Source organism: Poromitra crassiceps (genome assembly GCF_964638095.1).
Source record: "Poromitra crassiceps genome assembly, chromosome: 4".
NCBI classification, from domain to species: domain Eukaryota; kingdom Metazoa; phylum Chordata; class Actinopteri; order Beryciformes; family Melamphaidae; genus Poromitra; species Poromitra crassiceps.
Genome location: NC_139626.1, coordinates 15,664,203 through 15,807,344, shown reverse-complemented (window position 1 = coordinate 15,807,344; position 143,142 = coordinate 15,664,203). Strand labels below are relative to the sequence as shown.

The following is a 143,142-nucleotide window of genomic DNA, read 5'->3' as shown; positions in this document are numbered from 1 at the left end:
CTCCGTCCTCCGTCCTAGACGTGATCGTTGAGATGCTGCCTGGCTGCCTGTGTTATTCCTGCAGGGGAGATGGACACGGCACAGGGTCTGTGTATATATTAGCCAGGGAACATCTGGTGTTTATTAGGCTATCCGAGAAGCCGCCCCAGCCTCTGTCTGACTGCTCGCCACAGTCCGGCTACACACACACACACACACACACGCACACACAATTCATTTCTAATAGGGCTGGGTAAAGTAAAAAAAATGACGATACCAGTATCAATACCACTGTACCCTCAAAGTGATACCGATACCGATACTTAATTCGATACCTTTTTTAACGTTTTGGTAGCATCTCGGCACGCTGAGCTGCCAACTCCGTCACATACACCGCGCTCGACTTCACCACCACAGACTGTATGGGCCGTAGCTGCTGCAGTTTTGGACCAATCACACGTCGCATTATATCGAACAATGCTCGATTGGCTGCGAGCAAAACCATACGAATAGTCATTTGTTTCTGGATCTGTGTACAAAAAGGATCAAATGCAGGTATGCTTTGACTGGAGAAGTTTCAGTACTAGGTAGGGCTACAGCTGCAGGTATACATGTACCTTTTGCACACGTGCTGCTTAACCACACTCTTTCTACAAGACCGCCGTTCCCATGTTCACAGCAGCGGTGTCTTTTCTGAAACACAAAGGAAATGATTCTTGCCTAATGCACCATACGTCTTACCTCTTAGCGCCATGTTTACATTAGGCAGAACTAGTCAGCAGGTACATGTATCGCACTCGCTTTAGAGTGCATCGTATGTTTTCATACTGCTGTAGAATGTTTAAACGTCTGTAAGCCGGACTTCAGACGTGACCGTATCACGTTACACTACGCCCGCGCTCTGGGACGTTTGCGGCAGGCAGACTCGAGCGACGGCCTCGCTGGTGGCCCGTCGTGCCCGTTTGGTTACACAGTTGAAACACACTTAAAGCCCCGCGTGTCCCCGCGATGTCAAAGCAGGTCTTAAATCAGCGCCGTGTGCCGAGTCCGTGGCAGGTGTGACGAGACGGCGGGGGGCCCGACTCGGTGACTGGGCCCGGGACAGCTGGATTATAAACAGACGGTGATGTCACCCTGCTGCCACACATAGACCAGTGAGAGGAAGGACAGTCATACAGAATCCTCCGTCCTCCCTGTCTTACTTTACCTCCTTCCATTGCCCCTCACTCCCTTCCTGCTCTCCTTCATTCCTGAATTAATTGCTTTATTCCAGGGTTCCCACAGGTCCTTGAAATCTTTGAAAGTTTGTGAATTTGAGGGGGGCGATCAATGCCTTGAAGGTTTTTGAAAATCTGTATAAATAGACATGGGTCGGTGAAAGTGCGAGAATAGAAATGGAAGTTAATTTGATATTTATTTAACGTTGATCCGTATCTCAAACTATGCCATGTTGGCTCCTTGGATTCGAGGGAACTGGGCATGGAAAGTCCTTGAAAAGCCTTAAGAAGGTGTGGGAACCCTGATTCTTACCTTCTCCCCTCCTACCTCCACCATCACTCACTTCATCCCTCTGATTCTCCCCACCTTTGACCTTTCTTGCTTTGATCCTCCTTCTGTTTTATAATAGATGTCTATATTCCAGTGAGACATTAAGCCATACTTGCTGTATCTGGAAATAATAATTAATATCGGAGATTAATCTGGCTTAATTTTGGAGTTATTTCTTCACGTGTCTTGTGAAGCATTAGCTGTCACATCTCCAGTTTCAACCCATTCTTCACCAGACAATAATACTTTTACCTGAGGTGGCCAACAAATTGCTTTATATTTCATTTCATTCTGGCATTGCATCTCAATTCATCCTCCAGATTTGGCCTCTCAAATATGTGACTCCAATGAGATCTGACCAAATAAGTGCTGTTGCTATTTCTTTCACTGAGCTAATCACACGAGAGTTTGCTCTCTTATCGTCACTGCTGGGTAATCAGTCTGTGGAGGTCAGGTCCTGATTATTATTTCTACTGAATTCATAGGGAGAGCACCCACTGCTGCAGAAGGTCCCCTTTCATTAGAGCTACTTCATTTATTTTGCCAGCACTGAAAGTGTATTAACTGCTCCAAAGCAGAGAGCAAAGAAACACCATACCAGATATTAACTGCTCCAAAGCAGAGAGTAAAGAAACACCATACCAGATATTAACCGCTCCAAAGCAGAGAGCAAAGAAACACCATACCAGATATTAACTGCTCCAAAGCAGAGAGCAAAGAAACACCATACCAGATATTAACCGCTCCAAAGCAGAGAGCAAAGAAACACCATACCAGATATTAACTGCTCCAAAGCAGAGAGCAAAGAAACACCATACCAGATATGAACCGCTCCAAAGCAGAGAGCAAAGAAACACCATACCAGATATTAACCGCTCCAAAGCAGAGAGCAAAGAAACACCATACCAGATATTAACTGCTCCAAAGCAGAGGGCAAAGAAACACCATACCAGATATTAACCGCTCCAAAGCAGAGACCAAAGAAAAACCATGCCAGATATTAACTGCTCAAAAGCAGAGAGCAAAGAAAAATGAATGAAAACTACCAAATAAATGTGAAAATAGAGATAGATAGATTGATAGACAGATAGATAGATAGATAGATAGATAGATAGATAGATAGATAGATAGATAGATAGATAGATAGATAGATAGAAAACCAGAGTTACTTTAAGAAGAGTTACTTAAAAGCAGGGAGTCATATAATATAAATAGTTAAGTGAATCCAATGAAAATGCCAATCTTATCTTACCTGTAGTATGAACATTGACACTCAAAAGTTAGGCAAAATGTTGGCGAGTGCAAAATTTTGGCGTGGGGAAAAAACATTTTCAAAGGGGTCCTCTTTTTCACAGCCTAATGTTGGCAGGTGTGTGTGTGTGTGTGTGTGTGTGTGTGTGTGTGTGTGTGTGTGTGTGTGTGTGTGTGTGTTGCTGCCGGTGTGGTCTTGCTGTGCGATATTCCTGGAATGCGAGTCAATGAGCCAATTACATGTCCTTTGCATCTACATGAAATGAAAACATAATTTTTATGTTACATGCTTATTGGCTAAGTATATTAATATTTTATGGGCTAGAAAAATGTGCCCGTATATGCAGCCATGTTGCCTGCTTGGAATTTTCTTCTAGCCATGAAGATTGATTGACAGCTGTCGTGTCATGATAGATATTGGTTGACAGAGAATTGGTGTAGAGAGGGCTCAGAGTGAGTTGACTGAGTCAAGCTGTGTGGTGTAGAGAGGCTCAGAGTGAGTTGAGTGAGTCAAGCTGTGTGGTGTAGAGAGGGCTCAGAGTGAGTTGACTGCATCAAGCTGTGTGGTGTAGAGAGGCTCAGAGTGAGTTGTGTGGTGTAGAGAGGCTCAGAGTGAGTTGATTGAGTCAAGCTGTGTGGTGTAGAGAGGGCTCAGAGTGAGTTGACTGAGTCAAGCCGTGTGGTGTAGAGAGGCTCAGAGTGAGTTGACTGAGTCCAGCTGTGTGGTGTAGAGAGGCTCAGAGTGAGTTGTCCCCCTGCACTTTACCATAGTCTGCCTGGCCACGCTCTGCCTTCTCTAAACCTGTAGCACACAGCCATTAAGCACGTTATGCTTAGTTTGTGGAAAGTTTTAGTTTGTTTTTGTTTACCGGTAGTTGTCTTGTAATTTTTATTTACTTCTTTTAAATTTTCTTTAATTAAATGTTTTATTTCTTTATTTTATTTTCCTTTCATTGTCAATACCACCCTCATGTCTTATCACTCTTACCTCTGACAGGTGGAGGTGTGTATGTATGTATGTATGTATGTATGTATGTATGTGCATGTGTACAGTGTATGTATAGGCATACTGTATGTATGTATGTGTGCGTGTATGTATGTATGTATGTATGTATGTATGTGAGCGGTGTGTGTATATCCACATATTGCATTATCTTTTTTTTCTACCGTACCATAGATACATCGCCACCCCAGTCTCACAAACTGGTCAGGCAAGCAACAGTGCTGTTGTTTATGTTAAAATCAATCAGCGTATTGGCTAAAATATGTGATAGGCTGGATTGTGTTAAAAGCACTAGAAAAGTCAAAAAACATAATTTTAACAGATGCACCAGCTGACTCTAAGTGACTGTGGACTCTATATGAAGCATATAGAGTAAAGCATCATCCATCATCAGACCCCGCGGATACCCTGTTATTAGTTGCATTGCTTCATGTTGGGGGAAATGTATTTTGCTCATATCCCAACATTTCTTGAGACCATGTTGCATCTCCAAAAACTGTTATTGTGGCGTCGAAACAGCAAATGGCCTTTGAAATGGCAACAGCGGTACTTTAAATGTATATTGTGGACTCAAGTGTTTTGGGGAACCCTCTTGAGCTCCGCCCACAGCCAGTGTTTGCTTGAAGGATAGCCAAAGCTTCAACGTTTCATTGATTTAGCGACGTCCCTAGCGTCGAGGATTAGCCGCCCTGCTGTGACGACCTCGCCATGTTTGTCTTGAAAAGCCCTGACATGTTAGTCATTCTCGCTATATCATTGTTGGCAGCGCGACTGGTGTTTTGGATACTCTCCTGTGTTTTTGATACTTACTCTCCTGTGTTTTTGATACTTACTCTCCTGTGTTTTTGATACTCTCCTGTGTTTTTGATACTTACTCTCCTGTGTTTTTGATACTTAGGCCATGTCCACACGGAGACGAGTTTAGGTGTATCCACTAAAGTTTTTTGTCATATAGACGTTTCGTCCAGATGGAACCGCGTTCTGGGACTATACGTTCTGGGAGTATACGCTAATTTTTCAAACCGGGTCCCAGAGTGATTAAATCTGAAGACGCCACCCTTGCATTTCCGTGTTTACAACCCATACGCATCTTTCCTGAACCGATGACGCCATAGCCCCACCTCTCTCCACCAGCAACAATAACAATCATGGCAGTAGCGTTCGTGCTACAGCAGCTACTGAGCCTGTTGGGGATCTTGCCGCAAAATATAATGCTCCTCTATTACCACCGTCAGCAACAAGTGGAGGACACGGAGAACAGCGTGTACAACATCCTCAGGGCTCCACACAGCTGACTCTTCCCATCCACCCCTCCCCTCCCTTCATCGGATATTTCCCAGAAGGCTTAGCGGCGGCTAAATTTTTACAATAACACAAACAAAATCAGGCTTAACGTGTTAGATAGAAATTATATTTATTTTTAATACAACATGCAATTCTGGAATATTTTAATATTGGACAAAATGAAATGAAATGAAATGTAAACCCTGAGTGTAACCGACATACCCCGGCTTGCCCTATATATAGCCCTCGCATATACAACGTGAATAGGGAAGTGAGAGGGTTGAGGAACACACGGTTGCACTGTGATGTCTGTGATGTCCGCTCGTGTCCACTCCAACAAGACTTTAGCTTACTTGACGCGACTTTTTCAATAAAAACACATTTATGCCATGAGTTTATATAATGTATATTTATGTTGCATCATTTAGCCTGTGCTGTGATGTGCAGGAGCGGCCAATACGCTGGGATGTGTTTGCAACATGTCTAAAGATCATGGAAGTGGATGATATCAGGAACGTCACCGATAGTTAACGTTCTATATTGTAGGCTACAGGGAGACCATCAGCCCTGCTGAACAGCTCTGCATTTGCCTGTATAGGTTTAATCATTTTATTCATCGACATGGCAAACCTCCCCGCAAAGCCAAGGGTTTAAGCTGCTCGCTACAGTGAGATACACATTATAGACTGTGCGCCCCTAGAGGTTGTATGCCATTATTGACGAGATTGTCTTATTCTCTGTTTTTGGTGTACTTTGTGGCAGCATTACAGCGCCACTTACCGGCCTGGCATATATTCTACAGCGGTTTCAGTGGTATTCAGTGGTTTCATGTGGATACACACATTTCTTGAAACGATTCCATGTTTATGGAAAACTTTTCTGAAACGGAAAAAAAAAAGATAGCTTCCGTCTCCGTGTGGACATGGCCTTACTCTCCTGTGTTTTTGATACTCTCCTGTGTTTTTGATACTCTCCTGTGTTTTTGATACTCTCCTGTGTTTTTTGTATGTGCCGGTTTTATGTTTGCCCCCTTGAGCTTCCAATAAACATGTTGCATAAAGGCTGGTTTACACTACCTCTGTAGTAGGAGTGCGCCATGGTTTATTGAGATGAACAGCAGCTGTATTTGGGTCCACCCTTTTCTTCTAGAAGTGTGTGTGTGCGGGCAATGTGCGTACTTGCGTGTGTATTTGCGCGAGCACTTGCAGTGTGTTTGAATGCATCCTTGTGTGCGTGGGCGTACATTATGTTTTTGTGTGTCTACCTCCCCCTTGTCTCTGCTTTAACTGGCAGACATCTCTGTCTCCAGTGAGCCACCTACAGAGCTTTGTGACAGGACCAGGCTGTTGGAGGATCCCCCTGCCCAGTCCTGCAGCAATAACCCCTCACCTCAAAGCTCCATAACCCGCTACAGAACACTGCTCCCCCTGCCCAGTCCTGCAGCATTAACCCCTCACCTCAAAGCTCCATAACCCGCTACAGAACACTGCTCCCCCTGCCCAGTCCTGCAGCATTAACCCCTCACCTCAAAGCTCCATAACCCGCTACAGAACACTGCTCCCCCTGCCCAGTCCTGGAGCATTAACCCCTCACCTCAAAGCTCCATAACCCGCTACAGAACACTGCTCCCCCTGCCCAGTCCTGCAGCATTAACCCCTCACCTCAAAGCTCCATAACCCGCTGCAGAACCCTGCTCCCCCTGCCCAGTCCTGTAGCATTAACCCCTCACCTCAAAGCTCCATAACCCGCTGCAGAACCCTGCTCCCCCTGCCCAGTCCTGCAGCATTAACCCCTCACCTCAAAGCTCCATATCCCGCTACAGAACACTGCTCCCCCTGCCCAGTCCTGCAGCAATAACCCCTCACCTCAAAGCTCCATAACCCGCTACAGAACACTGCTCCCCCTGCCCAGTCCTGCAGTATTAACCCCTCACCTCAAAGCTCCATAACCCGCTACAGAACACTGCTCCCCCTGCCCAGTCCTGCAGTATTAACCCCTCACCTCAAAGCTCCATAACCCACTACAGAACACTGCTCCACCACTATTGGTTCAACCTCTGTTCGAGTGTCCGGTAATTTTGGAAACTATTTGACCCGCCGGCCGTAACCACTTGAAAAACGGAAGCATGTGGATTTCCTGTAATTCTTCCATCTCAATCTCCCGGTGACATCAAATTCACTTAAAGACTTGTTCATGGAAATGGCATGTTCCTGTTCTGTACTGTGTGTAACAGATTATTTGCAGTAGAAATCACATTGGAATTGTGTTGAAAAACACTTAACAAATCACACAGACAACATATAAGGCAGTCCAAACCCACGAACATACATAAAAACTATAGAGTAAAAAGAAACACATATACCCACGCGTGGATATGTCCGACAATCACCTAGCTCAATTTTAAAGTGCACACAGTACGAGACAGCTTCTACAGATAATAAGCAAATTAAGTACATGGGCTAAGTTCTCTCTACACCAACCACACATTGACAGCTCCATAAGTGTACCGTCCGGTGTTTGTGTGCGTGTGTGTGTGTGTGTGTGGGTGTGTGTGTGTGTATCCTCTCTGTGACTGACTGTGAGTGGAGAGAAACAGCGATCAAGTCGTTAAACATGAACAGGTGGGAGGAAATAGCATCTAGGACAATGATGTGTACTAAGCTATGTGTTAAGCTGTGTGTGTGTGTGTGTGTGTGTGTGTGTATGTGTGTGTGTGTGTGTGTGTGTGTGTGTGTGTGTTGGGAGGTCATACAGTTACACAGAACGGGACTGGTGGCGTGATTGAAACCAGGGTCCGTTCCTGGCAGGTCACATGCTTGGCTACTCAAAGAGAGACGTATACCCCAGCCTTTACCACCTCCCTCCCCTGGCTCTGTCCCTTCACTAACCCTGGCTCTCTCAGATAGCGTAGCCGCTCTTAGCTCGACCAATCAAAGCCCCGTTCACTATCAGCCCGGCCAATCAGGGCAGCCCTTGTTGTAAAGTGGCCGTGTCAGTCTCTCACCAGCGCAGCGTAACACCTCCAGCCTGAGTGCTGTACTAGGTGTAAGTGACAGGCAGGCAGTGTGTGAATACCAGTGTTCACAGCCGAAAGGAGAATGCCATGCATTGTGTACAACTTGCGATGCACGTACAAATTAGGGATGGGCATCGAATTTCGAATTTTCGAATAATCGTTGTTATTATCAAGGTCGACTTTTATTATTGAAATTCGAAATTCGAAAAAAAAAAAAAAAAAAAAAAAAAAAATTTGAGTGAAATGTTGCATTGTCTCCCCTGATTCTAAGTATAGTCAAATCGCTTGGTTTGAGCAAGTAAAACAATTTTTATAAGCATTTTAAGCAAGGTTTATGGAAAAATTAATGGCAGATGAAATCCCATGAAGAGGGAGAGGGGGTGACTTTGGCACCCCTTTGGCACTCAGACCTGAGCCTACTAAATATTTAATGAACCACTCATGATTGTCAAAACTGTTTTTTATTTTCGAAAATGTCAATGTCATGTAACATGTTCTTTACTTCAGTGGTGCAATGCTTGTTTGAGCTAAAAATCCACAGCAGAAGCTTTTTATATTAATTAATAAAGCCGTAGACTTAGAATCAGGGGAGACAATGCAACATTTCACTCACAAAAAAAAAAAAAAAAAAAAAAAAAAAAAAAAAAAAAAAAAATTTTTTTATTTATTTTCGAAATTCGAATTAAATTCGAATTTGGCCAGCGAATTTCGAATAGTGTTTTTGCTAGAAATGCCCATCCCTAGTACAAATCAGCCTACAGTACAAACACTTTTGCACAAACACACTTTGGCAACGCTGAGACAAACAAACATGCCCTCTCTTGTCAAAAATTTAATTACAGTGTTCCCATGGGTCCTTGAAATTCTTGAAAGTTCATGAATCAGCATTGAAAGTGTTTGAAAATGGAAATAGAGTAGCCAGGGCCCGAAATGAACACCCGCCAAGCGCCTTTGGTGAGTAGATTTTACGTTTGGCGAGTGACTCCGAGAGGTCTGTCTGCCACGTGGCGTCGTTGGCGAGTGACAAAATAGTCATGTAAAACAATTAAAACTGCGGTGTGTTTTGGTCTTGCGACAGTCGCTTTTTGGCAGCCCCCAAGCTCTCCTTTTGCGGCATCTTCGGCCAAATTTTCGGCATTGTTTACCGACATCACAATCGCTAGTCCGCTCACTCCACTTGCCAGCCATCTGCATTGCAGTACCAAAATAGTCCTTGAGGGAATTGGGCCTGGAAAAGTCCTTGAAAAGTCATTGAATTTGAGGTTTAAGGTGTGGGAACCCTGTCTTTCGCTCACTGCTATCTCTTCTCCTTTCAGTAAACCATGGTAGTAAGTTTCCAAAGCAAGAGGACTCCTACGCTTTCGAGGAGGACAGCAGCAGCGAGAGCCTGTCCCCAGAGCAGCACCACAGCGACGAGTCGCAGGGCTCGGCCTGCCCTTCGTCCGAGGCCGTCGGCAGCACGCCTTCCTCTTCCTCCTCGCCCGCCCTCACCAGCCCAAGACAGGTACGCAAAGCTCGATTCTCCTACAAGACAGGTACGCAAAGCTCGATTCTCCTACAAGACAGGAGTGATAGTGATAGAACTCAAATGGCTCTAGCGTAGCAGGCTTCGTTTGAAAGTCAGAGTGATGTCTCTGGTATCAAGTAGACCTAAGAGCTAAGAGCTAAGGCATCCAGTACCAACCATGTCATGCTAGCTTGCAAGGAATGGTGCTAAATAATGCTCCAAAGTCAGGCAAAAATGTTGGCAAGAGAAAGACTGGCATGGACATCTTCAAAGGAGGCTTTGACCTCTCACCTCAACGTGAACGGGTTCTATGGGTACCCACAAGTCTCCCTTTACAGATACTAAATGCATTTTGTCTGCAATATGAAAAATATTCAATGATGGTATAATAAACTGATTACCAACATTTCATTCTTTTCATCAAATTGGTACCTTTAATTGGGTAATTGAGTGATGTGTTACAGTATCTAATGGTGGAAGTGCACAGTCACAATCTGGCCCTCGGGTAGTGAGGATTTTTGTTTTTGTGACCCTCTCATCGAAAACGTTGCCCATCCATACCCCAAGCAGTTGTTGCCGGTTCCCTTCCGCTGCATCGAGGCTATGGTTGGCCTGCCCTCCAGTGGCGACAAAGTGAACTACACCTCCCTTCTCGTGTCCTCCAGTGACCGTTGAACTGAGTTCGACCGGGCAGGTGTCACATTCCCGCCAGCCAATTTGTCCTTAGCTCTCCCTGCTGCTTAGTGCTTACCTTTCACTGGTCATCTCATTCCAATGGTCACTTGATTCAAATTCATGCCAGAACAGTGTTGTTTATACGCTCAATATATATATATATATATTTTTTACCTCTGATATGTTCCCATTTAATCATCAACTCTGCGTCTAATATCAGATTGAAATGCCTTTGGAAAAGCTTTTTGGAACACTTTTGAGGATGAACCATCAATATGCCTGCATTTTATCTGACTTTTATGATAATAACTATTCCATTTGGATGACAAGATGTCTACAAGCAGTCTCCACACTTCTTCAATTCAACGTTAGAATCCCAGAGGGGAATTCTTTTTGCTGCCAGGTGAATGAAACACATGCATCAGCATCAAACAGTGATACAAACAACAACAGTTGACAACTAGGGATGCCGCGGTTAACCGGTTTCACTATTAACCGCAATTTAAAACGTCACGGTTATATAATTAACCGCAGAGGCTTGGCTACACCGAGTGTTTAGCTCTCATAACAGTCCGTCAGTTTAAACTGCCGTGCAGCGCAACCTGCAGCCAGAACCCCTCTCTCTCTCTCTCTATATATATATATATATATATATATATATATATATATATATATATATATATATATATATATGTGTGTGTGTGTGTATATATATAGTATATAGGGCCTACAGTATATATATATATATATATATATATATATATATATATATATATATATATATATATATATATATATATATGTATGTGTGCAGTGGCGGACTGCATAATCGGGCACGTCGGGCAAATGCCCGGTGGCCTGGCCTGGCCTGGCCTGCCAAAAAAAAAAAAAAAAAAAAAAAAATTTTTTTTTTTTGCAAGCCAGGCCAGGCCACTCACTGAACAGCAGGCCAGGCGCCGCCTACTGGTTTACTAGTGGTTTTATTACTTTATTCAGGTTTAAAGTGGGTGCATCTCATTGTAAAATTGGACTTGGCCCAAATTGGGCTTCAAACGGCCCAAATTGGGCTTCAAACGGCCCAAATCGGGCTTCAAACAGCCCAAATCTGGCTTTAAACGACCCAAATCTGGCTTCAAACGGCCCAAATTGGGCTTCAAACGCCCCAAATTGAGCTTCAAACGCCCCAAATTTTCCGCCGCCGCCCTTCGGACGCCGGCACGCGCGTCGGCCCGTATCGGCCTGGCCTGCTTGGTATCTAATGCCCGGCCTGAATTATGATCCCAGTCCGCCCCTGTATGTGTGTGTGTGTGTGTGTGTGTGTGTGTGTGTGTGTGCGCATCTTTTTTCTTATAAAAAACATTCACTCCCAAATTGTCCCATTGTCACCACCACCACAACAACAACAACAACAACAACAACAATAACAGCAATAATAATTATAATAATAGTATTATACTTTTTTCAGTGCTTACATGTTCTGTCCCGGTGGATTTTTGGAGGCAAAACATCTCTTTTCATTTGCTCAAGTGCTGTCCATGGTGTTGAAAGGTGCAGTCACTAGGTGTGCTAAGTGCATGTACGCGGTTTAGGGTCCCGGGTCCCAGTTTGGGGGTTTGAAAATGTGATCAAAAAGCAGCTTCAGCATCAGAGTTTTCAAAGTTTTTTCTCTTTATCTGTGAACAGGGGGGTGCGAGCAGAGAGCCACCTGATCAGAGCCAGGATGACGGGCTGTCTGGTGCCAACAACAGCCAAGCTACTGCACCTATACCTGTTCCTGCTATTGTCAAGGTCAGCAAATCCTTCACGGTTTTACTTTCACCACTCTTTTACTTTTTTTTTTACTTAGCTACTCTGACATTTTATTCTTTCTATAGACATTGACAAATGTTGCAGATAGGGATGCACAATATTGGACTTTTGTGATGATATTTTCCAACTCTTTTGGCCGATTGCCGATACCGATATATGCAGGCATTTTTTTCACCTAATTTCATGTTCATTTTGGACGATTTAACACCGGCTGTAAGGTAATGTAATGGTTGCACTGTTGCATTCTTCGTGCGTGGCTGCAGAGAGAACCAGAGGCAGTTTCAAGAGCACGGCAAATAACACATCCACTTCCGTTTCTAGCCTCAAAAATAAAAGCATGCAGTGCAAAATCAACTTAAATGACTCATAGCCTTAAATATGAGGAAGCTCCATAAAATATGTTACACATAATAAATACTGGTTGTGATGTTAGATTGCATATGGAGTGAAACTAGTTTAAAGCATTACTCAAAATTTATATTAAGGTTAACGTTACATTTAATTATGAAAGCCGCTGCGGAAGACATACTTTTACATTCTGGCTGACTTGATGGTGCTCATGAGGAAACTGGACTGAAGAGAACCAGAGAGAACTAGAGACGAGCAGAGGAGTGCTGTAACTCCTGCTGATTAACAGAGCTCTGTGGGTGCTCCACCAGAAACATCTCAAAGTGTACAGTAGGGCGCAGCTTCTAGAGATTAGCTTCTAGAGATTATCTAGAACATCTTATGATAGTAAATTGGTTAAAATCGCCTTAGATATCACTGTAGGAAAGCCAATTGGCTCCCTTCAATCGTCAATTTACAATTTGATCGCAAATCAGCTCATCCCTACTTGGAACAGAACATTAGTTCAGTTTGGTTCCAGTCGGGGGATTCCATGTTCTCACCTTCCCAATCCTCCTTACCCCGAACAGTCCAAGACGTCGGACAAGAACCGACACAAGAAACCCAAAGATGTGAAGCCCAAGGTGAAGAAGCTCAAGTACCACCAGTACATTCCTCCTGACCAGAAGGCAGAGCGGTCCCCACCGCCCATGGACTCTGCCTATGCGCGGCTCCTCCAGCAGCAGCAGCTCTTCCTGCAGCTGCAGATCCTCAGCCAGCAGAAGCACGCCCAGCCCACGCAGGCCCCGCAGCGGCAGCCCGCCTTCAGCTACCAGCCGCTTCACCCGCCGGCCCAGGCCCACAAGTAAGTCAAACTGAACCGGTGAGATGATGGTGGTTTTCACTAGAGTGCATTTATATAAACCAGATGTGCTGTACGTGACGGCATCTCACCCACTTCGTCAACCCCCCCCCCCCTCTCCCCCCTTCTAGAGGAGCCAGTGATCCACTGTCGGCCTGTAGCTCCAGCGGGCCTGCCAGCACAGTCAACAGCAGCTCCTCCTCTCCGGTCAAGACCACATATCCCAATCAAACTAGCATCTCACCAGTCAAACCTGGGCCTCTGCCAGCCAATCTGGATGACCTAAAAGTAGGTGTCACTCCGTGGAATTAGGATAACAACAAACCAACAGTGTAACAATGCCACAACCGCCTGTCATGCATGCATGACTTAGTTCAAAGTTATTTGATTTCAAGGTCTCTCTCTCTCTCTCTCTCTCTCTCTCTCTCTCTCTCTCTCTCTCTCTCTCTCTCTCTCTCTCTCTCTCTCTCTCTCTCTCTCTCTCTCTCTCTCTCTCTCTCTCTCTCTCTCGCTGTGCCAGGTGTCGGAGCTCAGGCAGCAGCTGCGCATCCGTGGTATGCCCGTCTCAGGCACCAAGACTGCCCTCATTGAGCGCCTGCGGCCCTTCAAGGACTCCAACGCCGGCTCGTCCCCATCTGGTTCCTGCGACATCACCACCGTGACCTTCCCCGTCACCCCCACGGGCTCCCTGTCCTCCTACCAGTCACCCTCCTCTTCCAGCGCCCTCTCCCAGGGGGGCTACTACCCGTACCCCAGCACGTCCTCCACCCCGCCCATCTCCCCCACGTCGTCAGAGCTGTCGCTCAGCGGCTCGCTCCCCGACAGCTTCAGTGACGTGCCCATGTCCTCGCCCACCCCGCGGCTGGCCCTGCAGCCGTCGCCGGCCCGGCTCAGCGGCGAGGAGGGAGGCCCGCGGGGAGGGCAGGGTGGAGGGCTGGAGGGCCTGGAGGCGGAGAAGGACAAGATGCTGGTGGAGAAGCAGAAGGTGATCGAGGAGCTGACGTGGAAACTGCATCAGGAACAGAGGCAGGTGGGTGGGTTATCTGAGATGTTTAAACAACACTGTTTCATTCTCCATCCACACATACTGGCAGGAGGTAGAAGAAATTGATGCTTTATATACAATCTATTTGGGCAACATTGCAGCCGCCATGTTAGTGCAAGACAAGTATATTTAAAAAAAATACTGTTGACAGCCAGCAAGAAAGCAGTAACAAGAAAATGGCTGCGGTCCGATCCTCCAACAAAGACTGACTGGATAGACATTGTTATACTGTGTATGGAGAGAATTACCTTCTCTCTAAATCAATGGCTGGACAAATTCTTTCAGTATTGGGAAAAATGGATTGTGTTTACATATATGAACTGACTTGTATCCCTGTACTATGAATACAATCACACTATATGATGCACTTGTGCCCCATTGAACTAGACAGACATGATAATTTAATGATTTTAGCCAAAGGACATCACACAAGGCAGAAAGGCAAAACAATGATATAATTGCGCACTGTGCTAGCTTCCCGGACGCATAGGCCAGGTTTTACGCACGATTACGCACAGTTCCACAGGTCTGAAAGAAGTGTGTGGAGCTGTCAAATGCCTCGAAACTGCACCCAGATATGTGCTATGCATTAAGCGATGCAAAATACCAAAGTACTGGTCGTACAGATTGTGCGTAAAAGTGATATGCATCGCTGCGTTCTCGTCAGAATTGATTGATATGAGAGAGAGCAGGTGGGTGCCCGTGCCACACCGACGCACAACAGCAACCGCTGATACAAGCTAAACCGGATTAAACCACTAAACCATGATTTACCGTCATAAAGCAAATACTGCCCTGCCCTACTCCACAAACCCATTTCCTAATTTCCCAGATTCTGTCACAAATCACAACCAGAAAGACTACAAACATAGGCCTACTGCACGGCGGCAGAAGTAAACAAAAAACAAACAAACAAACAAACAAACAAACAAACAAACAAAAAACATACAACAACAACAACAACATACGGAGAGGCTAATATGTTGACAGCATCTTACCTTATGAAGAGTCACAAATCACAACCAGAAAGACTACAAACATAGGCCTACTGCACGGCGGCAGAAGTAAACAAAAAACAAACAAACAAACAAACAAACAACATACAACATCAACATACGGAGAGGCTAATATGTTGACAGCATCTTACCTTATGAAGACGGTGGCACTCCAAAGGTGGACTTGCGCTCTGGAGTGATGCTGATAAATTCCCTCATAAGGTCCTGCAGTGGGTTGCACCAGCTGTGCGTAAATTGAAACGTAACCTAGTTTGAGCTGATCAATTCCCTCATAAAGGGGATTAATATCGTCCAAAATGTATTGTAACGCTAGTAAAGCCATAGTTAGTCTCTTCTGAGCGACACTGTTGCGGAGCCAAGTTTTGAGACGAGTGCGGAGAAAGAGGAAGCAGTGGACTGGACACAGGTAAACACAGACAGGTGCTGCTGCTGCTGGGAGCGGGCACGTTGACGTTAGCTGAGGAAGAGCTAGCATTAGCCAGGCAGGTAACGCTAGCTGGCTGGATGTCCGAACTGCTGCTAGTGGCGCTGCTGGTGCTTGTAGCAGTGAAGCTGCTGCATCATTCCTCCTTAAAACTTTCGCTGGAGGGTTTTTGAAAAAGTCAGAAATGAAAATCACGACGAGACGACTAGTAAACAAAACGTGTTGCAGGCAGACAGTGTGTGTATCAAAAATTCCCCAGGCAACATGTGCCACAGAAAATGAAGTCCCTCAGGTGTGTGCATGTGCATCATGCCGTCATAGACACACATGAGTAAATCAAATGTCAAAAATAACATCCCCACCCTCTTTGCTTTGCCCATAGTCTTCAACTACCAAATATCACAGTATAAATAAAACATATAAAACACATTTTAATCATAATAGCCTATATATCATCATATAGCCTACAAGGGAGCAAGTGGGCTCTGTTTGTTTTCATTTTTGTCCCATTGATGATGTCACAATGACATCATCAGTGATGTCACTGATGTGGGCGAGCTGCAGGGCGGGCGAGGCTGCGCAGCGGCTGAGCTAGCGAGCCTTAGGAATTGAGCCGTGCAGCTTGTGAGATTTATATTAGCCTATATATATACTGTATTATATAGGCTATATATAGATATACAGTATCTATATCTCTATATTCTATATCTCTCTCTCCCTCTCTCTCTCTCTCTCTCTCTCTCTCTCTCTCTCTCTCGCTCTCTCTCTCTCTCTATATATATATATACACATATATATATCTATATCTATATTTATATATATATAGGCTATACACACATATATATCTATATATCTATATATCTATATATATATATATATATATATATATATATACTGTATATATATAGGCTATATATTTATTATTGACATTGCAATTCCAATAGCCTACAAAACAGCACCATAAGCACTGCCACTTCCCGCATCCCTGCAAATTACCTATTTTACAGCCATTTGCACGGCCTGTTATTTAGGATATTTACGGTAGTGACCCACGCTACTCTGCCTTTGATTAGTTGGCCTCCTTCCATTCCAACCATTGCAAAGTAGCAGAGAGCAGATGAAAATTTCACACACTTTGGCGGCCCCCAGTGGCAGTGGGAGATAACCGTTTCAATTAAAGTAAAGTGTGAAGGACTTAATTACCTCATCAATAAACTGCTGTGAACTCATTGGACCTACATTTTAGTGGCTGGTAGGGGTGGAGGTGGCGATGAAGTTCAGCCATCAGGCCAATACCAAAATGTAATTTGCGCAAATAGGGCGAATCAACACTGGTATCTCAATAACCTGATAGCACGTGTATTTTACATAATAACCTTTCCTAGCGCAGCGTCAGTGTTCGAGTGTTATTTCATACAGTATATTATGTACAACATTTACATAAATACCTTCATGCTTGGTAGGTTGAAGAGCTTAAGATGCAGCTCCACAAGAGGAAGCGTTGCTACGGAGCTACGCAGGATAACATCCCTCCTCCATCTCAGCCCCACCACCCCTCCATGCCCCACCAGCAGAATCCAGCCATGATGGGCCACCACCCCTCCATGCCCCACCAGCAGAATGCAGCCATGATGGGCCAGCACTTCTTCGGGGTGACTATCAAGCAGGAGCCCATGTCCCTCTCCTCCAGCTGCCCTCTCTCCTCTCCCAAGCAGCTGAAGACTCCTCCCGCGCGCTGCATGGAGGACATGGGACACTGCGGCGCTCCCCTCCCCGGCATGGGGGGTCCCGGCGGGCCACGGTGTATGGACACGGCCCCTTCCTCCGGCAGCCCCTCCACCATGTCTGCCTTCCTCAGTCCGCAGTGCTCGCCACAAGACTCTCCCATTGGAAAGCCCTCCAGTAGCTCCCAACCCTCGTCTCCTAACAAGGCCTTCCTGCTAACACCTCCGCTGGGAAGGGACGGCTGCAGTCACCCCCTGCCCCAGGGCAACACCAGGGCACGCAACATGCAGGTATGATGCATTTACCGCTATGTGAAAATAGTTAACGGACAGATGTACCCTGTCCAACGAAAATAAAATAATCAGATGTAGTGGTAAATAAATAGGTAGGCAAAAAGCATGGTAACATTTTACCTCCCTAACTACAGATCCAGCAGAAGACTGGAGGCCAGACCGTGAACTGCTCTTATCCTTCTGACCAAAGAGGCCTTCAGGAAGTCTTTCCCAACTCAGCTGACTGTGGCCTCAACCACAGGGGCACAACCAAGACCAATAATATGCAACCAAAGGTAAGAATCAGTCAAGAATGAGAGTATTTGATATGTGCAATGCAGTGGTGTCATGTACTTATCTGAATCACCTCACATTCACTTACCCATTTTTCTCTTTTCCATTGTGTTGCCTTTCTCTGACCTTATACAATCATCTTCCATTATGAGATCCATTGTCACTCTCATATCTCCCACCCTTTGAAACAGAGTTCACCCTGTTTCATCACATATTCTTTCATGTCAGTGACCTTTTTTTGCCAAGAACTTTACAGTTCACAACGCCAACCCTTTTTTTTTTTTAAATCAACGTTTTAACGTAAGGAAGCAGCTTATCTCATCATCATCATCATCAGTTCATTCTGTACAGTACTCTCACATTTAGTAAGCTCCCCGTCTCTAATTGGTAGGCTAATGTGACTTTTCGCCTATTTTTCATGTAGATGTCTATATTGCCCTCTCCTCGGCAAGTTGGCCAAAAGTGCCAGGTCTCTACCCCGGCCTTCAGTAGCTCAGAATCAGCTGCATCTGACTTAAGACAGCCCCCATGCTATGAGGATGCAGTCAAGCAGGTAAACGGAAGTCCATGCTGATACTCATTAGATGGTGGCTGGCCAACGTTTTTTTTTAACCCATTGGCGTTGCTCTAACTGCACTTTTCCCTCTATCTCCCTTCTATTTCTGAGTCCATCACCACCTATATCGCACCCCTTTTTTCATCCATCGCTTTGTCCACTGCACTTACTTTCCACTCTTGACCAAGTTTGAAGCAGATTGGTGTTTTAGTTGGATCAATTCCCTTGAGACAGAAATCACCTTATTGGTTGAGTTAAACCTTAAAGGGCCACTTTGTCAACATTCAGCCAGCTTTTGTATCATTAAAGAATCAGTAATATATGAACAATGTTGAATGTTCCTCCATCTTGCCTGGACCCAGAGCTCCCCATTCATTCACAGAACGTCCTGGTCTAAATTATGTCATAATGATGTCATTTGTGGCAGTCTTGCCATGGCGTCAACATTACTATTACTATCGCCATCATTACATGGTGTCAACATTACTATTACGATCACTATCATTATTGCTCTCTCTCTGCCTTCATTTGCACAACTTCCTGGTTCAAATGACATCATTATATCATTTGGACCAGGACGTTCTATGAATGAATGGGGAGCTCTGGGTCCAGGCAGGATGGAGGAATGTTAAACATAGTTTTTTTGCATATACTACTGATTTTGTAATACAAAGCTGGTTGAAAATCACCAAAGTGACCCTTTATAGAACCACACTTTTGTTAACTGGCAAAGAACTGGTCGAAATGTCAATAAAAAGTATGAATGGCATTCACTTCATCCATTCATGACCATGGTATTCATGGTCTTGGATGTTAGTAGGCTAGCTAATAACTAGCTACCTAATTAGCTACCCATACTGATAGCTAGTGTGGTTGTTGGTTAATATGGATAGTTGAAACTTGGCTAGATTGCATTTATTTTCTTCAGTTAGTAGCAAGGGCATTAAGGTGTACGGTGGTGCAGTGGTAAGCGCTGTCACCTCACAGCTCGAAGGTCCTGGGTTCGATTCTCACCTGGGACGCTGTGAACGCTGAAGGAATGCGTGCCCGTCTGTATGTCCTCGAGTGCCCACCGCCCGGGTGGGGTCGTCAAAAGGGCCTTTCTGTGTGGAGTTTGCATGTTCTCCCCATGCCTCCCGGGGGTTTCCTTCATATAGGAACCCCCTTCACCAAAACATGCAATATCCTGGTTGCTAATGTGGTTCCTCCTCTGGTCGTTAAGGGCGCCTGTTCGGAGGGAGGGGAACCGGTTGGAATAGCGTGAACCTCCCACGTGCTATGTCCTACCGGTGAAGCTTCCCCTGTCAGGTGAAAAGAAGCGGCTGGCTAACTGCCCATGTCTCGGAGGAAGCATGGAGCCAGTTTCGGCTCTCCCCAGATCGGCAGAGGGTGGAGTAGCAACCAGGATAAATAAAAGTAAATTAGCACTAATGGGGGATAAAATCGGGGGGGGGGGGGTTAATAATAAGGTTAATAATAACTACCTCCCCACTCCTCACCTCTGTACATAAGAATTTGCTCTGAAGTCACATGATTGTTCAAATAAAGGTTCAACTTATTTCTACTGGCTCCAGCCAGAGAAACTTCTTTGGTTTCCGACCTCTGGTCTAACTCAACCAATAAGATTATTTCTGCCTCCAGAGCAGCTCAGTCTTTGACAAATGTTTGAATGAACTGCATGATAGCTTGCATCTTTGTGTTACGTGAAATCCATTTCAAATAGAATTAGCTTGAATTTTCATGTATTAAATAACTAGGTTTAAAGATTCAGCCATTTTTCCATCTATTAAAAGTAGTAACCACTGTTTTCTTACCATTACAGCAACTGAGCAGAAGTCAGCAGATGGACGAACTTTTGGATGTGCTCATAGAGAGTGGAGGTAAGGGAACAGATTGAGGGTCATGCTCTAAAATTCCACAACTACGGTAATGTAACTTCTCAAATAATGCTAGCGTCCTACTACGGTAATGTAACTTCTCAAATAATGCTAGCCTCCTTGTTGACTAAAGGTGTAGCTGGCATTGCACATACATAGGCAAGTTGGTAGTAAATGAAACCATCTTAGCTGTGCATGGGTATTAAATCCTCCCTCCCTCTCCCCTTTCTCTTCAAGAGATGCCAGCTAACGCCAGGGAAGAGAGAGAGAGCTCCTCTGTAACCAAAGTTGTGCCTCACATTACTGTGTCCCCAGGGAGCGCCGGCCTCGTCATCCCGAGGTTCCACCACCGCCACTATGAGCACCTGTCCCTTCCCCAGCTCCCTTACGACCACTCGGCCAATCACATCGCCACAGACAGCCACCTGGACACTCAGCTGGGCGGTGCCATTGGCCGCGGAGGGGAGGCGGCCCTTCTTAAAATGGCCGCCGAGGAGGGATGCCGGGAAGACGATGGGAACGGAGACAGGGAAGGGTACGGCAGCCCCCATAACCACCACCACCACCACCCTCTGTCCCCCCTCAGCAGCAAGGTGTCCCCGGGCCCTGAGGGGCAGGGCATGGTGGGCATGGGCTTCAGCGAGACGCCATGGGACTCGGAGACCATGGATTGGCTGGACCTGACGCCGCCCGGGTCGGCCACGGCCTTCAGTGTAGCGCCACCCAACGGGCCCAGCATCTTCAACACAGAGTTCCTGGATGTCACAGACATTCACTTGAACTCTGCCATGGACCTTCCCCTGGAGCACTGGTGAAAGCAGCAACACTCTCCCAGTCAAAGAACTTACATGGCTCAGAACTGATGACTAATAGATTGTTCCGCTGCAACATCAGCGCATACAAGCAAATCCGCCATTTTGGCCTGAATCAGGCTACCCCAATGATGCCAGTAAAACGTCCCACCTATAGTGTACTGTACAAAAGTAGCTCTACCCAAATGGCCTGTGTTCTTCGGTCATGGTGTACACCACCATACAGCACCATTACAGCACAGAACCATGACAGAGAGACAGGTGTCTCTCTCTCATGGTTCTGGGTTGTTTCCCTTTGGCGCAGGCGTTTTCAGGCCAAAATGGCGGCAGCGCTGTTGTAAAAAAAAGACCAAAGCTTTGTCTCTTGGCTTCTATACTCAGAGTTCTGAGATCAGCTATAGACGATTTCAACTTGACATCAACATTTTAAATTGGCCCTATAGCCCTACTTCCTGTTGCATTGTTTGCTAATAGAATAACAGGAAAAAAACTTGAGTCCAAACTGTTCCCGAGCAGCAGAATTCCAGTGAAACGGTCTATAATACCAACCATACCAAAGAAAGGTTAATGCTACCCATAACAGAAGCAGATTCAGTGTGCCAGCATTCATTCCCTATTGCACTGCAGTGGGATAGACAATTAGCCTAGAGATCCAAAGACCAATGGCTGAGTCAGAAATTAAACTCCATGTTATTGTCATACCCAAAATCCAAAGAGCAGGTGCACGTGCACCAGGACATGATCTTTGTCCTTTTGGACAACGATGCGCACAACTACCAAACCAGTATGACAGTGGACACGTGAAGGATCTTTCTACAAGTCACCGCAATGGAGAGACATGACTACAGTGATTTATACCAGAACTTCATGCAACACCAGTGTTATGCCGTCTAGAGTTTAAGACACATTTTGATGACAGTCATTGTATACTTTCTGAGTCTGTTTGTATTACTGGAAACAAGAAAGAAATGACAAAGCAAATTGGATTGCTTATGGCCAATTTTGTAAATATCAACTATTTGTACTGACAGAGGCAAGTTGACGTCTGCATTTTGTCAGCGGTGTGACACAAACCACAAAACAAGTGTTTTATGTATTCAGTTCATTTGATGTAAATATGAAAAATCTCACTTTGCACCTTTAGCTTAGTACACATTTGTCACAGTTTGATTGAGCATAGATTATGTGTGCAGAAACGGTTGTCATTCCTTTCAAGGAGTTTTGTTTTTTTATACAAGTTTCTTTTCACTATTTTGCATATTTAGTCACAGAATGACAGGGAGAAGAAAAAAATAATGTATATGAAAATCCTTTGGTCTTAACAGTTTTAATCGGAGGGGGAAAATGCAGAATTTACAACTATTTCCCCCCTCACCATCCATTACCAATGCAAATTCCCATCAAAAGACATGGACAAATATCCATAGCCCCATAATAAAAGTCAGCCCCATAATAACTTGACAATTTTCCTTTATACAGTATACTACATTCTTTAACACTATAAAGTGATTTAACTTAATGGAAAATAGATACAATTTCATCTCTATTGCTACTTAATTCTTGATTCGTCCTTACAAATTTCACCCTTTGTATTTCCAAGACCATCACAGTTATTTATTTTTTCTTTTATATTTATACATTATCATGTATTTATACTGACATTCCTTTATAATAGATTGGGATTCTTGATTTACCGGAAAACTCTAGTGCTACCATTCTGACCATGCACATTTCTTAGTACAAATTTCTCTTAAAAGTGATGCAACGTGAACCGACCACTTCAGAGAGAGCGCATTTTCTTAAATCACTTTTCCTCAGAGAAAACTATGAAGCGGAAATGTCCATTCTTAGCACTTGTGAATAGGAAAATGTAATATATTCAGATCTTTACTGTGAATACTGCACATAACACAGCACAAACTTGCACCCGAGCCTATAAGTAGTCGTTTTTTTTTTAAATAGTTTGATTCAATTTCTGAAAACCTCTAAAGGTTTCAGCCAGAAGTGCCACGGCCGCGACATTTCATGATGAAATGGGAGAACTTTATAAAAACATTTTTCATTTACGATGATGTGCCTTTAAATCTGTAAACCATGCATCGGGTCTCACTTAGTATTCTGTTTTGACCAAATATTATTTTTCCTGTTACTTATGAAGTCAACTGTTGCACTTGTTAAATGGGTTCTATGGTTACATGTGCAAATGCCCATCCTTAACTATATGCCACATTTTCTTCTGTCTGACCCTTGTTTTGTTAGATTGAGAATATTTATTGGTAATATTTTTTAATCCCTTGATTTTGCCATCATTTCCCCCAAAAGAATCACATCTGACAGAAGCTTCCATCTTGCTTGGCCACTGACTTGCTTTACTATTGTAAAAAAACAAATAAAAATAGCGTATTTGCCTGCACCCCTGTATACTACAGAAAGAAGAGCAATAAACTTATCACAGCAAAATCATTTCTGCAATTTTAATTCATGTTGAAATCACAAGAAAGCACACGATACAGGTTAAACATATTTTTCAATGTCAACTTTATTTTGGTAACCCTCGATAAAGATATAATATTCATTGCCCTTAATATGATTTTATAATCTAATATGAACATTCTAGTAAATTGCAATTTATGCAACATGTACTCTTCCTGGAGATTCATATTCACGAGTGGTAAGTTAGTTTCCTGGATCCATATCCCATCCCCATGAGAAACTATTTGTAGTGAAACAGCTCCTTTTGTCGTGTGGAAAAGCTACCAGCTGGTTGTAATGTTCCACCCTCCTGTGTCAAAGCCACAGGTATTCAACAGTTCGCTTTATAACGAGTGACCCTGAATGTCCCCTGACAGCCCCACACACACACACAGGTGGCCATTTTCCAACATGGCTGACATATGTAGAGACTGATGACATAACAACAACAAATGACACCAATGTAATAAAACTACATGTAAATAAAATCTTGAAGTCATACTAAAATATTTTTTTACCAATAGACCTCACAGGGGCCATTTTGTGTCGAAAAGGCAGAATAAACACAGGTGCACGCAAAACACTAATGAGGGTTTCCAAATTCCAATCATGGAAGTTGGAAACCCGTATTAGTGTTTTGCTTGCACCTGTGTTTACCCTGCCTTTTCGACACAAAATGCCCCCCGTGAGAAGGGTCTATAACGTAATGTTACATTCTTGACCGGTTATTACATCTGTGACTATTTTTTGGCTGGATATTCAACCGATAACAAGGGGAAAAATCTACTGTCAAGTTAGAAGAGTATGCTTAAGAGGGAATATACGACTAGACTACAGTAAATGTTTATATTTTGATCAAGTAATCTGATATTTAATAGTATTCTAAAATGGGCTGGGGTGGGATGAACAAGGTTGCATATTAAGCCCTTTTCCCTTTGCTAGATAAATTGCTTAAACTGAACAGACCATCATCCAGTTGATCTTGTCAAAAACCAAAATGGTTGACTTAAATTAATAAAATGATTCCCTTTTTATCTCCTTATATTATGCTTTACTATGTTGACTTCCATGGCATTATTGGGATGGGTTACATTATAGGCCAGTTACTACATTAAGAGCCTCTACTGGGTCCCCATGTTGAACAAGTACCATCCCTCCTTTACACAGACCATGCAGACAGTTTGGTTAACTAGCTAACTCCAAGTTGTGCGATGCCCCCCGCACAGTAAATGACATATTGAGGGCGAGTGAGGTGACAGACGTGGCTTTCTGAGAGAGAGAAAGATGGAGGGTGCATCTCAATAGTCAGTGGACCTCTCCTCCATCTGCATGGATTATGAGGAACCCCTAAGTCTCTGCGCCAATGAAGGAGACAGGGTTCAGACTATAGAATGCCTAAGTCACCCTCTTCCTCATAAATGGCTCTGCCTGGCCCGGGAGGGTTAAAACAAACCACACCATTTTACTTTGAAGCAAAAAAGAAAAGAAAATATGACCTACATTGGCTGTTTGGAGTGATTTTCAACATAATAAATACTGAAGAATAAGTGCATCTTTTCTATAATTTCATCTAGTACGGCATGACAATTACAATACGGATAACAATTTGGTACCTCACCGAGGGGTCTCCCCACAACTCCCAGAGATATGAGCAGGGGATTATGAGGAAACCACACAGCAGATCTTTTACCGGCATTGAAATTATTTTGTGATGTATGTCTCGCCAGGCATACAACTTCCTTTTGAAACGAACCACGTCTAGACTGTCTAACACATCTAGACTGTCTATAATATATTTCTCAGTTTGGGCTTTGGCATCTGATTTTAAAGCGTAAAGGGTCAGGTCACTGTGGGATTTGAACCAGTGAACAGCTACACATCAAACAGTCGTTTATCTGGCTGAGCTAGAGCCAGGGACTATCCAGTCTCCTTCATCAGCTTATTGATATCAGTGTTCAAACTACTGATGATAAAGAAGCATCACTGCTGCCATCTTACACATATATCATGTGAACATTTCTGAAGCCAGTCTGATGCAGGGGTTGAACCAACAACCTTCTGCACCACATCCATATGTTTATCTGGGTGAGTGAGCTACAACCCACGTCCTCTGGCATAGAGAGAGAAACCGGACGGACAAAGGCCGCCGTTATTTCGTCACAGACGACACACCACGCATGCACACACACACACACACACACACACACACACACACACACGTGCACGGCAGCCAGTACACACACATGCAATTGAAAGTGCTGTGAAATATATCCTCCATCTTTGAGCCATCCTGGCTCCTCCTCCTCCATGGTCAGGCCAGCAGTGGTGGGCAGCTGCAGTGAAGCGCCCGAGGACCAACTTCTTCCAACCGCCGCTGGTCAGACAACGATCACCCGACGGTTTTTAGTGGGGGGTCCATATTGATGTTATATGGAGGAAACCCCAGGGGAGCATGGGGAGAAGATGCAAACTCCACACAGAAAGGCCCTTTTGACAAAATGGCCCCCCATGGGCACAAGGCACCAAAGGCATGGGGAGCCATACCTCCAGTGTCAACAGCGTCCCGGCCGGGAATCGAACCCAGGACCTTCTTGCTGTGAGGAGAGCTGGGCAATATTATGGCCGAAAAATCATATCTCAGTAATTTTAGGCTGAACGGTGATACACAATATATAGGTCTGTATTTTCTACAAGTGGGCTAAGTTATTCAGTTGTAAGTCAAAGCTACATGTGAGATGTAGGGCTGGGCGATAGTGACGAAAACAAATATCACAATATTCTTGACCAAATACCTTGATGGTCTCTCCTGATTCTAAATATAGCTGAATCACTTGGTTTGCAAAGTACAACTATTTTTATAAACATTTTACAAAATATCTATGGAAAAATGAATGGTGGAAAATCCCCCCTTGGTGCATATGCCGTATGCAACCCCCCTTGTTTGGTCCGAGTCAAATCTTGAATGGTCTCTCGTGATTCATCTCAGAGCTTAGTTGGTCCACGTCAAATGCTTTTTTGTAAGGAGTTTACGAAGGTCAATGGAAAAGTGAATGGGGAAATCACTGCCTTAGGCCCCATGGGGAACCCGGAAGAGGGTGAGACATAGGTACTCTATGGAGACACATGGTCACAGAGTGTAACACATGGTAACAGAGTGTAACACATGGTCACAGAGTGTAACACATGGTCACAGAGTGTAACACATGGTAACAGAGTGTAACACATGGAGACACATGGTCACAGAGTGTAACACATGGTAACAGAGTGTAACACATGGAGACACATGGTAACAGAGTGTAACACATGGTCACAGAGTGTAACACATGGAGACACATGGTCACAGAGTGTAACACATGGAGAAACATGGTCGCAGAGTGTAACACATGGAGACACATGGTCACAGAGTGTAACACATGGTCACAGAGTGTAACACATGGTCACAGAGTGTAACACATGGTCACAGAGTGTAACACATGGAGACACATGGTCACAGAGTGTAACACATGGTCACAGAGTGTAACACATGGTCACAGAGTGTAACACATGGTCACAGAGTGTAACACATGGAGACACATGGTCACAGAGTGTAACACATGGTCACAGAGTGTAACACATGGAGACACATGGTCACAGAGTGTAACACATGGTCACAGAGTGTAACACATGGTCACAGAGTGTAACACATGGAGACACATGGTCACAGAGTGTAACACATGGAGACACATGGTCACAGAGTGTAACACATGGTCACAGAGTGTAACACATGGAGACACATGGTCACAGAGTGTAACACATGGTCACAGAGTGTAACACATGGAGACACATGGTCACAGAGTGTAACACATGGAGACACATGGTCACAGAGTGTAACACATGGTCACAGAGTGTAACACATGGAGACACATGGTCACAGAGTGTAACACATGGTCACAGAGTGTAACACATGGAGACACATGGTCACAGAGTGTAACACATGGAGAAACATGGTCGCAGAGTGTAACACATGGAGACACATGGTCACAGAGTGTAACACATGGTCACAGAGTGTAACACATGGAGACACATGGTCACAGAGTGTAACACATGGAGACACATGGTCACAGAATGTAACACATGGAGACACATGGTCACAGAGTGTAACACATGGAGACACATGGTCACAGAGTGTAACACATGGTCACAGAGTGTAACACATGGTCACAGAGTGTAACACATGGAGACACATGGTCACAGAGTGTAACACATGGAGAAACATGGTCGCAGAGTGTAACACATGGTTTGGCATGGGAAACATTCCAACATCAGTGCAAGCAAGAGAAACATGCCAAGTCACTGAGTTAAATGCTGAATCTGTGTCGGCCCTCAGAGCCAAAAAGCAGTAACTGCGGAGTCAAATTAGTTTTTTCTTCCTGGCCCGACAATCATATTGGTTGGTACAGAAGTGGATAGCATATCATTTAGCAGCATTTATGAGTATGTTTGTTGATGGGGAAATCAAAACCCTCATCAAGTCGTTTGAAACACACTCAACGTACTTACTGCTGTTTGCCTCTGTAGGGCAGCGCGTTGGATGAGCAGTTCGAGTGTACAGTGCAATGACAGGTCGCAGAGGCGCATTAAGGCCCATTCTCAACCTGTAATCTCCTGACACTATCTGTAAATGCTAGGGGATAGTTATTAGAGCATTGTTTTACAACATGTCACCACACAAGAGCATCTGTCCATTTGGGAATGAGCCTTAACTCTGGCGCAGAACCTGCCAGCAACAGTAGATTGAAGATGTACTCTATATACACATTTACATCAGCAGACCGAGTGTCCTAGAGCCACTTTACGTCAGGCAAATGTAGCATCGGAAACGTGTCTTGTCCCGATTCAACGATCAAGACACAAACTCTCATAGATTGAATATTAAAAAATAAATACATCTATCGGCATACATCTTGTACATTATCGTCAACAATTCACAGGTGAACACACTAATGCATACATACAATGTACAATCCAATATGTGGCTATTTTTGTTCACTTTTTCAAAACTTTTATTTGGTAGATTCTGTATTTGTGTACATCGAGTTCAAGTATATATACCATATATGTATAGTACATTCAGTTTTCCTCACATAAAAAAAGATGGGCGTTGCATTTTTGAAAGACAAGGTTACGTCTTCAAGTTTTTGCAGTCTAAAGATGGGTGATGCTTTACATTTCACTGATGTTGAATGAAGTGATGGGAAGCGTAACGGTGTGTTTTATTAATAATAATAATAATAATAATCTCATTGCACCGGGCAATTTGGACTTAATTCCTTTGTTCTTTGGAACGTGTGATGAAACAGGGGAACCTACGTAAGTCTGCGTCTGAGGGCTAAGATGTCATGCGTCGTGTCACAAAGCTTAGTGTTCCCACCATGGATGTGGTTCCCACCCAGTGCGTGTTGCCGTGCTGAGTGAACCCCACCCACGCCACGTAACTCCGTCAGTCCACGTACATAGGGGAGATGGGCGAGGCAGGGATCTGATCCAGGATGCGACACACGTAGCTGGCAACGTCCACGAAGCGCTCTTCATACATCAGGATGAATGGGTGTTTCTGAAGGAGACATGGGTGGTAAATATATTATGTGTTACAACATTTTAAACACAATTCCTTTATTACAATAACCTTATTAGAGCAACATCTGAGTTTGAATCTAACAATGGACATCATTCCAATGGTAACCATTTTTTAGCAGTGGGAAACTACCCTAAAGAGCAAGAATAGCCCAGCTACTGTATGTCGGAATAATGATTTTGGATTATCACAATATTTTTATGTGGTTAACGTTGTGTTTATCTGATATTTCCAAAGTAGTCTAGCCAATCCAAACTGAGCGCACAGCTTTTAATATAACTAGTAGAAGAACTTACCAGGAGCTCCTTGTACTTTGGCCTTTTTGATTCATCCTTTGTAAGGCTGGATAGAAAAAGAAAAGATTAGCTACACAACAACAAAAGACAATCCACCAGCAGAGGGCAGCAAAATCAATCATTCAATGGCACTGTCCACTTTTAGTTAGTTATTGCATGTTCCTTGGAAACATTACATCAGAGGCTCATTTCAGCAAAAGCCAAGGTATGGCAAGGTACGTGTTGGGGAGATGAAAAGGTGGTTTCACCCCCTTCGTGGAAAGATTGTAAAATAGTCAATTTTGGTGAGTTGTTCCTATATGCAATTCAGTTATACGACATGTATAGTAAAGATATTTTTTAATTCCAGTGAACAAGATAGCCTACATAGTGTTAAATTTTTTATTTTATTTTTTAGTGATAAGCACTACAGGACCTCACAGGCTGTGCATAAAAACAAATGCTGTAAATTGTACAAGGAAGCCTCTAACCTCTAAAAATATTAATGTTTAGCCTACAAAAGCCGTTACATTAACGTAGCCTACTTTGTGCTAAACATGACCAACACACTACAGCAGTCAAAACAATAATAGGCTATATAGCCTATGGTGTGAGGAAGTGTAACCTCTGTAAACAGCTGTTACACTATGGTAATTATCCCTGCTAGAGAATACTTTATTGTTGTTGGAGTGTTTGTTTATTTCCATAAACCCAGCATGAACAACAGTAATGATATCAAGAAAAATCCTTATGATTATGATCATGATATTGATTTCAACCAGATCACCCAGCCCAAGTTTTGGTAATATACAGCCCCCTGGACAAAAATGCACCAGCTGCCCCTGGATAAGGTAACTGTCTACAAACTATAACCGCGAGTCAAGAAAGACCATTTGCAAGGTAGCTACTGTATGCTTAACAAACAACAGAGTTGGTAGAATATGTAAGTAAGGAGATCTGCTCAAGCAGACTTAATCACAACAAGTGTCACAGCTTACTTAGTGCACACTTCGGCATCTGCGAGAGTGAGAGGGAAAACATCTGCGAGAGAGGGGAGGAGAAAGAGAGCGGGAGGAGAAAGAGAGCGGGAGGGGAGAGAGAGGGGAGGAGAAAGAGAGAGGGAGGAGAGAGAGGGGAGGAGAAAGAGAGAGGGGAGGAGAAAGAGAGAGAGAGGGGAGGAGAAAGAGAGGGAGGGGAGGAGAAAGAGAGCGGGAGGGGAGAGAGAGGGGAGGAGAAAGAGAGAGGGAGGAGAGAGAGGGGAGGAGAAAGAGAGAGGGAGGGGAGAGAGGGGAGGAGAAAGAGAGCGGGAGGGGAGAGAGAGGGGAGGAGAAAGAGAGGGAGGGGAGAGAGAGGGGAGGAGAAAGAGAGCAAGAGGGGAGAGAGAGGGGAGGAGAAAGAGAGGGAGGGGAGAGGGGAGGAGAAAGAGAGCGGGAGGGGAGAGAGAGGGGAGGAGAAAGAGAGACGGAGGGGACAGCACGTGGATGGGGCTCATTAACGAGCAGATGCAAGTTTTTTCCGTGCACGCATCTCTCCCTCTCCGTTTTGTCTCCTTTCTCCCCCTCGCTCTCTCCTCTCTCTCCTTCACTCCCTCTCTCAAATTTGGCTCGAAGCCAAGGGATGGCAGTTGCCATCCCTTGCCATACCAAATTGACGCCCTTGCGTTCCATAATAAACTCATGTGCCTATACTGATTGTGTATATGACTGTACAACAGCGAGTGATGCTTACCAGAGGTTAACAAAGTTGATGAATTTGGGGGAGAACTGCCTCTCCTCTGAGTTGCTGAGCTGCGGAGGCTCTCCTTTCACCACTTGTGTCAGCTGATCAAAAACACTATTCCACTTCGGGTAGGGAAACCTTCCTGTGGCCAGCTCATACTGAAACCAAGCGCAAGTCAACAGCTAAACTCATTTCCTATTTGTAAATCCACTCAAGATTTCTCAGACATAAGAAACTCAAGGTTTCACGTTGAAGTTGGCAACATGATTGGTCTTACCAGGGTGATTCCCAAGCTCCATACGTCGGATCGGACATCATAGCCTTGTCTGGAAGCACTGGGGTCTATCCTCTCCGGCTGAAAGCAGAAGAACAGGCCCTGTGAGACTGAGGTACTTTAGCGCCCACCAGAGGGCAGATCCTCTTTTCTCTTGCCAGAGTTGCCTACAGAACAACACCCTTGAATCTGCTCTGATCACATGCCCCAAGTGGAGACAACTTTTGAGGACATTACTGTTGTAGACCATGAATATTCTCTAATAGAAGCCAATCTTGGTTCTTGATATTACCTGATGAAATACCCAATGTCTTTTCTGTGACTTTCCATAACTAACTTGGTGTACCTCCAACACCTAACAATTTCCTTTCTTCCTGGGTTATTAATGCTTGTTTTTCATATCAGAAAAGCTGCAAATGGGTAAACAATTTGGCTTCCAGGATATATATATATATATATATATATATTCCTGACTTCCTAGCCTATTTAGCCTGCATCTCTGCCTGCTGGTTACTTACCGCCATGTACGGCCTGCAGCCTGCATCTCTGGTCTTGGCTATGGAGTCCACCAGCTGGCCACTGATGCCAAAGTCACACAGCTTGATGTTACCCCCTCGGTCCATTAGAATGTTGGAAGGTTTGATGTCTAAAATCAGACGAAAGAACAATTTCATATATAAGGTGAAGCATTGTTCCAAGTAGGGTTTTTGAAGGCCTAGAACAGCAAAAATACTGTAGGATTGAAGCTGCTGATAGTCAATATTCTGCATATTTAGATTAGTAAAGTACTTTACACACTTCAACACAATAACAAAACGAATCTTTACCTCTGTGAATTATTTTCAAGTATTCCTTTAAGTGGTTCAGTGCTTTAACGGTCTGTTGGAGACAAAACACAACTGATCACCTCCATTTCTGCTTGGATGATATGTGTATTATGAAAGCATCGTGGAGAAGGAGAAGGTCAAGCATCTACTCACTGCTAATGTGATTTTGCCTAATATTTCCTCTGGAATGACATCATCTAATCCACAATATACATATTTGTAGAATTTGTCGAATGAGGTAGACATAAGTTCCATACATATCCAACAGTCACCCTGAAAGAAAGAGTTCAATGTTAGTCCCGTTTATTGCATTTTAAGTGATTACAAAAGTATCACAATTTATTGATCATCACACATTTTGGTCCCCCTGGACCTTCGTCAAGTGTGTTACAGCATTTTTGCCACAATGATCTTAAAAGGACAATGCATCATCCCCTCCACCACTGTGGGAGTGTCTCTCAATAACTGGCACTGGCAGTGACCATTTATCACCTTAAAAAGACCAAGCAGACTTGAACAAGTGTAACACCATGAGATATTTACACATAATGATGCCTAATTAACACACGCAGTCTATTTACAATATTTACAGAAACACAACAAATAAATTAAGACATCGGCCTTGCAGCTTTTATCATCATCATCATCATAAATAAGAGGGAGAAAGTGGGTTCTGCGATTTTTGTCCCAGAAGTGTTGTCATCAGTGATGTCATAAGAACAATTGTGATGTCATCAGTGATGCGTAGTTGTGACATCATCAGTGATGTCATCACTGAGCACTAGTCAGCACAAGAATAACGTTTCGGTCCAACGACCTTCATCAGATTATCAGATTATTTTGGAGAATCTGATGGTCAATCTGATGAAGGTCGAACCGAAATGTTATTCTTTTGTATATTAAAGACCCCCTAAAGTCAAAAATTAGTTTTTCTTCTTGTTCCTTCAGTTGGATGTCTGAGCTTCACTGTGCAGAATGATGTCTGTACAAAGTTTGACACTAGAAGGCTGTTTCCACAATCGTCTGCTGAAGGTGTAAAGTTTCTCAGAGCTCACTGAAAAGGCCGTTTTCAACAAGCAAAATTTGTGACATCACGAATCTTGGAGCCAATCCCTGTCCAGTGTTCAGCAGATAAATCTCCAATACATTCTTACTCCCAACTCGTCATATACTGCAGATCGGTCAGAAACCCTTGTTGTCACTTTGTCATGAGTGAGAATGTGTTGAAAGCCTGTGTTGTATGCTGTGATTGGCTAGTTATGTTCTGATAACCCTGATTGGTTGCTTTGGAGTTTTAAATGAGGGAGAAGGAAGGGAAGTCATTTTAAGGATTTTAACAAGATAATTTTAAAAAAATTGTGGGAAAAACCATCAGACACAAATTATTAATCAAAATAGAGTATTTTATACACAACTTGAAACATGACTTTAGGGGGTCTTTAAACTTTTAATTGCAAGTGGAGACAGTGTGAAGATCATTGTGGCAAAAATGCTGTCAAACACTTGACGAAGGTCCAGGGCAAAGACGATGGGATTCAAGCAAGACAGCCCAACTTCAACTTATTTCCTGTCATTTTGTCACGTGGGTTTTGCCCATGGTTTTCCAAGGACACGCCCACTTAGGAGACTTTCGGCAGGTCTGAGCCAATGGTTGACCACGCCCATTTAGGAGACTTGCTGCTACCATTTGTTCGAATTGGCGGAGCCTGCGGTGACCCATCTATAGTAATATAATATCCATGTCCAGGGCGACCGAAACGTTGTGATGATCAATAAATTGTGATGCTGAGCAAGAGCAGTGTGCGGGATCTTCCTTCCTCAAGACTCAAGTGATACTTTCCAACACACCTGCATCAGAGAGAATTGGTTTGCGCGAATATTTCCTTGGAAAAGTGATTACAATAGACATTATTCCAGGGCTCCTACACATTTTCAATTAAAAAATGTCCATACTTTTTCCAGACCTTGATTTGTTTTGAAGATTTTGTCTGATGTTCAATATGATTTGCGCAGATACACCTTGCCCCTGCTAACTAGGTCATATCACAGATGAAGATTGTTCTTCACAGTGACAAATATGAGAATATGTCAGATGATTGGCAGGGTAATTTAATTTATTTATCCTGGTTGCTACTCCACCCTCTGCCGATCTGGGGAGAGCCGAAACTGGCTCCATGCTTCCTACGAGACATGGGCAGTTAGCCAGCCGCTTCTTTTCACCTGACAGAGGAAGCTTCACCGGTAGGACATAGCACGTTGGAGGTTCACGCTATTCCAACCAGTTCCCCTCCCTCTGAACAGGCGCCCTTAATGACCAGAGGAGGAACCACATTAGCAACCAGAATATTGCATGTTTTGGTTTAGGGGGTTCCTATATGAAGGAAACCCCCGGGAGGCACGGGGAGAACATGCAAACTCCACACAGAAAGGCCCTTTTGACGACCCCACCTGGGCGGTGGGCACTCGGACGGGCACGCATTCCTTCAGCACTCACAGCGTCCCAGGTGGGAATCGAACCCAGGACCTTCGAGCTGTGAGGCGACAGCGCTTACCACTGCACCACCACCCCATGGTTTCCATTTTAAAATTCCATATTTTTCCCAGACCCTATGTTCTTGACTGGATTTAAAATTTTGGTGCAGGGTATTTGATATAATGCATGCTGACAGCGACTGGGTAATAAGAGCATCCCACTATCTGAACATTATTCTTCACATCAACAAAAACTGTGGACTCAAAGTGGGTCAACATCATCATCAAAGCTATAATTGTGTGTGGATCGGACCTGAACCACAACATTCCCAATACTTGAAGACTCTTTTTTTTCAAATTCCCAAACTATTCAAAGACCTGGAAATCAAACGATCAAATACATTTTTAATACTCTTCCAGACCTGCATAGGAAACCTGTTATTCTGATTGTTAATGGAATATTAGACTCCAATGTGTGTGCCAGACCTCTCTGAAGAGGGCGCCGTAGAACTGAACGATGTAGAGACAGTCGCTACTCCTCACTACCACATCTAGATCCATCAACAGCTGCTTCTGCTCCTTCTCATCCACAGTGGAGCGGATCCTCTAAAGACACGCATCACAAAAAAACACATTGACATTTTAGGGGTATTCACACCATCCGGACACCAAATAAGCCGACTGTCCGATATCAAATTTTGACACAGTATATCGTCCCATCCCTACAAACATAAGGTTAGTCATGAATGATCCAAAGTTGGTGTAGAGTCTAAGTCAAAGTGGGTTGATGCGGAAGTAACATTAATTCTGCCACGTTAGTTCCGTCTAAGTATTTGCTTTGAAAATGACCGTTTCTCATAATTTTGGATTATTATTTCCTCGCGTGATGAGTACACGGGTCACAACATGTACATATAAGTGTTTTGGCGCTGTTGCCCCTCCTGCTAACTACTATTGTAGTTAGCAGGAGGGGCGCTGGGCTACTTTCTAACGCACGCACAGGAAAGAGGAGGGCCTCTATCTTCTCGTTTTACTATCGGTAATATGGCAAATAACCGAATCTCCCAAAATGTTGGCATGTTCCTTTAAAGCCCAGAGATTGTGTATTTTGGATGACAGAATCACAACTGAACATATCTTGAACATGGCCTTAGAGGAAGAAATAAGCACTAGATTATGTATTGTAAGAAATCTCATGTTTTGGACGAAGGGAACTCAAGCGAGGCGTGTCTATGAACTGTCAGACTCTGTCTAGCGGGTCACCTTGACAGCCATGATCTGGCCCGTGGGCTTGTGGACCATTTTGTTGACAGAGCCGTAGGCGCCGCGCCCGATCTCCCCCAGGTCTCGCAGGTCCTCTGCAGTAAAGTCGCAATGCTGCTCCGAAGAGAACTTCAGCTTCCCTGACGACTCAATGCTGTGCGTCCGCAAACGCTCTCTGGAGGACAGGATCCGACGGGACAGGATAGCATCGGGGGATGGGATAGGAGACAGAGGGCACAGGTAAGGAGGGAGGGAGGAAGGAGAGCGACAGACGACATACATTCTACATTCATGTGGATATGGTGAATCATTAAGACGTCATCTCCAAACTTCTCTGATTTAGAAACAATTAAACAACGGCTGCACTCTTTTCTTTACTATTCAGTTCCTTCAAGGAGCTAAACAATGTGCTGACTACAAATGCTTAGTCTTCGCAGGCAGCAATAATGGCATTACTCTAAGACAGTGTTTCTCAACTACTGGGCCGCGGCCCACTGGTGGGCCTCAGAGCGCCATCTAGTGGGCCACGGAGGACCTCTCACATCAAGATATCAGAATGATAGCCTATCATTTATTTGGGAAGGTGGTCCTTAATCAGAAGTGGGCCTTGAATTACAAAAGTTTGAGCTCCCCTGCAGGATACTTTGGCTGAAAAACTGCTAATACAAAGTAGTAGTGAGAGATGTCCTCCTAGACCATCTCTACTCACATGTGTGGGTTCTGGAAGGCGGGAGCCGGTGGATTGATGGGAAGCCTAGACGCCGGTTTCACAGGAGGGTTCGCGAAATTCAGCTTCAGGGCTTTGCGTTTACCTGGCAGGACAAAGACATCAACATATCCAAATTCCCACAACATACACAGCGTAATGTGGGTTTGACCACGTAGTGCAGGACAGTGCAGTGTGATAAAATGCCTCATCTTACCTCAGTAACTACAGTCTCTACTCATCTTACCTCAGCAACTAGTCTCTACTCATCTTACCTCAGTAACTACAGTCCCTACTCATCTTACCTCAGTAACTACAGTCCCTACACACCTCATCTTACCTCAGTAACTACAGTCCCTACTCATCTTACCTCAGCAACTAGTCTCTACTCATCTTACCTCAGTAACTACAGTCCCTACTCATCTTACCTCAGCAACTAGTCTCTACTCATCTTACCTCAGTAACTACACTCCCTACTCATCTTACCTCAGCAACTAGTCTCTACTCATCTTACCTCAGTAACTACACTCCCTACTCATCTTTCCTCAGCAACTAGTCTCTACTCATCTTACCTCAGTAACTACAGTCCCTACACACCTCATCTTACCTCAGTAACTACAGTCCCTACTCATCTTACCTCAGTAACTACAGTCCCTACACACCTCATCTTACCTCAGTAACTACAGTCCCTACTCATCTTACCTCAGCAACTAGTCTCTACTCATCTTACCTCAGTAACTACAGTCTCTACTCATCTTACCTCAGCAACTAGTCTCTACTCATCTTACCTCAGTAACTACACTCCCTACTCATCTTACCTCAGCAACTAGTCTCTACTCATCTTACCTCAGTAACTACAGTCCCTACACACCTCATCTTACCTCAGTAACTACAGTCCCTACTCATCTTACCTCAGTAACTAACTACAGTCCCTACTCATCTTACCTCAGTAACTAACTACAGTCCCTACTCATCTTACCTCAGTAACTAACTACAGTCCCTACTCATCTTACCTCAGTAACTACAGTCCCTACTCATCTTACCTCAGTAACTACAGTCCCTACTCATCTTACCTCAGTCACTACAGTCCCTACTCATCTTACCTCAGTCACCTCAGTCACTACAGTCCCTACTCATCTTACCTCAGTCACTACAGTCCCTACACATCTTACAGTCACTACAGTCTGAATATGCAATAAGCTATTTATGCCATAAAACTTCCATATGACCTGATAGCCACAGCCCATGGTATTATTGTGCTGTTGTACAATGATATAATAGGTCAACGAAAACCAGTCTGGAGATTTGCCATCTGGGATCACGATTCCACCTACTCATGCTAGGAGACATCCAGTCTATGAACAGCCGTTTGGTTGACCCAAGCCATTTGGTTGACCCAAGGGACATTTGGGTTTTCTCAAGCAATTTCTCAAGATCAAAGGAAGCAAAATGCATTTGGAACACAAGCAAAGTGCCCAGAAGTGCAGGGGTTCCCAATGCTCAGACAAGTATACAAATACAGCACCAATTAATTTGCTCTACTGTTTCTTTCAAACCATCATGTCACATTTGAACTGATTGTTGGCTGTAAAGCTACACAGAATGCATGGACAGGACAGGAGGCTGATATTGGGAATCCCTGTACGAGACAATTCCATTGAAAAGGTTCGCAAATATGCAGCTCAAACTGGAACAATTCCCTCTGGATATCAAAGGGACCCAACACTTAGCTAACACTTCATTCACATCTGATACCTGATACAAATGGAACTATAATAAAATCATGTGGTAGCATAAGTTAATTGCCAGTGAATTTCTCCAAGGTGTCACCACTCACCTGTCCAAATCATAATCAATTATTAGGCTTAGCTATTGCGAAAAGTGTTAAGTGGAAGTGTTGAGTCGTCTTTGCCATGCCTTAGTAGACCAAATCATGAGTGCAAACCAATCCCTTAACCTTTAAGTCCTGGTGCAGATGAAGCCTCCTCGCCCATACCTTAGTTGATACTAGTTAATAGCAGTGAACAGTGGACATATCTGAGTTGATACTAGTTAATAGCAGTGAACAGTGGACATTTCTGAGTTGAAACTAGTTAATAGCAGTGAACAGTGGACATACCTGAGTTGATACTAGTTAATAGCAGTGAACAGAGGACATACCTGAGTTGATACTAGTTAATAGCAGTGAACAGAGGACATACCTGAGTTGATACTAGTTAATAGCAGTGAACAGTGGACATATCTGAGTTGATACTAGTTAATAGCAGTGAACAGTGGACATATCTGAGTTGAAACTAGTTAATAGCAGTGAACAGTGGACATACCTGAGTTGATACTAGTTAATAGCAGTGAACAGAGGACATACCTGAGTTGATACTAGTTAATAGCAGTGAACAGAGGACATACCTGAGTTGATACTAGTTAATAGCAGTGAACAGTGGACATATCTGAGTTGATACTAGTTAATAGCAGTGAACAGAGGACATACCTGAGTTGATACTAGTTAATAGCAGTGAACAGAGGACATACCTGAGTTGATACTAGTTAATAGCAGTGAACAGAGGACATACCTGAGTTGATACTAGTTAATAGCAGTGAACAGAGGACATATCTGAGTTGATACTAGTTAATAGCAGTGAATGGACATACCTGAGTTGATACTAGTTAATAGCAGTGAATGGACATAGTTGAGTTGATACTAGTTAATAGCAGTGAACAGAGGACATACCTGAGTTGATACTAGTTAATAGCAGTGAACAGTGGACATATCTGAGTTGATACTAGTTAATAGCAGTGAATGGACATACCTGAGTTGATACTAGTTAATAGCAGTGAACAGTGGACATATCTGAGTTGATACTAGTTAACACATTGAGTGCCAGCGACGCCAAATGGCGTCAGGAGAAATTTACCGTAGGCTGCCAGCGACGCCAAATGGCGTCAATAACTCCAAATTCATATTTTGACGGGGGGATGTCGATCTAAGCCTCTTACATCGCCTCTTACAATATGGGAGCTATTGAATGTGTCTAACCTATTTTACAGAACCCTTAGGTGGCGACAGTGCCCTCCCGATTAGACAAAGGCCAGGAGAAAAGAGAGAAGAAGTCATGAGGAAACGGATATCGCATCGATATGCTTGAAGCATAACGTTAGCTGTGCCTGTGAACAGCAGTCATCTGCTGCCACAATTGAGCCCCATCCGTGTCCGCTGCGATAGTCCATCCATATGATTTAGTTGCCGACACGGCGACACCAGCGTCTTTCTGAAAAGTTACATTATTCTCAGCTGGGAGCCGAGGACACGCTGTAAAAAAGCGGGGGGATGCAGGCAGCGGACTTTTCAGTGCAGATCAAACTCAGAGCAAACCGCAGCAGAGACACTCGACTCCTCCCACCACGGAGGAGGAGGAGGAGGGGGGTGGGGCACGCAGGGCACTACAGCATACAACCATTGACAGTACACACACACCCAGGCAGCAGCAGGCTCGATGCATAGAGAGCAAACAAGCTAGAATAGGCTATCTGATGCCCACCAGCAGTAAATCAAGACGAGCAAGAAGGTGTAGGGTCTGCGCACGCAGGGGCCAGCGCTGCTGGTTGCAGCTAAAACATATTATTTGGCCAAACAAAATTCCTTTGTTTTCACTCTTTTATTTTTTTAGGTGTCATTATATCAGAAAATATTAGCTTCAGAGTCAATGATGTGCTTGAAATGTTTAATTTCACAAAAGGCTCATTATCTCAGCTTCAAGAAAAAAATTGCTGTTTTTGGCTAAATCAAGCTATCTTCTCCGGCTCATAACTAAAGAACGGAAAATGGGATCAATAAACTTTTTTTTGCAGATGATAGAAGAGAGTCTCCTCGTTCTTTGTGCGTGTTCGGTGTTTACATAGTAATATCACACAATATTCTGTGGGCCTCGAGAAATCACTGAAAACGCTCTGAAACTCTGGCACTGGGAGCGTCCGTTCTCCAAAAGTGGCTGGCACTCAATGAGTTAATAGCAGTGAATGGCCATACCTGAGTTGATACTAGTTAATAGCAGTGAATGGACATAGCTGAGTTGATACTAGTTAATAGGTTTGGAAACATGCCACCAAGGTTTGGAAACATGCCACCGTCGTCCCTGTAGCAAAAAACAAAAACCCTAAAGTCCTAAATGACTTTAGACCTATAGCTCTCACCTCTCTGGTGATGAAAGTCTTTGAGAAGCTGGTAAAGCAGGAGATACTGAAGCAGGTCGAAGGTCAATTAGATCCTCTCCAGTTTGCCTACCAAGCAGGTAGGGTTGTGGAGGATGCTACCCTAACTTTATTAAATCTTCTAGTTCAACATCTGGAGGCCCCAAAAACACATGCCAGGCTCTTATTTATTGATTTCTCGTCTGCATTCAACACCATCCAGCCTTATCTCCTTGCAGAGAAACTTATTTCTCATTTTAATCTGAACCCAAATCTTATTGGCTGGATTGTGGACTTCCTGACGGACAGGTCACAGTGTGTGAGGGTTAATGGCGTGTTATCCTCAAAGCTATTCTCCTCCACTGGTTCCCCCCAAGGCTGTGTCCTCTCCTCACTGTTCTTTATCTTGTACACTAACTTCTGTAGGAGTATGTATGAGAAGAGGCATATCCTGAAGTTTGCCGATGACTCAGTCATTGTAAGTCTTTTAAATGACAATGAGACTGAGCATGGTCCTATAGTGGACGATTTCATATCTTGGTGTAATGACACCTTCTTGCAAATTAATGTTTCGAAGACCAAAGATATGATCATTGACTTCCGTAAATCTCAACCTGTTAATTCTTATACCACCATTCAGGATATGGAAGTTGAGATCGTCCCAGAGTACAAATACTTAGGTACTATTATAGACAACAAACTGAACTTTGAAACAAACACTGATGCTGTCTGCAAAAAGGTCCAGCAGCGCCTGTTCTTTTTAAGAAAACTGAACACATTTAAAGTCTGTAAGGTTCTAATGATTATGTTTTATCAATGCTTCGTTGAATCTGTTCTCACCTACTGTTGTGTGGCCTGGTTTGGCTGCCTCACACTGTCCAGCAGAAATAGGCTGGCAAGGCTTGTCAAAGCAGCCAGTAAGGTGATTGGCGTGCAGCAAGCCCAGCTTCAGGACATCTACTTACAGAGGGTAAGGAATAAGGCCAAACTTATTCTAGACTGTCCTGACCATCCACTTTACCAGGAGTTTGACCTCCTCCCCTCTGGCCGCCGTTTTAGAATGCCAAAAACAAGGACGCGGCGCGCCAGAGCCTCCTTCATCCCTGTTGCTATCGACAGGCTCAATCTGCTAGGCTAGGATTATGGATTCCCTATTCCCTCCTGGGTCTATGCACTCTTATGTTTTTTATCTCTACTATTTTTACTATTTCTTTTACATATTTATTCTGCAGTGCAAAGTATTCTTATCACGTTGATTGATGTAAAATTTATGTTGCACTATTTACTATTTATTGTTGCTGCTTTATGGAGGCAATGCCCTCATTTTTTACTTGAACTCGATCACTCCTGGAGTGTGTGTCTCTGTGTCACCTGATGTCTGATGATGTTGACGTTTTTGTACTATATGTCCACATGCCTGCTGCAAACCAAATTTCCTTCGGGATATCAATAAAGTTGAAGTTGAAGTTGAAGTTGAATAGCAGTGAATGGACATACCTGAGTTGATACTAGTTAATAGCAGTGAACAGTGGACATACCTGAGTTGATACTAGTTAATAGCAGTGAACAGTGGACATACCTGAGTTGATACTAGTTAATAGCAGTGAACAGTGGACATACCTGAGTTGATACTAGTTAATAGCAGTGAACAGAGGACATACCTGAGTTGATACTAGTTAATAGCAGTGAACAGTGGACATATCTGAGTTGATACTAGTTAATAGCAGTGAACAGTGGACATACCTGAGTTGATACTAGTTAATAGCAGTGAACAGTGGACATACCTGAGTTGATACTAGTTAATAGCAGTGAACAGTGGACATACCTGAGTTGATACTAGTTAATAGCAGTGAACAGAGGACATACCTGAGTTGATACTAGTTAATAGCAGTGAACAGTGGACATATCTGAGTTGATACTAGTTAATAGCAGTGAACAGTGGACATATCTGAGTTGAAACTAGTTAATAGCAGTGAACAGTGGACATACCTGAGTTGATACTAGTTAATAGCAGTGAACAGTGGACATATCTGAGTTGATACTAGTTAATAGCAGTGAACAGTGGACATATCTGAGTTGATACTAGTTAATAGCAGTGAATGGACATACCTGAGTTGATACTAGTTAATAGCAGTGAATGGACATACCTGAGTTGATACTAGTTAATAGCAGTGGACAGACTCCTAACTACCAGAGCACCACACAGGCTGCTTCAGTAGTATACAGTGGCTTCCTTTCCGCCATTTTATCCCATTCAAATGAACATGATAAAGATAAACACATCAAGAATCTGGACGTCCATAACAACGGAGAACAATCACCAGGCAGGCAGCCATTTGCCTCTCCCTTACGCAATCATTTGATGTCAGTGTGGCTGGATAAGGGATACTAAGGAAAGGAAGCGACGTTAGACTACTGAAATGTACCCACAAAGAGTAGAGGTCGGTGTGCTATGTGTGCGAGTTCTATTGCTTACTTTGGGGCACTCCAGACAGGCTTATCTGAAACCCTGAAGTAAAGAAAAAACATTTTACTACATGTCCTTTGGGCTTGTTTGAGTATTGGTGGGTGTTTGGGTCATTTTTGACAAATGCCGTCTCAGCTAGCACCGCTGCTGAAAGGGGAGTTATGCATAGCTGGTTACTGTGACTGCTTTGATTGGTGAATAAAACATTGGGTTTGGGGTCATACTTTCCAAATACATACCAAAAGTAGGTCTAGTATGCACAAGTCAATGGTGTGTTGTAATAGGAAATTAGACCCTTCAGAAGGCCTTTGGGGCAATATTGAAATTTGCATCAGGCAGTGGTTCCCAAAGGTGGGTCCTGGGACCAGTAGGGCGGCTCTTGAGGGGGATCCAAGGGGTCCCCAGACAAAATGAGGAATGCTTTAATTAAATTTTTATTTTATTCCATAAATGCTAGCCCAATGAGAGAATGTGTAACAAAGAATGTCTGTTTTGATTCTTGAGTCTGTTCAGAGGTTTCACTAGTCTCTACTGTTACCCACCTCTCTCTGTTTCATTGGTCTCTACTGTTACCCACCAACCTACACACAAAGTCATATCTAAGAAACATATCATCACATTGGGTTACACAAACTTATCAAATGGGGGTGATGTGGATCTATGTGGGGGTCCTTGATGTAAAAACTTTGGGAACCCCTGCATTTGAGGATCAACCAGGGTAGAGTAACATGCAGATACGTGAACAGAAATGCATGATGTGTATCTAATTTCAGGACAAATCAAACAACATATGAAGGTGGGTGGGAAACATTTCAAGGATTGCTTGGTTGCTGTTTTTCTGAGATGTAGCTAAACAAACAACCTATTGTATGATGAAAACAAAGTACAGCATAAAACCTAGAGCAATAAGTGTTGAATACCTGTTTCACTTTGACATCTCCAGCAGGTGTTGGTTTCTGTAAGGTTTAGATAAAAAAAAATGTGATGCTAGACATCTGCCACAGTTAGGAAATGCAATTCCGATCTGTTGACTATCACTGAAGACATTCCACACATTGTTTATGAGGCTGGCTGCTACAAGCCTGTGTCAATCAACATAGTGCGTCGGCGTCCGTTGTCGAACAGCTACCGCATAGACATCCATTATCGGACACGTCCCTGTCTGGCCTGATTCTTTCCTTTCCCCCCGGCAAAATAACACTTAGGCTTGCATTATGGGACAATGCTGTAGCTCCGACCCCATCTTATCAAGAAACAGAAGTGGTTGAAAGCCGACGAAGAAGCCAAAACAATAATAACCCTATAGCTATTTGCATTAGCAGCGCCAGCCGTGCTTCGGTCCGATAATTCCTGGATAGGCTGCATTTCCAACCATCCATCCATATCACAAAACGTGGACGTAGCTTATTGGTTTTACAACTACTTTGACATTGTTAATCAGTGGGCTGTTCGGTCATAGATTAACAAGGCTGAAATATCCCAGAACTACTAGTTAGTAAAATAAATTGTCCGATAATGGATATCCTTGCCGTTTTGGATGCAAAGGGCTTTAAAGCAGTAGTAAACATTATGCTATATACTGACTCGGCGAGGTTAGCTGCTGTCATTATTGAATCATAACGTCTCTTTTCCCTGCAAACAGTAAGTTAGCCTGGCCGAGTAGAGAGGGAAACAATTTCAGTGTAGGCCTTGGTGGTGTCGATGGATGAAAATTAATTGAGAGCATCGTTATTATGTCACAATTATGCGGGGTTGGCTCTTGTTTCTAATGGGAATCATTAAAGCAGCAGGAAAGCACACTGTGGTACGACAGGTCTGGCGATTCATCTGCTAAAAAGAGGCTACTGCATCACTCACTGCTAACTTGCCTACGTTAGCCATGTACTGCTACAGGGAGGTACGTCAAGTTAGCCAAAGTAAGGGAGAACAAGCCCGGAAGTCACGCGATTTAGCCTTCTAAAAGTAAACGTGAAATCATGTTATGCAAATTCCCATTGAATTAATTATTTTTCATGTTGTACCATTGACTGTATGTGTTGTAGGCTACTTAATTACTCTAAATGTTCAATATGGTATGTGTGCAACATAATCTAGGTGCAGTTTAATATCAATTTCAAAATCAAAACAGGATTTTTTTTTATCCTAAAACAATTTGTTGATAATGATGATGATACTATGATACATTTTTTTTTACGTTTTTATGTTTTATTTGTTCATTTTTAATCTCAGTAAATTAAAATTATTATATTGGTCACTATCATTGCATGATGTCACTACCCCCGATCAGAATAAGGTTTTATTTCGAAAGTTTTGACCGGAAGACGTATTTCGCTATTCTGGCTTGCTTGACTTTGGAATCTCAGTGGGGAGCTACGAGCTAGCGTTAGAGCTACCTTTCCACAGCCTTCAAGTGTGTGAGTTTGGAGTAGAGAATGTGAAGCGAAAGCCGCCGTCGCCTACCTTGCATGCTACTGCTGACCGTGGTCAGGCTCTGTGTCTGCTGATGCAATCCTGTCATGTTGCTGTTGGAGGTTGTGGAGTTGCTGTCAGGAGTGGGAGTCGCCATTGTTGTGTTGGATTCTAGCAGTAGCTAGATCTTGTAGCCAGACGCATCTACGGATGCATCCACCGTCGCTGGAAGCTTGCTGACGTACGACGTTGGGTCTGACGGTCTGACCATAGACATGACCAGAGCAATCTAGTAAGAGAGCGGCGTCAGCGGAGGTCCAAAATGCGTGACTAGTAGCCAATGCCATGATCAGGCTTGTGCTACTTTTGAATGCAAAAATAAAGCAGACAGTGTACAATTTGATTATTTAAACGTCGGACCCTTTCAAAGTACAAGTACATCACAAACTGTCCATTTTCCTGCAACTCGACAGCGCTGCTTGAATCCAGAACCTTACTTCCGGGAACTCTTGAGAGTAAAAAAAAAACTGGTCCATTGTAGTGAACGGAGATGTCGTGACTCGTGACTCTTCTACACTCTGGGTCTGACTGACCACGTGAGACTACGCTCGCAGTACTAGCTCAGGTTAGGTTGGCATGGCAACTGATGTACACATTTGCAGTAGCGCTGTTGGTGAGAGCAGCACTCAGTTACTGAGAGCAAGTTTGCCTTTGTTTTGACGCATTTAAAAGTGTGTTGTTTACGATATGTGTGTAATACTTTAAATCGTTAAACAGTACTTTGAATATTTTTTTTCCCCAAAATGCCTGTATCTAACAAAACCACAACTGTGAGAAAGCAGGTAGGTTAAACGTCAGCTTAGTTTAGCTAGCTAGCTAACAGTGATCTCACAAACTGTAACAGTAAAACAGCAACCTCTAAACATAACAGTGTTGTTTGTTTTCACACAGGGAAATGCTCAATCTCAAAAGGCACTTGCTGCAAATAAGGCTACCAAAGCGGCAAATAAGAAAAAGGTGGATTCACAACTAAAGGTGGGAGTCAGTCACACAACTGGAACAGATAGCCATGATAAGTATGCAAGTGCAAAAAGGAGAACTGACCTATCAGAAACGTAGGCCTATGTCCTTACGATGTCATACAACTTCTGTGGAAACGTGGTGAAACTCTTCTTTTTGTACAGGATGATGAGGATGGTGTGGAGCAGGGTGATGGATGGGATGAAGGGACACTGGTTAAGCCTGCAGACCAGCTGGAGCTCACTGAGGCGGTAAGACAAGGACAGAGAGGGGTCCTCCTGAGTGCACCAGTTCAAGACAGTTGCATGTGGAGGGAACTTGACTTCTGCTAAATGATTCAGGCTTGTCTAGTCCTTATCGATGTGCTCTTGCTTTTATTGACATAGGAGCTCAAAGAGGAAATCACAAGGATCTTGACTGCAAACAATCCACATGCCCCACAGAATATTGTCCGCTACAGCTTCAAGGTGAGGAAATGACCAGGCCTGTAACTTGCTCTTTATTTCTGTATGCAGATGATTCCGCCTTGTTGGTAACCGGAGAGTGCTTAGAAACCGTTAGAACATCACTTAGTAAAGAGCTTCAAAATGTAAGCACATGGTTATGCAACAATAAGTTATCCTTGCACTTAGCAAAATCTGAATGTATTGTTTTTGGAACAAAGCATAAGTTAAGACAGGGGTTCACAAACTTTTATGACCAAGTACCACTACGTATCCAAAACAAATCCCCCCCCCCCCCCCCCCCCCCCCCATGAAATAAAATTGGCTGATTTAAAGGCTAAATAACAATATGAGGCTACCAGCTGGTTCCAAATGAACACACACCTGCCACCTGCAAATGCACACACACCTGCCAACATTAGGCTGTGATAAAGAGGACCCCTTTGAAAATGGTCCCCTCCCCCCTCGCCAACATTTTGCCTATCTTTGGAGTGTTATTTAGTCTCTTCCTGACAAGCTAGCATGACATGGGTCCTTGGCCACAAAAAAATATTCCTAATATATATGATTATACCATGGTCTGGGTGAATACTCTATTCTGATTGGCTGCAAGGTGTCTATTAATTTGTGATAATGTACAGTGATAATGTACACCTAGCTAAATGGTCTGTTCACCGTTCATATCAATGCGCCAGGATCACGACAGAGCCGCTTGAGCTCTATACCACCGTTAATGCTTAATATGGCACTTTTATAAGTTTAGGGGGAAAAATGTCAGTCAAAGTAACTATTTAGATTACCCCTGAGTGCTCAGTTTATTAAAATAACGGCTATTTAGAAATCTGTATCTAAATATCTCTAGTTCTGGTCAGCTGACAGAAGCCGGGCTCTCAGCTGTCAACTGTCAAACCCTCTGTTTACAACTTGCAGCGAGCAGCAGCCAGGCGCTCTGGGAGAGCGTGCGCTGCCTCTTATCACTGATACAAATCAAGTCGAAGAGGAAAAAGACGAGATCAACAAAAAGAAAACAACGAAATGGGCAGTTAACAGCAACACACTGAGAGACGTCCTTGTACAAAACATACCTGGACTCCAACATACTGAAAGCTTGAGATGGTTTTCAGTCTACTCCAGCCTCGGGCCATTTACGTCTTATAAGACCTGCAGACGTTAACGTAATTCTCTGGAATGCGAGTTTAAACGACCCAGTTACATGGCGTTGCATTCTTAGATATTGCCGTTTTATTTTGTATGTTGGCCAGATTAGTTAGCTTGACTCTAGAATTGTGCCAGGTGCAGGCACTAAGCGGCCATTTTATCCAATGATAGCCTAATCTTGAGCAGCCGAGGGGACTATTTTGACTCGCCGGTTCTCAACTCATATTCAAGGTTATGAAAACTACATTTTGATTGCAAAATGCATGGAAATATAAATTAATGGTCTTGTTTTGTTTCTTTGGCAAGTGACCATGGTATAAGCGGGTTAATGCACTTCGAGGTGTCCATTATCAGAAATTATTGGACTTCACGGAGGTAACCGGAGGTTCACGCCTCCACGTCGTCCAATAATTTTTGATAATGGACACCTCGTCGTGCATTAACCCTTACTTAATGTGATTATAATAACCCAATCATCCTTGCTTCTTGTGTTTCGCAGGAGCGTTCCTACAAGCCCATCAGTGGTGTGGATCAGATGGCTGTTCACTTCGTCTTGGAGGGCAACCTGCTGCACCAAGACTCTGATGAGGCCCGCAGACAGAGGGCCAAGCAGGGTCTCACTGAGGGTAGCTGCTGCATAGAGATGACTTACTAATGTGCTACAATAATATGCTCTTGTCTATATACCACATCTACACTAGGTTCATAGAGTATAGTAACACTGTTTCATCTAAAGCCCCCAAAATGTGTCATCTTCCTAAATGATCGCAGACAGTGTCCCAAGCATGTCGCAATCTGGTTTCATAATGGGGAATTTGACTACATTACCTCTCCAATGGTTCTTCCTTGTGCTGTAGTATATGATTGGTGTCACAAGGAGGCACTATCAGCATGTGCCATGAAGTACAAGAAGAAGAGAGCATATTAAAGAAAGCAGTAACATAACTGGCGACTATAATTTGCTGACAACAACAACAAAACAAAAAAAGATTTTAAATGTGCGCTTTTCCGCATGGTCAATTATGATTTTGATATTGTTTCCAGAAAAAGTAGCAGCTGAAGCTGAAGCAGAACCTGATGAGGAGAAACCAGAGACCCCGGTAATAAAGATCTTGATAAACCATAACTTTGTTGCACTAACATTAGGGCAATGTTATGCATAGGGTAGGGGTATCACAGGGCTCTTGAATAAAAAATGACAGCTTTTGATCAACACTTTCTCACATTGTCAATGAGTGAGAGTGTGACTTGAGCTACCAAACCTCCTGGCAATACCTATGTTGGTTGTCCCACAGGCTACACCTGGAGAGGATGCAGGGGAGGTGGAGGAGGGTGGAGAAGAGGACAGACCGGACAGCGCTGCCTCCAAGACTGACAAGAAGGAGCAGAAAGTCACCAACCAGTTCAACTTCAGCGAGAGGGCCTCTCAGACCCTCACTAACCCACTGAGGGTAGGACTCGGAGGGGACGCACAGCCAACCTCATGTTGGGCGAGCATCACCTCACATGATAAAACACACTTTCACATATATGAAAGAGAACTTTTAATAATGCCTTGCACTATTAATGCAATGTCATGCAGATGTCTTTAATTTACCTCTAGGAGAGAAGCTGCCAGACTGAACCTCCCCGACGCTGCACCTTCTCTGCCAATGCCAATCAGGTAGTAGGAGTGTTTAGGCCGCGCCCCTTCTCACACTGTTGACCACCAGTGAATATTTGTGCTGGCGTGCATTGACTACCATGAGCCCACTTGTCTCCGCGCAGTGGGAGATCTACGACGCGTACGTGGAGGAGCTGCAGAAGCAAGAGAAGAACAAGGAGAAGCTGAAAGCTGTACCATCGAAGAAGGATGATGACAAAAGCAAGAAGAAGGTGGTGATAACAGAGACTCAGGTAGGTTGCATACTCCCCCCTTTTATTATGAAACCCTTATTTCACCAGGCAAGTCCCATTGAGATGAGAACAGCTCTTTTTCGAGGGAGCCCTGGCCAAGATAGCAGCAATACAAAGTTCCAAGCAACACACAAGCAAACAGGACATAAAACAAAACATAAAACACAACATACAAGCAAACATTAAAAGCACTATATATATTTTGTATATATATATATATATATATATAGTACAGTAGCAATTACAGTAGCAACTCACAGAATCATATGACAAGACAGACAGGAGGAAACGGAACTAGCTAAGGAAGCAATTCCAATTGAATTAGCCTCCAAACCAGTTTCACTACAGTTTGGAATGCCATAATCGGGATCAAGTCATCTAGCTGCAAATCTGCCTGCAAGTGTTTCCATGCTGCATAAACATAAAGGCCTGTTTGCCAAGTTCAGTCCCAACCTGAGGGACAGACAGTGAGTGGCTGTCATTTGAGCGAAAACAATAATGACTAATCTTGATGTACCCACAAAAGTAAGAGAGGATGGACTTCTAAATAAATATGTACCAAGTCGGCTCAAGACCAGTTGAAGGCCACTGAACTCTGGCATATAGAGTGCAATGCTGAGTGAGAGCTTCTTCCCTGGCCCCCTTTACATCTGGCATTAACATACATCTCATATTCAGACAATGTCTAAATCTGATTTAGCTGGTTTACATTTCCATATTAATTTGTCCCTGGTATCTTGTGCATTGGATTTGGGAAGGATTTATCTTTGTCTGCTGATTGATGTGCAGTACTTGAATGATAGCAGTACTTCCTGTTTCCTCTATAGGGTGATGACATCACCAAAGTGGCCAAAGCGGCTAAGATCTTGGAACGGATGGTCAATCAGAATACATTTGATGACATCGCACAAGGTATGAAACATGTATGAGGAACTCAAACCCATTCGTTACTCCTTGTCTGATCATGTCTTGTCTTTTCTCTTCAGATTTCAAGTACTTTGAGGATGCCTCTGATGAGTTCAGGGAGCAGGAGGGCACCCTTCTCCCCTTGTGGAAGTTCCAGTATGACAAAGCCAAAAGACTGTCTGTCACTGCCCTCTGCTGGTCAGTTTGCCCGTCAAAGCTGTTCTCATGACCACACATTGATGTTTAACAGGATGCTGTGTTGAAAATTAGAGCTACAACTAGGGCTGTAACGATAACCGGTTTTAATGATAACCGTGATAAAATTCCTTACGATAACCGTACCATTTCAAATTTTCATCATCATTAAAACCGTGGTACTGTGATTACCGTGGTACCGTGATTACAGCGCTTTGAACAACATGGTAAATACTGTCCATCATCAACCAAAGTTGGCAACAGTCTCCCAGATGCAGATGTGCAGCCTTGGAGAAATGATTTCAGTGAGTGTATCGATCCTTTTTGGGTCTGAGTTTTCAATATAAAACTTGGAGAAATGATTTCAGTGAGTGTATCGATCCTTTTTGGGTCTGAGTTTTCAATATAAAACTTGGTGAAATGATTTCTGTGAGTGTATTAGTACTTTTGGAACATTTTCAGCACCAAAAAAACAACATGATAATACTGATAACAGTGATAATTGTGGTCACTATAATCGTGATATGAAATTTACATATCGTTACATCTCTAGCTACAACTATGTAATAACAACACATCAATGTTAATACAACTCAAACACATTGCCTGGGAATTAATTTGTAACTGCGTTACCAGAGAGCAAGTGACTGATGGGGCACTTGTCATCTACAGGAGTGAGAAATACCCGGATCTGTTTGGGATGGGAATGGGATCATGTGAGTACACACGGTTGATTGCAGGATTGATAACTGGGTAGTTATGCAAACCCCAATCAAAGCTGATTTCTGGTGGTCACTGTCTAGATGACTTCAGTAAACAGGGGCGTGGCATGCTGGTCTTCTACTCGATGAAGAACTCTGCCTTCCCAGACTACACCTACCCCACACACTCTGGCGTCCTGTGCCTCGACATCCACAAGGAGCTCTCCTACCTGGTGGCAGTTGGCTTCTACGACGGCTGCGTGGCCGTCTACAACCTGACCGCACAGGGAGCACAGCCCGTCTTCAAGAGCACAGCCAAGACTGGCAAGCACACGGACCCCGTCTGGCAGGTGAGGTTTACAGGAGGTGGTGGAGGCTGGATAGCAGCAGCAGTTGTAGCCATTTCAGTGGTCTGTACCACGGGTCATGGGCTGTACCACGGACCACTGGTTTCTACCACTAGGGGTGCTAAAGCTAATGGTCCAGACCAGTTAGTGTGGTCTGTCAGTAGTCCCTGTGGTCATAATGCAGTGGTCTGTCCGCAGAGCATGGTCCCTTAACAAAAACCATTGACATGGACAACAACCACAACTTCTATTCTTCACATAGTTCTGTTATCTCAGGTGCGCTGGCAGAATGATGACATGGACAACAACCACAACTTATATTTCACATTGTTCTGTTATCTCAGGTGCGCTGGCAGAATGATGACATGGACAACAACCACAACTTCTATTCTGTGTCGTCTGATGGCCGAGTAGTGTCCTGGACCCTGGTCAAGGTTAGCCAAGAAATAATAATAATAATAATAATTAATGGTGGACAGAAGTTTCGGAGTCAGTGTGTAAACGTGAGTGACACAACATGAGGTGGTATTTATTTGAAAACGTGCGACAATGTCTAACGAAAAATATGGACTTGGTGTCCAAAAGCCTTTAGTACTGACCTGACAATCTGTCTATGCCTATACAGAATGAGCTGGTATTCACTGACATCATCAAGCTCTCAGTGGAAGGTGCTGCTTCTGAGGGGCCAGAGGGGGCGCTGCAGCAGCTCAACGTCGGTAGGCCTTCGCTCACACTGTATCTTCAGGTGCATGTGTGTACAAATGTGCCTGAGTGAAGTTAAGGATGCACCCATGCCACTTTACATTGCCATTACTGACACTAAAAGGGACACATTTACAAATTCTGAGTACCAAATTATTTGACCATTATTTTTTACTAAACAATCAATTTAGTTTATAGGTAGAATCAGTAGAAAATGATAAAAGATTGAAAGTATAAAACACACACACACACACACACACACACACACACACACACACACACACACACACACACACACACACACACACACACACACACACACACACACACACACACACACACACACACACACAAATATTTTTTTGCATGTGGTCAAATAGTATACCAGGTAGATAGTTTATACCTGGTTGGTAGATTTATAACCTGGTTGGAGTACCTAAAAGTAAACAAAAAAATCTAATAAAAGTATATTGATTTGGCTTTTAAGTATATTTGATTGTGATTGCCTTAATATTATCACAATCTTTGCATTGCCCTATCAGAGAAACACAAACCATTTGATACTCAAAAAAGGTTAAGACAAAATATACTAAGAATTATTTGCAAAAAACTGTTTGACCCCAGGTCTCATGTAACATCCTTTCATGTGGGGATAAAATGCAGAAAACCAAGATGGTCTGTTGTGCGTTAGTATTGGATTTGAGTATTTTGGAAATTCTCTGTCATCAATAGCCTGCCATAATGCCAGTCTCTGTAAGGCTAATTTAACTGCTTGATGTCTCTTGTCCACAGCTTGCGGTACATCATTTGACTTCCATAAACAGATCGACTATCTCTTCCTGGTTGGCACTGAGGACGGGAAAATACACAAGGTACGTTACAAGGATTACAGTATCCTGGATTTGACTGATTGGTTGTTTAAGTTACCTGCTTGATCCGTCAAAGCTCCAATCAGACAAGGAAGCTGTAGACAAATACATCAAGTTCTATTACTCTCATAGCCATGCCCTCTATTCAGTTTTTACTCTTATTTATTGACCAAAAGAAAGAGGCTTTTTTCAGATTAGGCTTGGGCGGTATTAAGGTATAGCGGGGTATTTAGATCATACCGGGGTATGATTTTCAATACCGTCAAAAATACAGACGCTCCTCTTCCTATTAAATTGAATTATGGAGAATGAGATGCTGCATTGAGGTGACGTTGTGCACAGCACATGTCAGTAGAGGGTAGTCTCTATTGGTGGAACAGGCAGAGGCAGCACTGTGCGCAGGCGCAGCTGAGCTGAAAGCTGAGAGATAGATGGCGACTGAATGTGCCGGGGCGGCTGGAGCCTAAATATATATATATATATTTAGGTCTATTTTTATTTTCTATATGCCATTTGTAGGCTACTTTTTTTTACCTTATTAATAGGCATGTTTCAAGCAACACTATATTGTTTAAGACAACTTTACATACAGGCCTGCCCATAACGTTTCATTGCCATTCTCATAATTTAAGGACATTTTTGAACATGAGGGGGCAGGCCTTGAAAACTTCTGAGCCATTTCAATAATACTCAGTCTTTCATAAGCGTTTTGAGTAGCACATTATGGTAGAGTAGTAAATGTACAGTTTGTGTTTTGTAGCATCCCATCGGACACTAATGGGAACTCTTTGTTGTCAGTGTTCCAAAACCTACTCTAGCCAGTTCCTGCAGACCTATGATGCTCACAACATGGCCGTGGATGCTGTCAGGTGGAACCACTTCCACCCCAACGTCTTCATCTCTTGCAGCTCCGACTGGACCGTCAAGATCTGGGACCACACCATCAAGTAAGATGGCTGAGTGAAAGATCTGGGACCACACTATCAAGTAAGATGGCTGAGTGAAAGATCTGGGACCACACCATCAAGTAAGATGGCTGAGTGAAAGATCTGGGACCACACCATCAAGTAAGATGGCTGCATGAAAGAGTGGAGTCAAACTGTTTATTCATACTAGTGAACATGTTTGTTTTTTTAGCTCTATGCGCTGTATCTCACTATATCATGGCACTTTTTCCATGTAAAACAATTGGTGGGGTTAGTCCAACTCCGGACTATACTGAGTACATCAGGTAACTGCTGCTGTGATCACTCACTACCAAGACAGTCTCAGGGCGTCCGGGTAGTGCAGCGGTAGATTCCCTGCCTACCAACACAAGAGTCGCAGGTTCGAGCCCCTGCGTTACCTACGGCTTGGTCGGGCATCCTTTCAGGCACAATTGGCCGTGTCTGCGGGTGGGAAGCCGTCTTAAGGGTATGTGTCCTGGGCTGGCCGCTGCACTAGTGCCTCCTCTGGGCGGTCAGGGTGCCTGTTCGGGGGTGGGGCCTAATCTATACTTGATAACAAAAAGAAAAGAAGAATTAGACAATCTCTCATGGACACTGTAAGAAAAACATGTCAATGTACATTCAAAGAAGGGACAGGAAAACCATCATGCCTGCAGTCTTTCCATAATGTAGATCTATAACTTTGAATTTGAGCATCAGGTATTTGAGTGCTGAGGCATGCTGTATTTCTCCAGGACAAAAGTAGCCAGTCCTGAATGCACAAAATGGCTCGCAGTTTAAAAGTGTGTCATGCCGTCTAGTAGTCTCAGCTCCCAGACGGTTGGTGAGCGGCCCCAACAGCGCCACCTAGAGACTGAGTCTAGTCACCGTCAGGGGAAACGTTGGCTTAATAAATCTGCCCCTCAGCCTCCTCTGTAAACTTGTCCCTGATTTTGAAATGCCCATAGCTCTGACTCAAGTATTGCATATTTCTCTGGGTTTATCTACTGTCATTCTGCTCAAAATGACCCTTGTGTCTGCTGAAATTACAACTCATTGGAATGGATGTGATGCAGTAGAACAAAAAGTGACCCACTTCCTTCCTGCAGTTTGATCTTGTGTCCATGTTGGTTTGCAGCACTCCCATGTTCACATTTGACCTGTATGCAGCAGTTGGAGATGTGGCTTGGTCTCCATACTCCTCCACTGTATTTGCTGCTGTCACCACGGACGGCAAGGTAAGAGCCATCTTCAAATGTACGCCTTTTAACCCAGGAGGCAGGCTCTCTTGGCTGCATTGAGGCCAATGCGCAGGATTGGGTGGGTTACTTAAAAAATGTAATCCGATACAATTACTTATTAATTGTTAAAATTTTTAATCAGTAATTGATTTTGATTTGATTTGATTTTTGCAGATTTTTATTTTTGGTCATCCAAACACTATGTACAATACCCTCTATTTCATATAATCAAAAACAATAGACATAACACATTTTACATAGTTAATGTAATCCAAGTATCACAATATTAAAGTAATGTAACTGATTACTTTCTGATACTTTTGGATAACTTTTGAATACATTTCCTGCATTTGACTATGAGTCTGGGGGCATGCTCCTCAGGACATAAAAAAAAGAAAGAAAGAAAGAAAGAAAGGAAAAGCTCTAAGGGGCTGTGCCGACAGGGAACGTGTATTTGAGAAGCCAGCACCTTTCTGCAATAATACTGCTCTTAACTGGGGCGCATGCTGCTACTGTGTGCACTACAATAACATTGTTTATTTAGATTTTATTTATGCATGGATTTACACATTTCCGTTCTCTCAGAAACACACAGGCACAAGATGTTATCTGCTGATAAATGTTGCTAAGTACACTAAAACTTGTTTTATTAATAAGCATCTTTTTTGCAGTTTAGTTTTTTGATTACCTGTGGACATTTATTTTGTTGATATGTATTTTTTAATAAGTGCACTGCCGACAGACTGCAGATCAAACAGAGACAATGCAGACAATAACATTAGTGTTAAATAAATGATCATTAAGTTCAAAAATGTTGTGTCTCATTTGTTATTATGAAATTGTTTTATTTTATCAGATGCATTTTCTTTTCTTCAGGTTCACGTTTTTGACCTAAACATCAACAAATACGAGGCTATCTGCCAGCAGCCAGTGGTGGCCAAGAGGACCAAGCTGACTCACATCGAGTTCAACCCTGTCTATCCTATGGTGATAGTGGGGGATGAGCGAGGCTACGTCACCAGCCTCAAGCTCTCCCCTAACCTCCGCAAGAAACCCAAGGTGAGTCTAATCCAGTGCCAAAAGGTCCTCTAGCAACCTGTGTGATGGCTCCTCCCACTGTGCCAGTCCTGTCTAACTAGCTTGATAACAGAGTACAGCAGGGATGATGTCTTTTTGTACGCTATTACCCTTAAGTCTTTTATGACTTTTGAAGCATTTTCTGAAAGTCAACGCATTTACGCTCCGAAAATCATAAAAGTGGTCCTCATTTGTGAAGAGTATCTTGTTGAATATGGTATTATGCTCATTATACTGTAGCACACCTAAGGGTCGTGCTTCGCCCAACGCCAGCGACGGAGTGCTAATGAGCAAATATCACGGCCTGAAGTGAGCTATAGCTCTTATAAAACAGTTAACAAGTATGATCATATGAAAGTAATAGACAACTCTAATTTAAATGGCTGTTATTCATAAATCATAATGTTCCGCATAATAAAATAGTCCCTCCTGGCTCCTTGCACACAGCCGACGCAGTTGCTGGAAGTAGAACGTAACGTCAGCTGGCAACACAGGCTTGGTGACGAACAAACCGCTAACCAACGTTAGCTAGCTAACTTTGGCCAATAGAGAAACTGCATGAAATAGGCCACACCCATCACGGGGGAAAGCTCTCCATTCACTTCCAAACACCAGTGTCATTTTCCATGAATTAAACATAGCTAAGCTAAGGCTGTTGTGTGGTGGGCTGCGCAGACAACAAATGTAAAAAATCTGAGCAGAAAGTCGTGTGTGTGTGTGTGTGTGTGTGTAGGGGAAGAAGGGTGAGGAGCTGCCCAAGGGTCCGGAAGTGGAAGCAGCTAAGATGGAGAAGCTCCTGAGTCTGCTGAGGGAACCAGAGCCAAGCTCAGTGTAATGTGAAGGGTTCCCACACCTCCTTCAATATCCGATTCAAGGGCTTTGCAAAGACCCGTGGGAACCTTGATGTGAGCACCATGGTTACTCTCAGCAACACAGCAAAGTGGATATTACAGGATTAGTATTGTCACTCATATAAAAGTCCCACTCTTTGTTCAGCATGTGGAACAGTAGTCGACAGCGCTCTATGAACAGTTGTCAGGACAATTTATGCAAACGATGGGTGATAAATGGTACAAAACGATGGATGAATTTTGGATATATTTTTACGGTCACCCTTTTTCATAGTAGATATGGCCCTCGTCAGCTTAGATATTATAAATGTTTATTTGTTTTTCTTATTAATATAACTGGTCAGCCGGTATGCAGGGGCGTAGCCAGGGATTTCGGGCCCCATGAAAGGATATCACACTGGGCCCACGGATGGCGCCGTCCGAAGGGCGGCGGCGGAACATTTTGGCCATTTGAAGCCCAATTTAGAGGAATATCTCATTTTAAATCAGAGTTCCCCAAACTTTTGAGTAGCCAGTCAGATTGAAAAAGTAGCCGGATCATGTTCGCGGTGTTCAGTGGTCCTTTTCCCAATTAATAAACAAACCTCAAATATGTATCGATGAGTGTGACAATTGAAATAATACAAATAAACATTCTTATAAAGGCTCAATGCTCAATTTAATTATAAATAAAACAATATCCATATTGCAAAACACAAACAGGCAATGTATATTTTTAAGAACAAAGAAAATACTAATAACTGTATGTTTCCCACAGGATTTGGAGAGATTGTGGTGGGTAGACCTTGCTTGGACCCTCCTGGGGGGTTCGGGGGGCCATGCCCCCTGTAAGAAAATGTGTACATTTTAAACTAACTAAAAAAAATTTTTTTAGGGCCCCTGTCAGTCAAGGGCCCTTGGAATCGTCCACAGTTTTCTATCGAATACTATGTAATAACTGCCATTATGTAACAATATTTATTAAAAGTTTTTCAATCTCTTCTCTCTCTCTGCAGTGCAGACATTATTCATATTCATATAGTGGGCGTGGGAAGTTGATTCCTTGGCCCATGACCAACTTTCCTACAAAGTTTTGTGGTGTTACGTAAATCTGTTTGGAAGTTAGGCACCTTTTGTGATTGAACACGCCTATTACAGCGCCCCCTGTTGGCCCGTTGGCATGGAAACTTGATCACTTGATCAAGTTTCCGATGACCAACCTCTGCCAAGATTCGTGCAAATCCGTTCATTACTTTTTGAGATATCCTGCAGACAAACAGGCGCGAAAACAACCTCCAGCCAACTCCATGGCAGAGGTCAAGAGGTCAACTCCATGGCAGAGGTCAATGCCAGACTAAAAAATCATCACCTTACCGACATGATTAAATATTTATTCAGGATTTCAACAAAATAAAATATGAAGATACAGTGCCATCAATGATATGAGGTATGTGTTCTGATATAGCAGCATGCATTCACTCCCATTTGGAATACTAGAGCAGACAAAGTGTGCATCTGTTTTTGTAGTACTCAGTGCTTGGAGCATTTTCATATAGGGCTGTGACGGTACCGACATGTTCTTACCTACCCGGGGATTGAACCGACGACCTTCCGGTAACAAGCTCGCTTCTCTAACATGCTTGACATGCTTCCGCGGCGCACCCCTCGCTGAATGTGCCGAGGGGTGCGCCGCGGTCGGCGAGCCTGTCGGCGCCGCTTGCGTGCAGCTCTTTGAAAATGTGTCTCGACGCGGCTGACTCGAAGCAGCTGACGCAAACAGCGCGAGTATAATATACTATAATATAAATGGGGAGATAACAGGAGAGAGTGAAAGTTATTACCAAGTATATGCACTGCATTCTCTCCTTGGGCTAACTTCTAGTCATTGAAATCACACAATTTTCCCTCATATTGCTGGGGACTCCCCTGCGACCCTCGTCAAGCTGTCGCTCGAACATACAGGACCAGCTCCGGCCGGTGAGGCTCCAAGTCGAGGCGGACGCAGAAGTATATTTCAGCCTTTAGGCGATCATCTTTTGTCACTGTGGTGTCAGGGAAACAGCAGCTCTCTATCTGCCATCCTGCCGGTCCCTTTCAGAACCATCCTGTCCTCATAGACGGAGACGGTGCCGAACGCGTCGCTCTCCGGGGGAGTCTCGATGACAGCCTCTAAGGTGAGGTGGTGCACTCCCGAGTCTTTGTCCAGGTGGTATCCGCCGTCGTGGTCGTGTCCGGCCATGAAACACACCACGCTGCTGTGGGAGCGCAGAACGGCCAGGAGCTCCTCAAAGTTCCAGGCCAGGCAGATGGGATCGGTGGAGCTGGGGTGAACAGGGAGGTGACCTGTCATGAGGGGGGGGGGGAGACACGCATTGTCAGGATTGATGGTGGCTTGATTCAGTCGTCAGTATCCAGCCTATTCTACTATTACTAGTATATAACCCTTGGAGCGTTATCGCATCCATACCTGTATGTATCTCTTCACTGTGACTATCCAATAAAGCAGAAATTACATCAAAATAATCTTTAAATAAAATCTGCAAAATGTTCAGAGAAAGGGCATGAGAACTACTGTCTCATTGTTATAAGCATTCAGAGTAGTTCACATGCCATGTCTAAATCGGAAAGACTTCACTTACTGACAATGGTGACTCGTTCCATTTTCTCATCAGCCTGGGACAGAACAGCAACCAGCCAATCCAGCTGCTCCTTACTGAACCCGCCGTTGAACTTGGCAAACCTCTGCTCTAGACCCTCAGACACTGAAAGAGAAAAACAAAACACATACAATCATCTTCTCATTCAGGGCAATCCTGTCTGTAATGACCTGGACAGCAGTATCCTGTCTGTAATGACCTGGACAGCAGGATGAGCAGTTAGAGAAACTGTACTGTAACCAGAAGGTCTCTAAGCGCACTTTCATACCCCAGGGTTGGGAAGTAACTGAATACATGTCATGTAGTACACACAATATGAGTATTCTGTATTCAGTCGTTACATTTTAAATTAGTGGTATTCTGAATACAGTTACTTAAAAAATAGAATACTTGGAAGGGAATACTGCTGTATGAAGCACGCAAGTTGTGTGCGTGCGCAATGTAGCCTACCTGCCTCCCTACAATCCTGCTGCTATATCTACCTAGCCTTGAGACACTTGCACTGTTCAGACTTCATTTGACTTTTTTTTTTTTTTTTTAACGTGTAATCAGGATTCCCACAGGACCCTTTCAAGGTCTGTGTCTTCAGATTGAGTTTGTGTTCTAGTGAAGAGTAAATCAACTTTGCTGTATTTTAATGTTTGTATCTAATGAGTTTTACTCTCAAACATTTTTTACATGAACTTGATGTTGTTTGTTGTGGTTAACTGATGCTGTGGCAATTAAAGCAGGGGTATAGCAAAAGTGAAGACTTTGTTCTCTGGTGCATTCCATTTGTCTTCTTATCACTTGCAGGATAAAACACACCACATTTGTGTTTACATAGTTGCATAACCTTTACTCTGAAGAGTACTGTCACAAGGTAATTCCTAACTATGCAAGTGTTAACTATATTCAGAGTGACCCAGATAAATGGGTTCAACAAGACGATAACTACTAAGGCTACTTATTCCTTCAAGTATTGACTAATGCTACTTATTCCTTTGAAAAGGTCTTGGCTCATGCAGACTGTGTTGCACAGTTGATTTCACTACTGATGACAAAATGTAATATTGTAACTTAAGTCACTTTGGATAAAAGTGTCTGCTAAATGATGTAACGTAATATGTAATGTAACATGTAAAAAGTATTCCAAAGTATTCGGAATAGGTTACTTAAAATGAGTATTCTAATGGAATACCTTACAAAATACATTTTAGGGCATGTATTCAGTATTCAGTACATTTTAAAAGTAACCCTCCCAAAACCGTTCACACCTGATACTGCATTTTCTTGGTTTGGACCTAATGCGTGAATGATACATTGTTTTGTGTTTTTTGGTCTGGTTTGCTTTCAAAAGTGTACTATACTGTATTACCCTAGTCCTAACCGCCTATTCTGATACAGTACCCCTCTATCTGTTCACTGATTATATGCCACCCAGAGTGTCCGCCAAATAACCAGAATGTAAACCAAAGAATTAATTAAAGATTTAGATGCTACTAGGTCACTAGTTCCAATCCTAGTGCTCCCCCCTTGCTCAACAACTAGTTGGGGTGTTCTTGAGCAAGGCATTTAACACACAACTGCTCCAGTAGAGCTGTTCAGTGATCAACAACAGTACTAGACTGGGGGGTGGCACTGGGCAGCTCCTCAACAGTAGAAGGTTCTGGCTGTACCTGGCTTTCCATTCTGGAAGATATCACATAGTCGACTCTGCCTGGACATTGACAAAGCTAGCAACAAGCCTGCATACCTGGGGGACAGTTGAGATCGTCATTGCTGTTGTGCTCCCTTAACAGATTGAGGGCAGCGGTGTATTTCTCACTGGACTCCTCTCTGCCCAGCATGCTCACATCATAGCCATCCAGCACGACAAACCTGAAGCCGGGGGCCGGCCTGAAGTGGTAGGCGTAGATATCAGCAGCACAGGGGGCCCCCTGGCTGTCAGAGGAGGGTGTGCTACTGTTGAGCTTTGAATGCAACAGTGTGCTCCTGCTGAAATTGTAAAACTCGTGGTTGCCCCACACATGGTGGACCTTGGCACTCGGGCCGGAGTTGAACTCTCTCAACACGGTGTCCAGTGCTCGGTCTGAGGCGTCGTGCCCTTTATTGAAGCCGTCGATAATGTCTCCCAGCTGGAGGGTGAACGCAGGCTTGATGGGTGACTGGGACCAGCTCTCCTGGGCGTTTCTCAGCAGCTGGAGACTGCTTCTGTAGTACCGTCTCCTCGTCCGATGAAAGTTGAAACCGTCGTCGATGTCGGCGTACTGTATGTCAGCTATTACTCCGAACGTAAACACTGGCTCGTCCATTTCTTAATATTGTCTGGTAGTGTGTATTTACCGAGCAAATTGGCTATACTGTATTACAGTACCGGTGGATTCTCAACCTCCTCCAGATAGATTACTGTATTTACGGAAGAAAAACACAGTCATTTCCTCCTACTATAGGATACTTTACTAGTAGCAAGCTGACGCAACGCGAGTTGACTTGAAAAACCAGTTAAATCCAGAACACCGGCCCCGCGTTGCCACAGTAACCACTGATGCAAGCGAGTTGACGTGCAAATAAGCATCTATCTGGAAAGAACACCGGTACCGGTATGTCACTACGCAGCTAACGCTAGTTACTAGTCTCACGTGGTCAGACCCACCGTCGACGTCAGCAAGCATCCAGTCGTTCAGAATCTCGGATGCGCGGGTCCTCTAGCCACTGGGAGGTCGTTTCTAATGGCTTCACGCGATATACACGTTATCAATCACAATACAACTGTACCTACCTCACACACAATGTTGTTATCCAATGCTACGGCGCCAATGTACTCAAAAATCTTCCGTAGTTTCTAATACCGAGCCATTATTCACATGGAAGTGCCAAAGTTTTTAGCTCAGACACAGCCTGCTCCACAGCGCCGCCGCCGGAAGTATCGGTTCTGGTGCGTGTACTGCACTGTTTACAATTGTGAAGGCTACCAGTGACGGAGCTACGGCTGGCTACTGCTAGACTGCAGTTACTAGAAACAATTATGCCCCGCTATGACTCTTCCGGGTATGACGTCATCGTCTACCCTACAAGACGTTTTACCCAGGTAGTGATCCCTTCTTTTTTTAATAAACCAACAATGGGTGACGTCACGCCCAGTTGGTTCACATTTAGGTCAATGCTGCACACTGACAAAACAAGGACAAGACACTGGACACCCTGATCCTCTCCCCCCCCCCCCCCCCGGAGTCTATAAATCCCTCCACGTGAAGCATCCCCCCCCCCCCCATTTGCAAAATCAATTTTAGACCCTGTGAATTGGGGTGTAAATAGCCGCATATTTACAACAGGGTGTAAATAGCCACATTGTCTATTTACACCCGGGTGTAAATACTGTAGCACCTGCCCTTTTTTTAAGTGGCCTGTCCAGCAATAGTTCATCCAAAAATGGGCCAGTACTGATTGACTTCAGATGATATCACTGATTACATCACAATTGCCAGAGTGGACAAGACACCGGACCCCCTGATCTCTCTCCCCACAAGCTAACCCCCCCTTCCCCCCGAAGTCTATAGATCCCTCCATGTGAAGCATAAGGGGAGAATCCGGGGGGACATCTAGTGGAAACTTACACATTCTATTGGTTGACTTCAGATGACATCACAATTGCTCGAGTGACATCACAGATGACATCACAATTGCTCGAGTGACATCACTGATGACATCACAATGCTTGAGTGACATCAAAATTCCTGGAGTAAATGCTCGAGAGACATCACTGGGTTGAGTCAGACAGAGAGACGACTACATGAGCTACATACAGTATGAAGGCTTTACTAAGAATCAACTTCTAGTTTTAAAGAGAAAAGTTGAAGATTTGACAGATTTGTTTTGTTTTGATTTGATGCTTCTCTGGAATTGAATGTAAATGAAGCACTCAGAGGAAAACAGACAGGAAAACAACAGCACAAGGCTTTTAGAAGATCAAAGAAGAAGTGGAGTAGAGTGGGATTTCATACGAGTGTCAGAACAAAATGGATTATCTCAGCTGGAAGCAGTGAACCAAGCTGTGTGTGTCGAAACATGGAGCTGAGCAGCGAGCAGACACGAGCCGTCAGGAAAACCTTGAAGGAGCCGTTCTCCAGTCTGTATTGGTGTGGCCCTCTGCTGGGCGAGGGTGGATTTGGCTGGGTGTTTTCTGGATACAGACTGTCTGACGGCCTACAGGTCGCAATCAAACAGCTTAACACTGACCGCATTCGGCGATGGGGCGTCCTGCCCGGTGAGGCGAGTCTGGTTCCCATGGAGGTGGTGGTACTAGCGCAGCTGTCGGAGGCCCGGGGGCCCGGGGGCGTAGCTGGGGGTCACGGAGGCGTGGTCAGGCTGCTGGACTGGTTCCAGGACAGTGGGCGGGGCTTCATGCTAGTGCTGGAGCGCCCGCCACAGAGCCAGGATCTGTTCGACTTCATCACCCAGAGAGGAGTGTTGAGCGAGGGGCTGGCCCAGAGCTTCCTGCATCAGATCCTCTCAGCTCTGTGCTTCTTGCAGGCTGAGTCTGTGGTCCACAGAGACCTGAAGGACGAGAACATCCTGGTGGACCTGGAGACGCTCCACCTCAAGATCATCGACTTCGGCGCCGCAGCACCGCTCAAAGACTCTCTGTACCACGAGTACGATGGCACACGGGTGTACAGTCCTCCCGAGTGGGTGGAGTTGGGCTCGTACACGGCGTGCTCGCTCACCATATGGTCTGTGGGCGTGCTGCTGTTTGACATGGTCTGTGGGGACATCCCCTTCCGACGCGACGAGGAGATCGTCACGGCAACGCCCAGATTCACCTGCCGCCTCTCTACAGAATGCCAGTCCCTGATTCGCTGGTGTCTGTCCTACCGGCCAGAGGACCGGCCCACCCTGGAGCAGATCCTGTCCCACCCCTGGATGGAGGGAGAGACGGAGGAAGTAGGAGCCTAGCACCTCTTTGTAGCCCCGCCCCAACCTGAACACATGGGACTGTGGGTAATGCCGTGTCTAAGGGAGCGGACAGGACGTAGAGGACTCTGTCTCACACTGGACTTTAACCAGTAGCAGAAACGTACGATTTGTAGAAATCTACAGGTTTTATAAGTTGAGCTCCGCCGTTTTTAGGCTTCACTTATTGGATGGATATCCCTCGTGCTAGCAGTTGACTGAAAAAAGTGAACTATCCCTTTAACGTCCAGAGAAATGAGGAGATAACCACTAACTCCTCCAATCCTCTGCAGTTCCACTTTCTCTTCACACTTTAAGGGAGTGATAAAAAAAGAGTGTGATTACTCTGCAGTGCTGTGGACTGATCTGTCTCTGTACAGACGATACTGTGCTGTGGACTGATCTGTCTCTGTACAGACGATACTGTGCTGTGGACTGATCTGTCTCTGTAGACGATACTGTGCTGTGGACTGATCTGTCTCTGTACAGACGATACTGTGCTGTGGACTGATCTGTCTCTGTACAGACGATACTGTGCTGTGGACTGATCTGTCTCTGTAGACGATACTGTGCTGTGGACTGATCTGTCTCTGTACAGACGATACTGTGCTGTGGACTGATCTGTCTCTGTAGACGATACTGTGCTGTGGACTGATCTGTCTCTGTAGACGATACTGTGCTGTGGACTGATCTGTCTCTGTAGACAATACAGTGCTGTGGACTGATCTGTCTCTGTAGACGATACAGTGCTGTGGACTGATCTGTCTCTGTAGACAATACAGTGCTGTGGACTGATCTGTCTCTGTACAGACGATACTGTGCTGTGGACTGATCTGTCTCTGTAGACAATACAGTGCTGTGGACTGATCTGTCTCTGTAGACAATACAGTGCTGTGGACTGATCTGTCTCTGTACAGACGATACTGTGCTGTGGACTGATCTGTCTCTGTACAGACGATACTGTGCTGTGGACTGATCTGTCTCTGTACAGACGATACAGTGCTGTGGACTGATCTGTCTCTGTAGACGATACAGTGCTGTGGACTGATCTGTCTCTGTACAGACGATACAGTGCTGTGGACTGATCTGTCTCTGTAGACGATACAGTGCTGTGGACTGATCTGTCTCTGTAGACGATACAGTGCTGTGGACTGATCTGTCTCTGTAGACGATACAGTGCTGTGGACTGATCTGTCTCTGTAGACGATACAGTGCTGTGGACTGATCTGTCTCTGTCCAGACGATACTGTGCTGTGGACTGATCTGTCTCTGTAGACGATACTGTGCTGTGGACTGATCTGTCTCTGTAGACGATACTGTGCTGTGGACTGATCTGTCTCTGTACAGACGATACTGTGCTGTGGACTGATCTGTCTCTGTAGACGATACTGTGCTGTGGACTGATGTCTCTTCTTTTTTTGTCTCACAAACAAAAAAAAGAGTACATTTCCCATATGACGAGAGATGAGAGAGATAAACTTGTCTCCTTAATGTCTCAAAATGAAAGTATTAATGATTTATTGATGTTAAATGTTACATGTAGCACCTTTTAATGTGGGCTACTGGTCAGGTCAGGCTGCAGAAGGTTTTGTAGTGGGTGGATTTGATTTCCATCATGTAACCGTTTCCTTATTTTGCTGAGCCCTAAGGCAAGCTGTTCTCAACCTGACATGCTCTTAAAAGGTATTGAATATAACTTCAGGATTCCTGCATATACCCTGGTGCATGATTTTATTTTAAAGCCCTGTTTTGAAAAGTGCTATATAAGTTAAGGTTATTATTATTACAATTAGTAAAGACTAAAGAGACGTTTAAAATAATTGTGCAATCTACAGTACAGTACAGTATGTTTCTCACATTAAAATAAATAAATGAAACATGACAGTGTGACATGACATGCAAGTGACTTTTTTGTAATAAATTAATACATTTTTGAATAGCTGCAGCAAATATGTCTTAAGAATAGCTGGTGTGTTTGATTGATGTCACTCGGGTGCACCAGTTGGTTAGAGTTGAGGTGGGACTGTCCGACTGGGTAAATGTTAATGTGACAAGTATCCTCCAGTCGGCACACGGGGAGATGAAACAAACGCCCCATGAACGCACACTGACATGAGCCTGATTTTAAGTATGTAATTGTATGAAAAGTGTTCCGAGTTTGATAATGTTAAACATGTTGAAAATGAAAACAATGCAGATCAAAGATATTAAACACATTTGTTTTATTAAAAAAAAGAAAAGACAAAAATGCGAAATCAAACGAGCACAGCTCCCATGGGTTAAAAATTATATCACGTCATCTGTCTCTATGGCAACTAGGGGACAGGTTCATCCTTCACCGGTTAGTGATGTGACATTATGGGTGGCAGAAAATTAAAAGGGGATCCAGGAATTATCACATGATTGCATTTGAGTAAAACAACGCCTTTTGACAAACGCCTCATTTTAAAGGCTGAAAAACTGAACAAGGCACAGAGCAGGGTGGGAAATTCACTTCAAAATGCCTTTATGAAACATGCATGTGACAAGGCATTTTGGATCATTTCAAGGGAGATTTTACTAACTAAACTAAACTAAACCAGGAGAGGGTCAGCGACTGTTTCTATTTCATTTCAATCTGATTCTAGTCCTGACTCAGTGGGTGGTTTGCGTATTGAAAAACTCCCATCATCCTAATTCCAAGGGCAACTTTTGATATTTTACAGGCAATTTGCCCCCGAGCCCCCACTCATGTCCTGCCCTGACACAGAGCAATTTCTTGATAAGCATCGAACAATGAAATGTATTCAGTAAACAAGCTACACTGAGTTTCTCCTCTTTGTTTGCCTCGACCTCAACTGCCCTAGCAAGATGGAGTACAGGAATCAAGTCACAGAGGTAGACTGGGAACACGGTCTGTCTTGACATGTCAATCAGTGACTGACTCAGTGACTCGAGGTTTGGTTAAGTATCTCCACCACAGTCAAGAGTCTTTGGCACCAGAACAGCAGTTCACACCAGCGGTTCTCAACCCGCAATCCTCAAACAGTAAGAGATGACTTGACACTTCTCACTGCAGGTGTAAACGTGCAGAATGGTGAACGTGTGGATAACAAGCCAGAGGCTCAGCAGTAGTATTACATATTGATAGTATTCTGTTACATCACCACACGGCCATCTTGGTAGGAAAATAACAGGTGATCAAATCAGATGACACAGCCAATGACTGTGGTACATCGAGTGTGTATTGTAAAGCGCCAAATTGGTAGGAAATGCATGTGACATCATGCGAATACTATGAATACTATGAATAGGGCCATATGATTCTGCAGTGCAGAAAATAGACGGAACCACGGATTCTGGGGATACAAATGGAATCAACTGCAAAACATAATCCAGAATTTTCCATAATTTGGCTGAAATTGAGAAAAGTAGACCTAATTATCAAAATCAAACAGATCTGATTATTGAACCTAAATGATTGAACCTATATATATATATAGGTTCAATCATTTAGGTTCAATAATTAGATCTACGTTTATATATATATGTATATATATATATACATTCATTTAGGTTCAATAATTAGATTTATGTTTATATATATATATATATTCATTCATATGGTCCTAGTTATTATGGCCTATTATTAGAAATGGCTGAAGATGTTTTTGTTTAACAAATTAAAATGCATTTATCATTTACATTACATTATCAGTCGATCAAAACCGTAAGAAAATATATTCTATATTGGAAATGTAGTTTTCCAGATGAAATGTAAAACTTGATGAGCTGCCATGTCAGGTTTAGAACAGCTTGGCTTCGGTCTCAGCAAAATAAGGAAACGGTTACATGATCAGTATCGCGCATTAAAAGGTGCTACATGTAGAGCTGTCACTTTCATTTAACTTCGAATGTGGGGGAGGGGTGGCATGTTCGAATGTAATTGACCTGTTCGAATTATTAATCTTTTTTTTTTCTTTTTTTTTTTTAACCAATTAACTTTGCATCGATGCTAGCGGGACTTACCCAGCTATCGTCATTGCCTGCTTACTGGTAATGTTAATCCCATGTCAGAAAAAGTATCCAGATTTGTCGCGTTAGTCTCTCCCGAGAAAGATTGTCTCCAGGAGGGTCAGAAAAGTTGTCTCGAGTTGGATGCAGCCAAGTTTGTGAGGCAGTGTTGTGACTGTGAGCGTCCAAGCTAACACAGCAGCGGAGAGGAGCTGACTGACTGGACCATGAGGACAGCTGAGCATTTTGTTTTTATATTCTTTTAATATTTTATATTATATTATATATATTTATACGATGTAACCGGCAGGCGCGGACTGCATAATCGGGCACGTCGGGCCGATGCCCGGTGGCCTGCAATTTTTTTTTTTTTTTTTTTTTTTAAATTAACCAATTAACTTAGAATATATTCGAACATTTTGCGGGCAATTAAAGTTCGTTCAAACTTTATTTTGGGAAAAAGTGACAGCTCTAGCTACATGTAACATTAATAAATCATTAATACTTTCATTTTGAGACATTAAGAAGACACACGGTGTATGGGAAATGTAGTCTTAAAGGTGGAGAAACATCAGCACCAACAATACGACTAGTGTAAAATAGAGACACCAATTATGTCCACCATGCGTGTTTAGTCCTTAAACCAAGTTATTACAATTGACTTGACAAGAATATATTGATGTTTGTAAATGCTACAGATAAAACCATAATCTTACCATTCAGGTTGGTGGAAACTTACAGGCTCTGTCTCCTCTTATGGCCCCACAACATCTCCAGACCCAATCAGAACAGAAATGCACATGTTTAATAGCAGGAGAGAAAGGTTGGGACAGATGCTGACCAGCAGCACTGTATCGTCTGTACAGAGACAGATCAGTCCACAGCACAGTATTGTCTGTACAGAGACAGATCAGTCCACAGCACAGTATTGTCTGTACAGAGACAGATCAGTCCACAGCACAGTATCGTCTGTACAGAGACAGATCAGTCCACAGCACTGTATCGTCTGTACAGAGACAGATCAGTCCACAGCACTGTATCATCTGTACAGAGACAGATCAGTCCACAGCACTGTATCGTCTGTACAGAGACAGATCAGTCCACAGCACAGTATTGTCTGTACAGAGACAGATCAGTCCACAGCACAGTATTGTCTGTACAGAGACAGATCAGTCCACAGCACAGTATTGTCTGTACAGAGACAGATCAGTCCACAGCACTGTATCATCTGTACAGAGACAGATCAGTCCACAGCACTGTATCGTCTGTACAGAGACAGATCAGTCCACAGCACTGTATCATCTGTACAGAGACAGATCAGTCCACAGCACTGTATCATCTGTACAGAGACAGATCAGTCCACAGCACAGTATCGTCTGTCTGAACAGCATGGATTGTGCTGAGAAAGAACTCTACCAATCATCATCATTGGTAAGTAGCAAATAGGGCTAGACTTTAAAAATGTGAACTATCCATTTTACATGTGTTCACACTGAGCAACAGGATAAAAAAAAGAGTCACAGAAGTTCATTCATCTCATATAGAGTTAAACCAGTCTAGTCGAGTCAAATACAATAATAGTAGTCCCTAAACTGGGGTATGCATCCCCCTAGGGGTACATAGAGGTACTACAGGGGGTACTTGAGAGAAAGGGGTGGATTGAAAAAAGTAAGAATAAATCATAAAAAAAAAGAAACTTTACAATAAATGTGCTCAGGACCACCAATTGCAACTCTTTCACTCCCTTTCTTATTTTGTAATGTTATATTCTTCAAAAGGTGGGTTATCATTCATTCATTGCATCATTATGCTATAGTTTTCTCTTGCACTTTTCTAAGCAAAATGTTGTAGTCGGGTAAAGGGGGTACTTGGATTCAGAAATCAGGGGGGGCGGAGTTAGAGACCCACTGCAATATAAGAATGAGCGAGAAGTTGATTCCAGCCGTTCAAAGCTTCCCAGTTTGGGGTTGACAGTGAGCCTGAATGTGATATTTTTAGCTACTTAATTATGAAAGGCAATACCAAAGCAGCTGATACACGATTTGTAAGAACACAGAATGTTTCTTGGGCAAAACGTTGCACCTGCAGACCGCTTCACAGCTGCACTCACGGTGACACAAGTCTTTGGATGTGGTTGAGGGTTATAAAAGGGTTAGAGGTCGGGGGTCAGACGGCCATGGGGTCTCTCCTGGTGAAGGTGCAGTCCCACGTGATGCCATCTCCGCCGGGAGGATGGCTCGAGGGCAACAGGATCCGCGTCACACAGTGACTGAGGAACACAACAAAGAAACAGTCCAGTCATATCAGACATATCAAAGGCTGTTTTCAAACCTGTGGTCTGTGTGCCTCACAGGACGGGGGTTGATGGTACTTTGCTGTATTCACACTTGTTCAACATTTCACAGCAACATTTCAAGCCAACCATAGTTGTGGATCACTGCATTTACTGGCAAAGTCATGTACAGCTGCAACGATTAGTGGATTGACAGAAAATTAATTGCCAACACCTTTTATAACCTATTGTTGAGACTAATTACCGTAAACAACATGTGTTAACTAATTTCTTAGGTTAGGATTGTTCACTCACAGACAGTTGACGGCCGGAGAGACGGCAACCGGTACGGGATGGGATTAGCACCCCATCTTGGCTCTCTCGTGAGGGAGAAATCCACAAACGCTACGGATTAGCCTCCTGAAAATCTGCGCAAAGATCGGCGCGGCCTGGGGTCCTTCAGGCTAGAGCGAGGTGCTCGACGCAGGTAAATGACGTGCAGCGCACAGGCCCTCTTGAGGCGTCCTTGAGGCATCCTCTCAGCCTCTGGATTGCCTTTGCCACGGGAGGGTCTGGTGAGACGAAGGAGGAGCACGGCCGGGAGTAACCCACAGAGCCTAGATCCTCCATGCACCGAAGGGCCAATACTGCGGCGTAGCACTAGCTCTATTGCAGCGGATTGGGCGTTCTCGCTTACCCCTCCCACGGGCAACGTTGCAGACAGAGTAGTAAGGCTGATCCGTGAGCGGCTTCTGGGACGCGAGTCGGGGTCTTAATTGGCCTCGGCTGGGTCTACTGGGCGAGGGTGTATGATGTTGACAGACCCGAAACACCTTACGACCCCAGATAACATCACTGATGACGCGTCCCAGCGCATGCGGCAGTAGTGTATTTGAGAATAAGAATACTCCAGTATAATATGTTTATATACGTTTATAACACAGCTCACCTTGTCCTCTCCACACCAAACAGTATCTTCCAGTTGTTTAGGCTGCCATGGTGGTATGGATTTGTGAACACCTATGTTGGAGAAACATCATGAAACATCATCATCAACAGCCAGCACACTCCAGGGCTCCAGTTTTATTGCACCAAAAGTCAAAGTGACGTTTCGAGTGACAAGATCTTCATCAGACAGCTTCAGGTACCTGGGAGTTAACATCCACCAGGACCTGACGTGGGCCAACCACACCACCACTGTTGTCAAAAAAGCCCAACAGTGCCTGTACGGCCTCAAGCGCCTAAAGAAATCCTCAGGGACTTCTAGCGAGGCACCATAGAGAGCCTGCTGACGGGCTGCTTTATGACCTGGTACGGTAGCTGTACTGACAAGGACCGCAAAGCACTGAGGAGGGTGAGGCGCTCGGCCCAGCCTGTCACCAGATGTGAGCTGCCCAGTCTGCAAGAACTATACATCCAGCGGTGCGGTGGTAGGCGAGAGCTTATAGCTTTACACTACCCAGACGCCCCTGTAGTGATCAATTCTACCATTAATATGTCATCAATCATACTACACTGTGTCCATCGTATTGGAGGTGGATCACACTGACTGGCCGAGATCCAATGTTTTTTAAAGCGTTTAAAAACAGGAATATCGAGGAGATATTTTGGCGAATATATCGATCCAACTTCAGGCAAGAGAACGTACCTTCCCCTTCTCCTTGAGTCGTCTGGTCTCCTTGCGGTTGACGTGGCGCTCCACACTGGTCACTCCCTGGCTGATAAGGATAGCGTGCCACAGGGTCAGGGCTCCCAGAGCCACTGCCACCGAGCTGCAGGACGGACCACACGAGCAGTGGTGTCATGTAATGAAGTCAAAGTAATAATACTTTGTTACAGTACAGTCTGTACTTTACTTGAGTATTTATATTTGTCAACTTTCGCTCTTACTCCACTACATTACCGATATAAAATGTATAAACAAACAAAACACTTGGGTGGGGGGGGGGGGGGCAGGTTTGTGGAAACAGTGCTCCTAGCTTGCAAGTTACGGTAATCACTCCATTCCAGTTGGTGGCCGTAATGCGCCTTAATGTTGTTTGCCAACCGCTAAAAAACTACTCAAGCCCAGGCATGTCTTTTGCTTGCTTTTTTATTCACAGCATTTACTTGTCCTTTTACTTTCAATACTTGAGTACATTTAATTAGGGATCTGCCGATATGGCTTTTTCAGGGCCGATATGATACCGATTATCGTAATCAAAGAGACTGATAACCAATATTTTGGAAGCGATATACATTTGCAGTAAAAATGAAAATCTTGGTGTCAAAAGTTAGAATAACACGAGCCGTTGTTGAAATGCATTTTCTTCAGTTTATCCAATTGCAATATGAATAGAAAATATTAACATTATTAACATTAAGCAAAGTGTTGTTGATCTGTGTGTGTGGTGTGTGTAGGGCTGCCACGATTATCGCATTACCGCCGTTATACAGAAAGTCACACCCACCACAGGGTCAAGCTGATTATCGCATAAATGCTTTTTTCTTTTGCTTGTAAAAGTTATGTGATCCGAAATAAATGTTTTTAAATAATCATAATTGTGTGGCCTATTTTTTTCACGTCATGTGATGGAAATTTCCACTCACCAATTGGCAGAGTTGGGTCAGATTACTTTGAAATGTAGTCAGTTACTGATTACAAATTACATGACAATTTTTGCAATAAGTAATGATCCCTTGGATTACAAAACAATTGTAACCAAATCTGATTACTTTTGGATTACTTCAAAATCAAATATTGAAAATATTGCACCTTATGCAAAAAAGAAGAAAAGCTGAATATTGGCCCCAATAATCGGCCAGGCCAACCCCTACATTTCATATAAGATAATTACTTTTGATACTTGAGTACAGAAAATATCAGATACTTTTAAGAGTTTGACTCAAAGTAATAGTTCAAGTTCAAGTTTATTTGTCATATGTATAAATACAGATTATGAATACAATTAAATTCTTTATGCTCTGAGCACCCTTAGCCTTAAACACACAAGGACATGGTCACAAAGACAGACAGAAAAAGGGTGTAGACCTACATAAATATGTAGGCTACACAGGATACAAACATGTCTGTACACTTAGTGTAAACATAACACAATCCACAATACAATAATAGTGCACAACAAAGTGACAGTGCGTTGCAGTGCATGTAAATCAACTGTTCAGCAGCCTGACTGCCTGGGGGAAAAAACTGTTACTGAGACGGGTGGTGTGTGATTTGATGCTCCGGTAGCGTTTTTTGGAAGGGTGGAGTGAGAACAGGGTATGGGCGGGGTGGCTGGTGTCTTTATTCTAATGGATGACTTTAACTTATCCCAAAGTCAGTTTCTGGTAAGATATCTGTACTTTTACTCAATTGTTTTCAGGTACTTCATCCACCACTGACCATGAGCTCGCTCACCCAGACCCCCCTTCCTCACCTGGTCACCACCCAGAGGAAGATGATGCTCTTGTGGGCGGTCCTCTCTTTGAAGGTGTAGGGTGGGGGTGGAGTCTGGTAGTAGCTCTGCACGGGACAGGAGGATAGAGTCAGACGGGACGGGCTTACACTTAAGGCCCAATTATACTCTACGTTAAAGACAGAGACAGAGATGGACAGAGCCTTCTCTCTGTACTCTGCGTTCATTTCGTGCGTTTTCTGTCCATCATCTGAAAGCTGTGCATGAAAACGGATATGCATGAAACACAGCAAAGCCACATACACACTCATACATTTGACTCTATTGTAATAATATGCCGTAAAGGTTTATTGAAATTTTGGGGAGAGCAGCAAAAAAATCGGGGGAAAATTTTGTTTTTTTTGCAAAAAAGAATCTGGCCTGGTGGGGGCATCGTTGGCCTGGCGGGCAGTAACAAAGTAACAAAGTAACAAAGGCCTGTAGAATGGTAGGAGAAACACTGAGATGAGAAACACCGGCTTTCCATTTGATACAAGAGGGACAAGATAATTAATTGAATATGTGCTAACTGGCAGACAACTTCAATCAGCACAATTAGTTTAGAGGATGGACAGCAAGATTAATTAGCTTTTGATTATTAATTAATGAATTAATTAATTTACATTATTAATATAAAAACAGGCTGTATGGGAGTGAAGTGAGGCTGGCAGTCAGCGTGTAACTGATACACACAGCTCCTCGATAGCCATCTGAAGTCATTTTGGCACAATGACAATATGGGGAGATGAACACGCTGGATCCTAGTGAGAGGAGAATGTGATCTGATCGTGTGCCGGCCGGCCTTGCACACTTTCAACTAAATTGGTGTTGAAACAGGTTCCAGATGTTTGTTTACCAGCCTGCTCACAAACAACTGTGAGGTAAGCTGTCCTGGATGTGAGGTAAACTAAACACAAGAGCAGACAAACACAGATCGTTTTCTTCTCTCCTGTTTCACCTGAGCTCACCTTCTGCCGTCCTGATCTCTCCCAACTCCTCACATACTGACGTTTGCTCAGGACCCCTTTAACGCACTGAGGACCCCTTTTTCCAAATTTGTCAACATGCAGGGTAGTCCAATGGACTTCGATAGGACTCCCACAACATGCAGGGTAGTCCAATGGACTTCTATAGGACTCCCACAACATGCAGGGTAGTCCAATGGACTTCTATAGGACTCCCACAACATGCAGGGTAGTCCAATGGACTTCTATAGGACTCCCACAACATGCAGGGTAGTCCAATAGACTTCTATAGGACTCCCACAACATGCAGGGTAGACCAATGGACTTCTATAGGACTCCCACAACATGCAGGGTAGTCCAATAGACTTCTATAGGACTCCCACAACATGCAGGGTAGACCAATGGACTTCTATAGGACTCCCACAACATGCAGGGTAGTCCAATAGACTTCTATAGGACTCCCACAACATGCAGGGTAGACCAATGGACTTCTATAGGACTCCCACAACATGCAGGGTACTCCAATGGACTTCGATAGGACTGATCTTTTGTGGATTGATCTTTTTGACAACTCAGAAGTCGGCGCCCAGCTTTTTGTTTTTCTTTCTTTGTTATGTAAAAAAATTCAAAATCAATAAAAAATTGAAAAAAATAAAACAAAGGAGCGAAAAAACTTGGTTTAAAAAAAGTAACAAAAAAGAACAAAAGCCAAAGTCATTGTTCCTTTACAGGCTGTGACGCTGTGATGCAGCCTCACCTCTATAGCGTTGTAGGCATCTATGAACATTCCCCTGCAGCTGATGCTGCAGTAGATGCAGCCGAGCGTCATGTACAGGCAGAAGGAGAAGAAATAGCGATGGTTGAAATGTCCCACACAGTTATTCAGCCAGGCTGGAAACACATGTTAAGGTCACCATGTACAGAGCAGAGGAGAAGCCCTGACGGCACTCACACTTCATATCCAAGTTCAATTTGATGCATTCTCTTTTCAATGTTCATGTTTCTTGTTAGAAGGATACGACAGTGGTGGTCCATCTTCAGAATACACCTGTAATATAACAGAGACTACGTTAAAGCATTTACCACCCACTGTTTCCGTTAAGATGGAGTTGTAGCATCGTTTTTTTTTTAGCTGCGACCTAGAAGTCACTCTGTCGGTTGGTCGGTCCATAAAAAGTTCACCACCCTTTAGCGGGGACAGTTTTTGCCCGAGGAGGCTGAAATTTGGCGTGGAGGTGAAGTGCGTGTGTGTGTGTGTGTGTGTGTGTGTGTGTGTGTGTGTGTGTGTGTGTGTGTTCATGCCAATTGGCTAAAAGTGGCGGGGGAGGGCGCAGACTTTGAAATGCAGGGTGGCAGAGGCCGAGTAGGGTGGGCTGCCCCTGCATTTCGTTAATTCGCATATGTGGTGGCAGCTATTGTGAATTCACTCTTGTTGTTGTTTTTTGCAAAAAAAAAATCTTCCCCCAACGCTAAATGCTTAGCATGTTTTTAAGTGCCAAGCTAATAGTTAAAAAAATATGCCAACTCTTAGTAGAAGCAGGTTATTCTTATTCTTATTGGTTATTATTATACTTTATACTTTTTTAACACTGATTTATAGAGCCATGAGTACAAGCTCTTTTCAAGGGATTAGTTAGCACTGCGAGCTAAAACCAAGAGGAACACACACAGAAGGACTTACTTATCAACTCTGGACATGAGAATGATTATATGATGTTATCTTACACGTTGCAGATGCTACAGTGGTGTGTCCTGGGCGGTTTGGGAATGATACACTTCTTGCAGATGGACACTGATGGGATCTCAGCTTTGTCCTAAGAAACAACAAAGCAAAGGTTTAAGGTGAGATGTTAATGTCTAACTATCTTTAGATGAATCCCCCCCCATCAAGAGCAAAGACAATTTAAAGTAATGAACTGTTAAGAAAGTCAGATTTCAGCCTGTGGGAATCACTGACGTCGTTAGCAAGGGGCAAAAAATACTGCTTCTAGCAGGAGGTCAGCTTATTAGCGTGCTGTTCACAGCTGATGTGATAAATATCCACGTGGGTTGCAGAGCCATTGAAACGGTCTCACTAAACAGCTGGGTCACTTTTACACGCAAGAGAAAGATGGTCGTTTGTGGATATTAGTGGCTTTTTGGGACAATCTAAAAGAAGGGGCTTTTCAGACAGTGCGCGGGGGCACCTTGGGCGGGTGTCCTGGCGAGGTGGTGGTGGCCTTGTAGTAATGGAAGAGCACCATGAGGAGGAGCCAGTGACCACAGCTGAGGTGCCAGACGATCCAGCACAGCGAGTAGCTGCTGAGCACCACAGGCAGCAGGCACAGGTAGACTATGACCACGGCCGAGAAGGTCAGCAGCAGCACCAGAATCACAAACACCTGGAGAAGAGAACGAACACAGAGGAGAGAAGAGGAGGGAAGAGGAGGAGATAAGAGGTTTGCTTGTTTTCTTTGGTCTGAACCAGGAGGAGAAAAAATTCACCATTTAGCATTTTTGTATTTGGTTGTTTAGGCTCAAACTGCCAAATCGCAAGTGAACCAGGACTTAAAGTCCCTGGAAACCAAAATCCACAAAGACCTTCTAACTATTAAATTTAGGGTCTTATGTGAGTAATTGTGTGCCTCAGAAAGTATTTGACATTACTTTCAACCCTAACCCCAAAAATCGACACAAGAGAGCGGTGCGCGCGGTGCTAAAATGCATGATCTTATCACGTCATAAGATTTAATCGAATCACACACACACGCATGCACGCACGCGTGCACACACACACTGACACACACACACACAGTAGCGCTGTGCACTCTCTGTCTGTCCTCTCTAGCCGTTTTCCCACATGCGCTTTTTACCGCTAAATGACCGGAACGTGGTCTATTGCCTTCATGTGTGAAAGTTGTTTTCCGGTATAAGCGCGACCCCGTCATCGCGGACATTTCACCAGTTTCGAGCCAGCACCATCGGAGTTTTGCCGACACGTCACTCCCCACCCGCTCTGCAGTGCCGCCCCGCCCCCCAACATACAGGCAATTTCGCTGCTATATTCCCACATGCGAGCGCCCAGGTGTGAAGGGAAATTCCGGGAAATGTCCGATATTGACTTACAGGTAATTTTCCAGTACGCATGTGGGAAAACGGCTTCTGTCTGTGCTATGCGCCGAGCAATCTCTCTCTCCTCCGAGAGAGAGAGAGAGAGAGAGGAGACCTGCTGCAGACGGGACACGCCCACACAGTCCGCGGGAGAAAATACACTCTAAAATCTAATTGATTCTCATGACTTTTGCCATGACTGTCAAACCTAAATTTATATACTTTGCGATGTTCATCATCGTGCAAATTTGGCTGGTGGCTTATTAACATAGGTTCCTGTGATGTGATGAACTCAAAATGCTAAATAATAAAAAAATATTTCTGGTTTCCAGGGACTTTAAAAACAAAAGTCTTGAGGCTTAAGTAACTTGTTTATTGGACAGACTGTTCACCTGTCAGTCAGGTTAGAGTCACAACAAACTGACTCCAGACACTCCCTGTAACTGATCTGTCTCTTCTTCTGTGGTGTTCATCATGCGGTCAGGTTCGTCACAACAAACTGACTCCAGACACTCCCTGTAACTTGATCTGTCTCTTCTTCTGTGGTGTTATACCAATTAAAGAGCTAAACCCTCAAAACACCTTTTTCAACTGAAATCCAATGTATGTATATGGGTATTTAGTAGTTAGTTAGTTTTTATTTAAACTGAAAGCCATTGTATGTATATGGGTATTTAGTAGTTAGTTAGTTTTTATTTCTGTCATGCCAATTGTGGCCCAAAAGAACATACATCATCCGGTTACTGGTGACGAACCGTAGCAAAAGGTGCACACCGTTTTACAGTTTGAACACACCCTGGGAGTTTGTCTGTCTGTGAGGGGAAGGCAGCATAAACGTCACAATCTTGTGATCTATTTCAATGATGACAAGCATGCCCAGTTTCCCAGTTACACCACTGAAAATGCCCCAAGTCACAGCCTAGGACGTCACTCAATTAAATCAGTCGCTCGCTCATCTATATTTAGAAAATCAACATCTGTTTTTATCTTACTAAACAAAGTATTACACAGTTCACTGTAGTAGTGTTGTTGATGGATTCAGGTCCAAATCTTGACATTTCAGTGCAAAGTATTTGAATTCTACATATTGCGTTATAAATATGCATAGTGACTGCCCCCCACTGGTTGAAACCTGGCTATTGCAATTTAATTTAGCTATTTTGCTGATCATGGAGCCAGGTGACGTATGGTGCTGCTAGCTTTACCCCCCCATAAAACCAACATCTGCTGTCTGATCGTGCTGATCTCTCTCTCTCTCTCTCTCTCTCTCTCTCTCTCTCTGTCTGTCTCTTTCTATGTGTGTGCGTGTGCGTTGGGGGGGGGTGTGTGTGTGACTTTGGGGTTTTTACCTACACTTTAAGAACACATGAAGAAGTAGCTCATTATGAACATCCAGACTTAATGACACATGAAGAAGTAGCTCATTATGAACATCCAGCCTTAATTTTGTTCTGCTATGCTTTCCAAGCATGAGGATCTGCTGGCTATCAGATGTCAACATCGGTCTCCTTCTACCCATAATCCCTTGTTGTTTTGAAGTGGTTTCCTGTAGTCGGCTAGTGAAATTAGCGGATTAACAAAACGCACCACACAGTTCTCTTGTTAAGAGGACTAACACCCTGTGACGTTATTTGTGGTTACCCGAGTTTGAATGTTCCTCTCACCTGCTCTCAAATGAACTGCATTAAAGGAGTCAATGATCCAACACTAAGCAAGCAAGGTGAGGTGAAATCAACCTCTGTAGACAGCTTGGTGAGAACACTAAGCAAGGTGAGGTGAGCAATACTAACGGATAGAGCAGACACAAGCCAGTCAGGAGACCTGATGAACAAAGCCTTCAAGCCCATGCAGTATACTGTAGGTGTCAAACTGCCCAGAACCAACAAGCATATCTTCTGAGGAATCATGCTACTCACCACCCCGAACCACCGGGTGACGTGGTCCACGATCCAGTAGACGGGCTCGAAGGCGCAGTCCAGCAGCGTGTCCGAGTTGCTGAGGCTGTTGAAGTGCAGCGACTTGAGCAGCAGCTTGCTGTAGCTCCACAGCTCCGCCAGCCGCGACTTGGTCCCCCCGGCGCGGCCGCCCCGCCGCAGCCGGCACCAGCGCAGCGCCAGCCGCAGGGCCCGGGACAGCTGCCACCTCCAGCTGCTACCTAGCCGCATGCCACCTCCTCGCCTACACACTCTTCCTTCCAGACACACGCACACGCACAGACACACGCCCCAGCAGTTACAAACGCAGGCCGCGTAGAACAGGAGCTCCTCGACGTAGCGTAGCCGGGCGGCTGACGAGGGTGCCATCGTCGGCGACGACCACGAGGTGTTTGGGAGGCTTCCCGCAGCCCTTTCCGGCCAGGGAAAGTGAGCCACAGGACAGGTGTTTGACATGGAGGGACGTCCCTCTCGTCTCCAGAAGCCACAAGCGCTCGCTCTCCTACAGAGTCAAACGAGGAGAGAGCAGCCTCCACCTCACGCATGCCAGTCTGGAGAGAAACGGGGACAGGAGCTCTCAGGTAATGAGCTACGCCCCACCACTCCCAAAAAAAAAACCTTCTCCCATTAATAATTCATAACAAATCCAGGTCCTCGGGCCAAGACTTGTTCGAAACGTGATGGGGAGGTGCTGAAGACGTAACCCTGTAAGAGGGAACAGCAAAGGGATGAAGTTCTCTCAAGAAGGAAATAAAGTGGCTACCTGATCCGAGCGGGTCATCATTTCATGAAAGTGAGTATTGGTTTACACAGATAAGCCTTCTTCAGGTTCTCCTAAATGAATAGCATCAATAATGCGAGAGGTTAATACAGGACGTCGAGCAATAGCAGACAGTAACCACGATATGGCCTGGCAGCAACACCCTGCCCTCTGTATGGAGCTTTATTTTGGAAATTGCTGGGAAGTTCGCCAAATCTACCATCCACACTAGAAAGCAACTAACCAGGCTCTTTCCTGATCTGAAATACACATGGAATAATGTGGACTACGTGATGTAGAGTACCGTAGGGATGATGTATTTTTGTAGGCCAACTCAGCTAGCCATGCTAGTCCCAGTTCCCAAGTCTAAAAGTCAACGGGATTTTAGTGGGTTTTGGTTCAATGGATGAATTAAGGTCTCTAGTTAACAAACGTTTATCAAACAGTGAACTTCGTGTTCAGCAAGATAATCTTCACAATGAGGACCACTTTTATGATGAGGTATTTTCTGAAAATCGCTTTAAAAAAAAAAAAGGACCCCCCCCCTCCCCCCAAATTACTTTGGCCTAATTCCAGACTGTTGGGACTAAAAATCTCAAAATGGTTGCTATGCGAATGTTAAAAAAGGACACAATGTGTCCTCAGATGTCTACAAGGGTTACTCACCACAGATTTGGATTTGGAGTTTAGTACTCTTTTATGAGTAACTAAAACACACCTTCCAATAAACTGATTAGATGAGAAACAAGAGTGACAGAATGAAGAATACATTAATCCCCTGGGCAGAGAGAGAGAGAGAGGCACTGGGGCAGTCCAAATCTGCTCTGATTGCCTGTCTGCCTGTCTGTTGCTAATAAGATTTATTTCGTCCTCTGTCCTCTATATGGTCGGTGTGTCTGTCTGTCTGTCTGACATGCCTGTCTGTCTGACATGTCTGCTGGATTTCTGCTGAAAGGATTTTTTTTACACAGTAATTGTTAGCCTACAGTTTTAATTGCTTTTTGTTTCAGGAGTGTTGAATTGAATAAACAGTTTCAGGACAGTGGACATCCAACTGTTGTGCATTTATTTTTGGCATTCCACACTCGGCCAATTGTGAATAATTTCTCTCTTGTATTATTATTTTATTATTAATGTATTATGACTACAAAGTTTTAGCTGGATAGAATTGATGAACGAGTTATCGGTTTGGAAGTAGCCCTCAGGCTCTTTCTGAAGCCCTTCTTCACCATCTAACGTTATAAATGGATTGATATTATGAAATCATGTTGAGTACACCCGGCCCGGTGTGCTTAGCTAACGTTAGCTTACACAGGCAACAAACACCCATAACCCCAAAGCCGCCGATATGAGTCACTTCTAATAAACTCCGCGAACCGAAACCTGTGTGAACGTACCTGTGGGGCAGGTGAGGTGCCTGCGGCAGCGGAGCGGTCATGTCATGCTCAAGCTAACTGTCAGTGTCAGCTAGCTAACTAACATCTTCACCTGAGAACAAGAAGGCTCGCCCGCAGTGACGCCAAAGATCGTTAATCGAACAGATGTGTAACACTGACCTAAATAATTCAAAGGTAGAGAAATGTACGTCTCTTCTTGTCCGGTTTTAGTTTGGTCCACTCCAAATATTGTTTTATGCAGGAGAAGGTAGAAGCCTGCATGCTTTCCCCCTGTGTTAAAAAAAAGAAGAAAAAAGTCGAGGGAGCGAGAGAGAGAAATATAATGACTTGTCGTCACAAGAGAGAGAGAGAGAGAGAGAGAGAGAGAGAGAGAGAGAGAGAGAGAGAGAGAGAGAGAGAGAGAGAGAGAGAGAGAGAGAGAGAGAGAGAGAGAGAGAGAGAGAGAGAGAGATGTTTATGTGTTATATTATTATTATTGTGCATTATTGTTTTGTTTCACACTTGCTTTGGCAATATAAACGTATGTTTTCCATGCTAATAAAGCCTTTTTGAATTTAATTGAATTCAAAGAGTCAGATTCGCATGAACTGTAGTCATGACTGTAGTCCCAGTTTTGCTGTGGTACCGGTAAAGAGCGTCAGAGTGAGACCTCTTACAAAGTCCGCTCTGGTGGTAGCCTAGCTGGGAAACGTAGTTTTTATGTTGCAGTCAGTTAAACGTTTCTCTACTTACGCTTCCGTCAATACAACATTATAGTATAACAGACTTTTATATATTATTTACACTTTAAGTCCTAACGATGACAACATTCAGCATTCAACAAATCACTAATTTGAATAGAAAACAAGCGTTTCTCAAAGTTGTGCATATGATATAACCAGGAAGTGTTGAGACGTCATATGACTGGAAAAATGGCTGCGGTGCAGTGGTAAGATCTCTTATTATGAAAATCGTTTTATCGTCTTCATTAATAACTTACATTACTTAACAGCTGATATCCTAGACATCTGAAGAATCTGCATGAGTGAAAATGTGTGTGACCTGTGACGTTGACGCATCTACACAGGCTGTAACGACCAGGGTGAAATGCCAGCTATATAGCTTGTTTATATTCCCTGCACTGTGTGATAAATAACATCTGTCACATGCAGCATTAGCCTTAAATCAAATGATCTCGTTTATCTGACGTTCTGCTTGTAGACTGACGTCCTGCAAAACCTATAGAAATATGGTCAGAGAAACCTGAGCCAAAGATATGACTCAACAACTAATTTTGTGACTAAATTAGCTCAGGTTTGTTTCTTACAAAAAGACACACACACACACGCACACGCACACGCACACGCACACGCACACACACACCTAGGCTTTATTCAGATGGTATGCTGTTTTATTCATTGTGTATTAATGTAGATTCTATTACTGTTATCAATAATTGTCATTATTGATCACATTAATGTGTTTAACTTGTGCTGATTTTTTCTTTCTCACTGTCTGTGTCATTCTGCTGACTGCTACAACTGAAGCCCCCTTCCGGAAAATAAACGCTTCTATTCTATTCTATTCTCTGTGATGGATAGATCTTGTATTGGACACCCATATTTCCCTGCAGACACAACAACATACGCACACATAGTAACTGTAGTCTGTTTGTCTCTCGGACCTCCAGGCGTTCCCGACAGCGGCGGTACGAGGCAGAGCTCCAGAGGAGTCGACCTGAGGCGGTGCAGGTGGAGTTCGGAGACTATCATCCTCTGAAGCCCATCACGGTACTCCCTGTCCTATGTCCTATATATTTTTGTTTGTTTATTTGAGGACGAATTTCCTACTTGGTAAAATTTCACGTGAACACCCTCCAAAGTTAAACGCAAAAAAAAAGCAGATAAAAAAACCATTCTATGTCTCTCCAGGTGACAGACACACGGTCTCCCCTGTAACAGCTGTGTCCCTCCTCTCTCTAGGTGACGGACACATGGTCTCTCCCCTGTAACAGCCCTGCCCCTCCTCTCTCTAGGTGACGGACACATGGTCTCTCTTCACCTGTAATAGCTCTGCCCCTCCTCTCTCTAGGTGACGGACACATGGTCTCTCTTAACCTGTAACAGCTCTGCCCCTCCTCTCTCTAGGTGACGGACACACAGTCTCTCTTCCACTGTAATAGCTCTGCCCCTCCTCTCTCTAGGTGACGGACACATGGTCTCTCTTCCTCTGTAACAGCTCTGCCCCTCCTCTCTCTAGGTGACGGACACATGGTCTCTCTTCCCCTGTAACAGCCCTGCCCCTCCTCTCTCTAGGTGACGGACACATGGTCTCTCTTCACCTGTAACAGCCCTGCCCCTCCTCTCTCTAGGTGACGGACACATGGTCTCTCTTCCCCTGTAACAGCCCTGCCCCTCCTCTCTCTAGGTGACGGACACATGGTCTCTCTTCACCTGTAACAGCTCTGCCCCTCCTCTCTCTAGGTGACGGACACATGGTCTCTCTTAACCTGTAACAGCCCTGCCCCGCCTCTCTCTAGGTGACGGACACATGGTCTCTCTTCACCTGTAACAGCTCTGCCCCTCCTCTATCTAGGTGACGGACACATGGTCTCTCTTAACCTGTAACAGCCCTGCCCCGCCTCTCTCTAGGTGACGGACACACAGTCTCTCTTCCACTGTAACAGCTCTGCCCCTCCTCTCTCTAGGTGACGGACACATCGTCTCTCTTCACCTGTAACAGCTCTGCCCCTCCTCTATCTAGGTGACGGACACATGGTCTCTCTTAACCTGTAACAGCCCTGCCCCGCCTCTCTCTAGGTGACGGACACACAGTCTCTCTTCCACTGTAATAGCTCTGCCCCTCCTCTCTCTAGGTGACGGACACATGGTCTCTCCCCTGTAACAGCCCTGCCCCTCCTCTCTCTAGGTGACGGACACATGGTCTCTCTTAACCTGTAACAGCCCTGCCCCTCCTCTCTCTAGGTGACGGACACATGGTCTCTCCCCTGTAACAGCCCTGTCCCTCCTCTCTCTAGGTGACGGACACATGGTCTCTCTTCACCTGTAACAGCTCTGCCCCTCCTCTCTCCAGGTGACGGACACACGGTCTCGGCGTGGCGGTCGTAAAGGCAGCACCTCTTCCTCGTCCTCCTCGTCCTCCTCAGCTGCGCCGGACCCCCTCAGCTCCATGCTGGACGGGACGGACCCGCTCTCCATGTTCGCCGCCGCCTCTGCCAGCGAGGCACCCGGCCTGCCCCACAGCGCCTCTACAGGGGTCAGTCCACTCTGGAAACATCTGCTGGGAAACACAGAATACTTTTTTTTTTCTCTCATCTTTTTTTTGTGGGGGGGGAATGGCACAAATTAAAAATGCTGAATATTGGCTATTTGCAGCCTCAACACACACACTGGACATATTGTATCGATATCATGATATGGGAAATTTACGGGAAATGGTCATTTTCGAAAGTAAATCCACAGCGAGAACTCACGAGCGTTTGCTAACAAAGAGGGTTCCCTCTTACTTCCTTGTTTGCCGGAGGCACATGTGAGCGAATGCACACATTTCTAGTTTGTCAAAAATCTCATTGTGTAAATATTTTGTGAAAGCCCCAATAGTCATCCCTACAAAAGATTCAGACTTTATTTGTTTTGTGTTCAGGAGCTGGGGAAGAAGAGGAGGGAGAAGGAGGAAGAGATGGTGGGAGCAGACTTTGAGCCCTGGTCAGCCAAACGTGGAGAGATCCTGTCCCGCTTCACCACCACTGAGAAGCTCTCCATCGTGAGTCTGGAAAACTGTCACCTAGTGTACCATGGACTGACTTCTCAGCTTTTTTCTTATTTTTCCAATAAACTAAGCAAGAAACTTCCCTAAATCTACAACTACAGTATGTATGTAGATCGTCCTTTTTTATTAGATGGGAAGTTCATTCTAATTTATTTTTTCCTTACAGAATCTCTTTATGGGCTCTGATAAAGGTAAGACTTGATTATCACTTTACTTTACCATTGCCTTAGGCCAGTGCTTCTCCAACTATTTTGCCTTCAGTACCCCCTTTCCCTTATAGTCTAGCAGAATGGGCCCTCAGATTTTGAGATACCCCTACCCGAGGTAGAACAAATGACAACAATGATTTTTCTTATCTTTAGGGTCTCCCATTAATGAAATTGATTGTTGTCAAAAAAAAAATTGGGGGAAAAGATGTTTTTTGGCTGTTCTTTAGAACTACCCCAATCCCTGAAAAAGAGCCAAATTAGGCCAGTCCGAATAGGGGAAAGGTGACAAAAAAGCCAATAACTTGAGAATGCTCACTCTTTTCCTCATCAGATTTGCTGAGGTATGAACCAGGTGGCTGCCCTACATCACCAAATAGTCAAAAAATGATTTACCTAAAAAGATAATGAATTATAGTCCTGTAAATATAGCTTTAGTTTAGGCGGAAATTGTACTTTGTGGTGATAGGAACATAGGACATCACTTTTCTCTCATTTATCAGAAAAACTGAAATCCCTGAAAAATATACCATTACTGAATTGTCTAGGGTGCTATTGAACACTGACCAGTAGTTGTATGGAGATATCTGGTACAGTTCTATTGCAAATGAGATTTCTTTAGACATAGGCCTACTACCTCTTCACTGAAACAGTCAAATGATTGTATGTTATTCTGAATGGGGAATAAGTGGCATAAAAGCCTATAACTTGGGAATGCTCACTCTTTTCCTCGTCAGATTTGCTGAGGTATGAACCAGGTGGCTGCCCTACATCACCAAATAGTCAGAAAATGATTTACCTAAAAAGATAATGAATTATAGTCCTGTAAACATAATAATAATATTTTATTTGGTGACACCTTTCAAAACACCCAAGGTCATTGTACAGTGCATAAAAGAGACATGACATTCTAAAATATCATACATAAAAACAAGCATTGCAAACACCAGCATCATTAAAATACGACGAGCGTAGATATAAGAAAAGACAGGAGATACACACGGCAGGCGAATAACAGATTGAGTACTGTATATGATTAAAGGTAGTAGGCCAATTTGAACAGGTGGGTTTTGAGGTGGGATTTGAATGTGGTGATGGAGTCAGACTGTTGGATGTGTGATGGCAACGAGTTCCAGAGTCTGGGTGCAGAGCAGCTGAAGGCCCTAGCACCCATGGTACTGAGGCGAGGGAGGCGGGACAGTCAGGAGGCCAGCTGAGGAAGAGCGTAGGGAGCGGGAAGGGGTGTATTCCTGGAGGAGGTCAGAGAGATGGGTGGGTGCTAGGTTGTGTAGGGCTTTGTAAGTGAGCAGAAGGTTTTTGAAGTCAATCCGGTAGTGAATGGGAAGCCAGTGGAGTTGAATGAGGACAGGGGTGAGGTGGTCAGATGATTTACTGCGGGTGATGATCCAGGCATTTGGAGTCTGTTGAGCAATTTGTTGGGTAGGCCAGAGAGCAGAGAGTTGCAGTAATCAATCTGGGATGTAACAAATGTATGGATGAGGACTTTGGTGCTGTGTTGGGACAGGGATGGGCGGAGTCTGGAGATGTTGCGGATGTGGAAGAAAGCAGACCGGGTGATGTTTTTATGTGGGGTGCAAAGGAAAGGGTGCTGTCCAGAATGACGCGGAGGCTCTTGACTTGGGTGGAGAAGGGAACAGGGAAGCTGTCAATGATGATGTTTGGGGCAGTGGTGTTTTGAGCTTTGGAGAGGATGTTTTTGGAGCCGATGAGGAGGGCCTCGGTTTTACTGGCATTTAACTTCAGGAAGTTACTGCTCATCCAGCTCCTGATGTCCTGGAGGCAGGCAGTGAGGGAGGTGGGAGGAAGAGCGGCAGTGGGTTTGGTGGAGATATAGACCTGGGTATCATCGGCGTAGCAGTGAAACTGGACACCATAGTGTCGGAGGATTTTACCCAGGGGGAGGAGGTAAGGGATGAATAGGAGTGGACCCAATACTGACCCCTGGGTCAAATGGCAGAACACCCGGACGAGTGGTTCCCTAGTTGGACTAACTGTCGTCTGTCGGGAGGTAGGATGCAAACCAGGAAAGTGCAACACCAGTGATTCCAATGTTCGCCAGGTGCGCCACAAGTAGCAGTGGAGAGGTCAAGGAGGATGAGGATGGTGAGGAGTCCAGAGTCAGCTGCACGGAGGAGGTCATTATTTATTTTTAACAGGGCTGTTTCAGTGCTGTGATTAGGGCGGAAACCATATTGAAATGGTTCGTGGAGGATGTTTGAGTCGAGGTGGGACTGGATTTGGGCGGCAACCACCCTCTCAAGAGTTTTGGAGATGAAGGGGATGTTGGAGTTGGGACGGTATAGTGTTTGAGGTCAGATGGGTACTGTGGCCTATAAGTTAAGAATGCTCACTCTGATGATCATCATATTTGGAGAGGGAAATACCAGGTGGCTGAACTACATTACCAAATAGTCAGAATGTGGGGAACCCAATGAAATAAAGTTGATCTAAATTACAAGCCTCTAAAACATAGAAATACAAGGTGTAAATATTGGAAGTTTTATTGAAACTGGAACATTAATCCAAACTATAAATCAGTAGTATCTCCTGTCTTCACATGATGGAATAATACAAGTATAATAGTAATCATAATACATTTGTTTTATGGTAGCCCCAAATCTCAGTGCTTCATTTCATTTCATGAACAAAAACAGGAGAACAGACTAGAAAACAAAATACTGCTCATTTGACCTGGCATATGGACACTTGTTTCACAGCCAAAGTCCAAATATCCAAATATGAAATACAGTATCAGCCCTTTGTTGAACGTATTATGACCGTACCAGATTATTGTGCCAGTATTTGGGAGTCTGGGGCACATTCACAAGCTTATACTCCATGGACTGCAATTGTAAGGATTGCAAAAGACTGATGCAAACAAACTGTCTAAATATTGCTCAGTCTGTAGGCAGCCTGTCTATCTGGAGACAATCGTGTTTAATATACTGCATCCTTAGTATCATTGTCCATTTGTCAGATTAAGCTATCACAATGTAAAAAAAAATCCTCTTCTGTGTATCATATTGTAACCTTTTTCCGAAGTATTTGGATGTTTCATTGTTGCTGCGCGTACATAAGATGTGTTTCAGTGAGAGGTCAAGTATATACAGTAGATACTAGAATGTCAAATGTCAGGTTCCTCAGATGTTTGGGGACACATTTTGACATTCTGCACAGCAGGTGCAGAACTCCGTACAGGGGAGGCCAACAGAGAGGCACTGGCACTTTCCACTCTCAACAGTTTGGATCTTTGCAATACAAGTAAGTAATGTCTCTCACTTCTGTAGGTGCTGGGGGTTTCCTAAATAGGACTGGTTTAATGGCTCCATCTCTGACAATCCATCCCTTGCTGATAGGACTCCATAACATTGGTTTGGGCATGTGACTGTGACACCATATCGCTGTCTGATACATTGCTCTTTGCACATGTTGTGCAAATGCATCCTCTGTTGGTGGCAAATTTGCAGAGGCTGCATATGTTGTTGATGCAATTATGAACCTCAGTTCATACAAGTTTGTGCACATCAGTCCATTTTCCTTTTTCTTTTTTCCGTAAAGCAGAAGTGCAAATTCTCTTGCGACTGGCAAAGACTCTTCCAAGCTGGCAGAGTCCAAAATGGGCCAGATCTTTGAGCTCACATTGAGTTTGGTGAACGCTGTTGTCTTTCCTATTCTGTACAAACTACTTGTTGTGTCACAGCCAGTGAGTGCATGACATGCTGGTAGACAGCAAGAGCAATGTATCAGACACTGATATGGTTTCACAGTCACATGCCCAAACCCTTGTTATGGAGTCCTATCGTCAAGGGATGGATTGCCAGAGATGGAGCCAACCAGTCCTATTTAGGAAACCCCCCAGCACCTACAGAAGTGAGAGACATTACTCACTTGTATTTGACTGTTTCAGTGAAGAGGTAGTAGGCCTATGTCTAAAGAAATCTCATTTGCAATAGAACTGTACCAGATATCTCCATACAACTACTGGTCAGTGTTCAATAGCACCCTAGACAATTCAGTAATGGTATATCTTTCAGGGGATTTCAGTTTTTCTGATAAATGAGAGAAAAGTGATGGAGTCCTATGTTCCTATCACCACAAAGTACAATTTCCGCCTAAACTAAAGCTATATTTACAGGACTATAATTCATTATCTTTTTAGGTAAATCATTTTCTGACTATTTGGTGATGTAGGGCAGCCACCTGGTTCATACCTCAGCAAATCTGATGAGGAAAAGAGTGAGCATTCTCAAGTTATTGGCTTTTTTGTCACCTTTCCCCTATTCGGACTGGCCTAATTTGGCTCTTTTTCAGGGATTGGGGTAGTTCTAAAGAACAGCCAAAAAAACATCTTTTCCCCCAATTTTTTTTGTGACAACAATCAATTTCATTAATGGGAGACCCTAAAGATAAGAAAAATCATTGTTGTCATTTGTTCTACCTCAGGTAGGGGTATCTCGAAAACTTTTTTGAGGACTTGCTGCTAGACTATTATTTCTGAATCCAAGTACCCCCTTTACCCGACTTCAACATTTTGCTTAGAAAACTGCAGGAGAAGACAGCATGATGCAATGAATGAATGATAACCCACCTTTTGAAGAATATTCAATATAATAATTATATTATATATATATATATATACCGTATATATATATATATATATATATATATATATATATATATATATATATATATACATACATACATACATACATATAATATATAATAATATAATTATTATATTGAATATTCTTCAAAAGGTGGGTTATCATTCATTCATTGCAATATAATAATAATATATATAAAAACATTACGAAATAAGAAATGGAGTGAAAGAGTTGCAATTAGTGTCTCCTGAGGAGATTTATTTTAACGTTTTCATGAATTATTCTTACATTTTTCCATTTTCTCCTTTCTCTGAAGTACCCCCTGTAGTACCTCCACGTACCCCTAGGGGTACGCGCAGGCGTACACAGTATTCCATTGTGTGGGTGCTGTCACTGTATTAGTAGTATTCCAGTGTGTGGGTGTGTCACTGTATTAGTAGTATTCCAGTGTGTGGGTGCTGTCACTGTATTAGTAGTATTCCAGTGTGTGGGTGCTGTCACTGTATTAGTAGTATTCCAGTGTGTGGGTGTGTCACTGTATTAGTAGTATTCCAGTGTGTGGGTGTGTCACTGTATTAGTAGTATTCCAGTGTGTGGGTGTGTCACTGTATTAGTAGTATTCCAGTGTGTGGGTGTGTCACTGTATTGGTAGTATTCCACTGTGTGGGTGTGTCACTGTATTAGTGGTATTCCAGTGTGTGGGTGTGTCACTGTATTAGTAGTATTCCAGTGTGTGGGTGTGTCACTGTATTAGTAGTATTCCAGTGTGTGGGTGTGTCACTGTATTAGTAGTATTCCAGTGTGTGGGTGTGTCACTGTATTAGTAGTATTCCAGTGTGTGGGTGTGTCACTGTATTAGTAGTATTCCAGTGTGTGGGTGTGTCACTGTATTAGGAGTATTCCAGTGTGTGGGTGTGTCACTGTATTAGTAGTATTCCAGTGTGTGGGTGTGTCACTGTATTAGTAGTATTCCACTGTGTGGGTGTGTCGCTGTATTAGTAGTATTCCACTGTGTGGGTGTGTCACTGTATTAGTATGTATAGTAGTATGTTGTGCTGACGTTGTGTCTGCTGCAGGAAAAGCTGCCACTCCAGGATCCTCCGCTGTGTCTGAGAAGGTCCGCACTCGTTTGGAGGAGCTGGATGATCTGGAGGAGGTAAACCTACTTTTTTTTGCCACATTCATTACATTCATGTTTTTTTTATTCAATATTTGCATCAATTTCGAGATATGTTTGGTTCAGATTTGTATCCTTCAAACACATTAATTTGAGTTAGCAAATGAGGAGTGAATGGAAGTGTATAGAAGTGAATGGATGAATGACCATGGTGTTCACTTTGAACTCTGTGTGCGTGTGTGTATGTGCAGGGTTCTCAGAGGGAGCTGCTGAACCTCTCCCAGCAGGACTATGCTAACCGCATCGAGGAGCTGAACCAGTCTCTGAAGGAAGCCTGGTCCTCCGACCAGAAGGTCAAGGCCCTCAAGATCGTCATCCAGGTAGAGCAGTCCATCTGAGGTAGAGCGGTCCATCTGAGGTAGAGCAGTCCATCCTAGGTAGAGCGGTCCATCTGAGGTAGAGTGGTCCGTCTGTTTCAGACAAGCTGGAGGAAAGAGAGAGGAGAAGAGATACAAGCTGAGCAGGAGAGAGACAGAAATAACTTTTCTAAAAAATAACCTTTCCCAAAAGAGAAGGGAAATGACACAAAAGTCAGCAGAACAAGGGAATTGTACAAAATAAAACAAAATGAATTAATAACAAGTATGGGAAATGAAATAAATTAAGTAAAGATGTGTGTGTGTGTGTGTGTGTGTGTGTGTGTGTGTGTGTGTGTGTGTGTGTGTGTGTTAGAGCTGCAATGACTAATCGATTGGTTGTCAAGTATTAATTAATCACCTACTTTCATAATCGGTTTGAGTAATTTGTTAAGAAAAATATATCTCGATTCTAGCTTCTTAATTGTGAATATTTTCTTATCTTTGTGTTGTGGACAAAAAAAGGCATTTGAGGACACCACCTTGGGCTTTGGGAAACATGATATTGTTTGAATTTTCTCACATTGTATAGAGAAAACAACTAATTGAGAAAATAATTGACAGATTCATGACAATGGACATAATCGTTAGTTGCGGCCCTAATGCATTGTCAGTTCAGTTTATGAATGGGCCAAACCCCGGCCTGCTCTCACCTCTGGACTCGACTGTATATGAACATTAACGTTGCTTTGTGTTTTGTGTCAGTGCTCCAAGCTACTGTCCGACACCTCAGTGATCCAGTTCTACCCCAGCAAGTTCGTCCTCATCACAGACATCCTCGACACGTTCGGTGCGTAAAGAAGACTCATTTTCCTCAGTTTAGTTCAGTTCATGTGGAAACCAGGCAGAAGCTTGTTGAGGTGTGTTTGTGACTGCGGTCTGTCTCCCTCGTTCGCTCACAGGCCGGCTGGTGTACGAGAGAATCTGGACCATGTGTTTGGAACCGAGACCCTTACCTGGTAGGAGCGTCTGTCTGTTGGTCTCTGTTCAAATCCAGAGGTATTTATGTCTGTCTGTAAGCCCTGATACATGCTGTTCTGTCTATGTATGGAAGAAAATATCACATCAACCTGTTAGGGCAGGAAATCCATAAATGGTGGCAGCCGGTCAGTCTGAGCCGGTCGGAGCCTATTGCAGAACGTGCAGGGAGCGGAAAGGGATTTTCTTCCACTACCGACTGAAATGGTCGGCACCACTGGCAGAGCTTAGTACCCCGGCCTGCTTCCGTCAAGTCAGACTAAGGACCCTTAAAACTTTCAAAAATGAGACCACAGACCCCCATTTCATGAGATTTTGTCCCAGGGTCCCCCCATCTGATAAGATTTTTTTTCTTTTAGATGTTCTATTAAGGAAAGTGTCCGAAACCCATGAGCAAAATAGTCATACATTGTTATTGTGTTACTTAATATGGATGGAATTAAGAACATGTAGTGGAAATAAATTATCCACCTTTTTGCTGGGGAGTGGGGACCCCCTCGAGGACCCCTGAGGTTCCCCAGACGCCACTTTGAGCTCATTGATTTTGACTGGATTCTTACCTCATGTATTTCTTGACTTCCTCAGACTCGTTCACAGCTGACGATGTGAACGACACGGCCAAGGAAACCTGCCTCAACTGGTTCTTCAAGATCGCCTCCATCAGAGAGCTCATCCCCAGACTGTATCCTCCTGCACACATGATCATCAATGACTACGCCTGGATATTGTTTAGGAAATTGCGATACCAATACCAGTACCAGTACCCTTAAAGTGACTGTGATAACTATACCATTAGAGGACTTAATTCAATACTTGGGTTGTAGCTGCTGCGGTAGTCGGCCAATCACACCTCGCATTAAATTGAAGAACGGTGATTGGCTGCGCCTGCGAGTAAAACCATACATTTCTTTTCTACATCTGTGTACATAGAATCTGTTGAAGGTCTGCGTGCCAAGTTCCAGCTGGCCTGGGTTATACATACCCAGGCCAGCTGTGAGTACAGACAACATATCACATGAATAAATGACCTTTGACCTCCATGCTCAGATATGTCGAGGCAGCCATCCTGAAGTGCAACCGCTTCCTGAACCAGTCGTAAGTTTGTACACTCAGTTGCCAGCATTTCTCTCTTTTTCTCAATTGAGTTAAAATAGTCTCTCTCCCTCTCGCTCTGTCCCTCCCTCTCTCTTTCTCCCTCCCTCACCCTCCATCTCTCTCTCCCCCCTCTCTCTTCCTCCCCCTCCCTCCCTCTCTCTCTCTCTCTCCCTCTCCCCTTCATCAGTGGGATCCAGGAGACACTCCCCCGGCTGACGGCGATGATCAGAGGGATAGGAGACCCCCTGGTGGCGGCCTATGCCAGAGCATATCTCTGCAGGGTGAGGCTCAGCTGTTTGGATTGACCATATTTCCGATGTGTGTAGTTAATTAAAAGCAGATAATGGCTGGGGGCGGGGTCATTTATTTCAAATTGTTTTTATTCGTTTTTAAACAATACAAACAAGAAAAAACAAACCCCATAGAAGACAGACAATACAAAATAGGTGCAAGGTTGCATGATCTCATACGTGTATACAATCTCCTGAATATTTGTGATGCAATGACAACCAAGTGTAAAAAAAACAAACAAACAAACAAACAAAAATAATAATAATAATAATAATAATAGAGACAAGGAAAGAACAAGAGGGGGGTGGGAAAAGGGTAGGGTAGAGCTGTTGGGGGCTACTAATCTAAAGTTCTTGCGTCAAATTCCTTATCATAATAATCTAAGAAGGGGTGCCAAGTCATTTCAAACTTTTCCAGAGAACCCTGGACTGTGCATCTGACTTTTTATAGCTTAAGAAATGACATTACCTCACGAATCCAGCGTGAGTGTGATGGAGGTGTGGGCGATTTCCAGCTAAAAAGAATAAGCCGGCGAGCTAGTAATGTTGAAAAGGCCATTAGATCTGATTGATGTCTGGATATCCCACTGTTGCTAGGGGCAACCCCAAATATTGCAGTAATTGGATCTGGGTCAATCTGTTTTTGACATATATATGAGAATGTATTAAAAATGTCTGACCAGAATGTGTACAATTTTGGGCAAGTCCAAAACGTGTGGCCCAGAGCACCCGGAAACTGATGGCATCTGATGCAATTTGGGTCTGAGCCAGGATATATCCGGGCCAGTTTGGCTTTACAAAGGTGTAAGCGGTGCAGTATCTTAAACTGTAACACCCCATGTCTGATACAGACAGAAGATTTATGTATTTTACTGATAGCATTTTTCCAGATTTCGTCAGAGAGCTCCGTGTCCAAGTCTTCCTCCCACTGTACTCTCAGGTGGTGCAGCGAATAGTCTTCCATTTCTTGAATCATACAATATAAATTTGATACGCAGCCTGGTAAATAGGGATTAAGTTTCAGATACTCATCAAATGGGCAAGCCAGAGGTTTAGATGGGAATGTTGAGAAATTGTGCAGGTGAAATCCGGAATTTGGAGGTACCTGTAAAAGTGAGACTGTGGTAAGTTGTACTTTTTAACAAAATGATCAAAGGAACCAAACGTCCCATCAATGAAAAGGTCCTCCACACAACGTATTCCCTTTCCATACCAGAACTGAAATGCTGTATCTGTCAAAGAAGGTTTGAAAAGGGGGTTCAAGGTAAGAGGCATGGACTCCAGGGCTTGCGTATGCCCAAAATGTTTACGAAATTGGGTCCATATGCGTAGGGTACCTCTCACAATAGGATTATCCGTATGGACACCTACATTCATTGGCAGCGGAGCACACAACATAGAAGCCGGGGAGATTGGTGAACACGCCTGCTTTTCCATACGAGACCAAACTGGGGGCGGGGTCAATACAAACAAATAAAGGCTGGCCCCAAAACAACAAAGGAAAAAACAACGGTGGATACCGGTAAACTACTGGTGCCTGTTTAACTGTAGTTTGTAGTGCTATAAGTATTAAATAAGTATTAATAATAAGTATTACATGATTTTATTCCCATTCAAGTTAGCACATGGCTAACGGGAAGTTACCCCGCTCAGCTGGCGGAAGTCTCTGGAGCATGCTGCCTTTGATTACTATAATTATAGGTAATGCATGGTAGTAACAAAAAAACAGCTACACAATGAACCCCAACAGAAGCAGATGAGAAAACAAGGTGGCTTGGTACTAAAATGTGAGCAAATCTACTTATCAAACTGAGGGAAATAGAAAGAAAGGCCTGTATCTAACATAAGCCTGCTTCCAATAAAGGCCCTCTGCAGTTGAAGTAAATATTATATTATAGAAAATACAATATTTTCCATTTCTTTTGTTTTTTCCATGCAACATCCTATCCTGTGCTATCACATGTGCTGCCTCCGGGATCAGTGAAGCTTCCTAAAATGTTCTGTTCCTGCTGCAGGTGGGTATGGAGGTGGCCCCCCAGCTGAAGGACAGTCTGAACCGGAACGTGTTCGACCTGCTGGGGGCGTTCCGACAGATCCACGGAGACAGCGTGCAGAATCAGCTGCTTCTGCAGCGCGTGGAGATCCCTGAGTACCTCACCCTCTACTGCCCCGCCATCAACTGGATCCTGCAGTGCATCGCCTACCATGCTCCCGAGGTACAGAGAGAGACAGGCTGAGCGAGAGAGAGACAAGCTGATCGAGAGAGAGAGACAAGCTGAGCGAGAGAGAGAGAGACATGCTGACCCAGAGAGAGAGACAGGCTGACCCAGAGAGAGAGACAGGCTGAGCGAGAGAGAGAGACAGGCTGACCCAGAGAGACAGGCTGACCCAGAGAGAGCGACAGGCTGAGCGAGAGAGAGAGAGAGAGACAGGCTGACCCAGAGAGAGCGACAGGCTGAGCGAGAGAGAGAGAGACAGGCTGACCCAGAGAGAGAGAGACAAGCTGAGCGAGAGAGAGAGAGACAAGCTGAGCGAGAGAGAGAGAGCGACAGGCTGAGCGAGAGAGAGAGAGACAAGCTGAGCGAGAGAGAGAGAGACAAGCTGAGCGAGAGAGAGACAAGCTGAGCGAGAGAGAGAGACAGGCTGACCTAGAGAGAGAGAGAGAGACAGGCTGAGCGAGAGAGAGAGAGAGAGAGAGACAAGCTGAGCGAGAGAGAGAGACAGGCTGACCTAGAGAGAGAGACAGGCTGAGCGAGAGAGAGAGAGAGAGACAGGCTGAGCGAGAGAGAGAGAGAGAGACAAGCTGAGCGAGAGAGAGAGAGACAGGCTGACCTAGAGAGAGAGACAGGCTGAGCGAGAGAGAGAGAGACAGGCTGAGCGAGAGAGAGAGAGAGAGAGACACACTGACAGGAAAATTATTTACCATCACAAGGCCACAGTTTAACTTTCACCATTTATACAGAGGATAAAGAAAGCCAAGCAAGCAGACAAAAAGTCCAGTGTGTGTCAACATTGTAATACAATATTGAAACACAGCACGGGTTTGGTTGATGAACTTGTTGAGTCGGCCTAAAGACAGATGTAAAAACCCGCTTTTTGTACTTTCTATGTCAAAAGCTGGTTTTTTACATCATGATTAATTGATCGTTAATGTGACTTATTGGTGGATGAGGAAATGGATAAAAGATTTGCATCCCTAGCAGGTAGACAGACGAGGACTAGACTAGTATATGAGGTTGCCAATATGGACTTTATGGGGTCCATATTTACCTATAATTAAGAGTCAGATGTCATCTAGTCTGTGTTATCAAGCTGTACTGGTGAGCCCAGATGTGTCAACCTTTTCTGTGTGTTTAAATGTTTTTCTGTGTTTCTCTTGCAGCCTCTGCTAACAGAGATGATGGAGAGATGCAAGCAGCTGGGGAACAAGTGAGTCCTTTTCACAACACTCAATCATAACAGGGCCAACTTTGTACTGTAAAATAAATTTGGTTGGCAGGCAGTATTTAAAATAAAAAACACAAGTCCAGAAAAGGACTTCATAGAAAGAAAATGCTCTATATGAATATTTTTTACAGCGTTTTTGTTAATAGCTTTCACTCAGTGATTTCTATAAGAGGAGAGAGGGACTCCTTCTGACTGGAAGTTAAACTCCTCCCTCTTGCTACTTTCCCACAGTGCCTTGCTGCTGAACTCGGTCATGTGGGCGTTCAGGGCGGAGTTTGTGGCGGCCAGAGCCACCAGCTTCATCGCCATGATCAAAGACTGTGACGAGGCTGGCTTCCCCAAGGTCAGAGGGCCTCAACAGCTGTTTGAATAACAGAACATTATAAGTGTTTCGTTAGAAAATGTGATTTGAACCGTTTGGATAATGTGATGCCTCCTTGGACAAAATGATTCCTGGTTTGACAGTAAAGCTCACTACAGATTATTTTTTTTGCAAACCTTCCTATTGACTGTCTATTATGTTCATGGTTTTTGTTTTTGTGTTTTTGTTCTGGGAAGTCTTCAAAGGTCTGAAAAATTATTTGGTAACACTTAACTTTACAATGGCTTTATTGTAGTGTGTTAACCGGTGTACTAACCTATGGAAAGTATTGTAAGTACATAATATTGCTGTCTAGGAAGGAACTCCCTAATACAAGGGTGTCAAACTCATTTTAGTATAATACCCTACTACTAACCTATACTATCTGTAAATGACAAAACATCCAAATGTTTCTTTTAGTGTAAAGAATTACAGTTACATTTTAAGAACATGTTTTCACGTAGGGTTACCTCAGCTACTATTAAACAAATGATCAAATCTACTGTCAGTAACTGTGCAATTCTCTATAGTCAAGGGTAATGAAAATAGTTTACAATTTAGTGATGAATACAGAAAACATGAATAGGCGACTTAATGTTTAACTTGCTCCTGAAACCTGCTACCTCATAGCCTTCACAAGTGCATCACATTGGATTGAAGGATTTCTCAGTGCAATTCTTACAGTCATCCTGTGGGCCGGATTGGACCTTTTGGCGGGCCGGTTCTGGACTCCGGGCTGTATGTTTGACACCCCTGCCCTAATACATAATCTACTTACAAGTGTAGAAATAGTTTTAATTCAACAATTTGAATGATATGTTACACATATGTATGTACATTATAAAAAAATACGAACTATCCCTTTAGGGCAGTGTTTCCCGAAGACTGGGTCAGGACCCACACGTGGGTCGCAGGAGGTTTTACTTGGGTCGAAAAATAAATTAGCAGAATTTCTTCCAGGGTCTTTCAGGAATGTTCATTTTATTCGCAAATTCGCTCCTCTTGCGACTTATAGATGAGGCCTATTGTGAATTGGGTCACGATGGTTTGTCATTTTTAAAGAGTGGGTCCCCCCACCCCCCAAAAGGTTAGGTAAACACTGCTTTAGGGAGTAAGTTAATACACTGGAATGAGGCCATTATAAAGTGTTACCAATTATTTTTGTAATTTCTAGGTCTGAAAATGTTTTGAGAACTGAGAGATTCCCAGACTTGTGTTCATAATAAGCTATATACTTTTGCACATTTTTGTGAAAAAGTGTAATGATTGGTTGCAGAGTTTCATGCAGGCCAACTGGAAAGATGCTTCAGCCAGCTGGTTGCTGCAGACAAAACATGTTTTTCTCAATTTTATAAGAAATTATTTTATTTAATTGGGCTCTGAATCAACCAACATTTCTATCCCTGTGCACTTGCAGTGCTGCAGTTCTGTGCTCTTGACTGAGCATTCAATAACTGTTTTACTGACCGTTTTTTCTATCTAACTATAAAGGAATCTCTGTCAGTGAGTGAGTGAGTCTCTCACCTTGCTGGAGACACAAGGATGTGCATTGTGCAGTATCGGAGTTGGTGCAATTTGAACGCGTTCAATATTAATAAACCAATTTTTTTTTTACCATAGTTTTGATGGGGGGGGGGGGGGTGTAATGGCTCTCACAGGGAAATCCTCTGCAAAGTCTGGAGGTTTAGGTGTGTAAAGAGTCCACTAAACATGTCTGACTGTGTCCTGATCTGCAGCACCTGCTGTTCGGCTCTCTGGGTCGCAGTCTGTCCTGTGCAGACCCTCCAGAGGCCGAGAGGCTGCCCATCCTCAACGAGGCCTGGAAGGTGGTCACCAAGGTCCGCAGCCCGCAGGTCAGTGAGCCCCACCCACCCACGCTGCCTGCATCCAAACATCTGCTGATAGGTACCTGTTTGTGGATGATCCCGTTAAATACGGCCATCTGTGTTTTCAGGACTATATCAACTGTGCAGAGATCTGGGTGGAGTTCACCTGCAGACACTTTACTGTGAGTACAACAGATGAGTGGTTTGCTTCACTTCAAGTACTGTAAGTTGGAACTAGGGGCCCTCTAACAACAGCTGACTAGTAATGGTTGTAATTGTGGCAGTTGCACCTGAAGCCATATTGCTTCAATGTCACCCACCGTATAATCATGCATCTGTTTTACAGGCAAATTTTCACGTACAAAGATCACAACACCACCACCAAACCTATTTCTATCTTTTCTGCCTATGGAAAAGCCTTCAATATCAACTTCTGAATCTTCAAAAGAACAGTCCAAATGAGTCTCTGAAATGGCAAGGATATCTCTAACTTTGTTAGACTGTACAAAGAGCAAGAGGTCCTGAGTTTTATTCCTGAGGCTACAGATATGAATATGAGCAAAGACTAGACCTTTAGGTAGGTTATTGATAACATTAGACATACTAATGTAATAACATCACTGGGTATAATATATAATAGTAAAGTTATAGTATAATATTGTTTTACAAAGGTAGTCATTAACCAGTTTTAAGCTATTCGCTGGTCAGGAGTGGATGTACGGGGCAAAGGTCTGCCTGCGTCGTTGTTATGCCTTGGTGGGTGGGTCACAAGTCTGTAATACCTTAGGTAGGCGATGTCCCCTCTGTCCCATGTCTCTTTGAGTTTCGATGTCCCCTCTGTCCCATCTCTCTTTGAGTTTCGATGTCCCCTCTGTCCAATGTCTCTTTGAGTTTCGATGTCCCCTCTGTCTCATGTCTCTTTGAGTTTCGGCAGGAGCTCTCTTCTTTTTGCTTTAAGTGCCTCGGAAAAGTCCTCACTGATGTATATCCCTTCAGCTCCTTTCTATTCCTTAAGAGCAGCTCTCTGTCCTTGAAGTTCACACATTTTACCACAAGGGGTCGGTGCTTGTCGGCTCTTTGATCAGGCTTACCACTACGGTGAGCCCATTCGATGGTCATGGCTCCGGCATCCAATTTCACTTTGTGAGAGATAACGTTGTGGACTTTACCCTCCGTCTCAGACCAGGTCTCCAGTGAAGACTCCTTGATACCGTCAAAAATGAAATGATTCCTCCTTGACTGGTTTCAAGGTAGTCAGCCTTAATATCAAGTAATGGTGCACATTCCAGTTTCCATGGTGTTGTGATCCCAAGTGCCTTGGAGACCTTGAGTGGAATTGGATAAAGCCTTCCTCTCTTTGCCCCTCTCTCTGTCTGTGTGTCTCTTGCTCTTTCCCTCTCTCTCTCTGTCTGTGTGTGTGTGTGTCTCTCTCTCTTTCCCTCTCTCTCTCTCTCTGTCTGTGTGTGTGTGTCTCTCTCACTCCCTCTCTCTTCCTCTCAGAAACGGGAGGTCAACACGGTCCTGGCTGACATCATCAAGCACATGACCCCTGACCGGGCGTTCGAGGACGCCTATCCTCAGGTAAGAACAACAGTTGGTTAGAAAAAGGCGGAGCCTCTGGGGGTCTTCATCAGACTTCAAATCAATAGAATTGTGTTGTGGGTGGAGCCTGGCGCTGCTGCTCACCTGTGTGTTTCCTACTAGCGACTACAACAGGGGTTCCCAACCTTTTCAAACCAAGTACCACCATGTACCAAACCAAGTTTCCCAGGGACCACTTCCACGGATGCCAACAATTCTTTCCCCATAAAATAAATTCTGCTGATTTAATGATGCAATAGCATCAGATGGGCGCGCAATGCTCTGGCGCCTGCAGACACCACAGTTTGGGAATCGCTGGACTAGAACATTCCCCACTCACATATTTTTGCATCTTCCTCTGAAGTTCGACCAGCAGCAGTGTCAAGCTTTTTGCCTGTTCCACCAATACTGACCACTGAAGCTATAACAGTAGAATAGTAACGTAAACTGAAGACTTGGGCTCATATTCAGGATATTGCGGCTATCAAAACTCATAAACCTACAATCTGTTAGTGCTAGGAATGTAATAAATAAATAAATCATACTTGAAGTGAAAAATGCATCTTTTTAATTCAAGTGCTTCCTTTATCCACAATCAGCCTGTTTTTATGGAAATAGCAGGAATGTGCACATTCTAACAAAGGGCCGTTGTTTCTTGCATATGAAATTTTGAGGCCAATAATAATAATAATATTAATAATAATAATTAGGTATTCACAGCAAATGCTGGGAAACCTATTGTTTTTGTCCAGATTCTTATTATTGTTGTTCTTCTTCTTTATTATTATAGACTAAATGATGTAATTTAAACAAACGCCCCCCCCCCCCCCCATAAAAAGTAAAAAAGATAATAATGCAATAATCTCACAATGTTAAGTGTTTTATCGCCCAAGTCTAGTATACAGACAGTCCATCCCTGTTTTGAAGGTGTAAAGCTTTCATCCATTGTTATTGTTGCAGTAGCTGAACTATGAAAGGAAAAGTATTTCTACCCAGAGAGAAAAACTAAGCAGAGGTGCTGTTTCCAGGGCAACTCGGAGCCAATCAAACGGCACTCTCATTATCCTGCATTATCTCATTATCCTGGATTATCTCATTATCTTGCATTTTATTTGTGTTTCCAGCTGCAGTCGGTGATCAGCAAGATCCTCACCTCCTTCAACGACTTCTCTGTGCTCTTCTCCATGGTGAGTCACTGACCGCTGTGAATGCATCACAAGAGAAAGACTGTGACTTCCTGTTTACTTCCTGATTCTTCCTCCCAGGAGCGCTTCCTGCCGTTCCTGGACATGTTCCAGAAGGACAGCGTGAGGGTGGAGGTCTGCAGGTCCATCATGGAGGTGTTCATCCGGTAAGATCTGGGGGTGTTTGGATTAGGGTTGTCACCATACTAGAATTTCTAACTTCAATATGATACCCAGGAAAATGTTGATACTCTATATCAGGGCTTCCCAAACTTTTCCAACCAAGTACCACTATGTACCAAACCAAATTTCCCAGGGACCACTTCCACTGCTAATACCAAATTTGTTCCCCCATAAAATAAAATTTGCTGATTTAACTATGAAATATGTTGTTTCAAATGTTTTGTATTGATAATTATCGATACTATGGATAATTTTGACAACCCTACCCTCTAAACTGTTTACCTCGTGTGTGGAGCATAAGTGCTAGCCTGGGTGAACCCAGCCGCCACGTGACCTGCTCTCAGAGTTCTCAGTCACTAGTAGTGACTGAGAACAGGTCTGACTGAGAGCAGGTCACGTGGAGGCTGGGTTCACCCAGGCTACATAAGTGCAGCGGTAGTGGTAGACATTTCTTAAGTAAAAGTATAACATTTCCGTGTGTGTGTGTGTGTGTGTGTGTGTCCTGCAGGCACCAGCTGGAGCCGACCAGAGACCCAGTCATCCTCAACGCCATGCTGCACATCTGCAAGACCATGCACGACTCTGTCAAGTACGCTCTGTGTGTGTGAGAGAGAGAGACATACGCTCTGTGTGAGAGAGAGAGACATACGCTCTGTGAGAGAGAGAGACATACGCTCTGTGTGAGAGAGACATACGCTCTGTGTGAGAGAGAGAGAGAGAGAGAGAGACAAACTCCCTCATAGACAAACAATATGAATGGGATAAATTGTTGCAATGTAATTTGGCTGATATCAGGTGGCATCACACCAAGAATCACCTCAGCTCTGAGGCCCTGTTTCACAGGGAGTCAGAGAGAACGGTCTGTGGAGAAAACGCCAAACTTTTGTTGCGTTTTGGTCTTTCGAGCTGCGTTCATATGACAATGTTGTGATAACAATCCTCCTTCAGACGGATCCAGACAAGTGATTACAAACGCTGCAGTACGCATGTCAGGTCAGTAGGTGGTGGTGTAACTTAGCAACTCCTTCCGCGCGTGAGTACAGACAAACAAGCGAACATGGAGAAACGTGACCATAACCATATCCAGTACATACAACATCACGACCTCGGGTGTGATGTTGCTTTTATACAACAGCTGTACAGCATAAACAAAGTTATTCATCAAGGAATAATAGCATTGTTTTAAGTCACTTGTGACAACAGATGATTTCTGTCTGTTATTTGTCTCCGCCAACAAAAACAGTTCCCTCAAGACACCACCAAGTGTTGCCTGCCAAGCAACAACAGGTAAACTTGCTGCCTGCAGTTTCCCAACTGCAAGCTAGCTAAGCTAATGTTAGCTACTTTGAGGTTAGCACAGACGATTTCAGCTTACCGTTCATAATTAAGGTTAAATCCATATCGTTGTCCCTGGGTGCGAGCGCTGTTTGAACACAGCCTAATCAAGGAAACGTTTAGAACAGCTGTGAAGTGGAGTGATATACACACAGTGAAGCGACCGTGATGTTATACTAAAATATCAGCACGTGCACGAGGATGCCATGTCAGAGTTTTCACAAGAACGGCATATTGCCAGTTTACACGACGAAGCCATGGGTTGCACTTTAAAAAGATTCTACTCTGGAGCTCATTGTCAAAAGTTTGCGCTTTCAGGTCCCTATAACACCGCAGTCATGTAAACGGAAGGCCAAAACGCAACAAAAGTTTGACGTTTTATCCAGAAATCATTCTCGTCTAAACAGGACCTGAAATTACAATAAACTGAGGGTGTTGTCATGGTGACGTATGGACCTGTGTGTTGTCATGGTGACTTGTTAACCCTCTGCAGTCTTGTCTCTCACAGCGCTCTCACTCTGGAGGATGAGAAGAGATCTTTGGCTTTGCTGATCAATGGTTTCGTCCGCATGGTGAGAACTAGAGCTGCGACGATTAATCCATTAGTTGTCAACTATTTAATTAATTGCCAACTATTTTGATAGTCAATTAATCGGTTTGAGTAATTTTTTAAGAAAGAAGAAAAGGCAATATTCACTGATTCCAGCTTCTTAAATGTGAATATTTTCTGGTTTCTTCACTCCTCTATGACAGTAAACTCAATATCTTTGGGTTGTGGACAACACAAGACATTTGAGAACGTCATCTTGGGCTTTGGGAAACACTGATCCACATTTTTCACCATTTTCTGACATTTTATAAACCAAAACAACTAATGGAGTAATCGAGAAAATAATCGACAGATTAATCGACAATGAAAATAACTGTTGCAGTCCTAGTGAGAACCTTCAGCTGTTTTCTGTTCTTAAAACTGTCCTTTTAAAGTTGGAGTTTGCTCTCCTTTTACAATCATGCTCTCTCTCTCTCTCTCTCTCTCTCTCTAGGTTTCTTTTGGTCGTGACTTTGAGCAGCAGTTGAGTTTCTGTGTGGAGGCCAGAGCCACGTTCTGTAACCTAGAGCCGGTCCTGGTGCAGCTCATTCATGTCAGTGGGTGTGGGTGTGGGTGTGGGTGTGGGTGTGTATGAATGAATGTATTACACCCCTCATGTTGTGTTGTTTTTGTCAGACGGTGAACCAGCTGGCCATGGAGACCAGGAGGGTGATGAGAGGAAGTCACTCCCGCAAAACAGCGGCCTTCGTCAGGGTGAGTTTCAAGTCGACTAAGTCCAAGTCCGTGATATCAAGTCTCAAGTCAAAATGTAGAACAGCAAGTCAAGTCAGAACACATCAAGAGTCCAGTATCAATTTAATATCTTAATGTATGCTGCACGGCACACCCAAACCCATATATGGATGCGGAGCAGCCCAGGCAGGCAGCTCCGAGTCCACTCCACTTGCTCAGACAGGGATTTTCACACTGAGTCCGATCTTTCCCCCGAGACCCATAAATGTCGTAAAAATCATCAAAAATAGCTCACCAGCAGATACAAAAACATGAGCATTTGTGTGTTTAATGTACATACAAAGAACTGCCACAGTCAGACTTTTGAAACACGCATTTAAAAAATCATGATTTGTCTCTCCCTGGAGATCGAGGTTGGTCCCGACCCGCTTCCTCAACTGCTGCCCAAATGTGGGGACTCGGCAAAGGCTTAGGAATGCTGGGGGGGCTTTCTGAGCTCAATAGACCTTTTTCACGGGGCCAAATTTTGTGTCAAAAATTCAGGGTAAAATAAAACACAGGTGCAAGCAAAACACTAATGAGGGTTTCCAAATTCCAATCATGGAAGTTGGAAACCCTCATTAGTGTTTTGCTTGCACCTGTGTCCTGCCTTTTCGACACAAAATGGCCCCCGTGAAACGGGTCTATAGCGAGTCACAGTTCCTGGTCTGGAAAATGCCAGTAACGTCTCAGGCTGGGGAGGGGAGCGGCAATCTTCAATCTTAAGTTAAAAGTTAGTTGTTAAGTGTAAGTGAGTTGGTTCTCAGCTCAGGAACCTGACTCTCTCCATCCGTATAACAGAGATCATGTCTGTCAACCACAATTGAAGACGAGGTGAAGAGGGGGACTTCCATTCTTTCAGAATTCGTTTTTTGGCAACAGTTGTCCCCTGTGTTAGAGACTGCTGCACAGTTCAGACAGAAGTTCAGAGAAGACTCTGAGCAGCCGATGGCGAGTTCTGCCTCCGGCTGAAGGGTTATTTAGGCTCAGCAAAACATCGAAAAAAGCATGCTCATTTGGGAGCGCTTCAAATGTATGAATCTTGGATCGAACATAATCTCTGATTTGTAGGTATCTGTACCAGTGTGTGCTGGGCAACTCAAATGTCCTCTTCAGTAGATCAGTTCTTCATTACTTCAGCCCTAACATTGGCAGCCCAGTAGTAGTGCCTAAATACTGGTAAGGCCAGCCCTCCTTCAGACTTGGGTTTTTGCAAGGGAATTTTCGGAATTCTGTGGTTCTTATAATTCCAGATGTAGGACAAAATTATGGTCCAGTTCTTTGAAAGAAGTCGATGGGAAGGTTTTGAGCTTCTTTATAAAAAAACCAAACCTTGATCCCTCTGTCCTTGCAAATTTCCGACCTATCTCACAGCTACCATTCCTGTCAAAAGTCTTAGAGCGCATCGTCCATCTACAATTACAATCTTTCCTTGAGCAAAACAATATACACGAACAAAATTCCAATCTGGCTTCAAACCGCGCCATAGCACCGAAACGGCCCTTCTCCGCGTTTTCAACAACCTCATCCTAGCTGCCGATGCAGGTAACCCCTCTATCCTGCTGCTCCTGGATCTCACAGCCGCCTTCGACACTGTGGACCACAAAATACTTTTAGCCCGCCTCGAACACCACGTAGGCATCAGGGGTGTCGCCCTGGACTGGTTCCGGTCCTACCTTAGTAATCGGTCTTTCTCTGTGCAACTCGGTGACCTCTTCTCCTCTGTGGCCCCCCTCACCTGTGGTGTCCCCCAAGGATCAATTATGGGCCCGCCCTCTTTTTGCTCTACATGTTACCCCTGGGTCAGATCATGGCAAAACACAACATCTCCTTCCATTGTTACGCTGACGACGTCCAGGTCTACCTTCCCCTAAAAGGGGTAACTCAAATCCAGCCCCTGCTAGACTGTCTGGCCGACATAAAGGGCTGGATGTCAAAAGATTTCCTGACCCTAAACGAAAAGAAAACTGAGGTCATTGTCTTTAACAAGGTCCCCCCAGCCCCCCTCGTCGAAGCTCTCGGCCCTTTGGGCTCAAACCTCTCGACCTCAGTAAGAAACCTTGGAGTTATTTTCGACAGTGTTTTTAAATTCGAAAAGCAAGTCAGCGCTGTGGTAAAAAGCAGTTTTTATCATCTTAGTCTCCTGGCAAAGACGAGGGACTATCTCTCCCAGAAAAACCTGGAGACGGCGATACATGCTTTTATTACCACCCGCTTAGACTATTGCAACGCACTTTATGCGGGGATCGACCAGTCCCTGCTCCGCCGCCTCCAGATGGTCCAAAACGCGGCTGCGCGCCTCCTTACGGGCACCAAAAAACGTGAGCACATCAGCCCGGTTCTGTCCTCATTACACTGGCTGCCTGTGCGCTTCCGCATTGATTTTAAATTAGCCCTCACCGTTTTTAAAGCACTAAACGGAACAGCCCCTCCCTACATCTCTGAGCTGCTGCACCGCCACACCCCTTCCAGATCCCTTAGATCAGCAGACCAGTCCCTGCTGGTGGTGCCCAGAACCAGGCTGAAAACTAGGGGGGACAGAGCCTTCTCGGCTGCTGCTCCCAAGCTCTGGAACAGCCTCCCCCTCCATGTAAGAGCCGCCCAGACACTCGAAGTTTTTAAATCACAACTAAAAACCCACCTGTTCTCCCTGGCCTTTCCCCCCACTTAGCCCTCAATAGGTCCCTGGCTTTACTGTTTATTGCTTTTATTGTTTTACTGTTTTTATTGTTCTATTGTCTTATTGTCTTATTGCCTCTAGTCCTTCTCCCTCATTTTTAAATTGCCATTATTTCTTGTATTGTGTCATATTTTATTTAGTACTTTGCACTCATCTGTTTATTTGTACCTGCCTATACCTGTGAAGCACTTTGGTTCCAGCTGCCGCTGTATGGAAATGTGCTATATAAATAAAGTTGACTTGACTTGACTTGACTTATGATTGATTAATTTTCATGACGGGATAAGATTTTAACATAATGAGCCCTAAGTACCGCCCACTCCAACCCCAGCCTCAGCAAACAGTCAAAACAGAGAAATGGCAATATTTAGGATTTGGGTTGAAACTAATGTCTACCACTTTTTGATGCTTACAATTAGTCACATAAGACCTTAAATTATATAGTTGGAAGGTTTTGGCACATTCTGCTTGCCAGGGTCATTAATATAAAACTAAAATCTAGGACTTTTCAATGCAATATGGACTTAATAGTATAAAAACTTGGTAATGTCAATACATTCAACCATTCCATAGAAATTCAGAACAGGATTTAAATTCAGTCATCTGCTGGAACAAGTCTCATCGCTTTCAATCTAATTCATAATTTATTTACACAAACACAAGATCTCAAGTCAAGACTTTAGAAACATTTCCGAGTCATCAAAGAACAAGTCAGAGTCAAGTCCCAAGTCACCAGAAGCCAAGTCAAGTCTCAAGTCTTTTCTTCTTGTGTCAAGTCAATAAATGATCTCTATCTCCCTCTCTCTCTCTCTCCCTCCCTCTCTCTCTCTCTCTCTCTCTCTCCCTCCCTCTCTCTCTCTCCCTCCCCCTCCCTTTCTCTCTCTCTCCCTCCCTCTCTCTCTCTCTCTCTCTCCAGGCGTGTGCTGCCTACAGTTTCATCACCATCCCGTCTCTCGGCAGCATCTTTTGTCGTCTCAGCCTCTACCTGCTGTCTGGTCAGGTGGCGTTGGCCAACCAGTGTCTGTCCCAGGGTGAGATGTGGCTTACTTTGACATTTTAATCTACAAACCCCACAGGGCGTCCAGTCCAGGTAGTTTATCCGTAGATTCCCTGCCTACCAACGCGAGGGGCGCAGGTTCACATCCTTGTGTTACCTCTGGCTTGGTCGGGTGTCCATACATGCACGATTGGCTGGTGTCTGCGGGAGGGAAGCCGGATTGAGGGTATTTGTCCTGGTTGCTGCACTAGCGCCTCCTCTGGTCGGTTGGGGCACCTGTTCGGTGCGGAAGGGAACTGGTGGGAATAGCATGATCCTCCCACGTGCTACATCCTGCCGGTGAAGCTCCCGCTGTTGTGTGAAAAGAAGCGGCTGGCTATTGTACATGTCTCGGAGGAAGTATGGTGCTAGTCTCGGCTCTCCCCAGATCGGCAGAGGGTGGAGCAGCGACCGGGGCAGCAGTGGGGGAAAATTGGCCAAGTACAATTGGGGAGAAAATGGGGGTAAATCAGAAAAACATTTAAAAAAATCAAAAGAAAAATCTACAAACCCCACAGAAAACCCTTTTCTTGAGATAGGATGGCACTTGATTGATCCGCTGGGGGAAATGACGTGACGTCCTCCCTTCCTCCTGTCTCTCCAGCGGATGCTTTCCTGAAGGCTGCGGTCGGTCTTCTTCCAGAGGTTCCTCGCTCCATCAGTGTGGAGGGAAAGCTTCGCTCCTCTGAGACCTTCCTGCTGGACTTCATCAACAACTTCCTGTCCACGTTGCTGGTTGTCCCGGTAACGGCGTCCATCCTACTTCCTCAAACTGCATAGACGGTTTTCATCTGTTGCAGTGTTTGACACAGAGGTCCGACAGATATCTAGCATGCTAAATATCTGGTGGTGTCGGGAGAGAAGAGTGTAGTGAGGCAGACACGTCCGGGGTGATGTGTGCTGTCCCACAACCAAAAATCTAATTTAAAAAGCATTTAAGTAGCTATGCAAATCTTATATGTTTACTAAAATCATTCCATTATCTATTGAAACCTGAAATAATATTTGAGATAGCCGTAAACTTAATAACAACGACTTAATACATCTGACATTGAACCCATTTTGGAGAATGACCCATCAATGTGTGAGCGTGTGTTTAGAAAGAATAAAACCGATGTGAGACTGCGTTTGTGCACTCTGTCGGTCCCCTACTCCAAAACACTGAGTTACTGTGACACAGTCAACTGTCTGTCTTTAGCCCTAGTCTCTACTCCAAAACACTCTGAGTTGTAGCTTGACAATTGTAGTGTGTGTGTGTGTGTGTGTGTGCGTGCGTGCGTGCGTGCGTGTGCGTAGGACCACCCGGAGCATGGTGTGCTGTACCTGGTGCGCGGCCTGCTGAACATGGTGCAGGACTACACCTGGGAGGACAACAGCGACGCCAAGATCCGCGTTTACATCAGCGCCCTGCCGCTGCTGGCTGCCATGAGCCAAGAGACCTACCTCTACTGCATCCCTGCAGGTGTGCCGACAGCTCAGCAAAAACATTTCTACTAATAACTTAATTAAGGGCTCTGAAAGCAGAATTATAGGAAAAAACGTGTTCTGAAAATCCCATTAAAAAAAAACACATTTACGCTTCAAAAGTAATATACCGGTAAGTGGTCCTCGTTTGTGAAGATTATCTTGCTGAACACAAACTTCGCTGTTTCATAAACTTTTGTTAACCACAGACCTTATCTCATGCATTTAATCGCATTAAATCCCATTGCCTTTTACACGTACGAGCCAGAAGTGCTACTTCTGGACTCATTCCTGCAGGACTCTATATTGAACAGGGATTGGCTTCTAAAGTATTTGTGATGTCACAAATCATGCTCGTAGGCCCACCCCCTAAAAATTGGATTTTCAATTAGAAAATCTTCACTTCCAGCAGAATGTGAAAACAGTGGTGTCAAAATAGTGTCAAAACATATTTTTGAGTGGAGGGGGACTTTAAAGTTATACTTGTACTTTTAGACTTATTGAATATATCTTGGTACTATTTCAGTCCCATGAGATAACTAAGCCTAATAGTATACTTTTCTAAACTTAACATTTAACAAATAAATGAGACTTGGCATTTTCCTCTTATCACATTGTAAAACTGTCACACAAATACTGGTGGTGATGCTGACGGTGCCTGTTCCTCTCCAGTGGACTCCAACCAGACTCTGTACGGAGGAGACCCCAAGTTCCTGTCTGAGATCAACAAGCTGTGTGAGACTCTGGTGGGCCAGGTGCTGGACCAGCTGAAGACCCTCAGCCGTGACCAGGTGAGGCCACGGACGTTTGGTTGACCTTCCTGCTGCCTTTGAGACTTTCTTTGCTGTTTCCTCATGTCACATTCTGAAATGAGCTTCTCATGACAATTCTGTTCTACCTAAAACACATTATTATCATTAAGGGTATGGGCCCTTCATTATCAAGTGGTCTGTGTGAATGTCCTTTCAATCCTGTGTCTGGGGGTGCGTTCAGGCGTCGTTTGTAATCATACAGTCTGCAAACCAAACGGCAGCAGTTGATGAAGGCACAGCTAGGAGCTGCTCGTTGTGACGAGGCCCTGAGTCGTGCTCATCATAATGAGGGGCAGCATTCACCTTGATCAGCGCTTCTGCAGAATGCATTGACCCTCACTTCCTGAGCCTTTTGAGAAAGTCACAATGAATCTGCCTTTTGACAGCTTGCTTCTTCATGTATTTCCTATTCAAACAGGATGTTGGGGCGGGGAGGGATCATTCCAATGTTTAAACCAATGGGATGTCAGTTTGGGAGTTTGAGTTGAATTGTAATCGTGTGCAAAAGGGTGTTGTGACCAGGTGTATGGGTGCTGTCTCTGTGCAGCACAGCACGCGGCGGCAGGGCGCTGTGGCCTTCTCTCTGTTCAGCTGCCTGCTGGCTCACGGTGACCTGAGGAACAACAAGCTCAACCAGCTCACTGTCAACCTGTGGAGCCTCAGCCACAAGCACGGACACTGTGACACACACACCTCCGTGAGTACACACACACACACACACACACACACACACACACACATCAACCTGAGGGACCTCAGCCACAAGCACGGACACTGTGACACACACACCTCCATGAGTACACACACACACACACACACACACACACATCAACCTGAGGGACCTCAGCCACAAGCACAGACAGTGTGACACACACACACCTCTAAACCTCTCTGAACATGTCTGTTGTGAACACAGCCTGTCTCACGGTCTACCTATCGGCATTTCTCAATGTTAAGGCTCCTTCCTCGGCAGGATGGGTCCTTCCATGGTTTTTCCCAGCCAGCGAGGAAGGACTCTTGCCTGCCCTCTGTAGGAAGACCCATCCTGCCAAGGAAGGATCCTTAACATTGAGAAACGGCATATCTCTCTGCTGCAGCTGCCTATTCCAAACCTCTCTGAACATGTCTGTTGTGAACACAGCCTGTCTCACTGTCTAGTGTCTACCTGTCTCTCTGCTGCAGCTGCCTATTCCAAACCTCTCTGAACATGTCTGTTGTGAACACACAGCCTGTCTCACTGTCTACCTGTGTCTCTGCTGCAGGTGCGGACTCTGGAGTTCATCAGACACCAGGCCCAGCAGCCAGACCTGGCTCACATCTCTGACATGGTGCAGCGGCTGACACTGCAGTCCTGCACCTGACCCACAGAGGGAGATTGATGTTAATTAAAAAAGACGATTTTATTCTGTGTGAGGAGGATGAGCTCAAGACTAAATGTTTGCAGGAGTTTGAACTGGAGTTAACAGGCTTATCTTCCACATGTTGGCACTTCAGTTCATTCTCACAGCAGAGCTCAAAGGATCTGGGTTTCAGAAGGCCGATACTGAGACCAGTTACCGCCGAAAGCCAATATTAAGCCAATGTTCAATACTATTCTAATTTCAGCCCAAACAAATCTTCTAATATTCAGTGTTCCTTCCAAGACTATCATGGGACACAACAACTCTAAACTGAAATCCAAACTGATGACCCAACACACCTATTCAAAGGTAGAGAAGGATTACTGCCTTTAAAATTAAGAATTAAATTACCACACACACAAAAAACATGAACAAATATTGAACAAAACCAAAATGAGCAAATAAAATGTGCAAGGAAGATAGATTTTCATGTCAGGGTTGTCCAGTTTTTGAACCTGCATCATATCAGAGGTGGATACACTGACTGGCTGATATCTGATATATAATAAAAGCTCAATATCGACCTGATACATCAGTCTAACTGCGGAGTGAAATGTCTCGAGGTTGGAACTAGATAACTCAGACCAAACTAAACGAACTGGAGGACCAGCAAGGCTGCAAGCTTTGATTCTCCTGAAGCAGTACTTCCGTCTGCACCATCCTAACTCTAACTGTGACTGTATTGTTTTTGGCCTTGTTATTATTTCGTCAGGCTTGTATTGTTTTTTACATTATTATTTAGTCAGTCTTTTTATTTGTGACGAGACTGAACGGCAAACTCTCCATCACTCTGCAGACATGCTGCAATATCGGTCTCTTGCTTTTCTGAAATCCTGTATATAGATAAAAATGCAAAACCATATTCTATTACCCTAGTATTTCTATTCAAAACAATATTTTTTGAAAAAAAAATTGTGCGGTTTGTTTTTATGTGTTCTAATAATTGGATAACTATTCAGTCTGTATGAAGTCCTAATTCACGTGTTTAAGTAACAAGTAAGACTTTCGAAACCTCACCTCACCTGTTTCCAGGTGTTCAAAAGGCTGCCATGTAAATAATTTCAATTCCTTCAGCAGCTAATCCAACAGTATTCTAACACTGAAGCTTCACCTCCACTCTCCTCTTTGGAAGATCATCTGTCTTCATGTATAGGATTTATAGAATGTAATATTGGATGGTTTAATGATGCTATACATTGTTCACTATTTTGTTTTTGATCATGTCTAAGAATAAATCTCTAACCGGACCTTTATAGCCTACTGAACGCTGCTTTTCACTATACAGCCTTTTTCAAAAGTGGACAATCTGTATGATTAAATATATTAGGTAGCCTACAGGTGTCAATTGGATGTTTTTTTTAATGATTAAAGTTAAACATGATAAATTATACAGCGTTACTGTGGGAAATAAAAAGTGCTCTGAGATTGCATTATTTGGCCTCCATATTTTTTATGGGGTCGAAGGTGGGCCGTGAAAAGTTTTGAGATTTTCAAGTGGGCCCTGAGTTGGAAAAGGTTGGGAACCGCTGGTCCAGTCAATCAAAAAAGGGCCCAACTCAGAAACTGTTCACTGAGCAACAAAACTAACGACTTATCATTTTGAACCATGAACTTTATGGTCAAGACGAGTTGAGCCCACACTGCGCCAGCTGAACAACACTTTTATTTAAAAACAAAACAAACAACTCATGCAATTTGCATCAGTCCACCATCGAGAAAAACAAGTTCAGGAATAAAACATCTTTTTCCCAAACCCCATAAAAACAACTTCCTGGATCAAAAGACCATAATTGTACAGATGATAGGTTCGTTATCACGGCAGATTCACAGCGGAAGGGGGCTTCTTCTGAAATACTGGCCTATAACTAAATTATCAGACACTTAATATATCTGCAGACTAATAAAATTACACTGGAAACTTCTACGCCATGTGAAATGGATTTCAGAGTAGAGGGAGAGGTTTGGGGAGTTGGGTCACCTGACCTGATGACTGATGAAAACACACCCCACACACACACACACACCAAAAGCCATGTGTTCACAGATCATTGGCTCTGCTGCTCCATGCTAACACTTTAGCATACACTATGCTGATATACGATAGTAATCATTATCTCAAAGAAAGAAAATTGAACTTTAAAACTACTACAAATGTTAATTTCTTCACTTGGAGATAATGCTACCTGTGTTGCCCCTTATCAGTATCACTCAACATAGTGTAACTACAGTGTTCGCATGGAACACCAGAGGCAAACATCTACCGGGGACATACAGCATTGATGATTTTGGTGTCAGCAAGGTAAGACGATCAACAGGCCAATCTCTGTATTGCTGTATTGAACTTTTGGTGTAGATCAAGAGGGAACCGCAGAGGAGCCAATCCAGAGAGGAGGGTGTGTGTGTAGGGAGGGTTGGGCTGTCTCTCTGTCTAGCGGGAGGTGTGTGTGTGTAGGGAGGGTTGGGCTGTCTCTCTGTCTAGCGGGAGGTGTGTGTGTGTGTGTAGGGAGGGTTGGGCTGTCTCTCTGTCTAGCGGGAGGTGTGTGTGTGTGTGTGTAGGGAGGGTTGGGCTGTCTCTGTCTAGTGGGAGGTGTGTGTGTGTGTGTGTAGGGAGGGTTGGGCTGTCTCTGTCTAGCGGGAGGTGTGTGTGTGTGTGTGTAGGGAGGGTTGGGCTGTCTCTCTGTCTAGCGGGAGGTGTGTGTGTGTGTGTGTGTGTGTGTAGGGAGGGTTGGGCTGTCTCTGTCTAGCGGGAGGTGTGTGTGTGTGTGTGTGTAGGGAGGGTTGGGCTGTCTCTGTCTAGCGGGAGGTGTGTGTGTGTGTGTGTAGGGAGGGTTGGGCTGTCTCTGTCTAGCGGGAGGTGTGTGTAGGGAGGGTTGGGCTGTCTCTCTGTCTAGTGGGAGGTGTGTGTGTGTAGGGAGGGTTGGGCTGTCTCTCTGTCTAGCGGGAGGTGTGTGTGTAGGGAGGGTTGGGCTGTCTCTGTCTAGCGGGAGGTGTGTGTAGGGAGGGTTGGGCTGTCTCTGTCTAGCGGGAGGTGTGTGTAGGGAGGGTTGGGCTGTCTCTGTCTAGCGGGAGGTGTGTGTAGGGAGGGTTGGGCTGTCTCTCTGTCTAGCGGGAGGTGTGTGTGTGTAGGGAGGGTTGGGCTGTCTCTCTGTCTAGCGGGAGGTGTGTGTGTGTGTGTGTAGGGAGGGTTGGGCTGTCTCTCTGTCTAGCGGGAGGAGTTAGAACTGGAGCGTGACCGGTGGCGCCGGCGGCCGGGTGACCGAGACCTGCGACGCACCGGAGAGCGTCGCCGTGGAGACCGAGTCCTGCGGGCAGAGAGAGAGACAGAGAGAATCAAAGTGAGATAAAGAGTGTGAGAGAGAGACATGATGGAGATGGAGGAGTAGTAGAATAGATGAAAAGTGTGTGTGTGGGGAAGGGGATGGTGGTAGGCGAGTGCTTTTACCTCTACAATACCCAGACGCACCCGAATACATTTTCAATACCTTTGCAGACCTGCGTAGGCACCCTGATATGATGTGCAGCACTATAAAAGACCACTACCACTGTACACGGTACTCTGAGCACCATCACACGCGTCGCTCACCTTCTCCTCATGCGAGGTGGAGTGCGTCGCCACATGGGGGGCGGAGGGGGCATCCTGCGGGGCGGCGTGAGCCTGCGGGGGGGAGGACGTGGCGTGGGAGTCAGCACAGCTGTAGCTGTGATCTCCTGTCCGTCAATCTGACCTGAAGAAAACAAGGTGAAGAACGTTAAAGGTGCTACTGTATGTGCAGCATTAACACCAACAAATCATTTGACCACATTCATTTTGAGAGCGTTTAGTTATCGGGAAGAAAAACGAAAGCTACAGGGGCTTATGGGAAATGTGGTCTCGTGGTCTTAATTTGGAAAAACACTAGCACCACTGGCATGACAGAGGCTACCTATCACAATTAACCTGACAAAGATCATATATATGATGTTTTCAAATGCTACACACTTTTAACCAAGGCAAGTGCCTCAACATATGGACTAAATCTCATCTGTGAAGGGATGGATAATAAAGGTGATATGATTTTTTTTTAGGACGAAGGTTCCAGTCCTCAGTATGGACTTATTCAATTCAACTTTCTTGTCATTAATTAACAATGTGTAAGCACACGTTGTGTTTAAAACTGCTGTAAAATACACAATAAACTCACATCTGTAACCACATACACTAACAGCCGGTTCAAATATTAATGCATTAACTGAAAATCACCGCTCAAACCACTGCTCATATGTTGCTTATCCACTTTGCATAGCTGATAATCAACAACTTGATTGTCAGGGAATAACATTTATTGAAGTAGGCTGATATCACTGAAACGAGCACTTTCATTCTATATTTTGAATCGAACATTTGTCTGTCCAGTCTTTCCGTCCCATGTGCCTCCACTCGCTCACACCTCCATCCATGTGTTTGAGGGCCTTCTCTGCCTCCTCGTGTGTCTCAAACTCCACGTAGGCGTAGCCCTTGGACAGGTGGGGGTGGACGCGGCTCATAGGCATGTCAATCATCTTGATCTTGCCATAGGTGGAGAAGATCTCCTGGATGTGTTCCTGTGGAGAGATGACAAGAGAACCTTTTCAAATTTGGCACTACTTCTACTTACATTTTCAGGTATTGAATCTGTTGTCACTTACACATTAGAGCAGCAACTATGCGTAGATTAGACGATCGACAGAAAATTAATTGCCAACTATTGTAATAAATTATAATCGATTAATTGTTTAGACTAATTATTAAGAAAAATAAATATACTAAAATGCCAGCTTCTTAAATGTGAATACTGTATTTCTGGTTTCTTTAGTCTTCTATGACAGTAAACTGATCATCTTTGGGTTGTGGACTGTTAGTCAGGATTAAAGACGACATCTGAAGACGTCATCTTGGGCTTTGGGGAAAAAGTGATCGGCATTTTTCACTATTTTGTGACATTTTATAAACCAAACGACTAATCGTCAAGATTAGTGGATAGTCAAGAAAATGCTGTGGATCAGGAGGTAGAGCAGGTCGTCCAATAATCAAAAGGTTTGGTGGTTCGATCCCCGGCTCCTCCAGTCCGCATGTCGAAGTGTCCTTGGGCAAGACACTGAACCCCAAATTGCTCCCGATGGCTGTGCCAGCACCCTGCGTGGCAGCTTGCCGCCTTCGGTGTGTGAATGGGTGAATGTAGGCACCTTGTAAAGCGCTTTGGATAAAAGCGCTATATAAATGCAGTCCATTTACCATTTAATCAACAGATTAATCAATAATGAAAATAATCGTTAGTTGGAGTTGCAGCCCTAAAATAGAATGCTAGATCACCAATGGTTAGTATAGTAGTATTGGGAAGGTGATTACACCGTACGAGAACAGCTTGATGCAGAGCATAACCATAAAGCCAGAAATACAAAATACTGTAGAACATCCAGTCACCACAATAGAAGATTATTGGTTAGGTCAGAAAAGTTCTCTTAAGTAAAATACAACTTAGGGTTGGCTTTGACAGATGTGGGTTTTTCAAAGCTGATGCAGATATTTTGCACTGAAGATGCCGATAACTATTTTGTTTTTGTACAGTGCCAAATTGGGCCATGTTCACTACAAAAACTCTCCCAAGTATTTGGTGAGAATAAAATATAAATTCCATCCCAGAATTGTATTTTTGTTTAGAATGAAAAAGCCTCTAAGGCAGCATTTACACCATGACAAACTAAAACTCACTGAAAGCCACGGCCACACGTTAACACATTGACTGCCAGCCGTTTTTTTTTTGCTGTAGGTAGCTTCTGCCAGGCCGTTTTTTGAGGATTCTGGCTCATTTTAAAAGAGCCGAGGATTCTTTTCTGCTTGGAGTTTGTGAACACAAAGTTCAGAAAAGTACTAATAGAATGTGTGCTTTCTCTGTCTAAAAGAGTTAGTTTGTAGAGTTAGTAGTTATGTAGATATTAGCCGTTGAGTACAGCATGGTTTGAGCGTCTGAGACAGGAAGCTGAGATAATCGCAGTTTTGTGAAATTCAATCAAACAGGCAGAACAGTCACTTTAACCATTTATTTTTGGCATCAGTGAGAGATCAGACATCCAAACAATATAGTTCCGAACGCCCTCTCCTTCAACTCCTCCCTCCGTGGGCGTGTCTAGTGGCTTTCAGCCTGCGTTTGTCACAAGCGAGTGGTCTGCTGCTGCTGCTGCTGCAGCAGCGAGTTCGAGCAGCCTCCCTCCCTGGCAGCGAGTTTGAGCAGCCTCCCTCCCTGGCAGCGAGTGTGGATAGGTCTCACTCGTCTCTTGGGTTTGAGAGCCCCGATGAAGCCCCGTGCGACTCTAGGCTTATGCAAATTTGCAATCCCCCGTGTGCTGCTGCTGGCGCGGCCCGAGAGCGGCGAGTCTGGTGACTGATGACTGTAAAATCGGCAAGCCATTTCCTTGAGAATGGAGGAAGCAGCCGCGGGAGGCGGCTGCTTTTGGTTGACTTTCTCTCTGTCGGGAGGGCACCGTCGCCACCTAGCTGGTCGGTAAAATAGATTATACACATTCAATACTTCCAATATCTCCATAGGAGACGCGGGGGGCATTGATCCACGTAGCACCGTCCAAAAAAAAAAATCGACGTATTAATACGTCAATGGCAGTGAACCGCTGGATTTTTTTTGACGTATATATACGTCAGTGGCAGTCAACGTGTTAAAATAAAACATATTTATACATCTGATCAAAATGGCTCATCTCAATCAATTCAGGTTGACAACCATAGACAACCAATGCAGTATTGATCATTTCTACAAAATATGCACGCAAACAAGCTGCATCTTATCCATCACATCGGAGGTGCAAACAAGCTGCATCTTATCCATCACATCGGAGGTGCAAACAAGCTGCATCTTATCCATCACATCGGCGGTGCAAGACACTGACTGGCTGAAATCAGATTTTTAATATCAGTCATTTAATAAAGGTCCACCAGTGGTGAGAAATTAGGCTTTTGAGATGTTTCCCCAAATGTTACTGCATCTCCTTTAGTTAACTTGTCACGTGACCATCATGACCATCGTAACCACCCTTCAGACCTTCACCGACAGGCCTTTGTTGCCTTACTGCCTCAGTCAGATGGGATTGAAAAGACAGGCACATGTCTGGAGGTCAGCAGTACCTTGATGACGTTCCTGGTCAGACGGCCCAGGTAGACCTTGGTGGGTTTGGGGGTGGGGCTTCTCCGGCGCCTGTCTCTGTCATCCTTCTTCACTGACTTGGACCTACAGTAACATTTACATTACATGTAACGATTTAGGCATTGATGTAATGACATCTTACTCTGAGCAACTGACACTGACAGCAACACAGGAACACCACGTTGAAGTTCCTTGATCACTAAACATGGTCATGGGGGAACATTGCAGTAGCTGCAGCTCCTTTTCAACGTTGGAGGGTACAAGAAGCAAACATTAACAGTCTGTTCACCATTAGCTTCATTATTTCTCAACTATTTCCTCTGCCAAGAAACCAAACCCATACTTGGATCGTGAGCGTCGCCTGTTGTCGTGGCGCCGGCGGCTGGGGCTGGGCGAAGAGGAGGAGGAGGAGGAGGAGCGGGAGCTGGACGAGCCCGAGCGGCTGGAGGCAGAGGAGCTGGACCCGCTGGACGAGCCCGAGCTCGAGCCCGAGCTGCTGCTGGAGCTGGAGCTCGACCTGCATACAGACAGACAGGAGGTTCAAACTGCACCCACACAGACAGGAGGTTCAAACTGCACCCACACAGATGAGGGGGTTCCAACTGCACCCACACAGATGAGGGGGTTCAAACTGCACCCACACAGACAGGAGGTTCAAACTGCACCCACACACACAGGAGGTTCAAACTGCACCCACACAGACAGGAGGTTCAAACTGCACCCACACAGATGAGGGGGTTCAAACTGCACCCACACAGACAGGAGGTTCAAACTGCACCCACACAGACAGGAGGTTCAAACTGCACCCACACAGACAGACAGGAGGTTCAAACTGCACCCACACACACAGACAGGAGGTTCAAACTGCACCCACACAGACAGGAGGTTCAAACTGCACCCACACAGACAGGAGGTTCAAACTGCACCCACACAGACAGGAGGTTCAAACTGCACCCACACAGACAGGAGGTTCAGACAGGGGGTTCAAACTGCACCCACACAGACAGGAGGTTAAGACAGGGGGTTCAAACTGCACCCACACAGACAGGAGGTTCAAACTGCACCCACACAGACAGACAGGAGGTTCAAACTGCACCCACACAGACAGGAGGTTCAAACTGCACCCACACAGATGAGGGGGCATTCTAATTGTGTTAACTTCTTGTAAATATAAATATATAATGCTGAAGTTGAACAATTTGTCAATTTGCTGGGGACCCTCTAGAGCCCCCCCTGTGGGCCCCAGACCCCACACTGTACTCTATCTATGGTATCTACCCCCCCCCCCCCCCTCTGTGGTCCCCAGACCCCACACTGTACTCGATCTATGGTATCTACCCCCCCCCCCCCCCCCGTGGGCCCCAGACCCCACACTGTACTCGATCTATGGTATCTACCCCCCCCCCGTGGGCCCCAGACCCCACACTGTACTCGATCTATGGTATCTACCCCCCCCTCTGTGGTCCCCAGAACCCACACTGTACTCGATCTATGGTATCTGCTACCCCCCCCCCCCTCACACGGCTGCACCTTTCGAAATGGAAAATGAAAGCCAAAGCACCGCTGACAGACCTGCTGCTCCCGCTGGAGGCACTGCGCCTCTTGCGGTTCTTGTCTCTGCCACGGTCTTTCTCGGCTCCTTCCTTGGTGGATCCCGTCTTCTCCTTCCCTCGCTCTTTAGTCTTGTCGTCCTCCTTTCTCTTTGTCGGAGACGGTGCCCTGATGAAGGAGGGGAAGGAGTGAGAGGAAATTAAAAAAACATGTACTGCTGTCTTACTGCATTGTGGACATAAAGCCCCAGACACAGCAAGCCCACAGTCAGCCGTCGGCCATGTGTCGCTCTAGTATTTGCGGTGTGTCCCGACCCGCACCGTTGGCTCTAGTCTGCTTTGACGTCGTTTCTTAACCATTTTAGCAGTTCATCATCTCTTGGCGCTCTGACGCTCCATCTCCTCAGACGGAGTGCCAAGAGTGCACTCTGCCACTCCGAGAGTGTAGCGCTCTGAATAACCCAAAGCTGTATTCCAACAGCGCTCTCAATTTACGAATGGTCCAGTTTGTGCCAGAGTGCGCTCGGAGTGCTATTTCCAAACGCACCCTAAATAAAATAATACTGAGATTGAAAACACTGAAGTTTGTAATTTCATTTTGAATGTCCACTGTAACGATAATTTAATTCAGGGGTTCCCAACCTTTTTTGGCTCGTGACCCTACTTTGACGTCACAAAATAGGGACCCGAGACATTCAAATTCTAGTACACTGACGTCGTCAGTGATATCACATAGTATGCTTCTTTTCCCCCGCAGAATTCTGACTTTAATCTCAAAACTAACTTCTTTCTCAAAATTCTGACAGTAACACTGAAGAAAACACTGAAGTTCATAATTTCATTTTGAATGTCCACTGTCGATAACTTCATAAAAAATAACTTTAAAACTAACGCCAAGAAGACAACTTCCTGTTAGTGCCAACTCACTAACGGAACTTGTGAAAGGAAAGGGAAACAGTTTTGCAGTAGGAAGACGTCACTAGACGGGTATCAAAGATCCAGGTGGAAGCCATCTGGTTGCATTCATGTGAATTACTTCAATCCGTTATTCTGAGAGCCTGACTGACCTGTCCTACGGTGTTTTCAATGGTAAACAGGTCGGCTACAATTTAACTTGTCGTTATTGGTTACTGTTTATATTTGGCTGATCGCCAGATAGGACTAGTTAGATGAACGAATTATTATTTTTAGTTTTAGGACATGAATTGTATTGAAGCTAACACTCGCTGAGCTAAGCTAGCATTAGTGAACAGAGACTCCTCGTCGTGCTGCTGAATCAACTACGCATTATGCATATAACGCTAAACAACATAAACGTAAACAACATAAACCTAAGATGATGTAAGATAATGAGCTTTTGCCAAGCACACGTTATTAAGCTAAGTACCGAGCTAGTCGTCAATATTAAAGAACATTGTGTGAAATGAATGAATGCAAATGCTAGCGCTAACTTACATCTTTCCTCTTGTCTGCGCGAGTAGTCGCAGAGGGATGACGTAATGTTATTTGTAGATGTGAACCAATGAAAAAGGACATTGATGCGCTATTTAGGAGACAATGCGACAGGATCCAGGGCGCGTTTATATCCCTCAGTAACGACTGTCAGGCTGTCCAGTCCATGGTCCAGTCTCCTACTACAATACTAGTGAATCTCTCATTTAAACACCTCTAATTTAATCAACGGAGCTCCATTTGACGTGAGTTTGCCTCTCGGACTCAAAACTGAGAAAACCCTGTTGTTAGATATGCTTTTGTCCAGTATTCATTCAATCAATAAACTTTATTTACGGACTCATAGTCCATAGAAAAAAACACATTTAAACACAACAACAACAACAACAAAACACAATAAAATCCAATTATACCAATAGGTAGAGAGATAGTGAAACTATGACAAAAGTAGCTATTTTACATTCTCTGATTGTGTTCTCTTTTTGCATAATAATGCTGATGTTGTACCATTCATCAGTGTTCTGAGGACCCCCCGGAACGCCCTCAAGGACCTCTGGTAGTCCCTGGACTCCACGTTGAGACTGTCCGCCTCTTTCTGCAATCAAAAGTCCACTGACACTTTATAAGCTTGTGAGCGGATGTAGCCTATATCAAGAGCACAATATCACTATTCATAACCAGAATAAATGTATTGATCCCAGAGGCGAAATTAACTCGAGTCATGCTACAGTTGCTCGCACTCAGATAGGCTATGGAAAAGTATAAACATCAAACATGATAAGAGGCATAGGAATGTAGCCTACCATAAACAATAAAATATAAGTTACTAGCCTGTTATTAATAATAATAATAATAATAATAATAATAATAATAATAATAATGAGTAAGGTGCATCCAGTCAGTAAAGTGAACAGTAACAGTGTGGATTATTGATTATTGCAAAATTGCGGTATTAAGCCGTTATTGCGCATTGAGTTTTATTGCACAATCAGGTATAACATAATCAAAGTCGGTTTTGATTTGTGGACAGGTGGAGTGAGTCCATCTAATTGACTGAATCAGAGCATTTCGAGGGCACGTTTTTTTGCAATTTTTGTGCACTAAAGAGGAAATTGAGGGAACAAATTAAATAATGTGTGCACAAATAAACCAAAACAAGAGATCATTGAATTTAACCAACTTGAGGAAACGATTTTTAGGCCTATCTCATGTGCATGAAAAAAATAAAACGAGATCTTCTCCCGATGGCCACTCTCGTGCTTCGTACCTGACAGACCCTACCGAGGGAATAAAAAACCCTCAGCAGAGGAGCGCTTTTACCGGTTAAAGGCAAGGTTCTTCTCCTCTTTTTATACCACCTAACCCACATTTTCAACACATCATCCATTCTGTGACATCCTAGGAGGAAAGACAGCTCCCGTTCTACTTCCTCTCACTTTAAACCCGCTGAAACAAGATTAGTTTATGTTTAAAATAAGGCTAGCAAGGACAAACTGCAGTCCTTAAAGAGCCTAGTGCTGCTGGACACTGAGAATACCCGTTTCTTTTCCAGGTGGAACAGCCAATCTGCAGATGAACTCTGAAGGTGATAATGAGGTGGAAGACACAGAAAACGGCTCAGGCAATGATAGGACTCTTGCTTTAACTGTGTGCTCTGCTGCCATCGGCGGAACCTTCCAGTACGGCTACAACATCTCAATCATCAACTCTCCTACCAGCCACATCCAGGGCTTCATCAATGACACCTACAGGGAGCGCTGGGGCACTTGCCTGGACACCCCGCAGGTCACCCTGTTGTGGACTTTCATCGTGTCCGCTTTCCCATTGGGCGGTTTGATCGGGGCCCTGCTGGCGGGGCCAATGGCAGTCCACTTCGGGAGGAAGCACTCGCTGCTTCTCAACAACGTCTTCCTGTTTGTCAGCGCTGCCCTTGTGCTGATGAGCAGGGCGGCAAAGTCATTTGAGATGATCATCGTTGGTCGCTTTTTCGTCGGCGTCAACGCGGGGGTCAGCATGAACGTCCAGCCGATGTACTTTGGAGAGAGCGCCCCCAAACACCTCCGAGGCGCTGTCGCCTATTCCTCTGCCGTTTTCACTGCATTTGGGATCTTTTTGGGTCAGGTGGTGGGACTCACTGAGCTGCTCGGCTCGGAGCCTCTCTGGCCGTACCTGCTAGCTAGTAACGCTCTGCCAGGACTGATCCAGCTGCTCACCTTACCTTGGTTCCCCGAAAGCCCCAGATACCTCCTCATTGACCGGGGTGACAAGGAAGCATGCGTCCGGGCACTGGTCAGGCTGCGTGGTGGGGTGGCGCCTGGCCAGGAGATGGAGGAGATGCTCCAGGAACAACAACAGCAGAAGTCCACAGCATCTAAATCTGGATCTCCAGCTGCCGCCAAGACGCCCTGGGCCCTATTTAGGGATCGTGACCTCCGACCCCAGCTCAAAACGGTCATGGCTGCCAGCAGCGCCATGATGCTCTGCGGCAATGACGCCTTCTACTTCTACGCCTCCTACATCTTCCTCGAAGCGGGGATCCCTCCAGATAAAGTGCAGTATGCTACCATCGGCACGGGGGCCTCCGAGTTCACCGCCTCCATAGTGAGCAACCTACTGATCGAGCACGCGGGCCGCCGGCGCCTCCTGCTGGGCGGGTACAGCTTCATGGCTGTCTGGGCGGTGGTCTTCACCGTAGCACTCACGCTCCAGGGCCAAGGCGTGGCGGGGATGCCCTACCTCAGCATGGCGTGCATGTTTGCCTACATCCTCAGCTTCGGCATCGGCCCGGCCGGGGTGACGGGCATCTTACCAACTGAGATCTTCGACCAGGCGGCTCGGCCGGCGGCGTACATGGTTGCCGGTTCACTGATGTGGATCAGCCTCCTCCTGGTGGGATTGACGATGCCCTTCATCGTCAGCGGCCTGGGGAACTGCTTCTTCCTTCCGTTCGGCGCCGTGTGCGTGGTGGCCGTTGTGTTTCTGGGGTTCTCCTTACCAGAGACTAAAGGCCGGACGCTGGGTGAGATCACAGCAGAGTTCGATAAGAAGAATCCAGGGAAGAAGGAGAGGGAGAGGCCGGAGGGGGAAGAGCCCAGTACGGAGCAAGATCCACTGGGTAAGGCTTGCTCTGTCACGGCCCTGGAGCAGGATCTTGACCCGGAACCTGGGAACGACGGGAACGACGGGGGGTAATTTTGACACATCCAGTATCCGAGGATGTCACTTTATGTATCCTTCCTCCAGAGTTTGGCAGATGACTTCAGAGATGTAATCTAGGGTGTTTTACAGATGAAAAATAATCTTTGGAAATTGGAAATTAATTCTGGTTTCATAATCATGAGTCGTCCCAATTTGCTGTTTTCTATGTTTACTGAATCTGTAGAGCAGGAATTACATGAAGGCTATTACTATTCCAAACATTGACTTCACAGAGCTTTGTCAAAAACAATCAGCGTCAAATCAATCAGGACGACTACTGAATTCACACACAAATTCCTGCCTAATGTCTTCATTATCTTGGCCCATTTATATGGTTTCTCTCCCAGTAAACGGGCAATAGCTTCAAATAGTCTACGCAAAAGTTTTGATCGTTTCAATTCAGTACAACTCATTTGTTTCCTAATCTCTCCTGACTGAAATGTGGTTGAGAGGCTGTGAAAGCTTTAGTAAGTGATGTAGTTCCAATATCCAACATGCGGTCAAGAGGATATTATACTTCAAATGTAGCCGCATAACTGCCTTTCACACCCACTCAAACTCCCCCAAGGCCTTTACACTGATAGCTGTGTACTTTGCACTGTACAAATCCAAAGTAATCAGCCACCTTGCTTGTGGTCTTCTGCTTCTGCTCTGTCAATATACACTCGTGAAGCCGAGTTCATACCTATATCCAGTTAATATCTATATCCAGTTATCCAAAAGCCAAATATCCTCATCCTGATTGGTGTATGAGGTCATCAGAAATGTTGCTGTAAAAATTTTAACTCACACACTGGGTGGATTACAGTTAGTTGATTTGTGTAATCTGATTACTTATTGCTGATTACTTATAGCCATTTAGTGGCTATTTCTATCCAAAGACCCTTGTGTGTGTATCATACGTGTTCAGCATGGGGTGGTCGTGGTCCAAGCTCAGCCCCCAGTGTGATGAATAGACTGACTGAATGTATGTATGTATAGATGCTGTTTCTGCCCAAGCTGGACTAAGCAGGCATTGGTTGCACTTTTGCACTTGTTATGAAAAGAAGAATTTGGCAAATCATGTGTTCTATTTAATGTAACTAAAGCTAAAGTGTCTGGCTTTCACTTTTCACAATGCATAAACACAAGTGTAAACGAATGAATATAGCTTCACAAAATGGTCAGTAGGTGTCAGCATTGATGTAATTTCTCCTCGGGTTTACTGTCCTTTATCTGCTTAATTTATAAATTCTGTTTATTTATTGTTACAGGGATTTTGTTTTACTCTATATTTTTCCAGGTTATTCCACTTGATTATTTATGATAAGAAACCCAGAGACTGGAGATTATTTTTTACATTAAAGGGACATTTCACTAAAGATAATGTACTAATATGTGGGAGTCTGGGAGAACCCTTCACATGTCGCTGCTACACATTGTTGGCAATGAGCCAAAGGAGGTTGAAAATGAGTTATGCAGGTATTTTGGGACTTTGAGTTCTTTGGTTACTTTCGTCTCTGTAGTCCATAATGGTGAATAATTATTCCAGAAAACAAAACTGAAATTTTTTTTTTTTTTTTTTATGCTTTTAGTTATGTTATGGTGGAGTGGTAGAGTAGAAAATGTAATGCTGTGTAATGTTAAAGCTATTTTTCCTCATGCTTTACTAGGAACATAACAGATTAAAATACTTGTAACGTTTGATTTGAGAGAGCTATCTCAGTCATTAAATAAGTTATGGAGAGTGTCTTAATTTATGGTAATATCAACACATGAAAATGTCAAATTTTCACCATGTGAAGGGTTTTTGCAGGCCGCCACATATATTATTGTATAAAAATATATTTTTTCCACATTCAAGCAATTTTTTTTATATATCTCCCTATCATCTCAACAGTAGCCTACTGAGGTTTCCTGTATTTCTTGCTATGCACTGATAATGAAGATACAGTATACTGTCTGCCAGCATGTCATGACTCCTTGAGACTTAAAGCCTTACTGTGTCGAGTAAAACACTTGTTTTACTGTAATGATATTTATTCTATTTTAAGTGGTATTTATTAAAGATGTGAGAAACAATATGTATAACAATACTGTAAAAAACAAAAGTGCTGACCGATAAAATAATGGTTGCACTTTTGCATGAATTGTTATGAAAAGAGGAATACTGGCAAATCACGTGTTCTATTTAATCTAACAGACTTGGTGCTGATCATGTTTTCAAAGTGTCTGATTTCACTTGTAGTACTGTGTAAGATACTTTTTATATATTTTTTCTAGGCTACATAATTATTAGAACAAGCCCAGAGACTGCAGATTATTTTGTCATGAGTGTCATTTCACCAAAGATAATGTGCTGATATATTAAGATATTTATTGTATAAAAAAATGTTTTATTTAAATTATCTTTTCAAATCATATATGCTGGGTTTTCCTCTATTTCCTGCTATGCACTGATAATGAAGATCTTCCCAAAGCATGTAAGGACTCTCCTTGACACTAAAGCCTAAAGGCCCAATTATACTCAACGTTAAAGACGGAGACGGAGACGGACAGAGCCTTCTGTCCGTACTCTGCGTTCATTTCGTCCGTTTTCTGTCCATCATCTGAAAGCTTACGGATATGCATGAAACTGAGGAAAACCACATACACACTTATACATTTGACTCTCTACTGCCCACTGGTGGATGTATTGCTTAACATGATACCAACGTGAAAGACGCATGGAAGTATGTGGGCATTGATGATTACACCGTTTGAAACGGACGCCCTTATTTACGGATGAAAATGGAGTATAATTGGGCCTTTACTGTGTCGAGCTAGCTCAGACTGTATTAAATGATGCTGCTTTAGCCTCTTTGGTCTGTGTAAAACATATTTATTCCGTTTTATTCAAAGATGTGAGAAACATGTATAACAATAAAAAAAAAAGTGCTGAGACAAGTCTTTTTCTTCATCATTCAGTTAGCTAGATTGATCCAGCCCACCTACCAGGCTTGATCACCTTCATGACGTTTAATCACATTGGCTGCCATCGATCCTTCTGCACTCTAACCCATCCGTTCATATCCAAACTGTTAGTGTACTGCTGTTTATGTATGGAATAGTGCTGTTGGGATCAGCTTCAAGCTGTGAAAGGTTTTATTGTGTTACAGCACTTCATTTATAATTGAACAATGTCTCCCAGCCATTTTAACTGCAATTGGAAACAGCGGATTTGTATTGAGATGCCCATCATCGAGGGTGTGTGCATGCGAGAGAGAGGGTAATAACAATAGAACGACCAAGCCACCATCATTGCTATTCTGTTTTCAAAATGGCTCAGCTTTCATTCTCCTGGTTTAAAGGAGAATTTCGTTTTTTTTTAACCTGCAGCCCTCTCCTCACATTAATTATGATCTGATGACTCACCCAGTGCTCTCCATAGCGTTTTTGTCCGTCCTATGCGTTGTTTTGAGATCAATAGCGTCACTATGGCTGCCATCTTTAAAATGGCAGCCATTTTGAAATTTTCATGGAATAAATCTGGCTTCTCTGTGGTCATAAATGTATGGTTTGATAACAAGATCATTCATATTGGACAATTCTACCCAAAGTTGCCCCCAAAATAGTGTTTTCAGGCTGGAAATGGCGGCCATCTTGGGGGGAAAAAAAATCAAAATTTCTGTGTGGCTAATGACTTTTATCAAAATAACAGTCCACAAGGAGTATTTGTGCCAATTTTGGCGCTACTTTCCGGAAGCGACCTAAAGGTGCTGTTTTGAGCCCCACTAAATGTGAGGTGTGGAGGATTATGGGAAACTGAGTCCAGGAAGTAACAGTCCAGAAGTAACTCTTTTGTACACTATCAAATGGGGGTCTGTGGTCTAATCTTTGTCAGGTTAGGGGTCCTTCATGTGAAAAAATTTGAGAGAAGAAATTTGGTATTTGTGTGTTTGTGTGTGTGTGTGTGTGTGTGTGTGTGTGTGTGTGTGTGTGTGTGTGTGTGTGTGTGTGTGTGTGTGTGTGTGTGTGTGTGTGTGTGTGTGTGTGTGATTCCACGAACACCTCTCCATCTTGATGGCCTTGATATGTCTATCTGACACATGTCCTCAGCCATCACTCAGGGTCTTCAGGGATCCATGTCCTCAGCCATCACTCAGGGTCTTCAGGGGGAAAACTCAATCTTACTTAACAAGAACATTGATTTCCTCGTGGCCTCATTTAGCCCCCTTGATAAGAAGCAGATGAAAGACAGACAGAGGAAGAGAAAAGCGGAAAGGCATGACAGAAAACACATTTGTCGTAGCTGCACCTGTAGCTGAAGAAGTCACGTCCCACTCCTGAAGGGGGGAAACATGATCATTCATCCTCGTGGGTGGACAGCTACATCAACGCTTACGTTAACAACATGACTGGTACCCAAGGAAGGCCCAGGGTGTTTCAAGGGAGTGCAGCTGGGGTAGAGAGAGCTGTTCAAGCTCCTCAGGCAGTTCCCCTCATGGCTGGATCTCCTGCTGACACCATCTTTCTCTGGATCTCCTCCTGACACCATCTTTCTCTGGATCTCCTCCTGACACCATCTTTCTCTGGATCTCCTCCTGACATCATGATGGAGCAAAATGGCCTCCTCTCTCTCTTCCAGCGCGCCCTCTTCACAGAGAGAGGATGCATTTAGCAGCAGATGAGGGCCGCAGCAGCACATTTTCCATCGAATCTGGCTGCAGCTATCAGCTCCACATAATGGACAGAAGGTGTTTGCTGCAGGAGCCCATATAGTCTCACTATATCTCTCTCACTCTCTCCCCCTCTCTCTCCCTCTCTCTCACCCCCCCCCTCTCTGTCTCTGAGAGGAGGTGGAAAGGCCTTGTTTTGTTTATACACTTAATGAGTTTCGTTCTAGAATTAGATTTCCGCCAATTTAGAAAATGACACCCACTCTCATATATTCACTGCTGGCATGGAAATTAAACACTGAGTGGGTTTGTTTTGAAGTTAGAAGATATTTGAGTAGGGCTACAAAATCATTTATGCTTTTCAAATATTGCTTGATGATTTTCAGGTAGCAAACTTTTTCCAAATTATGTAACATTTTGGAATTAAACCATTTACTTTTGTGTTGTTTATTTGTGCAGTTTGGAAAAGAGAAAATCTGAAACACTAGGAGTGCACTCAGTCCTCCGCCAAAGCCAATACTATGATATGCAAATTCTGTGAGTTGGATCAAAACCCCTATGCCTATGCCCTTCTGATCCCCTTTTCCGTAGCAACGCCCCCTTCCTTGACCCGACCCGGATCGGATCCGCTCCAAAACGTAATGGCTTCTTCCTTGGCCCATGCTGCACCCTTCCACCAAGTCTCATGAAAATCGGCCCAGCAGTTTTTCCGTAATCCTGCTAACAAACGGCACAGAAAACACCTCCTTGCTAACAAACAGTCAGACAAACAAACAGACTGACAAATGTCACAGAAATCATAACCTCCTTAGTGGAGGTAATCAATAATACATATCTACTGGAAATGGCCTATCTAATTGGGTAACATTATAAGGAATGAAGGCATATTGTATATGAGGGAACATTTAGCAGCAGCAACGCGAATAAAATACAACCAAGAACAAATGTAATCTATACATAGAGACAGAAAGTATGGAGCTACATAAATACACATAGCTGTCAATTCAACACACAGTGTGTGTGTGTGTGTGTGTGTGTGTGTGTGCGTGTGTGCGTGCGTGCGTGCGTGTGTGTGGGAGCTAGGCTATGGGAGAGAGTTGGAATTACGTGCACAGCTGGACTCTCTTCCAATAAGAGTCAATTAGAGAAAAAGTGTGGAGGAGAGAGGTAGCAGGAGATGTGTTAAATTAAATTAGCTGAAGGGACTGGATTAAAACAATCCAGTCAAAAGCAGATTATAGTGAAGTAGAGACGCTGCAAATGAAAAAGTGTGATGAGATTGATTAGGGACAGATCGTATGAAATTATTCATTTTATGATGGAAGATGTGGATTTAGCAATGCAAAGCCTGTGTCCAAAAATGTGTGGCATATTGTCTTACCTGCTCTGAGGTGGCAGTAGGAAGATGCAATCTCCCACCGGAAGGCTAATCAGCATTATCATCATCAAAGATAAAATGATCATGTGGGATAAATGGATTGGAAATATTTCAGTTATAATTTGCCCAGACCTCAGAGAGTTTCTAAACCAATCAGAAATCAATCTCAGCCATCTGAGGCTCAGAAGATTTTCAATTCTATATCATCAACATTTCATCCTCGGCCTCACAAAGGAGACAGCGATGTAATATGAATGTATAATAGGGGATTTCTTATCACTCAAGGGCACTTTGTCATGATTGCAATCAGCTGCTGCTACTTGCCAATTAGCAAGTAGACTGTCATCAAAGTGCTGGATGAGGAGGAAGACATACAGGCAGGAGGATCCAATCAATCTGTTTGAACCAGAAAGAGCTTTATTATCACAGTTTGGCAAAATGATGACGTAATGACTAGTGTCCGATTTCCAGACCTAGGCGGTTGTTTTCAATACTACCCCTTGTGGCTCTGTTTTGAAGGGCAAGGGGCAAAGCGAGGGGCACTCATTCAGCCCCCCTTTAGAAACATTGATCCTGGGTACAGACACAGACAGGCTGGGTACAGACACAGACAGGCTGGGTACAGACACAGGCTGCGTACAGAGTAGACACAAACAGGCTGGGTACAGACAGGCTGGGTACAGACACAGACAGGCTGGGTACAGACACAGACAGGCTGGGTACAGTCACAGACAGGCTGGGTACAGACACAGACAGGCTGGGTACAGAGTAGACAGACAGGCTGGGTACAGACACAGACAGGCTGGGTACAGAGTAGACAGACAGGCTGGGTACAGACACAGACAGGCTGGGTACAGACACAGACAGGCTGGGTACAGACACAGACAGCCTGGGTACAGACACAGACAGGCTGGGTCACTGGTTCTAATTGGAGGGAGGAAAAGAAGAAAGGAGGGAGAGAAAAAGAGGCTTGAGAGAGAGAGAGAGAGAGAGAAGGAGAGAGAGAGAGAGAGAGAGAGAGAGATGGATGAGGGGCAGTGGAGCAGAGGTGCTGTATGGGGAGCAGGAAGACTGCCATCTGGAAAGCAGGGAGAGGAGGAGGCAGCATCTGTCACAGAGCAGGGAGAGGAGGAGACAGCTGCTGTCATAGAGCAGGGAGAGGAGGAGACAGCTGCTGTCATAGAGCAGGGAGAGGAGGAGACAGCTGCTGTCATAGAGCAGGGAGAGGAGGAGACAGCTGCTGTCACAGAGCAGAGAGAGGAGGAGACAGCTGCTGTCACAGAGCAGAGAGAGGAGGAGACAGCTGCTGTCACAGAGCAGAGAGAGGAGGAGACAGCTGTCACAGAGCAGAGAGAGGAGGAGACAGCTGTCACAGAGCAGAGAGAGGATGAGACAGCTGCTGTCATAGAGCAGAGAGAGGAGGAGACAGCTGTCACAGAGCAGAGAGAGGAGGAGACAGCTGCTGTCATAGAGCAGGGAGAGGAGACAGCTGTCACAGAGCAGAGAGAGGAGGAGACAGCTGTCACAGAGCAGAGAGAGGAGGAGACAGCTGTCACAGAGCAGAGAGAGGATGAGACAGCTGCTGTCATAGAGCAGAGAGAGGAGGAGACAGCTGTCACAGAGCAGAGAGAGGAGGAGACAGCTGCTGTCATAGAGCAGGGAGAGGAGGAGACAGCTGCTGTCATAGAGCAGGGAGAGGAGGAGACAGCTGCTGTCACAGAGCAGAGAGAGGAGGAGACAGCTGCTGTCACAGAGCAGAGAGAGGAGGAGACAGCTGCTGTCACAGAGCAGAGAGAGGAGGAGACAGCTGTCACAGAGCAGAGAGAGGAGGAGACAGCTGTCACAGAGCAGAGAGAGGATGAGACAGCTGCTGTCATAGAGCAGAGAGAGGAGGAGACAGCTGTCACAGAGCAGAGAGAGGAGGAGACAGCTGCTGTCATAGAGCAGGGAGAGGAGACAGCTGTCACAGAGCAGAGAGAGGAGGAGACAGCTGTCACAGAGCAGAGAGAGGAGGCGACAGCTGTCACAGAGCAGAGAGAGGATGAGACAGCTGCTGTCATAGAGCAGAGAGAGGAGGAGACAGCTGTCACAGAGCAGAGAGAGGAGGAGACAGCTGCTGTCATAGAGCAGGGAGAGGAGACAGCTGTCACAGAGCAGAGAGAGGAGGAGACAGCTGCTGTCATAGAGCAGGGAGAGGAGACAGCTGTCACAGAGCAGAGAGAGGAGGAGACAGCTGTCACAGAGCAGAGAGAGGAGGAGACAGCTGTCACAGAGCAGAGAGAGGATGAGACAGCTGCTGTCATAGAGCAGAGAGAGGAGGAGACAGCTGTCACAGAGCAGAGAGAGGAGGAGACAGCTGCTGTCAGGGAGAGGAGGAGACAGCTGCTGTCATAGAGCAGGGAGAGGAGACAGCACCTCATACAACCCCACATCAAATCATCATTTGGGGGGGGGGGGGGTAAAGTAAAGTATTTATATACATCTTAAAACATGACTTTAGGGGGTCTTTGAAAGAGAGGCAAAGAACTTCTGGTGTAGGTACAGCAGAGTGACAATTCTTATACACAGACAAACTCACACTCGCAAAGCCTGCTAAAACCTAGCCCCATAATGTTCTGCTGTATCTCCGTTCCTCTCCCAAACAGCGACACATAACGTCACATAACGAAATTGGGGGTATCAAGTGGTTAAAACGCTCTCCTACCCATCTCTGAGTCCGATCGCAGGTCTGAAGATATACTCCTTACGGAAGCCAACAGTAGTATGGTGAGGGGTATTAAAATGACATTCCTGTGTGAAACAACCATTTAAAAGCAGTCTTTCGACAGCCTGTGCCAAATTTATAGCAGCATTTACAGGTCTTTACCCAATCAAAATGGAGTGGACGTGACTGAGAGTTAACCGGTGTGTCGTAAAACTTTCAGCGTGTAGCAACGAGCTAGCGTTGTTTCATAGCGACGGAGGCATTTGAGAGCGGAAAGGAAATCCATAAATGGTCAGAGCCGGTCGGTTGGAGCCAATGGCAGAACTTGCAGGAAGTGTAAAGGGATTTTCTACCGCTGCTGACGGAGCCCCGAGTTCCGGTTGTTCAGGGCAGGCATTCAAATGAGTCTGGCCCCCAGAGGTTCGAGAAAAAAAAAAAAAAAAAAAAAAATTCTTTTTAACCATTGGGTTCCCAGATTGGCCTTGACGGACAACTCCTTCAGCCAATCAGCATCACCAAATCCAATCCAAATCCACTTGGAAGAACAGTGAAATAACGGCACTTATGGCTGTTTACTCTACTAACGGTAACGTTAGCGCTCTTTGCTTCGGGAGCCGCCATACTGTTTAGCCAGCCCTGATTGGCCGGTTACATTGTCAACTATGAGGCAGGCCTCTGATTGGTCCGTGCACTTTGTAATTTCTGGAAATGGCTGTAGGTGGGCTGGAGTCCAGACTGATCCACAGAAGCAAACAGAATGTGAGTTCACTTGATCATGTGATCAGGATGGGTTACCAGGACAGCACCAAAGCCCATAGCAGACTTTATACCTTTCATACTTACTTTGAGCAGGAGGATACTTTTGGATATTTGCAGCTATTTCCTTTCTCTATTCTCTCTCTCTCATACACACACACACACACACACACACACACACACACACACACACACACACACACACACACACACACACACACACACACACACACACACACACACACACACACACACACACACAATATTGAATTATTCATGACATCTGGAAAGTAAGCAGGAAATTCTGTGAATGAGAGAAAACATGCGGCCCATTAGTCCATCAGCTAGGCCTGATACATGACTCACCAATCACTGTCACTGATACATAACTCACCAATCACTGTCTCTGATACATGACTCACCAATCACTGTCACTAGCAGATGGTCTCTCATGCAGGAGACATCATCTATTCCCAAAGTCAATACTTCACACGGATAAAATAAGCACGTAATAGTAAGAAATTGAGGCCATGTTGACCTGCAAATCACACCAAGGATTGTGTATGTGTGTATGTGTATCATTGTGTATGTGTATCATTGTGTATGTATGTGTGTATGTGTATCATTGTGTATGTGTGTACGTGTATGTGTATCATTGTGTATGTGTGTATTGTGTAGGCTATGTGTATCATTGTGTGTATGTGTATCATTGTGTAGCTATGTGTATGTGTGTATGTGTATGTGCGTCATAGACGACGCCAAGGCTGTGCTTGCTGGGGCTGAAGCACCAGTGGAATACAATACAATAGCACCCCCGTTAGCACCAGTAAGAAATCACCCCCAAATTACCCTACAAATAACCCTTCTCAGGGGGGGCATTTTGTGTCGAAAAGGCAGGGTAAACACAGGTGAAAGCAAAACACTAATGAGGGTTTCAAACTTCCATGATTGGAATTTGGAAATTTAATTTTAAGGATGGTTTTACGATTATCAACCCACTTTGTATCATTATGTCGTTACTATAAGACATAATGGCAAAATCTGGCATCTGGCAAAACGTTCCGCCGTGATGCGTTTCACGTCACAACGGAAGCTCTGCTCGAGACGCGGAATCTGCTCTAAGGGCTGTCGATTTGGCCCACGGAGAATCGCATGGAGAGTTTCCGCAAGCGGGACAAGGATGGATATTTCTCCATGTGGAAAAGATACAGCGAAGGTAAACACTCCCCATCTGCTTATATTAATGACATTATAATGATACAAAGTTGGTTGATAATCGGTAAAGCCATCCCTTTAAGGGGAAACCCAGGGTGCGAGGGGTTAAGTTTAGAGTTAAGGGATAGAGAATGAGTCTTAACAAGTATAAGCAATACAAGTGTGTGTGTGTGTGTGTGTGTGTGTGTGTGTGTGTGTGTGTGTGTGTGTGTGTGTGTGTGTGTGTGTGTGTGTGTGTGTGTGTGTGTGTGTGTGTGTGTGTGTGTGTGTGTGTGCGTGTGTGCTCAGTGGAAGTGGGCCATGAAACATGAGGCTAGTAGAGAGAGAGCTCTGCACTAGGCCTCTTTCTGTCTCTCTCTCTCTCTCTCATCCATCTTACTGACAGGGGGTGGGATTAACATGGCTACTGCTCTCTCTCTCTCTTCTCTCTCTCTCTTCTCTCTCTCCTCCTGTATGCCTCATGTATCAAACCCCAGACAGCAGCGTCCCAGATAATAGCCTACCTGGAACACAACGGCACAACAATTACATTTCCCCCCCATTTGAGTAAACATAGAAACGTAGAAATGAGATCGACCTATACGCCACCTGCTGGACCTTCTCAACCTTTATGTTTGCATACATTTTAACACTCAGAGTGACTTACAATGTGTCAATGTTGATGTATTTATCTCTGAATCAACTGGATCTAATTTAGTTGCAGCCAACAACTAGTTTTAACAGCAGTTTTGCCAAAGCCACCAAGTAATGCTGGCATTATTCTGGAATTAATTTTGGCATTCCAGAAGCCCTGCTAAAGATATGTAGCATTAGCCTACTATCGCTAAAATAAAAAATCAAATCAAATCAAAATCACAGCCAATCACAGAAAGGCGCTAAGTTCCAAAGAGATTCACGTAACACACCGTGGCGGAGGATATGCACTCTGCTGAGTGCCCTCTAGTTTCCATCTGCTTTGCTGTATTCTGGTTTGGTCTGTTGTGCTATTTCCATTTGTTGTTTTTGTTGTAACATTTTATTGATCTTGCTATAGTGACATTTATCTCCAAACCAATCAGGTTTAATAGTGTAATTAGTGGAGTACCAGCTAAACATATATCAGCTAGCTGCTAGCTGATGCTCTCAGCATGTGTATGGCAAGCCATGCTAGATGGCTGATCATTTCAAATTAATATATTGCTACAGGCCCAGGCTCTGTAGCCTACATATTTGTTGCTGAATGCTTTTAGTTAATATTCACATTTTCCACCCTGGTCTGAAAAAGAGAGTCGTCTACAACTCACTTTCCAAAAATAAACCTGCCTAGCAACAGTGCTATGACATAAACAAAAATAAAGCTGCCTAGCAACAGCGCTATGACATCAATCAAATAGCTGCCATGCAAATAAAGGGGATAGAGAGATTTCTTCTTTACTTTAATCAATGTTTGTGTGTGTGTGTGTGTTGTGTGTGTGGGGGGGTGGGGGTGGGGAGGGGGTGCGCGGCGTTAATCAAAGCCTCATTTTGAAAGCTCCAGAGAGATGTGGTGAATTAATATGTATGCAAGTGCTTCATTACTTGACCGTGTGTAAGCGCACCGAGGCGTGACATGAATGACGTGAATCATCAGTGGCACTGATGACGTCACATCATTAGGTAATTAGGGCCTCTTTAGGGTGCTCTTTACACCCCCTGAAAGTTTCAGCCCGATCGCATGTAAAACGGCATAGCTGTGGAGGCACAAACATTGAAACAGACATTGCCCACTTGCTCCCTTTTATAATAGGATTGAGATTTCCTCCACCTGTAGAAAAGGCCCTCTCATACCAACTGATGAGACCATACACATTGGAACACCCACGGGCCAGATTCAAACCGCTGACATAATGATCTGATGTCATGGACTGGAACACCGTCATCGATGATGTCACTGCAACTGTGAGGTCATCGATGATGACAGAAGTGATGTCATAACTGCATAGATGCCAGGATATAAATAGGACCAACTTCTTGGAGTAGACTGTTTGGGTTCTCTGTTGTTTCACTGCAAAGTACTAGATTGGTTGCCGGATTGCCCCAATAAAAGCTTAAAGACATCTCTGTGGTTCTGATCGATCACCTGCGGTGGGTTCCAATTCAAATAACCCAGCACATAATAAGTGGATGCTACAACTCCTAAGAGTTGAAGGAATGGCAGCTACTCGCGACGACTCGCGGCTCCATGACGCCGCCGAGGCAGGAGACCTGGACAAACTGAGGACCCTGCTGCAGGAAGACCGCTTAAGATCGCGGATAAATGAGGAGTGTCTGTTCTGGGGTAGGGACACCCCTCTGGTGCTCGCAGCCAGCCAGGGTCATGCTGACTGTGTGGCCTACCTGATCACCCAGGGAGCCCAGGTAGACCTAGCTGATGACATAGACTGCACGCCTCTCGAATGGGCCGTGGACCATAGTCACCTGGACTGTGTCCGGATCCTCCTGGAAGCTGGAGCCGACCCCAACAGAAGAGGACATGGCTCAGACACCCAAGTCTACTGTGCTGCCCAGGCAGGAAGGCTGGACATATTGCAAGAACTCATCAGATTCCATGCTCCTGTTGACATGGACAGCGTTCACACCCTCAAGAGTTCTCCTCTCTACATCAGCGCTACATCCAGCCACCTGGACTGCTTCCGCCTGCTGCTCCAGGCCGGCGTTCTGACCCGTGATGTGGCTTCTCCCCTGCTGGAGGTGGTGCTGCATAACAGGTGTCAGGGGGCCTTCGTCCAGCTGCTCCTGGACCATTGCGCCGACCCGGCCCTGGTGACCTGTGAGCAGGCACAGCTGGAGGAGAGGGCGGATCCCGAGGCACTAGGGGTCTTTCTGGAGGCCAAGAGATGTCCTCGCAGTCTGTCCTACGTGTGTCGGATCCGGATCCGCCAAGCACTGGGCACACATCGCCTGCACCAAGTCCACTCTCTACCACTACCACAAGTGATGATGGACTTTATACTCCACAAAAACTGACTTGAAGAAACAGCCGATAGAATTTTTTTTTTTTTACTTGTATAGATATATACCGTAGTCTTTTTTATACAAGTGTACTTCTACTTAAGTAATGAATGTGTGTACTTTTCTCATCTCTGTTTTCTCCAATTTGTTTTAGTCTCTTACCATGTTTATTTTTAGAATTTAGTGTTGTACCTTCCTATCTCTTTAAATAAAATTGTCTAAGTGGTGTCAGTCACAATTCTTCTCAACACTTGTCCTCTTTTCTGCTTCTCTCAAACTCTACCAGTCTCAGTCATCACATCAGTGATGTCACGTGAGCAATTGTGATGTCATCAGTGATGTCACCAGTGATCTCCCTTGAGCAACTGTGATGTCATCAGTGATGTCACTAGAGCACTTATTGTGATGTCACTCGAGCGACTCTCTCTGTCTCCTGTTTCCCCCTCTCCATCCCTCTGTCTCCTGCAGTGTTTCCTCCTCTCCATCTCTCTCTCTGTCTCCTGTGTTTCCTCCTCTCCATCTCTCTCTCTCTCTCCTGTGTTTCCTCCTCTCCATCTCTCTCTCTCCTGTGTTTCCTGCTCTCCATCTCTCTGTCTCCTGTGTTTCCTCCTCTCCATCTCTCTGTCTCCTGTGTTTCCTCCTCTCCATCTTGCTGTCTCCTCTCCATCTCTCTCTGTCTCCTGTGTTTCCTCCTCTCCATCTCTCTCTGTCTCCTGTGTTTCCTCCTCTCCATCTCTCTCCTGTGTTTCCTCCTCTCCATCTCTGTCTCCTGTGTTTCCTCCTCTCCATCTCTCTGTCTCCTGTGTTTCCTCCTCTCCATCTCTCTCTGTCTCCTGTGTTTCCTCCTCTTCATCTCTCTCTCTGTCTCCTGTGTTTCCTCCTCTCCATCTCTCTCTGTCTCCTGTGTTTCCTCCTCTCCATCTCTCTGTCTCCTGTGTTTCCTCCTCTCCATCTCTTTCTCTCTCTCTCTCCTGTGTTTCCTCCTCTTCATCTCTCTCTGTCTCCTGTGTTTCCTCCTCTCCATCTCTCTCTCTCTGTCTCCTCCTCTCCATCTCTCTCTCTGTCTCCTGTGTTTCCTCCTCTCCATCTCTCTCTGTCTCCTGTGTTTCCTCCTCTCCATCTCTCTGTCTCCTGTGTTTCCTCCTCTCCATCTCTCTCTGTCTCCTGTGTTTCCTCCTCTCCATCTCTCTCTCTGTCTCCTGTGTTTCCTCCTCTCCATCTCTCTCTGTCTCCTGTGACAGTTTCCCCAAACAATCCAGGAATACACATCCA

At 44.4% G+C, this 143,142-nt stretch overlaps 7 protein-coding genes and 3 pseudogenes across 10 annotated transcripts in view; 6 read left to right on the top strand and 4 right to left on the bottom strand.

Annotated features, from left to right (window-relative positions):
• myocd (myocardin) overlaps positions 1 to 21,285 on the top strand; it is a gene marked incomplete at both ends in the record, with an annotated part of 35,314 nt that extends 14,029 nt beyond the window's left edge. Inside the window, 10 exons of the mRNA XM_083635155.1 lie at positions 9,398 to 9,585; positions 11,947 to 12,051; positions 12,990 to 13,264; positions 13,393 to 13,549; positions 13,782 to 14,291; positions 17,210 to 17,761; positions 17,899 to 18,039; positions 18,462 to 18,590; positions 20,416 to 20,473; positions 20,786 to 21,285. Coding sequence (XP_083491281.1) covers positions 9,398 to 9,585; positions 11,947 to 12,051; positions 12,990 to 13,264; positions 13,393 to 13,549; positions 13,782 to 14,291; positions 17,210 to 17,761; positions 17,899 to 18,039; positions 18,462 to 18,590; positions 20,416 to 20,473; positions 20,786 to 21,285 — 2,615 coding nt within the window. The remainder of the gene's footprint in view (positions 1 to 9,397; positions 9,586 to 11,946; positions 12,052 to 12,989; positions 13,265 to 13,392; positions 13,550 to 13,781; positions 14,292 to 17,209; positions 17,762 to 17,898; positions 18,040 to 18,461; positions 18,591 to 20,415; positions 20,474 to 20,785) is intronic.
• Positions 21,286 to 28,816: 7,531 nt separating this feature from the next.
• Positions 28,817 to 46,123, bottom strand: LOC310774584 (dual specificity mitogen-activated protein kinase kinase 4-like). The gene is made up of 12 exons (XM_083634673.1): positions 46,017 to 46,123; positions 44,477 to 44,512; positions 36,908 to 37,010; positions 36,199 to 36,373; positions 35,422 to 35,541; positions 32,617 to 32,736; positions 32,464 to 32,515; positions 32,155 to 32,282; positions 31,640 to 31,717; positions 31,372 to 31,520; positions 29,665 to 29,710; positions 28,817 to 29,347 (listed from the first exon to the last, which is right to left on the bottom strand). The coding sequence occupies exons 1-12, from the start codon at positions 46,120 to 46,122 to the stop codon at positions 29,234 to 29,236; spliced, it is 1,227 nt and encodes a 408-aa protein (XP_083490799.1). The 5' UTR covers position 46,123; the 3' UTR covers positions 28,817 to 29,233.
• A 645-nt stretch (positions 46,124 to 46,768) lies between these two features.
• Positions 46,769 to 58,281, top strand: dnai1.2 (dynein, axonemal, intermediate chain 1, paralog 2; the record flags this gene model as incomplete). The annotated part of the gene is made up of 20 exons (XM_083635784.1): positions 46,769 to 46,807; positions 46,917 to 47,000; positions 47,150 to 47,236; positions 47,372 to 47,452; positions 49,086 to 49,212; positions 49,631 to 49,686; positions 49,882 to 50,037; positions 50,190 to 50,249; positions 50,354 to 50,482; positions 51,310 to 51,394; positions 51,469 to 51,586; positions 52,256 to 52,299; positions 52,387 to 52,634; positions 52,976 to 53,065; positions 53,257 to 53,347; positions 54,126 to 54,205; positions 55,001 to 55,149; positions 56,267 to 56,366; positions 57,246 to 57,428; positions 58,180 to 58,281. 20 exons carry the CDS (start codon positions 46,769 to 46,771, stop codon positions 58,279 to 58,281), a joined length of 2,109 nt encoding a protein of 702 aa, XP_083491910.1.
• A 723-nt stretch (positions 58,282 to 59,004) lies between these two features.
• Positions 59,005 to 63,386, bottom strand: adprm (ADP-ribose/CDP-alcohol diphosphatase, manganese-dependent). The gene is made up of 3 exons (XM_083634936.1): positions 62,669 to 63,386; positions 60,916 to 61,038; positions 59,005 to 60,619 (listed from the first exon to the last, which is right to left on the bottom strand). The coding sequence occupies exons 1-3, from the start codon at positions 63,225 to 63,227 to the stop codon at positions 60,327 to 60,329; spliced, it is 975 nt and encodes a 324-aa protein (XP_083491062.1). The 5' UTR covers positions 63,228 to 63,386; the 3' UTR covers positions 59,005 to 60,326.
• A 1,424-nt stretch (positions 63,387 to 64,810) lies between these two features.
• LOC310776160 (serine/threonine-protein kinase pim-2 pseudogene) lies at positions 64,811 to 65,868 on the top strand (annotated as a pseudogene). The gene has a single exon. The product of its transcript is annotated as a serine/threonine-protein kinase pim-2 pseudogene (transcript).
• A 5,312-nt stretch (positions 65,869 to 71,180) lies between these two features.
• On the bottom strand, positions 71,181 to 83,825 carry LOC310774595 (palmitoyltransferase ZDHHC16B-like). The gene is made up of 10 exons (XM_083634684.1): positions 83,714 to 83,825; positions 81,539 to 81,809; positions 78,719 to 78,913; positions 78,258 to 78,346; positions 77,552 to 77,580; positions 77,290 to 77,423; positions 75,550 to 75,635; positions 73,779 to 73,902; positions 73,080 to 73,150; positions 71,181 to 72,127 (listed from the first exon to the last, which is right to left on the bottom strand). The coding sequence occupies exons 1-10, from the start codon at positions 83,752 to 83,754 to the stop codon at positions 72,025 to 72,027; spliced, it is 1,143 nt and encodes a 380-aa protein (XP_083490810.1). The 5' UTR covers positions 83,755 to 83,825; the 3' UTR covers positions 71,181 to 72,024.
• A 776-nt stretch (positions 83,826 to 84,601) lies between these two features.
• Positions 84,602 to 116,085, top strand: vps35l (VPS35 endosomal protein sorting factor like). The gene is made up of 30 exons (XM_083634862.1): positions 84,602 to 84,641; positions 85,383 to 85,482; positions 86,786 to 86,968; positions 87,356 to 87,475; positions 87,648 to 87,672; positions 93,389 to 93,468; positions 93,681 to 93,809; positions 94,551 to 94,635; positions 94,748 to 94,804; positions 95,409 to 95,505; positions 95,871 to 95,918; positions 96,106 to 96,199; positions 98,224 to 98,424; positions 99,591 to 99,637; positions 99,887 to 99,998; positions 101,753 to 101,869; positions 101,971 to 102,024; positions 103,343 to 103,423; positions 104,548 to 104,610; positions 104,689 to 104,774; positions 105,299 to 105,379; positions 106,634 to 106,697; positions 107,169 to 107,267; positions 107,351 to 107,428; positions 111,043 to 111,157; positions 111,767 to 111,906; positions 112,459 to 112,624; positions 113,299 to 113,417; positions 113,986 to 114,135; positions 114,701 to 116,085. The coding sequence occupies exons 1-30, from the start codon at positions 84,613 to 84,615 to the stop codon at positions 114,797 to 114,799; spliced, it is 2,919 nt and encodes a 972-aa protein (XP_083490988.1). The 5' UTR covers positions 84,602 to 84,612; the 3' UTR covers positions 114,800 to 116,085.
• A 398-nt stretch (positions 116,086 to 116,483) lies between these two features.
• LOC310776169 (RNA-binding protein with serine-rich domain 1-like) lies at positions 116,484 to 125,034 on the bottom strand. Its single transcript, XM_083636346.1, has 7 exons — positions 125,016 to 125,034; positions 123,583 to 123,729; positions 122,354 to 122,527; positions 121,992 to 122,094; positions 119,266 to 119,419; positions 118,422 to 118,563; positions 116,484 to 118,140 (listed from the first exon to the last, which is right to left on the bottom strand). Coding segments are annotated over exons 1-7 (822 nt in total). The 5' UTR covers positions 125,018 to 125,034; the 3' UTR covers positions 116,484 to 118,040.
• A 1,550-nt stretch (positions 125,035 to 126,584) lies between these two features.
• On the top strand, positions 126,585 to 128,204 carry LOC310775625 (solute carrier family 2, facilitated glucose transporter member 11 pseudogene; annotated as a pseudogene). The gene has a single exon. The product of its transcript is annotated as a solute carrier family 2, facilitated glucose transporter member 11 pseudogene (transcript).
• A 12,865-nt stretch (positions 128,205 to 141,069) lies between these two features.
• On the top strand, positions 141,070 to 141,885 carry LOC310775624 (ankyrin repeat and SOCS box protein 1 pseudogene; annotated as a pseudogene). The gene has a single exon. The product of its transcript is annotated as an ankyrin repeat and SOCS box protein 1 pseudogene (transcript).
• Positions 141,886 to 143,142: the final 1,257 nt, after the last annotated feature.

Excerpts from the sequence above, each read along its gene's own strand:
- adprm (XM_083634936.1), bottom strand. The coding sequence starts at position 63,227 with ATGGACGAGCCAGTGTTTACGTTCGGAGTAATAGCTGACATACAGTAC. Across the intron at positions 61,039-62,668 it reads CGATCTCAACTGTCCCCCAG|TGTCTGAGGGTCTAGAGCAG; the intron begins GTATGCAGGCTT and ends TTTCTCTTTCAG. Across the intron at positions 60,620-60,915 it reads GGAACGAGTCACCATTGTCA|GTCACCTCCCTGTTCACCCC; the intron begins GTAAGTGAAGTC and ends CCCTCATGACAG.
- LOC310774584 (XM_083634673.1), bottom strand. The coding sequence starts at position 46,122 with ATGGCGACTCCCACTCCTGACAGCAACTCCACAACCTCCAACAGCAAC. Across the intron at positions 44,513-46,016 it reads GGTCAGCAGTAGCATGCAAG|AAACCAACACCTGCTGGAGA; the intron begins GTAGGCGACGGC and ends TAAACCTTACAG. Across the intron at positions 31,521-31,639 it reads GGAGCTTGGGAATCACCCTG|TATGAGCTGGCCACAGGAAG; the intron begins GTAAGACCAATC and ends GCTTGGTTTCAG.
- LOC310776169 (XM_083636346.1), bottom strand. Across the intron at positions 122,528-123,582 it reads GCCTCCAGCGGGAGCAGCAG|GTCGAGCTCCAGCTCCAGCA; the intron begins GTCTGTCAGCGG and ends GTCTGTATGCAG. Across the intron at positions 119,420-121,991 it reads TGACCAGGAACGTCATCAAG|GAACACATCCAGGAGATCTT; the intron begins GTACTGCTGACC and ends ATCTCTCCACAG.
- vps35l (XM_083634862.1), top strand. The coding sequence starts at position 84,613 with ATGACTGGAAAAATGGCTGCGGTGCAGTG. Across the intron at positions 107,268-107,350 it reads TCCTGGTGCAGCTCATTCAT|ACGGTGAACCAGCTGGCCAT; the intron begins GTCAGTGGGTGT and ends TGTTTTTGTCAG. Across the intron at positions 113,418-113,985 it reads AGACCCTCAGCCGTGACCAG|CACAGCACGCGGCGGCAGGG; the intron begins GTGAGGCCACGG and ends GTCTCTGTGCAG.
- LOC310774595 (XM_083634684.1), bottom strand. The coding sequence starts at position 83,754 with ATGACCGCTCCGCTGCCGCAGGCACCTCACCTGCCCCACAG. Across the intron at positions 78,347-78,718 it reads CGCCAGGACACCCGCCCAAG|GACAAAGCTGAGATCCCATC; the intron begins GTGCCCCCGCGC and ends GTTGTTTCTTAG. Across the intron at positions 77,424-77,551 it reads GAAGATGGACCACCACTGTC|CCTGGCTGAATAACTGTGTG; the intron begins GTATCCTTCTAA and ends ATGTGTTTCCAG.